This window comes from Musa acuminata, chromosome BXJ3-1 (genome assembly GCF_036884655.1).
Source record: "Musa acuminata AAA Group cultivar baxijiao chromosome BXJ3-1, Cavendish_Baxijiao_AAA, whole genome shotgun sequence".
Lineage (NCBI taxonomy): Eukaryota > Viridiplantae > Streptophyta > Magnoliopsida > Zingiberales > Musaceae > Musa > Musa acuminata.
The window spans coordinates 7231580-7356061 of record NC_088349.1 but is presented as its reverse complement, the minus strand read 5'-3'; the positions used below and the strand labels follow the sequence as shown (position 1 = coordinate 7356061).

At 40.5% G+C, this 124482-nt stretch overlaps 10 protein-coding genes and 2 long non-coding RNA genes across 27 annotated transcripts; 8 read left to right on the top strand and 4 right to left on the bottom strand.

Moving 5' to 3' along the window:
• Nucleotides 1–3486: 3486 nt before the first annotated feature.
• Nucleotides 3487–5697, bottom strand: LOC103982801 (uncharacterized). The gene is made up of 2 exons (XR_671528.3): nucleotides 5457–5697; nucleotides 3487–3910 (listed from the first exon to the last, which is right to left on the bottom strand). It is a non-coding gene; the product is annotated as an uncharacterized LOC103982801 (long non-coding RNA).
• Nucleotides 5698–5831: 134 nt separating this feature from the next.
• On the top strand, nucleotides 5832–22397 carry LOC135629407 (peroxisome biogenesis protein 22-like). Its single transcript, XM_065136718.1, has 8 exons — nucleotides 5832–6058; nucleotides 6150–6380; nucleotides 6469–6516; nucleotides 19539–19595; nucleotides 19674–19775; nucleotides 20825–20890; nucleotides 21898–21999; nucleotides 22088–22397. Exons 1-8 carry the CDS (start codon nucleotides 5954–5956, stop codon nucleotides 22184–22186), a joined length of 810 nt encoding a protein of 269 aa, XP_064992790.1. The 5' UTR covers nucleotides 5832–5953; the 3' UTR covers nucleotides 22187–22397.
• Nucleotides 22398–23268: 871 nt separating this feature from the next.
• Nucleotides 23269–26247, top strand: LOC135629406 (uncharacterized protein At2g24330-like). Of its 3 annotated transcripts, XM_065136714.1 has the most exons (6): nucleotides 23269–23423; nucleotides 23542–23819; nucleotides 24334–24478; nucleotides 25007–25116; nucleotides 25342–25756; nucleotides 25851–26247. In XM_065136714.1, the coding sequence occupies exons 2-6, from the start codon at nucleotides 23544–23546 to the stop codon at nucleotides 26114–26116; spliced, it is 1212 nt and encodes a 403-aa protein (XP_064992786.1). In that variant the 5' UTR covers nucleotides 23269–23423; nucleotides 23542–23543; the 3' UTR covers nucleotides 26117–26247. The 3 variants fall into 3 exon arrangements, with proteins under 3 accessions (XP_064992786.1, XP_064992788.1, XP_064992787.1); XM_065136716.1 differs by lacking the exon at nucleotides 24334–24478; XM_065136715.1 differs by lacking the exon at nucleotides 23269–23423 and having other exon boundaries at nucleotides 23430–23819.
• Nucleotides 26248–27678: 1431 nt separating this feature from the next.
• Nucleotides 27679–39342, bottom strand: LOC135628502 (uncharacterized). 4 transcript variants are annotated; one of them, XM_065135182.1, is made up of 10 exons: nucleotides 38940–39342; nucleotides 38492–38582; nucleotides 38024–38411; nucleotides 37352–37451; nucleotides 36447–36515; nucleotides 35947–36046; nucleotides 34218–34288; nucleotides 29863–29924; nucleotides 29658–29775; nucleotides 27679–28109 (listed from the first exon to the last, which is right to left on the bottom strand). In XM_065135182.1, the coding sequence occupies exons 2-10, from the start codon at nucleotides 38502–38504 to the stop codon at nucleotides 28095–28097; spliced, it is 936 nt and encodes a 311-aa protein (XP_064991254.1). In that variant the 5' UTR covers nucleotides 38505–38582; nucleotides 38940–39342; the 3' UTR covers nucleotides 27679–28094. The 4 variants fall into 4 exon arrangements, with proteins under 4 accessions (XP_064991254.1, XP_064991256.1, XP_064991255.1 ...); XM_065135184.1 differs by having other exon boundaries at nucleotides 27679–28100; XM_065135183.1 differs by having other exon boundaries at nucleotides 38492–38569.
• A 3761-nt stretch (nucleotides 39343–43103) lies between these two features.
• On the bottom strand, nucleotides 43104–44394 carry LOC103982866 (two-component response regulator ORR6). The gene is made up of 5 exons (XM_009399921.3): nucleotides 44083–44394; nucleotides 43962–44008; nucleotides 43805–43882; nucleotides 43639–43709; nucleotides 43104–43562 (listed from the first exon to the last, which is right to left on the bottom strand). The coding sequence occupies exons 1-5, from the start codon at nucleotides 44195–44197 to the stop codon at nucleotides 43478–43480; spliced, it is 396 nt and encodes a 131-aa protein (XP_009398196.2). The 5' UTR covers nucleotides 44198–44394; the 3' UTR covers nucleotides 43104–43477.
• Nucleotides 44395–45627: 1233 nt separating this feature from the next.
• Nucleotides 45628–56834, top strand: LOC103982872 (probable cytosolic oligopeptidase A). 3 transcript variants are annotated; one of them, XR_010493218.1, is made up of 18 exons: nucleotides 45628–46071; nucleotides 46161–46328; nucleotides 46718–46841; nucleotides 47931–48007; nucleotides 48784–48927; nucleotides 49703–49933; nucleotides 50017–50107; nucleotides 51517–51638; nucleotides 51907–52014; nucleotides 52098–52343; nucleotides 52578–52723; nucleotides 53664–53781; nucleotides 54339–54498; nucleotides 54592–54623; nucleotides 54963–55028; nucleotides 55799–55870; nucleotides 56308–56453; nucleotides 56701–56834. XR_010493218.1 is itself a non-coding variant. In XM_009399934.3 (17 exons), the coding sequence occupies exons 1-17, from the start codon at nucleotides 45670–45672 to the stop codon at nucleotides 56392–56394; spliced, it is 2394 nt and encodes a 797-aa protein (XP_009398209.2). In that variant the 5' UTR covers nucleotides 45628–45669; the 3' UTR covers nucleotides 56395–56644. The 3 variants fall into 3 exon arrangements, 1 of the variants encoding a protein (XP_009398209.2); XR_010493217.1 differs by having other exon boundaries at nucleotides 56308–56489; nucleotides 56701–56819; XM_009399934.3 differs by lacking the exon at nucleotides 56701–56834 and having other exon boundaries at nucleotides 56308–56644.
• A 2830-nt stretch (nucleotides 56835–59664) lies between these two features.
• On the top strand, nucleotides 59665–68821 carry LOC135584143 (calcium-dependent lipid-binding protein-like). 4 transcript variants are annotated; one of them, XR_010493248.1, is made up of 10 exons: nucleotides 59665–60825; nucleotides 61328–61569; nucleotides 62970–62988; nucleotides 65037–65242; nucleotides 65589–65698; nucleotides 65801–65899; nucleotides 66723–67173; nucleotides 67251–67349; nucleotides 67511–67851; nucleotides 67945–68306. XR_010493248.1 is itself a non-coding variant. In XM_065136941.1 (9 exons), exons 1-8 carry the CDS (start codon nucleotides 60014–60016, stop codon nucleotides 67337–67339), a joined length of 2028 nt encoding a protein of 675 aa, XP_064993013.1. In that variant the 5' UTR covers nucleotides 59665–60013; the 3' UTR covers nucleotides 67340–67349; nucleotides 68590–68821. The 4 variants fall into 4 exon arrangements, 3 of the variants coding, with proteins under 3 accessions (XP_064993013.1, XP_064993015.1, XP_064993014.1); XM_065136941.1 differs by lacking the exons at nucleotides 67511–67851; nucleotides 67945–68306 and adding an exon at nucleotides 68590–68821; XM_065136943.1 differs by lacking the exons at nucleotides 67511–67851; nucleotides 67945–68306 and adding an exon at nucleotides 68576–68821.
• Nucleotides 68822–72766: 3945 nt separating this feature from the next.
• LOC135628866 (uncharacterized) lies at nucleotides 72767–76518 on the top strand. 3 transcript variants are annotated; one of them, XR_010493037.1, is made up of 4 exons: nucleotides 72767–73352; nucleotides 74244–75506; nucleotides 75614–75690; nucleotides 75859–76518. It is a non-coding gene; the product is annotated as an uncharacterized LOC135628866 (long non-coding RNA). The 3 variants fall into 3 exon arrangements; XR_010493035.1 differs by having other exon boundaries at nucleotides 75614–75969; nucleotides 76256–76518; XR_010493036.1 differs by having other exon boundaries at nucleotides 75769–75876.
• A 73-nt stretch (nucleotides 76519–76591) lies between these two features.
• On the bottom strand, nucleotides 76592–83865 carry LOC103982879 (uncharacterized). 3 transcript variants are annotated; one of them, XM_065135812.1, is made up of 8 exons: nucleotides 83639–83865; nucleotides 82467–82596; nucleotides 82324–82367; nucleotides 81672–81985; nucleotides 78935–81455; nucleotides 78046–78150; nucleotides 77753–77927; nucleotides 76592–77057 (listed from the first exon to the last, which is right to left on the bottom strand). In XM_065135812.1, exons 2-8 carry the CDS (start codon nucleotides 82578–82580, stop codon nucleotides 76845–76847), a joined length of 3486 nt encoding a protein of 1161 aa, XP_064991884.1. In that variant the 5' UTR covers nucleotides 82581–82596; nucleotides 83639–83865; the 3' UTR covers nucleotides 76592–76844. The 3 variants fall into 3 exon arrangements, with proteins under 3 accessions (XP_064991884.1, XP_064991883.1, XP_009398221.2); XM_065135811.1 differs by having other exon boundaries at nucleotides 78935–81985; XM_009399946.3 differs by having other exon boundaries at nucleotides 78935–81985; nucleotides 82467–82592.
• A 3361-nt stretch (nucleotides 83866–87226) lies between these two features.
• Nucleotides 87227–117316, top strand: LOC103982909 (uncharacterized). 2 transcript variants are annotated; one of them, XR_671533.3, is made up of 14 exons: nucleotides 87227–87827; nucleotides 88616–89342; nucleotides 90094–96053; nucleotides 100893–102397; nucleotides 102557–102820; nucleotides 104365–104582; nucleotides 105608–105879; nucleotides 107298–110313; nucleotides 110405–110537; nucleotides 112887–113407; nucleotides 113499–114413; nucleotides 114491–114667; nucleotides 116494–116941; nucleotides 117009–117316. XR_671533.3 is itself a non-coding variant. In XM_009399996.3 (13 exons), exons 1-13 carry the CDS (start codon nucleotides 87481–87483, stop codon nucleotides 116689–116691), a joined length of 14253 nt encoding a protein of 4750 aa, XP_009398271.2. In that variant the 5' UTR covers nucleotides 87227–87480; the 3' UTR covers nucleotides 116692–117316. The 2 variants fall into 2 exon arrangements, 1 of the variants encoding a protein (XP_009398271.2); XM_009399996.3 differs by having other exon boundaries at nucleotides 116494–117316.
• A 744-nt stretch (nucleotides 117317–118060) lies between these two features.
• LOC103982918 (uncharacterized) lies at nucleotides 118061–121950 on the top strand. Its single transcript, XM_009400009.3, has 3 exons — nucleotides 118061–118520; nucleotides 119386–119519; nucleotides 121008–121950. Exons 1-3 carry the CDS (start codon nucleotides 118332–118334, stop codon nucleotides 121741–121743), a joined length of 1059 nt encoding a protein of 352 aa, XP_009398284.2. The 5' UTR covers nucleotides 118061–118331; the 3' UTR covers nucleotides 121744–121950.
• A 785-nt stretch (nucleotides 121951–122735) lies between these two features.
• Nucleotides 122736–123536, top strand: LOC135628377 (mannose-specific lectin 2-like). The gene has a single exon (XM_065135001.1). It carries the CDS (start codon nucleotides 122736–122738, stop codon nucleotides 123534–123536), a length of 801 nt encoding a protein of 266 aa, XP_064991073.1.
• Nucleotides 123537–124482: the final 946 nt, after the last annotated feature.

The following is a 124482-nucleotide window of genomic DNA, read 5'->3' as shown; positions in this document are numbered from 1 at the left end:
AGAGGTTGGTTTTTATACCTGTGAACAAAGGTTAGTCGTACATGGTCTATTAATAGTCACTGACTCCTCGGGTGGTCGGCTCATCTCGTACCTTCCGCGAGGGCACCGATCGACCTGCACAGATCAGCACCATTCAGAGCTTTCCAGAGTGGCTCTGTACTATGTGGCATCATCTTGTATGACCTCAAACAATGGGGGATCAGGCAATCGTCCCATCCGAGTCCGAGGTGTTATGTTGACGCAATGCACCATATGTCCTATCATCCCCCCCCCCCCCCCCCCCCCCCCCCCCGCGAGGCATGCCCCGGGTTCCTTGTGGAGGGGGGCTTGGGGCATGGCTTGGTGCCTTTTGCTGGCTGGGTCGACTGCCGTGCTAGGATTAGTGGTTCGGTTATCGGTTGACTGGGAGCTTCTATTCGGGAGCTGGACTAGGCTAGCCAAGCAATACTACTCGGGTGCAGGACTGGCCAAGCAACACTACTTAGGTGCGGGACTGGCCGAGCAACATTGCTCGGGCATTGGGCTAGCCGAGCAACACTACTCGAGCCCAGATTTGGCTAAGCAATGCTACTTGGGCATATGACTAGTCGAGCAACACTACTCGAGCACATGATTGGTAGAGCCACATTGCTCGGGCATATGACTAACTGAGCAACACTACTTGGGCATTAGATTGGTCGAGCAACACTGCTCGGGCACTGAGCATTGAACTGGCCAAGTGACATGACTTGGGCATTGGGCTGGTTGAGCAACATTACTCAGGCATAGGACTGGCCAAACAATGTTGCTCAGGCATAGGTTTGGCTGAGAAACATTGCTCGAGCATCGAATTGGCTACAAGGCATGGCTCGGGTGCTAGACTGGCCGATACATGACTCGGACATTGGACTAGCCGTGAGGCATAGCTCAAGCATTAGACTGGTCGAGATGCGACTCAGACAATGGACTGGTTGCAACGCATGGCTCGAGCATTAGACTGGTTGAGACATGACTCAGACATTGGACTGGCCATGAGGCATAGCTCAGGTATTGGACTGGCCGAGATGTGACTCGGGCATTATTTGGTCGAGGTGTACAACTCGAGCATTGTTTCACCGAGGTGCATGATTCGAATACTGTTTGGCCGAGGTGCACTACTCGTACACTGTTTGGCCAAGGTGCACGACTCCGATACTATTTGGTCGAGGTGCATGACTCGAGCATTGTTTGGTTGAGATACACAACTAGGACACTATTTGGCGGACGTGCACAACTCAAACACTGTTTGGCCGAGGTGCACCACTCGAGCACTGTTTAGTCAAGGTGCACCACTCGGGCACTATTTGACCGAGGTGCACCACTCGGACACTGTTTAGTTGAGGTATACCACTCGAGCACTATTTAGTTGAGGTATACCACTCAAGCACTCTTTAGTTGAGGTGCATGACTTTGGGTACTATTTTGTGGAGGTGCACCACTCGACCACTATTTGGTCGAGGTGCACAACTTGAACACTTTTTGGCCGAGGTGCACGACTCGAACACTATTTGGTCAAGATGTACCATTCGAGCATTGTTTGGTCAAGGTGCACCACTCGGGCACTGTTTGACCGAGGTGCACCACTTGGGCACTATTTAGCCAAGGTGCATGACATTTACACTATTTGTCTGAGATGCACAACTCAGACACTATTTAGCCGAGGTGCACCGCTCAAGCATTGTTTGGCCGAGATGCACGACTTAGACACTATTTGGTCGAGGTGCACGACTTGGGCACTGTTTGGTCGAGGTGCATGACTCAAACACTATTTGGTTGAGGTGCATGACTCAGACATTGTTTGACCGAGGTGCATGTCTCGGACACTGTTTTACCGAGGTGCACGACTCGGACACTCTTTGGCTGAGGTACATGACTCGGGTATTGTTTGGCCGAGATGCACAACTTGGGCACTATTTGACCAATGTGCACAACTCAGACACTCTTTGGCCAAGATGCACGACTCGGGCACTCTAGGCACTCTTTGGCTGAGGTGCACGACTTGGACACTCCTTGGCGGAGGTGCATGACTCGAACATTGTTTGGTTGAGGTGCACCACTCAGAGAATCATTGGCCGAGGTGAACCATTTAGGCACTGTTTGGTCGAGATGCACGACTCAGACATTGTTTGATCGAGATGCACCACTCGGGCACTATTTAGTCAAGTGTATGACTTAGACACTATTTGGCCAAGGTGCACTACTCGATCACTGTTTGGCCAAGGCACTGTTTGGTCAATGTGCACGACTCGGACACTATTTGGTTGAGGTGCACGACTCGAGCACTGTTTGGCCGAGGTGCACCAATCGACACTATTTGACCAAGGTACACGACTCGGGCATTATTTGGCCGAGGTCACCACTTGGGCACTGTTTGGCCAATGTGCACGACTCAGACATTGTTTGGCCAAGGTGCGCCACTCAGACATTGTATGGTCGAGGTGAACTACTCGAACACTATTTGACCGAGGTGCACTACTCGTATACTGTTTGACTGAGGTACATGACTCGGGCACTATTTGACTAAGATGCACAACTCATACACTATTTGGCCGAGGTGCACCACTAGAGTACTGTTTGGTCGAGGTGCACCACTCGGACACTATTTGGCCTAGGTGCACAACTCGAACATTGTTTGACCGAGGTGCACAACTCGGATACTCTTTGGCTGAGATTCATAACTCAGGCACATGACTGGCCAAAATTTATAACCCGGGCACATGCTTTGTTATAGCGGGCCCCTTTTTTTTCTTTTTTGATTTGCACACCTTGGGCTCATCTACTTTCGACCTCGCAGTGGAAAGCCTTCTTCTTTCCCAGATATGCTAACATGGGTATCTCCTAGCGAGGCCTCTTATGCGACTTCTCGCACTTTCTTACCACCGGTCCCTCAACAACAATTGTTAGAAAATATGGGACAACATCACATGCGTAGTGGAAGAACAGAAAAATAAAATTCTATAATTTTTCACAGAAAAAGTTTCTCGTTGTCATACTAATTGGTACGCAAAAACTCGTAAAATAAAAAACTGCACTTATGTAAAAGATATGTTACCTAGGGAGATCGTATATCCTTCAAAACCTACAAATCTGTGAAAGATGATGAAAATATAATAAAGTTAATGTCCTTGAAGGTCAAATGTCCTTCTCGTTAACGATGATCCAATATATATGATTGATGCTATAATTTGGCAAGATAAATAAAGTTAATTTTTAAACAGATAAATATAATATTTTAATATATGCAAGGGCATCAATATGAGTAAGACAAATATAAATATCTTGGTGCAAGTGAAGCTACAACTTATAAATGTTATTATCATAGTGTCTTCATGAATAGGAAATTATATTGGATTACCAAAATATTTAATCTAAACAGAAAAATTGTTCTTAAACAATATGAAATTCCAGTTGTAATTTAATCCCCAGTGACAAGAAAGAAAATATACATAACAGCTAAACATCATCAAGTTGTTCATCAGAAGCATCTCTTCGTATCACAGCTAATATGAGGTATAAGCAAAATTAATCCTCAAAGGATGTTGCGTGCTGGAAAGAAAAAGAGGTTTGTACATATAGCTGGGAGATGGAACAACAATGAATGAGCATCTACTTTCCATGAACGTTAACTGACAGAATCATCCTGAAGTCTGGACCATATAACAATGTAAAGTACATGCATGCCAGGCTGCAATGATCAGGGTGGATCTGAAGAGAAGAAAGCTTCAGATAAACTGGAATGATCCCTTTCTAATGCTTTCAAGCGGTTAACTTCTGTTTGTGCTCTTCCCTCTTCTGAGCTGACTCGTCTGTTCATCCAGGCAGATGGTTTATTTCAGACAGCCAGGATTTTTGTGGTATGATGTGATTCCTGCTGCAAGTATCGGCATGGTTCCTGCAGTTGCAAACGTAGTTTCAAAGCACGGGTTAGCATCTAGGTAGGTAGTAAGAGGACCAACAAATCTTGTTTCTTATGGAGCTGCATCATGAGATATAAACATTCTGCAAGCTTAATTATGTGGAAAGGAGAAAAATATAGACAAGCAAGAATATAATTTCTAGCAGAATACCCACAACACTCGAACAAATTTGGAATAGCAAAAGTTGATTATCAAGTGAGACATCCTGAATTAAAAGGTATCTGCAACTTGGTATGAATCTTAGAAGTCCTAGGAGTGAAATTAGTTGAGACATCTGAACCAATTCTGGAGTGACTGAATCAAGTACACCATATTGAAATTAAAGATCGTGATATGCTGTTTAAAAAGAAACCTGAACCAAAATAATAACTGGAATTCCTCATATTTGTAAATAAACATGAAGGTAAGCACACAGAGATCAAGAAAACCAAACAAAACTATGATGATTACAACAACGGGTATGGAGTAAAAGAAAGATCCATTTCTCATTGTATCAATTTATTTTCTGGACAATGCATGTGATTCCAAACTAAATCATTCTGCCTTTCTCTTTTCTAGGAAATTTTGACATACCATCCACAGATCATGTACCTGCATCTAGCTTCCACAAACAAAGATATGAAAGACATCAATGGCACACAGCACTCTGAAAAATACTTTGTACCCTTGGATAAACAAGACACATGGTTTACAGGGACTATTCATAGACTTCAGTAAAATCCTCAGAATTGGGGGAATAATCTAACCCTGACTCACTTGGTGGCACCAGCTTGCTGAACCTTGTGAAGAAATGGGAGTGCCATTGTGCATACAGACCAATCAGGTTACGAAGATCAATGAATTGGAGCAGAACACAACACTACTAACTCTACTAACTGAGGAATTGAACAAAAAGCCGACAACAGCTTCTCCAAACCCTTTTTTCAGAAAGATCTCTGAACAATTTTCAATCACCAACAAGAATCAGATTGCCTCACATTATCATCTATAAGCGAACCCTGTGCAGGAGTCCCTCGCTGATGCAACATTAGGGTAACCTCTATTTTTTGGACAGAATGTTTTCATGGCTCCATATGATCCCTCAGATTGTAAAAAAGCAACTTCATTATCATTTATAGCAAATAAAAACCCTATAATTCTGGTTAAACACTATAACTTCATAAAATGATAAATAAGTGGATAAAGAAAAAACTGAAAATGGTGAAAGATTGATGAGGATTAATGGTTGTCATGGTGACTGTCAAAAGAGGAGGAGGAGGTGCATTGTTCAGACTTCAACGCTTAGGCTATATAATAAAAATGAAAAATTTGAAAGAATAATCCTAAAGGAACAGCTGATAGCTATTAATTGGGATGCAAAATGGTATATAGAAAGGAAGTCCAGACAAGCACGGATCTGAAGAAGCAGATAAAAGCACGCCAAAAAGCACAGTCAGGAGCTTTATTTCATGGCCCTTTTGGTGGAGGTCGTAGCAGCGGCCGATGGCTTCTCCGTAGGAGGAGAGCTAGGGTTAGCGTTACCCGAGGAGGAAGGGCAGTCGCGAGACCATTGTCCCGGTGTCCCGCACTCGAAACACCTCGTCGGTGCCGCCGCCGCCTCCCTTCCCCTTCCTCTCCATCTCCCTCGAGGTCTTCGGAGGTCTATCCTCCTACATGGCGCGAACAAGTGACGCGAACTTGGAGTGGCGGTTTCGAACGTATTCCGGCATTTACGGAGAACAAAACCCTGGATGCAAGTCATTGGGATGCTCCGGGACACGAATTTGTCTACGACTTAAGGCGAGGTAGGTTCCATCATGTATTCTGGCGTTTATGGATAACCTCAACGCGAGTCGAGAGATGATTCAGAGACAGACTTAGGTTACGAGTTAATAGTAGGTGGAGCTTGGTTTCTGTCTTTCATTTCGACCCGTCTACCCAAAACCTCACCCGGTGTTCGCTTCCTTGTTCAGCCAAAAGAGGAATAGCCTCCCTTCCTCTCCGTCCCCCACTGCTCGCTGCTTCCTCCCGTGCTTCCGATGTCGGATCGCGTGGCGGAGAACGTCGGCGCCCTTGTGCGGCGCCTCTCTCGCCACCTCAATCGTAAGATCACCGACGTGCTCGCCCTCCTCTTCCGCCACAAGGTAATCGACACGCTTTAACACGAACCCTAAAAGCTGCGTACCCCGCGATCACCGATTGATGTCGCCCATGGGTTTGCTCCTCGGTATCCAGAGCGCGGGCTCCCTCGGAGCCGTCGCCGGCTTCGCAATCGCCGTCGTCTTCGCATGGAAGTTCCTGAGGCCGTCGCGGGGCCGACGGACGAGCGATCGGCGCAAGCCTAGGGCTTCTCCTTCGACGAGTCGAGAGGCAGCTGGAGCTGATCCTTCGCCCTCGGAAGGTTTCGTGCCCTTGAGGCCATTGAAGGTCTCCGATGCCATCGAGGCAGTTGCGTCTCCTGTTGAGGTAGATTTTTGGGTTTCGGTTCTAGGGTTCCTAAGATTGGATTATGCTCGCGGAAGTTAAAATTTTCATTTTATTTGAATGGTTAAAGCTAACTCTTGGACAAATTGTGAGGAAGAGACTTGGTGGCTGCAGAAAGGTATGCAATAGCGACAGAAGAGTGAAATCTTTCCATCCTTTGTATGGTAGAGTAATTATTGATTCTTCTATTTTACCGTTTTCATCTACAACCTTGAATGCCCGGATTTTGGGTGGTACTGTTCCTTTTTATTGTAATTTGACATTATTTACATCTTTACTCATCAAAATTATTCTCGTGGAGGATAGCTGCCAATGCTTGGTGCTGTATAAGATTGCTGGCCAGATCAACCCCATTCTTTCCAGCATTCAAGTTTTTCCTATGCCGTATCTTGATTATTACACAGTGTGAATTAGTTCCACTTTATATCTTTCTTAATTATACTTAAATATATCAATTTTTATATTTTGTTGGGCATGGTATCTTCCATCAAATCATATGAAACCAACTTTTAGTGCACTGTCTTTCATCGAAATTTTGGTATTTTTGCCTAGTTCTCAGATAAGACAGAGATAAGCCTGGTTTCTGCCTAGTTCTTTCATCAAAATTAGTGCACTGTCTTTCATCGAATTTTTTTTGTTGAGAACCCCAAAGGCTTGTTTCTAAGGAAGATCTACTGAAAACTTTTAGTGTAACATCGAGCAAATTAGTGCCAACTCTCCAACACAGTGACAAACAAGTTGATGACTTTGGATCAAACTTCATACTTAACCAAGTAATCAATTGGAAGCCAGTAGTGATTGCATTCATTTGGTCTAATTAGTAAGTGGAATTGGTACAATATATTGCCAGAGTTTTGGTCATATTTGTGTCAGCATGGGACATATGAGGCATTAGCTACTGTTAATGTAAAGTTCATTTGAGAGGCTTGTGTCGTGCATGTCACTGATGTGTTAGAGTAACTTGAGTCGTTATGGAGCCTTAGTACAGCTGTCAAATAACCTAGTCATCTGGATGATGCACCTCACTTAATCCTATGCAATAGCTTTGCTGCACCTATGCAGCTGTTAGGTGACAAACACTAGACATGACTAACATGACTTAATCACCTTTTGAGTCTGCTAATATGTTCCATTAGTCATACTTTTTTTTAGGAAAAAATGTGTTTTGACATACATACCCTGTACACTTCCAGAAGGTACATGAAAAAATGGTAATATTTGGATGATGTATAATCAAAGCAACTTTGTGAAAAACAATAAGATGGTATGTGATGCATTATTTATTGATGTCACCCATTAATGAAGCTCAATACGATGATTCATGTAGCCCATTGTGAATTGTTTGAACACGTAGATATAACATAATTCATGAATGGTGCATCTGCTTTATATTTTAGCCCAAGTGAAGGAACCAATTCATGTGATTATGTCTATGCGAATGTTGTTGCTGACAGTATAGTGGACCAGCCATCTATATGAATTTAAAATAAGTATCCTAAGGCTTGCTTACTGATTGATGCTAGACTGGGCAAACTATCAGCTTAATAACTATGAGTTCTGTTGCGGGGTGCAACTGTTTAAGCCGCGGCCTCGGGGCCGACGTGGCTCGGTTCGGGGTCCGAATGTGGGGATCTTGCGTGGGACGCCTCGGGTCCTCCTGGTGGCCGACCTCGGTGGTCCGGTCTGGATGTCCCGTCAGGAGGAGAGCTCTGCTGCAGCGTTGGGGAAGAGGCAACCTTGTTTCGTACCTGCACACTGGTCGGGTCGGAAGCTCGGCCCGACCCCTCCGATGGCCAAGTCAGCGATGTGGAGGGGATTGTGGATGAGGCAGAAGAAGAGCCTCTGAGTGTTTTGTGTCTGAGTGAGTTCCCCCCTCCCCTGTTTAGAGTGCAGGGGTATTTATAGGGAAGTTTACCGTTACCTGATGTACCCGCTTGAGTGAGGCCGGGTCGCACCTCTGATGGCGCCTGACATCGTTACTGGCGTTGTGTGGAGAACTGGATCGTCGCAGGGTATGGGCGAGGGCCGGTAGTCGTCCTGCCCTGCCATGGTCAAACGTGAGGGGTTGGAAGTCGTTGCCTGATAGCGGGTGACGTCAGCGCGAGTCGAGTCGGCGTTATTGCCTTCCGCATCGGGCAGAGTGGCGCCCAGGTGGGGCCAGCGTCATGACACATCATGCCACCATTATTTCCCCTATCATATTCCCCCCCCGGAAGGAGCCATGCGTCGGTGGTGGCAATCGGGGGAGGGAGTCTGAGGCATGGCTTCCACTCCTGGTGCCGTGGAGCCGAGCTCGTCTTATGCTGGTGGGGTCTCGGGCAGTATGCGTCCGAGGAGCGTGACGCGGGCGGGCTGACCGCGCTGGTGTATCTCGGGCATTATGCGTCCGAGGAGCATGACGCAGGCGGGCTGACCGCGCTGGTGTATCTCGGGCATTATGCGTCCGAGGAGCATGACACAGGCGGGCTGGCCGCGCTGGTGTATCTCGGGCATTATGCGTCCGAGGAGCATGATGCAGGCGGGCTGGCCGCGCTGGTGTGTCTCGGGAACATGGTGCCAAGGAACATGACGCAGGCGGGTTGTCCGTGTTGGTGTGTCTCGGGAACATGGTGCCAAGGAACACGACGCAGGCGGGTTGTCCGTGCTGGTGTGTCTCGGGAACATGGTGCCAAGGAACACGACGCAGGCGGGCTGGCCGTGCTGGTGTGTCTCGGGCATTACGCGGCCGAGGAGCACGACGCAGACGGGCGGACCGCGCAGGTGTGGTCGCGAGGGTCATGCGGCCGAGTAGCACATCGCAGGCGGGCCTCGGGCATTATGCGGCCGAGGAAGGACCTCGGGCGATATGCAGCCGAGGGACGACCTCGAGCTACAGGTAGCCGAGGAGGTACTTCATTCTGGCTGGCGATTGATCGCTCAAGCGTGCGCGGGCGGCTAGGTTCTCTTTTTCCTAGGTAAGGTCAAGGGGCCGCCCTCTCCCGGGGTTGTCGGGTTTTGAGGCCGATATGATTAGTGCTTTTTAAGGCGGACACGATAGGCACTTTTAAGGTTGATTCGATTAGCGCTTTCGTACTTTGCACCGCGCTGCAGCTGGCTACCATGTCAGGCTGCATTTATGGCGAGGTGACGCTCTTGGTCTTTGCAGCGCACTTTGGGAGAGGAGGGGTTGCCGTTTTGGCGGGTTGCGGCCTGCTTATAAGTAGCATGAGGCTAGCCGCTGGGGGGTCTCTTCATCTGTTTTCGTCGTGCTATTTCGTACTCCATCGTTTTACTCGCACCAACCGTTCCTTCTTTTCTTGCTAAAGGTCAGTAAGAATGGCATCTCCCTCTTCCCATTCGTCTTCTTCTTTGTCGAAAGCCGAGGAGACGGCGGCTTCGTTGAACCCCACCTCATCAACCGACGAGAAGGCGGCCCGGGCCCTTGAGGCCCTGATGTGGCCGCACGACCATGACTCTACCGTGGGCGAGTCGTCTCTGAGCCTCCTCCGGGATCGCTATGGCATCCCGGAGGAGTTTGTCCTTCTTGCTCCTGAGCCCGGACAACGGGCGTATGACCCGATTCCTAGGGGCTTCGCCCTCACCCTCGATGCTTTCGAGGCCGGGCTACGCCTCCCTCTACACCCTGTCATAGTCTCCTGTCTTTCCTGGTGGCGTATCTCCCCGTCCCATATGGCGCCGAACTCATGGCGCTATCTGGTGGCGTTTTTGGGGGAGTGCCATTATGCCGATATAACCCCGACCCGTGCCCTCTTCCTTTCCTGCTTCCGTCTTTGTAAGGGGTCGGGGGGCTACCATCTGTCCGCCCGAGCGGGTTTTCGAGTGGGCGGGGCCCCTTCCAGTAATAAGGGGTGGAAGGAGCGCTTCTTTTTTGTCAGCCGCTCGGGAGATTGGGGTTTCGGGGTCCGTTGGGTGGCGCGTGCGACAGACAACACCGCCCCGGTTTTGGACGACGAGGAGCGCAGAGAGCTCCGGAGGCTTAAAGAGATCCTCCCGGCCTTCAGCGCCATTCGGAATATGTCCGAGCGATGGTTGGTGGAGGCGGGTCTTAGTCCGGTGCCTCTAGGTACGCTCCAAGGGGCGGTTCTTTTATGGTTTCTTTTTTCCCTCGTGGTCTATTCGCTTAACTGACCGTCGTTTTGGGCTTTCTTCGCAGAGATGGTGCTTCTCGAAGCCCTGCGTGAAAAAACTTCTTCGGCCGCGTCGGGCCGTTCGCCTTCCGTCGCCAGGGCGGGTACCATGGAGGCCCCTGTGGACGTCGAGGCCGGTCAGCCTCGGAAGAGGGCGCGGGTGCTCCCTGGCGAGGGTCCTGAGGCAGTTGCAACTACGGCGGCGGAGGCCGCCGTCGTACCGACGGCTAACGCCGCGGGGAGCCTCGAGGAGGGCGAGGCTGGCACGAGTGGGGATGCGGCGGCGGCGGCGCCTCGTCAGCCCTCCATACGCGAGCTTCTCCGTCTTTCGCTCGGGAGGGAGGACGAGCCTTGGCGCGGGAGGTGGGCGCTCTCCCGCGCGGCGCGGGCACTGATCCGTTAGTGGGCCGGTGGGACGGTCTCACCCGGGGCAGCCGGGTGTGGGCCGACGGGGATTGCGCGGCCAGATTCATCCGCGGAGGGCTTCATCCTGACATAGCTCGGGATTTATACGCCCTGTCCTCCGAAGTCTTGCTTAGCAAATCCGCTAAGTCGTTGTTGTGGGTAAGTGTCGTTTCATCCTCCTGCTTGTACGTTTTCTTTTTTGTCAGACTTTGTTTTGACCTCGCCCTTTCCCCAGGGCAACCACTACGCTGCCGCGCTGATGGACCGTGTCCGTGACGCGGGACGAGTTATCGCCGCTCTGAGCAGCCGCAATGCCGAGCTCCGGAGGCAGGCGGACGAAGCTCAGGCTGGAGCGGGTCCCGAGGCGGTCGTGGCGGCCGAGCAGCGCGCCTCGGATTTAGAGGCGGAGGTGACGCGCCTTCAGTCTGAGCTCCAAGCGTCCGCGGGACAGCTCGTGGAGTTCCAGGCGCGGCTGGAGGCATCCGAGGAGCGTAATGCGGAGCTCCAGACGCATTTGAGGGCGGCAGTGGCCGAGGTTCGCTCGGCGAGGACGGACTCTCTCGAACTGATCCGGCGCCTCGAAGAGTCGCGAGCCGAGGCGTGGGGGGCCTCCGAGGCCCTTGATGCCGAGATCCGCCAAAGGCCGGGGAGGGACAGGAGGCTGATCGAGGACTACAAGGGTTCCTCGGGCTTCCAGCTCGGCCTTGTTCGGACCGGGCGGGTCTCGTACGAGTATGGGTATCGGGTTGCCCTTGCTCGTTTCAAGGCGCGCAATCCTGACTTGGAGGTCGTAGAGGATTCTTTTGGTTCTTTCCCTGAGGATCTGGGCGTCAACATGCCAGCTGAGGTGTTTTTTGACGACAGCTCAGAGACCCCCGAGAAATGAAGACCTTTGTACTTTTTGCTTTGTTTTGTAACTCACTTTTTGAATGGACATGGTTTCTCTCTTTCTTAGTTGACTGTCTGCGTCTTGGTATGGCTCTATCTCTGGCCAAGTCTTAGCTTTACGGAAAGATCCTTTTGAGATTTTGGGTGTTCCAAGTCCTTGGCAGGGAGTGACCCATCATTGTGGTGAGTCGAAACGTGCTGGTTCCGATGACTTCGGTCACCCGGTAAGGGCCTTCCCAGCTGGGAGCCAACTTGCCTCGTGCCTGGGTCGGGTTGCTGACCTCAGCCCTCCGTAGGACTAGGTCGCCTAGTTTGATGGGTCAGGGTCGTACCTTTCGGTTGTAAACCCTCGCGATCGCTCTTTTGTAAGAGAGGGCTCTTACGTGTGCGTCGGCGCGCCGCTTCTCCGGCAGATCGAGGGTGGCTCGAAGTCCTTCGTCTGAGGCTTCCTTGTCATAGCTTCGTGTTCGAAGGGTGGTGATGGCTACCTCGGGTGGGAGGACAGCTTCAGTTCCGAACGCGAGGCTATAAGGGGACTCCCCAGTTGCGGTTTTGGGAGTGGTGCGTAGCGCCCATAGTACGTTCGAGAGTTCGTCCGTCCAAGCTGATCGAGCCGCGGACACTCTTCTTTTGAGCCCGTCTAGGATGGACCGGTTGGTCACCTCCGCCAGCCCGTTCGTCTGAGGGTGAGCCACCGAGCTGAATCTTAGCCGGATTCCGTGGTTCGCGTAGAACTCCCGAAACTTCCGACCAGCGAACTGGGGCCCATTATCTGTGATGATGGTGTTCGGCAGGCCAAACCGAGTTACCAAGTTCTTCCACACGAACTTTTCCATTTGCCGTTCCGTGATTGTCGCTAATGGCTCGGCCTCTACCCATTTTGTGAAATAATCTACGCCTACGACGATGTACCTCCGCTGTCCCGAAGCTGGGGGGAAGGGACCGAGGAGGTCCAAACCCCATTGCGCGAACGGCCACGCACAATCAATGGGGGTTAACGGGACTGCGGGCAGCCGGGGTGTGCGGGCGTGTTCTTGGCATGAGCGACACCGTTGCACATGGGCTTTCGCGTCCTGACACATGGTCGGCCAGTAGTACCCTTGGCGGAGTATTTTATGTGCCAGGGTCCGCCCGCCGATGTGTTCTCCGCAGACCCCTTCGTGGACCTCAGCCAGGACGGTCCGGGCTTCGTCGGGCTCTAAGCACCGTAGGAGGGGGTACGAGAAGGATCGCTTGTAGAGCAATCCACCCACCTCGGTGTACCATGCATACGCGCGACGTAGGCGCCGAGCTGTCGCTTTATCGAGCGGGAGAGTCCCGTCCCGTTTGAAGCGGAGCAGTTCTTGTACCCAGGTAGTAGGCACACTACTTGAGGCCGCAGTTGCGACTTCGATGGCGCGGGCAGGTAGCTCCTCGACCTCGGGCCTGACTTCGGGGGCTGGTTTTGATGCCAGCTTAGCTAGCGCGTCGGCGCGCTCGTTTTCTCCCCTTGGGACGTTAGATAATGTAAAATGAAGGAACTTAGCGGTCAGGTTCTTTACCTGTGCTAGGTATTTCGCCATGGTCGGGTCGCGGGCCTCGTATCCCCCGTCGAGTTGCTCGGCCACCAGCTGAGAGTCGGTGAGGACGCGGATGGCGACCACCTGCATCTCGAGGGCCAACCTGAGTCCTGCTAGAAGCGCTTCGTATTCCGCCTCGTTGTTGGTGGCTCGGAACCCGAAGCGGATGGAGCGTTCGAATGACTGCCCGTCGGGAGCCTGCAACACTAGTCCCGCGCCAGCACCTTTTGAGTTGGCTGATCCGTCGACGTGCAGGACCCAGGCCTCGGGGGGCTGTTCGAGGCTCTCGTCCCCGATCAGAGTTAATTCCGCGATGAAGTCGGCCACGGACTGGGCTTTGATAGCTGTCCTGGGTACGTATTGAATGTCATGCTCGCCGAGCTCCACCGCCCATTTGAGAAGTCCTGCAACATCGAACTTAGACATGACCTGTCGAAGCAGCTGGTCCGTAACGACCTTCACCGGGTGGGCCTGGAAATAGGGGCGTAGCTTCCGGGCGGACAATATGAGCGCGAGCGCTAGCTTCTCGATCGGTGGGTATCGTTCCTCAGGACCGTTGAGGACGTGGCTGACATAGTAGACCGGGAGCTGCTCACCAGAATTTTCCTTAACCAGGACGGAGCTTACTGCGTGCGGGGAGGCCGCCAGGTAAATGCTCAGCTTCTCCCCGGAAGAGACCGAGGCAAGCCGAGGGAGGTTGGCCAAGTGCTGCTTTATTTGCTTGAGGGCTTCCTTGCATTCTGCCGTCCATCGGAAACTTTTCAGGTTTTTCAGCGCCCTGAAGAAGGGGAGGCAGCGATCACCTGATCGGGCGAGGAAGCGGGACATGACGACGAGCTTTCCGTTGAGGCGCTGCAGGTCTTTGATCGTCCGGGGTGATTGCATATCGATGATCGCCTGGACCTTCTCTGGGTCGGCGTCAATCCCTCTTTCGTGTATAATGAACCCAAGGAACTTTCCCGACGTGACGCCGAAGGCGCACTTTGCAGGGTTGAGTCGCATGCCGAACTTGCGAAGCGTGGCAAATGCCTCGGTCAGATCGGCTAGGTGAGCTTCGGCCTCTTGACTTTTCACGATCATGTCGTCGACGTATACTTCCATGTTCCACCCGATTTGGTGGGCGAACATCTTGTTCACCGTTCTCTGGTATGTTGCCCCAGCGTTTTTTAATCCAAAGGGCATGACTTTGTAAAAGTAAGCCCCTTGATCGGTGAGAAAGGCCGTGTGCTCTTGATCTTCGGGCCCCATTCTGATCTGGTTATATCCCGAGAAGGCGTCCATAAATGAGAGGCGGGCGTGACCTGCCGTGGCGTCGACCAGCTGGTCGACCTTCGGAAGGGGATAGCAGTCCTTTGGGCATGCATTGTTGAGGCTGGTGTAATCAACGCATATCCTCCAGCTTCCATTAGCTTTCTTGACGAGGACTACATTGGATAGCCATTGCGGGTATCTGGCTTCTTTTATGAAGCCTGCCTCCAAGAGTCGAGCCACTTCTTCTCGCACGGCTACCTGCCGCTCTGGGGCCTGCCGTCTCAGCTTTTGTTTTACCGGGTGGGCGTCAGGTGAGACACTGAGGTGATGTAGGGCGACTTCCAGGTCGACGCCTGTCATGTCAGAGGGCGACCAGGCGAACACATCAGCGTTCTTCTGCAGGAGGCCGACGAGCTGTCCTCGTTCTTGCTCGGGTATCTCTGACCCGATCCTAATCGTCTGCTCCGGCCGATCCTCCAGTAGCGGCACAGTGATGGTGGACCCCCTTGGCTCGAGATGGGGGGTTGGCTTCGGCGTTTCCCGGGGGTCTGTTAACGGCGCTTCGATCCTGGCCCTCTTGTGTAATGAGACGGCGGTCAGGTAGCAGCGCCGAGAGTCTCGAGGACTTCCTGTGATCTCTCCGGTCCCGGCATGGGTTGGGAACTTCACAGTTTGGTAGTAGGTCGAGACGACGGCTCTGATCTTGTTGAGGGTCGGCCGACCGAGGATGACGTTGTATGCGGCGGGGAGGTCGATCACCAAGAAGGTGGTCATCACTGTCTTCGACCTCGGTGGGGCCCCCAAGGTCAAGGGCAAGGCGATCGCCCCTAGTGGTGAGATTGAATCACCGGTGAATCTAGTGAGCGCCGAGGAGATTGGCTTCATGTTGTCTCTGGATAGGCCTAGCTTCTGGAAGGCGTTGTAGTAGAGTACGTCGGCCGAGCTCTCGGTATCGACCATGATTCTCCTTACCTGCGCATTGGCGATTCTGGCTGATATCACGAGTGCATCGTCGTGCTCGACCTGTTCAGATGTCCCGGCCGGGAAGGTGACGCTAGGCCCGAGCGCTTGTCTGGGAGCTTCTGCTGAGGTGGCTCTGGCGTATGCCTTCTTTCTGGTCATGGAATCCCCACCAGATGCGGGGCCGCCCGTTATTACGTCGATGTGTCGCTCGACGGGACCCTCCGGGTGTGGCGAAGGTTCCTTGTTTGGGCGGAGGTACTGGCCGAGGTGCCCCCTACAGATGAGCTCCTCGATCTGTCTCTTTAGCTCCCGACAATGTTCAGTATCGTGCCCATGTTGCCGGTGGAAGCGACAGTACTTCGATTGGTCCGCCAACGCCCGCGGACTTCTCATCGGGTAAGGTTCTTTGAGCAATCCCTTCTCTCTTATGTGAAGGAATATTTCCGTTCGGGACGAGTTCAGGGCTAGGAGAGGGGGCCTCGAAGTCGGCGGGTCGGATCGGTCCAACCTGCGCCGAGATGCCGCAGGTTGCTGCTGCCGGGGCGGCTCTGGCTTGGCCCCTTTGTGTCCCCCGGGTCTCCCGGCCATCTATGCTTCCGCGGCGACGAATTGGTTCGCACGTTGGAGCATCTCGGGTACCGTCGTGGGGGGTCGCTCTACCAGGGACCAGAAGAACCGGGAGGGTCGCAAGCCTATCATGAATGCCTGCATCAATAGAGACGGGTGAGCGTCCGAGAGCCCTTGGATCTGTGTCGTGAAGCGGTTCAAGAAGTGGGAGACGGACTCATCCTCCCTTTGGTTGAGCCCGAGGAGCAATGCCACGGATGGCTTCGGGCGGGCGTAGGCGAGGAAGCTGAGCTCAAAGTCCCGGGCGAGCTGGTCAAAGGAAGAGATGGTCCCGGGCTTGAGACCGCCGTACCATGCGCGGGCCGGTCCCCGCAGAGTCGTTGGGAATGCCCTGCACATCAAGGCGTCATAAGTTCCATATAGCGCCATTTGGGCGCGAAACGTGGCTACGTGATCCGCGGGGTCAGTGGCGCCGTCATAGGCGTCCAGGGATGGGAGTCGAAAGTGTGATGGGATGGCTTGATCTTGTATCTCTTGGTGCGAAGGGGGACCCTTGGTATCCGTCCACTCCGGGCTCCCCTTTCGACCTACGAATCTCTTGTTGCACTTCGTTGAGGCGTTGATTGAAGAGACGAAACTGGGCTTGCAGGGCGTTCGTCGGGTTTGCGGACGGTCGCTCGGGCTCCGGGCGACTCGACGTGCCTTCCGCCTCCCGGTCCCCGAGCCAGACCGTTTGGTCTTGAGGCGACAGAGGGGGTTCGGGGAGCGGCGTGTGCATCCGGGGGGCAGGTTCTCGCTGTTGCAGAGGTCGGGTTGCATGTGGGGGCGTTGGCTGGGACACGAGCGGGATGATAGTCTGCACCACGCCCGCTAGCGCCTGCACTTGGTGGGCGAGATCGTGGAAGGCTTCGGGCGAAACAGATGGTGGGCCGACGGGGGCGTCGGGCGGCGACAAGCCCGGGTCGTTGAACAGCCGCCAGTATCGCTCCGAAGTCGTGGCGAGGGGTTCGTCTCGGAGCTCCCCCCGCGAGGGATGATCCCTTGGGGTCCTGACCGGGTGCGACCCCGTAGCTGCGGGTTCGCCGAAGTGGGTTTGCTGATCGGTCGACATTCAGGCCCTCCTTCTAGCACCAATCTGTTGCGGGGTGCAACTGTTTAAGCCGCGGCCTCGGGGCCGACGTGGCTCGGTTCGGGGTTCGAATGTGGGGATCTTGCGTGGGACGCCTCGGGTCCTCCTGGTGGCCAACCTCGGTGGTCCGGTCTGGATGTCCCGTAAGGAGGAGAGCTCTGCTGCAGCGTTGGGGAAGAGGCAACCTTGTTTCGTACCTGCACGCTGATCGGGTCGGAAGCTCGGCCCGACCCCTCCGACGGCCAAGTCAGCGATATGGAGGGGATTGTGGATGAGGCAGAAGAAGAGCCTCTGAGTGTTTTGTGTCTGAGTGAGTTCCCCCCTCCCCTGTTTAGAGTGCAGGGGTATTTATATGGAAACTTACCGTTACCTGATGTACCCGCTTGAGTGAGGCCGGGTCGCACCTCTGATGGCGTCTGACATCGTTACTGGCGTTGCGTGGAGAACTGGATCATCGCAGGGTATGGGCGAGGGCCGGTAGTCGTCCTGCCCTGCCATGGTCAAACGTGAGGGGTTGGAAGTCGTTGCCTGATAGCGGGTGACGTCAACGCGAGTCGAGTCAGCGTTATTGCCTTCCGCATCGGGCAGAGTGGCGCCCAAGTGGGGCCAGCGTCATGACACATCATGCCACCATTATTTCCCCTATCAAGTTCTAGGGTGAAGGTGATGCGAGTCTTGATGATGCTATAGTACGCTTTTGACCAGATCTAAGAGAGATGGTGTGTTTTCATTAAGTATTTTACTGTCAAGAGAAATGGTAGATCTCTGAGTAGCTACCATTACCATACAACAGATTTTGATGTTGATTGAGTTACTAGTAATAAGCAAAGAAGTGAGAGAAATTTACTGGTAAATGGACAACTGGGAGAAAATAGATATATAGGCTCATAGCAAACACTCTGGATAGGAGATCATGTGCTTGACTAACATACTCAAGAGGACACAAGACACTGGTAATTGCCTACCCATTAAAAGGATCGGCTCTTTCCATTCTTATGTTCTCTCTTCTATTCAAGTATATCAAATAAATAAATAAAACAGTGTCCTGTCTGCATGCATAGACCAGCTTGACACCCTGATATATTATATTTTATGAAGAAGTGTATATGAACTCAAACTCTAGGTGCCCTAGCTAGTCGTGAGCAAATAAATCAATAAAATTAGTAAACTTTTGAATCAATATCTATTTGATTTGGTTCATTCTATAGCTTTTGTTGTTTTTGAATTTGCTAAAGAAGGAATTTGTCTAGTTTAGTTTCAGTTGTTTTGCAAGAAAACCAAATTCTTTTTTGGACCCTACTTTCTTTAATTAAATGTACACAATCAAACCCTTCATTTTTTTAAGATGATAAAAGGGAATATATTTTTTTTAAGTGGAGTAACATTATCACCAGGAACAACAAATTCCTAGTTTACCTTCCTGATCTTGTTTCTTCTCTTCTTCTTTTTTTTAACTTCATTCTCCTGCAAGGTGATAATGACTCCAGACAGTTAGCACCATAGTATGAGCAAAAGTTCTCTGCCCAAAAATGATAGAGAAGTTCTTAGCTTCCAATAAAGAAATTAGGTGGATTTGCCACCTACCCCTTTCCCTCATCCCTTTTTGGAGAACTGTTCTTATTCCTCCTTTCCTCTTCCTTTCCACACACTTCTTCTTTTACTTCCTGTCCTTTTAACCTTGCCCTACTCTCTCTCACTAGGGTTTTTGTCCTTTTTTGCATCATATCTCAGTGCTTCGGTCGGTAGTTCCCAATTTGTGATATAGTGGTGAGGAAAGATGCCACCATCCTTGTTGCTCATGTCATGAGGACACTTGTGACTTCATTATTGATTATGTTGCCATGACCACATCAAATTTAGGACTGTTGCATCCCAATTTTTCTTACACCAGCCGTTACAATTTGTCCTATCAAGTATATTCACGTATTAACCATTTGGGAACAAATAGGTAAAAATTAAGTATTTTGAAAAAAAATCAATTATTTCGATGGTAAATAAATACAAAATATTATTATATCATAAAATGGGAACAAAATGATGCATTTTATTAACATTTTTATGTAAAAAATAGTCAGCAAGAATATGTTATCAAACGATAATTTGGCATTGAGATGAGCAGTAGACAGCTTTGCTAGCTTGTAATTTTCGATTGGTTCCTGAACTGTCAGTAAATAATTTATTAACTCTGTTAACTTTATGAGTAGTTTGGATACTTCTAAATTGATTTTCTTTTATTTATGTGATACTGCAGATGACTTGTCAGCTGCTTGGTGTGATCCTGGAGGAGAAAACTCCTGAAGAGCTTCAGGTTAATGATTTTGAGGACTTTGGTGATTTTCTTTCTGATCAAGACTGATCAAAGAACTATATGGTTACATTCTTGCAGAAACATGCTACTCTCAGGCTCTCTGTGCTGGAAGTATTAGAGGAAATCTCTAAATATTGTGATCTTTATTTGATGGAAACTGTTCTTGATGATGAAAGTGAGGTAAAAATTATTTTTGTTTCTATTTTTCACCCATCTCTTCCTGAATATAATTACAGACTGGCTGGGATTATGCATTACAGTGTCTTGTAAAATGATATGCCCTATTGATTGGATTGCAATGCTAATTATTTATTCATTCATCAGCACAACTCTCAAAACTTTGCCACTGATTTTGGACCTGCATTTTCTTCAACTTCTTCTTCAACTTGGATTTTTTTAAAAGGCCTGTGTCACCTATTATTGCTTGTTCATCAAGTTTTGAACCAGTTGGAATATCTATCTCTTGTGGGTAATATTTTTCTGGTGTCAACGTAATGTGTTTGAGGGTAAAAAGAAAAAAAAAAAGTTCATCACTGGCTGCATATTTTTGTTGATATGGAGACTGAATGCTGAAGACCCTTACGAATTTATTATCACATGTTTGTACTGGGAGATGTAAATTTAACAGAAATTTTGTGGTGTTAATCTTTTCTCACAGTCTGTCTTTTCCTTATTGGATTATTTTTCAATTTATATATGGTTCTTATCTGTAATTTGATTGTTGATTATATTCTATATCGCAACATCTTAAAAACGAATACACACATCTGCCAAGAATCAGTAGAAAATCACATGTTTGTTGATATGGAGACTGAATGCTGAAGACCCTTACGAATTTATTATCACATGTTTGTACTGGGAGATGTAAATTTAACAGAAATTTTGTGGTGTTAATCTTTTCTCACAGTCTGTCTTTTCCTTATTGGATTATTTTTCAATTTATATATGGTTCTTATCTGTAATTTGATTGTTGATTATATTCTATATCGCAACATCTTAAAAACGAATACACACATCTGCCAAGAATCAGTAGAAAATTACCTCTGCTTTTTTATATCTGCAAATGTGCTGGTCTGTGATTTCTTAAGGCTTCAATTTTGTAATTAATTCAGTCGGATTAGACAAATTGGACGATGGCCATGCTTTGGTTTGTAAATAGGTTCTACAATTTCAACTTAATCTTTCTTTCTGCAGCTCTGCTGTATATGTGAAAAGGTCTTTTGCTGCAGGAGAGAATTCTTTCAGCTCTTGAGAGTGGTGGAGTTTTCCAAATGGGCAGCTTGATCAAGGACAAGGTATCTTGGTTTCAGTTAGGAATTTATTTCATGCTTTCTCAGATCCTTGATCTTTTCCTCTTCGTAACTGTAGTTTTTTCCAGGAGAGGTCATAGAAGAATGGCTAGGAATTGTTGGAGGTATGTGAGTTGAATGGACCAAATCACAGAGTATTCTGTGTTTTTCAGTGTGTTTTAGATGGGAGCATTTGGTTGGTTCTATGATCATGGTAAATCAATGAACTGGGCCATCGGGGGTAGTTCTTTGAGTTATTTGATGGTATTTATAATTGGGGTTTTGGGACCAGTTATGCAGGAAAGCATCGGTTTACATAAATTTGGTTAGCTCTGTCAGAATAGGTGCATGGCCATTCCATTTGTAAGCACGACCTATATAGATACACTCCAAGCCTTTTTAATCAGATTAGGTCTCTCCGAGAAGCATGGATGGTCATCCATATTGAGTAGATCTTAAACAACAACACGGCTGCTAGACGACAGAAGTTGGTTTAATAATGAGAAGCAATGCTTATGATTATATTCAGAGCCATAGCCCTAAGAAAATTTCAACTTATTGGAGTTAATTCATGCCAGGGAAAGAGAAGACATAACTGTGACAATATAATAGTGGTGGTTGAGAAATATTGAAGAATGAAGACCTCTATGGTTTGTGTTAGGACTGTGTGCATCACCTCTTCACTTAACTATGATGCAGTGGGCTGATCTGTTTCAGCATGAGGAGGATAATGAGGATGCAGAAGCCAACTCTTTTGGTGATAATGTGATATCATGCGCATTTCTGTCCTTTTTTGTTTCTATATTGTGGACATCTGCAGTACCTCCATCCTCAAAATTTTATTCTCTTTCCTGTTTGTCAATCTTCTTCTCTTTCTTTTAGTCATTAGCATACCCTTGGAGTTTGTGTCTGAACTTAGTTAAATCTCTAGGATTTTATTGGTTCACGATGTGTTTTGTTTCCCCGCTCATGCTAACTTTAATCATATTTTTTCCCTTTGGACTATTCCGCAGGTCCTATTTTGCAGCACTGACGTCGGGCGAACATCATTTGTGCGGCAGTTGGAGGCTGATTGGCATATTGATTCAAATCTGGAAATAATCTCGCAGCTTTTGGTGAGCTCCTCGCATCAGTATTTATATTCTATGTTTACTAAAGATCTTGCTCGTGTTGCTAACATATGGATGAACCAATTCCAAACAGCGATTTATCAGATTCCAACTCTATATCTCGGAAATGGAATCAGGACAAATAGCGCCAAATGTATTCACATCTACGTGTTTGGAACAGTTCTTTTCCTAGCTTGGAAAAACTGCAGGCGTCAACCGAGACTTGGCACCGTGCCTCTGGCTATGGTCTTGTGTTCCCCTCTAACCTTACGATAAGTGGGTTTCCATTACATGGCTGTAATGTACATGCTCGGCACTTTCAAGTGATGCTTACAACTGCTGCTTGTTGAAGTTTTCTTGTTTGCTTGCACCAATGACCTTGAAAATGCAGATGATTTCCCATAGACTTGGAGTCAAACAGTATTCAAAACTTTGAATTTGGGTTGTATTTTGTTGGGAAGTCTTTTAATTGAGGTGGCTGTGAAACAAAGATCAAACTCCTTAATTCCATAGAATTGGTGATAGTGATTGACTAACTAGAGGGGAAAAAAAAAAGTTTCTCCTTTCTTTTTGACATTAAGTTGTATAAAAATAATCTATATGTCTGCAATCCTATTTTCACAACAATTAAAAAGAAAACTGTTACAACTTGTTAGTGTATGTGATCCTCAAGCTCTTCCTATCATCTCAAAATAAATCAAAATCATAGCTATGTGCTTTAGATACATGAAGTGTTTATCAATCAATCAAACAAACAAACAAAAAGACTAAAGATTGTCCATAATCTGGGTATCAATATATTTAGTTCTCCCATACTGGCAATCAAATTTGATAAACTCAATCTTGGTCATCGTTGGGTAAGAAGAGGGAAATCATCATGGAAGGATGTCTTCCGAATCAGTATTTTTCTTTTGAAGTAAAAAATGGTTTGTATCTCGTTTTAATTTGTTTCCAGAAAGACATATATACCAACCTAAAAGCATACCTCGACGAAGGATGAATACGAGGGCTTAATATTAGTTTGGTAATTTTGAAATAAAAACATTCCCACCTAAAAGAATCATTTTATATGTTGTTTGTAACTCATGACGGTTGTATGAGAAAATATTCACCTCAGATGTCATGATCTCAATCGCTATATCAATATCAAACCATTTCATCATTGTACGTTTTGACAACGTATATTTTGTTTGAGAGACACGTGGAACTTAATCATACAAACTTTATGATTGATGATGTGATCGGTGACAGTTATTTTTAGATCCGTAGAGCTGTAGATGTTTCCATGGGCTGCAAGCGGTACGATCTCTCTTGACCCGCCTGCCGTGCCACGCCGATACCCCGCCACGAACTCCTCGTATCTTACGCGGCCCCATCTCCATTTCTTGCCCACTAAGAACCCGGATCGAAGAGCAAACCGGGAGACGGTGGTAAGGGTTCCTCCTCCCTTCTCCTGCAAAGATGAATCGATCTTGAGCCCCCTTTCCTTCTGATCGGTATACGTTTTTCCAATTCGATCCGATCCCCGTCCTTTTGGTTTCCCTTCAGGAATGGAGGAAGACGGCGCTCCGGCTGACGTCGATGATCCTGCAAAGTCGTCCGACAGATGCAGCGAGGCGGCGGCGGCGGCGCTGAGGAAGAAGCGGGGCCGAGGGGTCGTCGCCCGGCTGTGGAGACGGATCTTTGGGGACGACGACGACGACTTCCAGAAAAGGTTGGAGCACCTCTCCAAGGAGGAGGCGTTGGTCCTCGCGAGGTTGAAGAGAAGGGCTCACTCGTCCCGGAAGACGGCCAGGAGTATCGTACTCCTCTCCGTGATTCTCGAGGTCAGTTGTTGATTTCTATCCTCCCTCGGGCAACAACCATTGAAATTGTTTGAGCTCGACGTGCAGTGGTTGAAGGGGAAAAGAAGTCTTGTTTTGAAAGCTATGTTAAAGAATTAGGAAGATAGTTTCTTATTTTTGCTCAACTCTATTTAGGACTAGACTTTTGGTTCCCACCTCGAACTTCATCCTCAGGATGTTCCTGCCTAGAGTAACAACAGAACCAGCAGCTATTTTGAGAGTAGGCTGCTTTACAAGCAAAGTTCAATGATTTTATCACATGGTGTCTCATAAAATTTTATAGAAAGCCAGTTCTCATCATAGTCTGAGTATCTTCATGATCATCTTTCTGTTGCTTTGGGCTGTATATACATTTTATTTTGTTGATGACTTGGTTTTACTTGTGGAATTCCTGTTAGCATTTGGTAACTCTTGGCATGGATTTTTTTGAACTACTAAAATATTTGGCTACTGATTTAATTGATCTTAGTCTCTGACAGTAGTTACTCTTTACTAGGTGGTAGCCGTGAGTTATGCTGTAGTCACTACAAGATCAGAGGATTTGGATTGGAAGATGAGGGCTATTCGAGTGTTGCCCATGTTTGTATTACCTGGCTTGTCAACTGTTATTTACTCAGCACTTGTGAGCTTCACAAGAATACGTAAATATCAGAAACTCTTCGCCCAATATTAGACAGTTTTACAGTGTAATCCTTCAATTCTCTATATTTATGGCTTACATACATGTTATTCTACTCTATACATTACCTTGATTCGTGCTTTCTGAAATTGCTGGACTGATATCTATTTTCCTTTCTATTATTATTATATACATGCCATGCAAATAGTTTTGAGTGATTTGATTGGACAAAGAGCAGACTGTTTTTCATGAGTAGAATATTTATTAATATATCTCTATGGCAGTTAAGATCTATGCAGCCAACCCAAATAGTTGGATATTCGCTTTGCAGCTGTTTTGCACCCAATATTACCTTCTTTAGTATTAAACAGCTTACAATCTCAAATTATTCAACCAACCATTGACTTGCTTTTTCCGTACTTATCTGGTGCATGTTTTAGCACATTATGTTTTGTTGAACTGAGTGCAAATATGTAGTAGATTTCCTTTCTAACCATTAAAGCATCAGTACTTGATGTATTTGATCATCGTTACGCTTTCTTTTCTGCAGTTGATAATAAGGACCATAAAACCCTTGAAAGACTTCGTGCCGAGAGGCAAGCAAAAATTGATGAGCTCAAGGAGAAAACAAATTATTACACCACACAACAACTCATTCAGGTTTGTTCTTGATATCTCTGTTTCCCCTGCATATGCTTTCTTTTCTTTCACTGTCTTATATTGCGTGCTCGCCTCTGTGTTGAATCTGCTTTTTGGCTTACTTTGTGCACTTTATCAAACCTATGCTTCATATATTTCTTAATTGTGCTGTGTGCTGGCATTTGTAAATGGTTTTTCAAGTGTGATACATAATTTTGTATATTGATGACTGAACTTTTGCCCCAGAGGTATGATCTTGATCCTGCTGCAAAGGCGGCAGCTGCAAGTGTTCTGGCATCCAAGCTTGGGGCAGATTCTGGCTTGAGATTCCATGTGGGAGATGAATCCAATGTAAGTGCATCAGGCAAAAGTTATGATGCTGAGCTGGTCCAGTCTGCTGGGCTGCACAACAGGAAACCATCACAAGCACGAGGTCATAGCACCGGGAGCAGCACGACATCTGAGTTCATCGATGAAACACTTAATGAATATATTGCCGATACCCAAGAAATTGGTTCTCCTAATCAGAGAGTTGTCGAACGCCTCGAGGGATCGGCCCTTGGTGATAGGGGTTGGCTTGCTCGTGTAGCAGCGCTGCTCGTTGGGGAGGATCCAACTCAGTGCTATGCGCTGATATGTGCCCACTGCCACATGCATAATGGTAGGTGGAGTAGATGCTCATTGCTCTCTGCAATTAGTAAAAAGGTTGCTTTTGTTTATGGCTTTCACAAAACTTGCGGGTTGAATGTGTGCAGGACTAGCTAAGGAGGAGGATTTCTCATACATAACATATTACTGCCCCCACTGCCATGGATTGAATGGGTCAAGGCGTTCAGAGGAGCATGAAATGGGATTGAGTTCTGGCAAGGACACACCTACCTCTTCACTAGAAGGTGATAATAAGAGAACTGTTGCGAGCAGTTTAGCCGCTGTAGAAGAGATTCCTGGAAGAACTGATGAGAACGAGCTTGATTCTATTGCCAGTTCAGGTTTCGATACAAGAGATTCCTGCAGGGACTGATGAGAACGATGAGCATGTCGGTTGAAGTTTGTGTTTTTCTCGAGAGGATGTTTGTGCCAATTTTGGTATCGGTCAGTATGGTTTGTTTTGCAACAGCACACGTGATTTCAACTATTAGAGGATTCTTGTAATGTAATACAAATTTGTTAGTGCCCATTTGATGGGATCAAAAGTTTTGTTTGTCTTCATAAAATAATTTTCTTTCTCGTCGTATCTCATCCAAGCGTTGGTATATTTGCTGCACTTAGACCCTAAGGGAGTCATCCGTCGAATCCATCAATTGGGTCCCAAATATGGGTGGAGCAGAGCGATGGTGTGATAGCGTGTTGAATTCTATGGTTGGGGAGCGGGGCGCTCCTTCGACCGACACTTCCACAGACCTTAGGCAATCTTGAGATGCTGGCATCACGTCTATCAAAGGGATTCCGACAAGATGCTAGTGACAATTGAAGTGTCGATCGTGGTTGAGATGGTGGCGTTGCTTGTTGTGTTAATCGAGGTAGGAGCAAGGTGATAGCCTACATCATGCTTGTAAGCATCTGCACCTGATGAATAAGATTCAGAAACACCTTAGCGGGGATGAGCATATAGCTCAAGTTCATCCCAGGGAATGAGAGGCCTGGGTCATTAAACAGACACTAATGCTTTGTTGACATTTGTGCTGAAGTAGACACATTCACATACGAGACAAAAGACAATTGTTCCCCATGAGTAAAAGTGCTATAGGTTAGAGATAGGTTTTCCTTGCTTAAGTGTTCATTGAGAGGATTAGCGAATAGACGTTCCTACGACGTCAAGACTTTCTTTTAGCACTAAAATGTTAAGGGAAATCAGCATCGACGTCCGAATCAACCCGACACGGTCCAAACCCAAAGGCATAAGAGTGTCCGAAGTGGCTCCAAGGTGGTTCTTGAGTGGCTCCAAGGTAGGGTGTCGAGCTTTCGAAGCGTCGCTTGCACTAAGACCAATGTCAGAAGAAGTTTCCCAACTCGATCCCTCCGACGTTCACGTTAGTTCGAGCTCCTTTCTAGGGTATAGATTTTTCTTTGGGAAAGAATCTATCAACACAGCACCGAGGGTTAATTTTTATATCTGGTCTATGGGGGGACAAGTTGTAACTGTTCCACTGTCCCCGTTTGACGTTTTGTTCATGTGGGCGATATGAGGGAGACAAGCCCAAACCACCTCCCTTCGATTGTTGTCTGTAAGGGTGGATAGGTGAAAGGTGACTAAGACCTTATTTTTTCTTTTTCTTTTTTTTGTGATAATCGGATGGTGATTGGCCACCATATTCCTTACCACTTTCATTTCGTATTGTTCTCCAAAGTTAAGATATGACATGGGTACAGAGAGAACTGGCCAAAGCTGAGCATTATTTGCAGAGAGAGAGAGAGAGAGAGAGAGAGAGAGAGAGAGAGGCAGATTATAATACAAGGAGTCTTTGCACACGCACACAGAGAGAGAGAGAGAGAGAGAGAGAGAGAGAGAGAGATTATAAAACAAGGAGTGCAACATAGAACACATCTGTCACAGAAAGCCAAAGTATTGTGTGGACAAAGCAGTGAGCAAAATCTCCGTTGTCTTAAATCTTGATAACATAAATAATATCTGAGAATAACAGACAACCACAAAAATAATATTTCCAGTGCCAAAAGAATTAACATTCATGGAAGAACATTAAAAAAAGGTAAATAAGTTGATAATATGCAAAGACTCAAATTGATAATATGTAAGCAGCGCTTGTTTTCTTACATCCAATGATACCTTGCACTTAATGCTACAAACACATAAGAAACTCGAATCAGAAGCCGAACGGAGTCGAGCTACCATCATAGCCATGGAGAAAAAAGGGTTTTGTTGCCTGATGCCTGATTCAGTACAAATATCTCTAGCTCGAATGTCAGAACTTCCCTCTGGTCCACGAATTTAATAAGGCCAGAGCTAATAACATTCCCAAGCTCATGAAATCATCCTCTTGTTACATCTGGTGAATCTTAAAAGGTGCAGAAAAGAACAATGTTTAGTAGCTGTTTTGGACATTTTCAACAAAGAAACAAAACATACACTCGACATATTTGATAAGCCAAGCTATTTAATTATCGGAAGCAAAAAAGCATTGTTGCGATACTGCATGAACTCCAGCAAATCATAAAGCAATGTTTAATGAGCTTACAGGAATCTATTATCAACAAACTTTGTCAAACCAACAAAATAAACTAATCAAATCTAACAAGATCAGACAAGAAGCTTACTATCAGACAGCTTTTTTTATAATGTGAAAGACTATTAAGGATACCAATTTTGCGATATTTAAAGAGCATATGTGACTTTCATTAACTAGGTTTGGTTGTATTTTCCAGTGAGTGATGACAATTTCCAAATATCACAATTTGTTATGTTGCCCTTGTTCAATATTCCTGGAACGCTAATAATGCATGCAGAAGGATATGACATACCCAAATATTTCTGACAAACACACTCCCAATATTTCTTATTGAACAATTTAGATATGATAGTTTATTGCAAAGCTCTAGTAGGAAAATAATCGTGTATCTAACACCAAATAGTATGATACCAAACAGTTGGAGCAATATTTGTTTTTATTGTATGCTTGTTAGTGACACTACAATAAGAAACAACATCTTGCCTCACCAACCCTGATCCACTCTACTGCAATTACTTCCAACAGAATGATAATTATTAGGCAACTAAGCAAATAGAAGATTGACCAAGATAAGGCATAAGAGGGTCAGTGCACAAGGCTCCCATCAATATGTGATTTGGGGAGGAATAATGCATACGATCCTATCCATAGAAAGAGTTGTTTTCTTGTCTTGAACATTGGAGACCTAGATCGCAAGTGAATGATCTTACTGTAACACCAGGGCCACCATCGATCAAGATATGCCATAGTCCACTAGAAATGCTGACCTCAAGGAGCACTGATCCCCTAGACTGAGTGAATTGACAGCTCTTTCTAAGGGTGTACCGTTCCTGAAGTAACTAATGAAAAATTATCCCCAGAAACAGTTGAAACATACGGAAGACAAAACATGTTGACTCCAAAAAATGGACCGAGCTCAATTACCAAAAAATGATATTAATCAAACTTAATCCAAAGAGAGAATAAAATGTAACGGTTTCAAAATTAAAATGACATTGCAACATGGTGAATCATATCAGAGATGATGTTTGACACTAAATGACGTGATCCACCATTTCCATCTGATTAGCTATGTAATATCTAGCAGACAACCACCATTACTTTATTAATTGCTTTTAGTCATGTGCAATGTTATTGGCTTACATAACTACTAGAATTAAGAAAGTGAGTTGAATCTGAAGGCTAGATTACAGTAATAAATGCAAAATTTTAATTCAAGAATTATGCAGAAAACTCAAGTTCTGATTTCAAAAATGGATCACGTATCGAATCCTTGCGAAAGGAGGTTAAATATTAATTTGTCAGATAATCAAGATGAACCAAATAAATCCACTTCTGGCAACCTTCAAGAAAAATAGAGAGCATGTGAGACCTTACATTTCCAATTAGTGGTATAAGACCACTGAGGAGTTCATCGTTTACTGATACTGGTAAAGGAGGCAACTGTCTCATTCGTCCAGGAAGTTGCTTCATTGCTGCAGCCTTCATATTTATTCTGCATAAAGAATGATGATACTTCATGAATTATCATCAGGAAAGCATAGGTTGTGAGGTAATTGACAAAATAAGAACAGCATTCTACCTATTCTCAATCATCATGATGTTATTTTTCGTGTAATGAAATAAATTGATGTTCTCTTGTATCTGCAACATTGAGAATAAATTACATTAGTACCAAGAATGGTCCTTAAGACAAACTGAAATTGGACAGGAACCAACAAGGCAACCAATAGTGTCAACTTGCAGCACAATTAATTACAGGATCAAACTATGTTAGTGCAGTACACAAGGATTATACTGCTGGGGCACCTTGATCATTTTTATGGTCTCAGGCGAGAAGGCATGTGCATAGCTTGTCTCCTGGGAATCCACCTGGTCCTGTAGCATGTTCCCAGGCAGCCTAAGCACCTACAGATGATCTAAGGCAGCCAAATTGCTCATTAGGCTATTCAATTATGACAAGTCCTGACTCACTCTCATCATGTATAAGTAATACTTTGGAAAAGACAAATAAGTTGAGTACATCTACTTCATTTATTTGTGCGCGTCACTCAATTTAAATTGCTTTATTAGTGATTACACAAACATCCTTCTGTGTTCTTTCTTCTAAATAATAAGGTTGTCATTAGCAAACCACTCAGTAGTTTTTTAAGATGTAAAGCTCTCCACCTGTGTAAACAAGAAAGAGTAGTATGATAGCATCAGAATGCAAGAGTGAGATAAGAAAAGAAAAAAAGAAGAGGCAACTTCCAGTGAAGCTTCTAATGTTTAATATTTCTTAAAACAAAGATAAAGAAGCCCCATGTATCTCTATATCTAAATATTCATTAGAAAGAAAATCCAATGTGTTGACTTAAGGCAACATTCTCACAGCAGAGCAACTTAATAGCCGACTTTCTTGCGAAGCTCTTGAGTAGCAATTACAAATACATAAGAGGGACAAAAGTAGGCACATTAAAGGCCATGAATTTTGGGATTTCCGCTAAAAGTTCAAATAGGAATATTTTCTGTCTAGGTCTTCAACAAGGTGCCTACCTAAAACTCCCTAGAAATTTTGATAATACTAAGATCAAGAAAGAGGAACAATTCTACAAAATTGATAACCAACATCAACTTCTTGATATTGAGAGAATATGGAGTATGCTTATCATAGAATTGAAATGAATATGGTTACCAACAATTTTAGAATCATAATTCTTATTAGAAGATTAGATACCATTGTTGTTAGAAAGACTTTTTACTCATCAGGAAAGTAGATAGAATTATATGCAAGGATTGCAAAGTTATACCTAGGGAAAGCTTACTAATTACTAACTGACATGAATTTATGGCAATGGATTTATGTTTTAGGAAGTGGAAGAGAATAAGTTCCTAACTAGATTGTGTGGCAATAAAATCTTCTTGAAAATTTAGACAAAAGAGGTGCCCAAAGCTTCAAAGAAAATGATACTAATATATTTCAATGCCTAGTCAAGTGAAGAGAGTAGCACCGAAGAAGAAATAAAGATTTCAAAGGTAGAGGTGTTGTACCAAGGAAAAATTAGAGACTGTCTGATCAAAACCACATGCAAATCTTTCTTTTTCTCACTATATTTTATATTAATTATCTTAATAAATTAATAAGTTCTATATTTGATTTTTCAAACATAAAACTAAATTGTGTTTTTTTTTTTCAAATACTCATTATGAATCTTGTTCTACCATAAATCACCATTTCCTTCAGTTTTATTTCATGACTCATTAGTTTAATTCCTCTAAAATTCAATCAGCTTTGAATGTTTAATAACTCATGACATCTAGTTTGGATCATTTCTAAACTTGAGTTGTGAAAATAAATACTAAAAATAAGTATTTTGGACTAAGTAGAATTAAGATTAAAAAAATACAAAACTTTCAAAATACCAAGAGCAGAATTCATAAGTATATGAAAAAGAAACACCCAAAAATTACAAGGTTTTGTATGTTGGCTGTATCATTTTGTAAGAAAAAAACCTTGATGAAGATATTGATCATAAAATTAAGGCCTCGGTTGAAAATTAGAGAGGCATGATAATTGTGATGTAATATATGTATAACTTTTTGATTAAATTGTTGGCTAGTTAAGAAAATACATATAGAAAAACCTGGTCTCTTGAAGACATTAAGATGGATTTGTGTGGCTACCGAGAAAGATAAAACAAGAAACATTGATGTCTATGAACGAATCGTATCAATTCTGATAGAAAATAAAACAAGGAATATAAGAATGTTCAAACGACAACCACAATTACATTGGTTAATGGAGGTGTGCTATTTTAGTTGCAAGAGTAAGATGTCAACTATTACTTGGATTGGTACATACCAACTGATTTTTATTGGTCCAACAAGAACTAAGACTGGATCATATAACTCAAATAATACCGGCCCCACCAGACTCCTATAGCTCAATACCCATTGGTATTGAAGTGATACCGGATGGTATAGGCCGGTATCCCACTTTGATACCAGTATTGTACCAATTTGACAATATATTGAATCTAGTATTGAACCAAAATTTTAAACCCTGATAGAGAAATAGAGAGATCTGAAAACAAAAAAATATATTATTCAACTTTTTTGGAATAAATATTTAATAGACATTATCTCATCCAGTGGTATTCCCCTAAACAAAACTCAATGACAGGAAAAGATCCATATAGATCATTTCAGATAGAAGGGATATCATGACTTCCTATGACTTGTGTATAAATCTTTTGAAACCCTACTCCACCAAAGGAAACACAGATACATACACAAACACAAGAAGATAATATTTTTGTGATCTAAGCAGAAGCCAAGTTAAAATTTCAGAAATCATCAACACTTTGACCATTTGCAATAAGCAATTTGCTGATAATTATTTAGGATGTCCTATATATAACGTTAAAGAAAAAAGCCAATGCTACATTACCATCATCAACAACAACAATGAGAAGCTGTAGCGTCCCAACTATTTGGGATTGGCAAGCAAAGACACATCAGTTGATGTAAAAGGAAATGACTTCATAAATATGAACAGATATATATCACAAAACTTTATCATATGAATAGAAATTGACATATCTTGAATCATGATCATTCTTTTGGTTTCTTTTTTCTTTTTTTTTTTTTGCGTGTAACAAAGGTATCAATCTCAACCTAAACCCATTGGATCAACCTTGACACTGACTAGGACCCATTTAAGATGATTCAATGATGTACAGGTTGGCTCTATTCCAATAACTCTTGAGGCATTAGTGAGGTGGGTCAAACTCAGAACAACCATAGTGCCCAACTGAACCTAACCTAAGAACTTGTTTCCTAAGAAAATATAGTAAACTCTCAACCTCGTAAGCCAATCAAAACCAACCAGTTAGGTATATCAATTGCGTCCAAGGGCAAGAAAGACTGGCCCTGCTGATCAGATGGGATTTGGGGTAGCCTTTCTAGCCTTCCCCATCTCAATTCAACCTGACCCAGCCATTGACAAGTCAACTCATTTTCTGTTTCCCACCTAAAAACACTTGCAATATTTTTTTATTTCCAATTATTATAAGAAACACAGGAGTCATACAGCTTATATATTCATATTAATCGCAATTATCTTTTGAAATTCATCAAGATTATATAACTGTTATTGTCTTTGCATGAGATTAATCTAAAAAAAGGCACCACCATGTTCTCTCTAGGAGCATGTCACATGTTTACGAGTACAAAAATCACTCAACAGAAAGGTACCCATGTGCAAAAAATTAAGGCAAATAAAGGTATCTTCTGCAGAGTGCAGACCTCATAATGTTGAATTACACTGAGTATAGAAGAAGCAATTTTCTTATGCTCATTCTCATTAAGATTTCTCACGCTTAACTGGTTTCATCATAGAAAATGTGCACCTGTACTGGAACTAACCAAGTATATGTCACAAACTTCTGAATGTCCTTTGTGAGACCTCCATATTTTAGTGCAACATTCTAAGCTAGAAACGAAGATGCCTTGGCCATGGGGTTCTGACAAAAAATTCTCATATTTTACCTAGATAACCCAATATATAATATTGTTGTTCTTGCAAAGAATCCAGTTTTGTAGCCCCCAATCAATCCAAGAGCAACTTCTCCACTGTCATGCATCTGATACACTACCTAAATTAATTATTAGTACTAGAAATATTTAGGTTAAATGTACACAAAAAAATATTCTGTTTCACATTTTATGTCAGAAAAAAAAGTGATGAGACGTATTTCAAATCAGACCTACTGCAAACCTGTCAGATATCTATTTTGAATCATATAGCACAAATCAGCAAACTGTCCAAGAGAAAAGAACTCATATCTTGTTTTTAAAAGCATTTTATGATAGTTCAATGCATTCTATGTATTGTTTAAAAGTGAAGTGTGAATTAAATTAACATAAAGAAACGCAAAAAAAAAAAAAAACACAGACCATGCCTCCATTAAGATTCCTTGCAATCTCTCTTAGGCATCCATCATTTTCATCCAAAAGACGTAATATTTCTGCATCCAGAGCACGAACTATAAGGTAAACAAATGTTAAACATTTATAATGACACTAATGAATAAAAACCAGAAGAAACACCATGATACCACTACTTACAAACACGAGACAAGAAGGAAGCAGGGAAAATTTAATGAATAAGTAAATATATCCATAGGCATAATAAAGGCAATGGATATAAAGAGACAAATAATCAGACAAAAAAGCTCATTTAATTCAAAAATTGCTTGCCATGGTTAATGCTTAAGGTTGGTTGTATTGTGAAACAGCACAGTATTGAATGGCACCTATATGGTTAAATCCCCTAAATGACAATGTTTTGGAACAAACCATTGGTATGTCCCACGGTAATTGCACCATGCTTACATAATCATGGAGTGCTTTCTTGCAGCTCTAGTCCATAAATTCAGTAGAATTTCTCAATCTCTAAATGCCAGTGTAACTTTTTAGACTGAAAGAAATATTCATAACATTTAGTAGTGAAATCACACAAATATCCTCCTTTTAGCAATATTCTCTTCCCACGATACCACTCCAAAATAGAGTAAGACACTTCTTTTGGCAGTATCAATACCTTCAAAGTTACTCATATTTCCTAAATCAATCTCAACTCAATCACACTACAACACCCTTCACCTGTAAGATCCCAGATAAGCAAACAACACCCTTCACTCGGCCAAACATTTTTTAAATTTCAGAAAGAACTCATGCATCTAAAAGAAGATTCACTTTCATTTGAACTAAATGTCCTCATATCTAATCAACCTTAAAAATCACATCACAAGGAAGCACATTCTCTTTCCCTAAAAATTGGCCAGGAACAATCAGAAATATATTCTATTTTAAAGATTGTGTACGTAAATTAACACAATTTTCACTTATCTAAATTATTTTTAGGAAGAAATTCGGAAGTCAATTTGGAAGTTAAATAAATGTCAATACAAATCTGATGCCACTATGATAGAATGTTAATATGCTTTGATATTATATCATCATCATGCAACCAATATTATTTTGTAAAATGAGAAATCTCAATCAACAATTAAATATTTCAGTTATCAGTGGAACAAGCATAGAACTTGACCTACTTCCTCTCTATAAAGTATTTTGCAATGTACAGAGAATTGATTTAATTATCAGTTATCAGAGCATTGATTTACTTCACCCAGTATAATGGTGCCTAATTCCATACACTTCTTTTTACAGCAATTGACGGTGTACTAGCCTGCATAAAACTCATTATCAGACAGATAATAAGTTCAAGGGTAATCTAGTCCGGCTATGAATGATATGGACAGACATTTGCTGTTCCATTTTGTCATCATGATGAAGTAGGTTGGATTAGTCTTTTAAATGATTAGGCTAGAGATAAACATTACATAGTACAAGAGTTTCAAATGAATTTCTATAACTGATCTCCCATCATCACACCCTGCAAAATCTGGATGAATTCAGTGAAAAAGGGAGTTTTAGTCAGTAAACCCGAAGGACCTCCAGGGATATTATCTATAGCAGCATAGAGAAGAAAGATGTGAATGCCAATATATTCTAGCCATTGAGAAAAGTGAGAAGTATCCAAATGGAGGATTCTCACACATTTCTATGTCAAAATGTGTACAAGCAAAAACTACAAAATAATACAGTATTCTACACCAACCTTCAGATGGAAGCTGATCATGGATGTTCATATGATTCATCGTAAGTGAAATAGGAGACCTATGAATAGTTGCTGCTGATGGAGCACCCATCATCTTCTCCTAAAGCATGATAAGTAAAAGAGAATCAAGACTGCATCTTGCTAAAGGAATTACGAGCTATCCCTCCAGAAATGGAAGCATAAGTTTCATTCACTTAATCTTGAAAGCACTATGTTATGATATCATACAAGATCAATAAAGTAAAGAAAATTTAGGGGATAATAATGAGAAATGAAGTGCCTATAAATCAATATTCTGCTTCATAGATATCTTATCATATGTCATAGAAAAAATGTAGAAAGATATTCCAGAAAGTTCGACGAACTACGAAACAAAATTGAACGAGGTAAAACAAGAATTCCTAAACTAAGTTACCAGATAAATAATCAAAAGATGAAGGAAGATCAAGCACATGATAAGAACATAAAAACCACTTCAATAAATAAAAAAAAAAAATTACCTTCATATCTTTCACCTTTTTTGCTGCATAATTTTCTTCCAGCTTCCGCCGTTTGCCATTTTCCTTGTTCTGCGATTTGCGATAGTGGACAATGTATTGATATAGGCGTAAAATAAATCAGAAAATTGCTTCATGTTACTTAAGCACTTAGAATATTTTACACTTTGATCATCAGGTGTACTGAGAATTATACGCTATTTTTTATAAAGATTTAGCTGGTGGGAGAAATGATTGCTGGCCATTTCATCATTTTGGCATAGTAACAGGGCACTTCATGAGTTAGAATTCTGGCTTTGCCCCCTTTTAGCTAATATTTCACCTAGTGCTTGGTTCATTCACATATTTGGTTTTCACTATTAACTTGCACTTGGGTTTAATTATTCACATCTAAGTAGCTTTTCATAGTCACAAATCAGAAAGAATAACAATCCTCATAGAAAAATTTATCACTGAGATATATTTGTATTTATTAAATGTTTTAATATGTACCTCCTCAGTTGAATGCATGAATGTTTTAATAAATCATGAACATAGAAAAAACCTATAATTGGCAGTGCACATTATTTTATATAAAATTTTCTTAAAAAGTCATATAATGGATATTAGACAAAGAGAAACATTGATTAGGAAAACTCCACATGGTGACTCAAACAGAATAATCATATCTACCAATGCAAGTGCTTCTGATGCATCTCTAACAAAATTTTAAAAAAAATCAACCTAAATAGTGATCCTTCAACATATTAAAGAAGATGATGTCTACATAGAATTAGTGGCTTCCAATAATTTTTTGTTACTCCTTAAGAAAAAAAAAAAGGAAAATGAAAATGCCTCACAGTAAGCATCATATCAGAAATTTAATCAATTTAACAAATAAGCATCGATTATAATATACGACGACTTACAATCATCCACTGACACCTCAATGCAACATCTCTTATAGTCTTCCGAGGCAGCAAAGCAGCTATTTTAGTGAACTTTTGTATACTTGGTTCATTCGCATATCTGTCCTTCACAAACAAATTTAATAATGGAATGAAAAGACAACGAAGCATAGCAGTAAATACAATGGTCATATGTTTGGAATACAAGCATAAAAGGTAAATCAGCATGCAAGCGTAATTAATTTGTTCAGAGATTATGCTAATAGTCACTGCTCAATGATGGCAAAGAAATGTGAATACAAAAAAAAAAAAGAGGCACATATAACAAGAAATCTGAGTTTGAACTTTTCCATTCATCATGCATGAAACACAAAAGCAAATTCTGTCCAGAAACTTTTAGAGAAAAAAGATCCATATAACCCAATTGACTTGAAAAAATATATATAGAAAAAACGGCAGCCCAGTGTGCAAGGACCCACCTGGTCCCATAAAAGCAACAAAATTTTGAAAGACTTTTTCTTCCAAGAAAAAAAATTCTTTCAACATGTTCCTAGTAGTCTCCAACCATCCTATGAATTTTTTATTGTGTATCTAGAATTCCAGCTACCATCCTCCACAGTAAAGACCACAATAAACTAGATTAAAACAAACTTTTGATTAAGGATCCAACAGAAAATAGATATCAGCACATACTTGATGAGGCCTATGTTTAATAATTCCACTTCTTCTGGAGACCAATATGCAGGTGACCCTGACACATGCACGAACCTCGGCATTGGTTCACCAACAACAGATCCTGCAGGGTACCGAGCTAGAGTTGTTGCATCCATATGATTGATCATGCTGGAGTCAGCAGACATAAACATGCTGGCTATGCTGCCATTTTCATTCAAGCTGCACAGGTCACTAGAAATCATCCCCGTTGAGCTATTCATCGCACCTAACTGAAAAGAGACCATGCGAGGATGATGAAACAAAGGGTTCATGCTGTCTTGGTGAAGACCATTGTTAGAATCAGACGCCATCCACTGAAGTCGCCAATTTGTCACGCACTCTCCAAAACTACTCCAGGTCACACAACCTGCCCAACCCTCAAGATATCACTGTCAAGATTGTTTTTTGAAGAATCAGTGTGCTACCGATGAAACCAATTTCTAATACCGGGTAGATTCATGTCTTGATTGCCAACAATTTAAACCGATTTCTAATACCGGATAGACGCATCAGTAGCAGCCTCTCCTGCAAAAGAACTCTGCGGAATGGCGTCAGTAAACTTAATCTCGATTCTCAACTTCCAAAACACGATCAGGAATCACGGATAAATCGAAACAACGACAAACAATCCCAAAAGATAAAAAATCTTGATTTTAAAACCACCAAGAACTTCTTGAGATTTGCATTCCCGAATAATATCAAACCAGTCAAGAAACCCGTAAAGAATCTCTTATCCTATTGACATTGATCAAACCCTAACCTCAACACACCAGGGTATAAGAAACACATCTAAGAAACCCAAATCCCCCCAAGAATCCCAAACCAACGCAAAGAGATCTCCAAAGAAGAAGGATAGATCAAGAACAGAACAGAATGACAACCTTCGGACGCTTACCTTCCTCCGTCACATTCCAGCGGCTCCTCCTACTCCTCGAGGGGCACAGACAACGGAAATCTACCATTCGAACCTTTTACTCCTTTTGCCGCACCGATACTCTTTTCCGCCCTCTCCAATGGCAAGGGGCAGAAAAGACCGCCCTTTTCACCAAGCGCGGAGATCGGCAGCAACGGATCTTTGGAGTTCCAAAGCAGGGGAGGAATCCCGACAACAGAATTAGATGCCAAGCCTTCTCTTCCCTCCCGCACCGCCCTTTTTCTTTGTCACCTCTTTCTTCTCAGTTCTTCTCTCTTTTCCTTCCCTATTCCTCGAATCTCGCTTGTTCTTTGGATTCCTCCCGTTCGATCGATCGCGTACCTCCTCTTCCTCCTCCCCTCCGCGAGATCAGGCTTCTGGCGACTGGCAAAAGTGCCCATCCCGTTCCGCTTCCACCCTCGACTACTTTGGCTGGGAACAGGGACGCCAATCGCCCGTCAATTTTCGGTTAATTACGTCCCTGCCATTTCGCGGCAAAGTGTCAAGTTCTAAACGAGACAGATGGCGTGATCAGCACCGCCGGATCATCCCCATTGTAAGACGCCCCCTTGCAATATGATGGCCCGCCGATCCAGCGGTTGAGATCGCCCAACACCGGATCGACCCTGTTCCTCGCACCGCGAGGGAATCTCGAATCCGGTTGTGGTCACCGCACCGCTAAAAAGGGGCAATTTTGTTAAGATTCGCCAGAAAGAATTTATCGTTACTCGCCCCAACCTACCAGCACTGTGATTAGAAACAGCAGTGGGTCCCAACGTGGGGCTGTGGACCCCGTTGAGGCGGCTAAGCCTCGATGACGGTGCTTAAAAGGCTGGGTAATGTAACGGTTTCAGCGATCGGAACGAATCTGGGTGTGATCACCGCACCGTCCAAAAGAAATCAAAAAGTTGGGGTCCCGAACTGTTAAGATTCTTCGGAAGGAACTCAACCCACACTTTCGACGACTCTACCGTCTACCGGCCTTGCAATACGACTAAGCCGAGGGTCCCAACACGGGAGGAACGCTGCGATGGGTGCCCCGAAGGGTGAGACGACGGTTCTAGTCCGTGGAATCTTTGACGCCAGAATCCAGCGGCGCGAGCGGCGGCAAAGGAAAGGACGGAACTGCTCGAAATAGCGGAGCACGTGGTCGATGGCCTTGGACGTGATCCCGCGGAGGCACACCCGATCGGAGAGACGGAGATGAGCGGGCAGCGGTTCAAGCGATGGAGGGAGGAAACAGCGTCTGGGGCCAGTGGAGGAGTGACACGTGGGTATATCGCAGTGGCTGGGGATGGCGGCAGAAAGGGTAGGGACGGGCCGAGAGTCAAAGGGGACCTGACATGGTATTCCATTGCAGCGCAAGTGGGGGTTCCATAAAAGAAAAGAGGAAGCAGAGGAGAGGAGAGAGACCGAGAAGACAACGACCCACCAGGTTGTACTTGCACCTTAAAATGTTCCTTTTTCTCTCTCTTCCAAACCACACAGGACTCTGGGTGTATCTGATACTGCTGTGATTTAAGTTTCGGTGACCAGATAAAAGTTTTTAGAATTGCTAAAGGAAAATTATGATATTAATTTTTTGATGATTTCTTAGCCTTCATTTCTATAACATATATATATGAATTTTTTATATATAATTTTTTATAATAAAAATTATTTAATTTTAATTATTTTATTTCGAACCAAAAATAACACGGTTTATGTTTTTCAAATATTTACTACCAACAGGAGATAGATTCTAAAAAATATTGGAATGCCACATAGATTATTGGTCAGTCATAGTCCAAAAAAAAAGAAAAAAAGCTAACATATTTTTTAATTTGATCAGACCTAATTCTAGTTATTTTTGTTCGAACACAAATTTATTCATAAAATATTTGTTCATCTTAATTTAATATTTAATATCTAAAGACATTGGACTCTTTTAGATAGATTCTAAAATTCAAGAAACATGTTCATAAACACAAATATTCACTATAAATAATCATCCATAAGTAAAATAAAAACATCTATAAATTCTCTAATTCAACTGACGATATCAATTTAGAAACAACCCTGAGTCTAGATCGTGGGCTACACATATGATAAGGGACCATTTGGTCGATCGGTCATTGGTGCGACCCTTAGACTCATAAGGAATTATCCGCTTTTGGTGATGGGTGTCCCCGTACGGTTTTGTCGCTTGCGTGCAAGCCTTCGACCCTCTTTTTAGCGTCTAGCGCCAATCTAATAAAGGACCATTTGATCGATCAGTCATTGGTGCGGCATGTAGGCTCGCGAGAAATTATCTGCTTTGGACAATATGTGTACTTGTACGATTTTGTCCTTTCGAAACATATGAACCCTGAAAGGCACATTTGAAGATAAGAGAGATTTGATGAACTTATGAGCCATTGATTCCCATATACTAAAAGGGTTTACCAACATAAAAGCTTAAATCAATAAATTTAGACGTAATGTTAATTTATATTCTTGAGGATGAGTTTGCAAACCACCTTTATACATTCAAACATAACTCAGAATTTATTCCTTGGAGATAAACATCCATTGATTCTCTTCGCAGGATCAAAATCATCATCAGGAATCCAATAAAAAGAAAAAATGTGATGCCACAACCCCCAACAGAGAAATTCTAGTCAGCAAAACGAGACAGGATTAAGACGTGATTCGATGGAGAAAAGCACAAGCAGTAGGCACCACAAAACCAAAAAACTCTAACAGTGTCAGCAAGTTGGAAGCAGAGATGACACCACCACCAAATCGTAGCGTTACATAAACACAATAAAGTGATAGAAAAGGTGTCAAACAACTCTTCTTTTAGAAGGGATGCCATCAATATCTAAACCACTGCCACTTTAAACGAAGGAACATAAACCAAACGGAAACGAAATGCTATGGATATGTAAACAAAAACCAGTCGCTGTTGGTCTCATCTCAAGTTGTTTCGGTGTTCCAAAGAACCCGATGTTGGCGATGGGGATCTCAACTGCCACCAATAAAACTGCCTTTATAGCTAACACAAAAAGCTTCCATGTTTTTATATTAGGACGAATTCCCTACAAATAAAAAAAAATTCTCTTTTTCGATTTTGATTTTTTTCAATCGATGACCCCTACTTTTGGTTATCATGTAGATTCTTTTATCCTTTTTTGTCATCGCTTCTTTCTTCGTCGTCAATCCTTCCTCGTCATCTTTATCCGTCGTCGTCTTCTCCATCTCCCTCCATGTGCTCTTTTTTCTCTTCTTCCTCATGGTGATGGGACTTGTAGGTGAGAGCATGGATTGAGGCGACGATAGACACGGGAGTAGATTTAGATGAATGTTTGAATACTCGTTTTTCACATGCTAAATATCGTGAGTCGAATAAATGGAAGTGTCTACCGGTAATCCTATAAAACGAGCGAACCGAAGTTGGAGCTTACAAATAATAAAAGGAATGATAGGTTCTCATCAGACGATCAAGTCAGAACGTGTTTCCACTGACGAAAAAACAAGACGAAGCAACACTACGGCAATAATGAACATCTCTCTTTTATAATGTTAGGAAAGATACTCAGAATCTACGATCCATTTTGTTATCTTTGTGACCCTCAAGTTTTGATTTCCTTGTGCAGTGCTTGTCATTAGCAGTCTTGAGTGTTGGATCAAAAGGGGACTATGCTGCAAAGATCTCAATCGCATTACCTGAGACTTTAACGAAGAAAAGATAATAATTTGTCAGAATCAGACAGATAATTAATCGAACCATTCATTACTTTGTAAATTCTTGAAGTATATTTTCCTTTTTGAAGTAATGAGGGTTTGCAGTTCTTCCAGCTTCAAAGTTGGAGTCCGGCTCTGATGCCGAACCCAACCCACGGCGGGCCATGAAGAAGAAGAATAAGACATCAAGTGCAGGAGAAGAAGCTATCCCCTGAAGTCGCAGAACGCAGTCGGAGCAAAGCTACCATGTACGTTTCCCCCCACTGATCTCAACTGCGACCACTTTTCCCCGGTCGTTTACCAGTATCCTCGCCGGAAGCAGAATGGGGCTCTTGTGGGCCCCATGACAGCCAGGTGATGCCGCCAAAAATAGGTACAGAAACGTATATATATGTATATATATGTCTCGTATCTATCATATATTCCATATACACCACGGCATGCTATACTTACGATTCCCCTTATTAAATTGGTTTCGAATATACATATGCGTCTGTTATCAGAGTGAGTTTGGCAGGTAAAGGTCAAGCCAATGCCGTACCGAGGGAACTCTTGTGATGGTCCAATCTGGAGAGCTGCTCCTCTACGGAAGATCTACTTTGATGTGATCATCAAATCCTGCCGCACCACTTGCTCCCTGTCCATCCTCGCATCTTTCTCGCTCCTCCATGGACCACCGTTTGACCATGGCAGGCAACACAGCTTATCCCTTCTAGCTATTCCCAAGACATTTCTTCCTCATCTTACGCGAACAAGAAGAAAACGTGAAACCAGGCATCCATCCTACATGGGTTCCGTCAGTGAACAGGCGGCTGCTATCGCATCCGGCTGCATAACCGGGACACATCGGACGGCCGAACGGGCTTGAGCAGGAAATCTACAGCTCCTTCCTCCAAACACCTGAAACCAAACCACCAGAACACCGCGTCAAACGCTTAGCTTCCGTAACAGCACCTTAGAAATGGTCAGTCATCACCTGTTGATCCTGTTGGGGACGTTCTCCGACGACATCACAACCACGGGGATCTCCCTCAGTTTGGAGGACTCCTGTTGCAGATCGAGTTCCATTACCAGCCATGTAAAGATGTTAGTACCGAGTAGGGTAACGAGGAACCTTTTCGTAAGGAAGTGCGTTGACTGACCTTGACACTCTTGAGAAGCTCATATCCTGTCATCTCAGGCATCCAATAGTCCGTAATTATCATGCTAATGTTCGGCTCCTACATAAAGTTAATTCAAATTTCTATCAATACAATGGAAATTTCGTATCTTTTTGGTGGCAAAAGAGCATAACCATACCAGTGTTAACAGCTCCAATGCTCTCTTCCCACTGTCTACCGTGGTCACTGCAAAAAGAACAGAACTTCCTCCGTTACCATCTTCTTCGTTCTGAAACAGAGAAGCAGAGCATATGCCATACCTCTGTACTTGGAGCTGCGAAGGATCGTAGCGATCAACGCTCGGTCGACGGAGCTGTCGTCCACCGCCAATACGTGTATCTCCTGCTCTCCCTTGCCCGCAGCGTACGACGACATAGCGAAGAAGAAGAATAAGAAGAGTGAAGGCTGGGGAAGAAGAAGAGGGAGGAGGTCGCCGCTGGGTCACTGTATGTAGTATCTCCACTCACACGAGAAAAAGGAAGCGAAGAGAATAAAGAGCAGCAAATCCCCACCAAATCAATCCAGAATCCCACGCCACTCCTTCCACCCAAAACCAGCGGCGACGTACCACAACATCCCTCTCCCTCTCTTCGCACCATATCTTCCGGTTCTTGCCACGAAGCAAAACCTGCCACCCAAACAGGGGGGCCCACACGCTACAACGAATCCCTGGGATTGGAGGAGGTTGTCGGATGTGCCACGCCACAAGAGTTTGAAACTTCGACCGTGATGCGGTCCAGAGCGTTGACTGACTCGTCGAGTCATCCATCGAGATTATGCTGTGCCCGCCATATCCAGCCGGACTTGGGGATCCCCCAAAGATTCGGTCGGAGCTTTGTGGAGCGGGGATAACACGGGGATGGGAGGGGTGTTAGGATAAACGGACGGTTGAGACCCTTAGCGGTCCTCCACGTGTTGTCCTGAGCGAGGGTGGAAGATCTCGTGGCCCACCGAGCCAGCCAACGAGGAAAGATTCGGCCGACAAGGAGATCCAATGTTTTAAATTGGGTGGGGAGGGAGGGAGGGATTGGTTCGGTGCGACGCGGGACTCGCGGTTGTCGCGTATGCGGGGCCCAGACGTGCTGCCTATCGTCGATTCAGGAAGGTGGGAACAAACGGACTGTTTCCAGATGATCGACCCCCCGTTGATCCGAGGGCACGTTGACCACTGCAGTTCACGTGTCAATGTAGCAGGTCGACAACTGGCAGTGGGTCCCGGTGTTTTTTCTTTGTGGTTCATGTGAGGGCTTGATTTCTGTCTTCATGATCCGGAGGCTCGTCCGTCATCATGTCGTACAGCGAGGCCAGCATTTATAGCCCAATAAACCTAAATTTTAGTTTAATTATCCTTGATTGTGGCTGATCAAATACCCCACGTAATCTTATTTAATAAATGCTATTATTATGCTCTCGATATGATGCTTTGAATGTGTATTATATTACATTATTTGATTTTTTAATCATATACAATTTCCTAATATTCTTACTATCGACGATTAAGATCGGATTGTTGTCAGATCCCTTATCATTTATAATTCTCTTCATGCACGTAAGCAAAATACATTGCCAAGTTACTATGGGGTCCGGTTCAACTCTGACATTACCCGATCGCCTGGATCAAACCCTTATCGCCGGATCGAACCGAGCTGGAAACCCGGATCAAAAATTGGAGGGTTGAGTCAACCCGAACCGGGTCCAGACTCGGCCGAACATTACCCGACCGGTATCACCCCCAACCCTAATCGCGCGCGTTACATCGAACGGCCATTATAAAGGGAAAATAGACTCGAATGGCGAAGCTGGCACGCTTTGAGGCGACCACTCGAGTCACCGTCTTACCCACGTCCATGGCTCGGGCATTCCCAAACCGGAACGCCGAGGGATCGAGTCGGCTCCTCCTCCTCATAGCCGCCAACATGCTCATCGCGTCGTGCGTCTCCGTCACTCGCTCCCTCCCCACCCGGCTCTCTTACGCCCCTCGCCATCTCTGCCTCCTCGCCGCCGCCTCCCCCAAACCCGTCCAGAACAAATCCTTTCCTTGCCCTCTTTGGTCCGCCTCCTTCTCCTTCTGCCTCGACCGCCGCCCGAAATCCACCACCTCCTCTGCCGCCCCCCCGCCCTCTTCCATGGCCTTCGCTGCCGACAGCCTTGATTCGAACCCCCTCCTCCACGACTTCGCCTTCCCCCCCTTCGATGTGGTCGAGCCGAAACACGTCCGCCCCGGGATCCGCGAGCTCTTGAGGAAACTCGTACGGTCCTCTTCTCCCTCCCCCCTTGCATTGGTCGATAGATATTTAGGGTTTCAAGTGATGAACTTGTTGGGTCTGGAGCGTTGCAGGAGAGCGATCTGGAGAAGCTGGAGAGGACGGTGGAGCCGACATGGCCGAGGCTGGTGGTGCCGCTGGAGAAGATCTTGGATCGACTTCAGGTGGTCTGGGGAATCGTGAACCATCTGAAGTCCGTCAAGGATTCGCCGGAGCTCCGATCTGCTATCGAGGAAGTCCAGGTTCGATTCGTTTATTTCTTTGACGGGATCTCGTCTTTACTTATGTGGCTTGTATCCTCTTTGGTTGATCGATCCCACTTATAGTGTATTTCGATGCAAATGTTGAATCTTGGGCCATCGATCAATGGCATTTTATGTTAGGCATATTTCCCTGTGCCGTGTATTTCGTCTTTGTTTACATGTCCAGGAAAGTTGCTACATTTTTTATCACTCTCTGTTTTGTGTTGGTACTAGGCATTTAACCAATTGAAACTATGAATATAATGCTCCATTCTATCTCGAGAATTTCTTTTGCGAGATTCTCTTATAGATTTTGCTTTCTAGTTTATTGTGTTTGCTACTTATCTCGTTTATCTCTGAGATTGATATTGCAAATCATGTTTGAACAGCCAGAGAAAGTGAAGTTTCAGCTGAGACTGGGACAAAGTAAGCCTATATATGATGCATTTAAGGCGATTCAAAATTCTTCATCATGGTCAACCCTAAGCGATGCCCGTAAACGTATAGTGGAAGGTAATATGCCATATTTCATAATGGACTTTTTATTAGGTTGAACGGTTTTGCGTTCTAGAGTAATTTCTTCTTCATCTTTCATGCATGACTTATCTGGACTCATAAAGCAATTTTGTCGTTATCTTTTCTTCTGAGACTAACATTGATCCTCTTAATTGGGAAAAAGAATGTTCTCATCTGATCTGAACTTTTATACCTTTTGATATAAAGATAGATGATTTTGGACAGCATTTCTAGGGTATTGAAGAACTTAAAATCTAAAAATTGAAGGTTGTTCCAACCAATTCCGACAGTCAAAAAGTTGAGGAAGGTATCTGGCCCTTGAAAGAGGAATAAAGTCCATATCCTTTGCAATGTTTCTATGGCAAGTAGAACTTTTGTTTAATAGCACATTGCAAAAAACCTAGCTAGAATTATGAGTAACAAAATCCATGTCTTTCACATTGTTTCTATAGAAAGTAGGAGAACATTCTTAGACAATAGCAAACTGGAGGTTTTTAACAGCATATTACCAAAAACATAGCTAGATTGTGAGCATTGAGCATGAGAGCAGATTGAACAAATATAAACACTATCTAAAGGAATGATTATTATCACAGTTTCTCTTTTATTATTCAATCAATACAGGCAAGTCTTTTTTTCTTCTCATATTTCAAATCATTGAAATACACATAAAAAATCGATATATTTTATGTATGCACATAAAAAATTGGAATAATTATTTTTATTGGTTATTTAGTGAAATAAGTTGGGAGCATTATTCCTTGTTATGGGGGTTAACATTTAGGAAAAAAAAAACTCAGATGTTACATCCTCGGTTGGGAAACAAAAATTAGGAAACTGTCTTTAGTTCTCGTATATTTGGTCTGACTTAAATGTGAGGCAAGACCTTGGTCTATCACATTTCAATGAGTTGAGTGTTTTGTTGTTTGTTATATAGGTGCACATATACATTAATTACCTATTCTTTCCAGTTAAGTCTTATCATCATTCATTTATTTGTATCAGTACAAGAATTTACAAATTAGACTAATGTAGTTTCCAACAGATTGCTTTTCTTATTTTCTTAAATTCCCTTTCCTTTTGCAGCTCAGATCAAGGAAGCTGTTCTTAGTGGTGTTGCCCTTGAAGATGAACAGAGAAAGAAGTTTAATGAAATTGAACAAGTAAACTGAGTACCTTGACACCTATTTCTCTAATATCTTGACTTATGTGGAGGATGATTACTTTGATGATTTCATTCAAATTTTGGCAGTTTTGCTCAAATGTCAACAAGTAGTTTGCAGGCTGACCTGTCAAATATTTGGGCCTTGTTTATATATCATGTATTGGAAGTCCAGAACCCTTGTGAGTTAACTAGGCAGATAATCTGAATCATTTTGGTTTGTTAGACTTTCTTTCAAGTAATGCTAATAAGTTACTAAAAAAGTACATGCCCTGATTTAACACAAATAAACCTTGATGTGTTTGGTAAAGTTCTTGACATGCTGATGTTAATAATTGGACTAAGGCCTCTTTTCTTGTGCTAATGTGATGTGACATGACTGAGTCGGTGAACTTACTCTTGGACATGATTGCTTGAGGAGTTCCTGTTGGAATGTTCATATATTCGAGTATAGGGCATTGAATATGCATTTGTAAAGTTAGCAAAATATGATCTTTGATTGTCACTAGTAAATGCAATGTCGAAATGAGTATCATAATGACAACAATATTGTATGTCTGATTTGAAGAAAAACCATGTGTGCTGTGTTTGTGGATGATTATTTCAAATAAGTTAGTTCCTTGTAACTGATATTTTTCTTTCCTTTTGTTGCTTCCTAAAATGATAAGGAATATATGTTGCTGTTAAAGCAACAAGATTTTGATGATTGGTAAGTCCAACCTCTAAGGATCCATGAAATGAATCCCTTATTCATATGTCAAATGAACTTTTTTGCAGGAGCTTGAAAAACTATCTCAAAAGTTTAGTGAAAATGTTTTGGATGCTACAAAAAAATTCGAGAAATTAATTACTGATAAGAAGGAAATCGAAGGATTGCCAGCTACTGCACTTGGTCTGGCAGCACAGACCGCTGCGCTAAAGGTAGTTCACAATTTTTAAAATAGGTGGCAAGTGCATGTATGCCTCTACTGCTAAGTTTCAGATTTTTTTTGTCTTTATTTCTATATTGATTCCTTTTGGTTCTAAATTTTCTTTGTGTTTTGTGTGTTTGATCAGATTATATGTTGGCCATATCTTTAATTGTAAAGAATTTCAGTGAGATATGATTTCTTATTTGAGGGCTATGAAATGTAGGGATTACTTTACTGGTTACTAGTTATGATTGATAATGTGGTTATGTCATTAAGCCAAGTAATCAAATAGGACAATGCTGTAACTGTTTAATTTGCTACTTTTGGGTCTTGTGTAATAGGAAGTTTAGTTGTCATTTCTATAAAACAAAGTTCTCTGGCTAATTTTTCAGAGTTATGATAATAGCTTTGAGGCTGGGTTGATTCCATATTTTATTTCTCTCCTTTTTGTTTTCCGCCAATGTTACCTTGTATTCATTCCTGCTACTCTTCCAACTATTTGTCATTCTATCTCAATCCATCTATTTCTTTATATTTAATTTTCTTAACTTTACACTCTATCTTGCCATCTACCATACTGTGGTTGCTGCACCAATGACCTCAACTGGATTTTGACACCAATCGCTAGCCCAATGGCTTTACTCAGACGGTCCAGCATTAAATTTACACAATTTGTTCATGATTGACTTTGGATCCATCTTTATAACCAGAAATATTTTCTATTTGAAAGAGCAACAAGTTGTGCTTATAATACATTAATTCATTAAATACTCTTTTATGGTCAGGGTCATGAAAATGCTTCTGCTGAAAATGGGCCATGGATGATTACTTTAGATGCTCCAAGTTATATTCCTGTCATGCAACATGCAAAGAACCGCTCTTTGCGGGAAGAAGTTTATCGTGCTTACGTCATGCGGGCATCTAGCGGAGATCTTGATAACACTCCTATTATTGGTCAAATTCTCAAATTGAGGCTGGAAAAGGCTAAAATTCTTGGATACAAGAACTATGCTGAGGTATGATGACAGATTATTTCAAGTGATGTCTTTTATTTATGCAGCATTTGATTTTCCTGTTTTTCTTTTTCTTTTTGATGTAGGTCAGCATGGCAATGAAAATGGCCACGGTTGATCGTGCAGCAGAGCTTCTCGAGAAATTGCGTAGTGCTTCTTGGGATCCTGCTGTTCAAGGTATTAAGTGCTATTGATTCATGTTAAGCTAGTATTATTGAGAAAAGTATAATTAGTGTAGAAGATAGAAATCAATAGAATAGTGCATTTATGTTATTAAAAAAATCTTGTGTATATGTGCAATACACATCTGCTTACAGATCTTTTCTCAAGGAAATTTTCCTTGAAGCGTTTAAGTAAAAGATTTATTTTTCATCCTGAACATTCAATGCCACAGTTGCAAGTGCCTGTGCTGAAGCAGGATGACAGATAGTGTGGTTTCAACCATTGGTGGGAAGTTATTAAAAGAAAAGCTTTACCCTTTTCTTGGCAATATTGCCAAAAAAGGAAAAGAATTAAAAGATGATACGGATTTCAATCTGAAATTGAAAAGGAGAAATAGTTCTGACTCCTATCATGTGATAAATACCCTTGTCTTTGGCTTCGTGTTGGCACAAGGTTTCTACATGGATTGACGCGACCAGCATGGCAGTACTCGGTCTTTTGTAATTGTGTGTCACAATCCTATCTCTGAATCTTGAAACTTTCTCAGGAGTAACTCATCTGTTCGTTGAAACTCACATTTTTAGTGTGCATATTGAAATTTTATTGGGCTTTAGATCAGCTCATCGAATGTCATAAGGAGACTGTCTTGTCAAATCCACTGATTGCTGCTTTTTTGTCCCTCCTTGGCTTCCATGGAACGTCTTATGGTTCTTTTGATATTGCCTGAGAAATTTCTTTTGTATCTCCTAATTAAACTAACTCTTAGACAAATTAGTTACTTGGTGACTTCTATTTGCAGTGCCTTGCTTGTGAGCATATCAAGAAGGTAGCTTTCTGGAGAGGCTAGAAATATTAGCTCTGGTTTGTGCTTGGGAAATTGAAAAATATGGTAGATCTTCTTGATTCATGATCGTGTTCTAAATTCAGAGAGGGGTTCTACCATTATTATTAGTTTTAACAAACAACAAACATAAAAGATAAGTAATGCTTGTTCAAGAACTCCTTGCTGAGTGCTTTGAAAGAGCATTTACAAAAGTTATAAATTCAGAGAGGGGTTCTACCATATTATTATTAGTTTTAACAAACAACAAGCATAAAGATATGCAATGATTGTTCAAGAACTCCTTGCTGAGTGCTTTGAAAGAGCATTTACAAAAGTAGAAGCAATGCAAATGTGTCCGTAAGTTTGCTTCCCCTACACTCCAGTTTGACATTTGCAAAACTGACTATATGTGTTAAAGTTAATAGAGAAAGGCCAACTTTTAATCTTTTATTAGTAGAATGAAACTTGTGGTATTGCACCAGTTAGCTGGAGGACTGTAATTCTGGGTGTTCATTTTCCTCAGATTCTTTTCCAATATATTGTCAGTGGCAAAGTTTATGGAAACAGTATGATGGCTAGGTTGTTCTTTTGATGCATGCAGATATGGAAGACCTTAAGACTTTTGCTGGAAATGCTGGTGCTGCCGAAGCTAATCAATTGACCCATTGGGATATTACGTTCTGGAGTGAAAGGTTACGGGAGTCAAAGTATGACATAAATGAGGTCTGCCTATGGTGCCCCTTGTTCATTGCTTGTCTACCTCTCTTCCCTCTATTTGTACAAGTTACAACAATATCTTGCTGCGATCTTATTAATCTGTAGCATTTTCTTCTCGAGGTCATGACATAATGAGAATAAATTACCATATTATTTGATGTACTGGAGACTCTTCTTTAACATTAGCATATGATTTTCAATAGGTTGAAATTGATTTTTGTACTAAAGGGATTGAAATTACTTGCTGAGATCGGATTATTTTTCTCTCTTACAGGAGGAACTGCGGCCATATTTCTCACTGCCAAAGGTTATGGATGGTCTTTTTGGCCTTGCTAAGAAGCTTTTTGATATTAATATTGAAACAGCAGATGGGCTAGCACCGGTAAGACCATTCCTGTATTAGGTTTTGGTGATGCATAAGATTACTTGGCATATCTTGTCATCATCTCTTTTATGTTTGGCCAGGTTTGGAATAATGATGTTAAATTTTACTCTGTCAAAGATTCTTCAAACAATCCAATTGCCTACTTCTACTTTGATCCTTATTCACGGCCTTCTGAAAAGCGTGGTGGAGCTTGGATGGATGAGGTGTTTGCTCGTAGTTATGTACTTGCACGTGATGGTGCTCCTGTTAGGTTGCCTATTGCACATATGGTGTGCAATCAAACACCACCTGTTGGTGACAAACCTAGTCTAATGACATTCCGTGAGGTAATTTTCATCTTCATCCACTTTTAAATGGACCAAGGAAATAACTATAAGTTACGCTTATAATGGCATATGCAATATTGCAAGAACACTTCTATATTGTGCTGGGTTTATTTTTTTCTCGAGAAACTGAATTGAATATCTGATTATGAGTTGAACTTCATGGTAGTTATCTCTTTTGTTAGATCCTAGTTGTTGAGATATTAATTATTCCATAGTTCTTTCTTTCTGTTGTAGGTTGAGACTGTGTTCCATGAATTTGGTCATGCACTTCAGCATATGCTTACTAAACAAGATGAAGGGCTAGTTGCGGGTATTCGGGGCATAGAATGGGATGCAGTTGAGCTTCCATCACAGTTCATGGAAAACTGGTGCTATCATAGGTACTTCATTATTATGAAATTACAAATCTTTTGCATTGTATTTGGGAATAATCTGGCCGTAACACTTAATGTTAAAAGATAACTTATTGTTGAATATATAAATTTGTATAAATCTTTTGTGAATTTTAAATTTGATATTGATTTATAAGATGCTGTTAACATTTAGTGCTGCTTGTATCTGCCATGCTTTTCTGCTGTCGACTTTTGGAAGTTGTGGCATTTTAATAGATAATTTGTCAGGATTATATTTCTTTCACATCTTTGAAGATGTAGTCTATATGTGAAACTAATTACCAAGGAAAAAAGGGGTCATTTTCCACCATTCCTGTCATTTGTTTTTTCTTTTGAAATTAAACCATGGACTTACTGTTAATTTCATGCCTGCTGTTGCACTGGTTGGTTTTTGATAAAAATTCTTAGCCTTCTTGAAAGATTAATTTCTCTTGATGGTGCCTGTTTCAATTCCTTGGACATCTGTCATTCTTTTGGATTTGGTTGATTTTTGAGCAGGAAAACGCTGTCGTTCATCATTGTATTTTGATAATGATGAGGCATGTAAACTAGTATCTTGCTATTTTTCCTTCTTTTAAGTTCTTATTGCATTCATCAATCCATTTTTTTTTTCACTCACCAAGTTGTTTGATTTGGATATGGAAGAAAAGTACTTTTTTGTTTGTTTTATGACAAGTTTGGCATGAAACCATACCTTGAAATTGTAAGGAGGAAACTATCTGGGTTGATCTAAACAGGATCTTCTTTCAATGATGCAGCTGATCTTTTGCCCTTGTACATATCACCTTAGCATATGCATGCATATTGGATGGAAATCGTTCTTTTTCTAAAGTTAGGTGTTCCTGGGTTGGTTGGTTTGAGATTAGGAAAATATTCTGAATGAATTTTTTTTTATAATTCTAACATTAAGTAAATTTATGTTTGGCAGGAATACTCTTATGAGCATTGCAAAGCATTATGAAACTGGTGAACCTCTTCCAGAAGAAGTGTATCAGAGGCTTGTTGCTGCTAAAACATTTCGTGCTGGCTCTCTGAGTCTTCGCCAGGTTGGTATTCTGTTATTATACTTTATTTTCATGATTTTGTTATCATACATACAAGATGTGTGCTTGTCATTTTCTGATTTATTCCAACCAAAATAGAAAGTCTTGTTTGCTTTTACTTGTTTTTAATGGAACTCACTTTTTTTGCGTTTCTTCTAGATAAGTGGAAGCCAGCAGCTTCCCTACTTTTGATTGTTTATGCATATTTAACCACTTCAAATTACATGGCATTTTGAATAGTTTTGAACTTCTCCTTGGTCTTGAAGTTCAAAACCAACATGGATTGTGCCTTAAGCAGGTCAAAATGCCTGAGGTTAAGATTTTATTTATTTTGAAGTGTCAACTTGGTTCATCTGGATGAACCAACCTGGAGTAATTTCTGCAGTTTAACATTTTAGGGGTTTTTAGCTGCCACATCCCTTTCGATGGTCCTATTCCTTCTGTTAAATGCCTCTTTCTGAGCATTCAAGAAATGGATAATAATTGGTTTTTTCTTCTTCACAAATAATTATTAAAATAACTGCTCAAAAATTAGTGTTGTCTTCATCTTTGATTTGCAGATAAGATTTTCCAGTGTAGATCTGGAACTACATACCAAATATATTCCCAATGGACCTGAATCTATCTTTGATATCGATCAAAGAGTTGGAAGAATGACACAAGTTATCCCTGTCCTTCCAGAGGATAGGTTTCTTTGCAGTTTTAGTCATATATTTGCAGGTTTGTATCACACCCATTCATGTTATCAACTGTGTCTTCTGGTCCTAGATATTGTAGTCCTGTTACCCACTAATTGATGTTGTGTTCTAATAGGTGGATATGCAGCTGGATACTACAGTTACAAGGTATATAACATTTTGTAATCTCTTAACACTACACTACTGTCATAGAGAGTTGTATCTTTCTATGGCTGTAGTTTTTGGTTCTTTCCTTCTGACTGTATACTTGCTAAGTTGATAATGTGTTACATAAGCTAAAATACTACTTGATTTCTTTGCTTGTTATGCTGCTTTTCTTGTATACCTGCTGTAGTGTGTTAATGACATTACAATAAAGGCTTCCTCACTAGAAAAATTGACCATTTAAAACTATATGACACTGATTATTTTTTGTCATGTAATACAAACAATAGATTTCTTTGTATTTTTCTCAAGGATTTATCTCCAAACGTATCTACTGTACAGTGGGCTGAGGTGTTGTCAGCAGATGCTTTTTCAGCTTTTGAGGATGCTGGATTAGACAGTGATAAGGTATGTTAGCAGTTTTATTTCTACAAAGGTATACTTTTGTGGGCCACCCGCATGACTCTCTGCTCTACTTATTTTCAACTGATTAACTTATTTGTAAAAATTCTTGTGTATGCATGCATCAATTTTACTAGTCATAACCAATATATCCCTAGTACAACCTTTTCTTTTATAATTCAAGATGCAGTCGAAATGAACATCTTTATAACTCAAATGTAATTGGTCCATCAGACCATTGTTTCTAGTGTTTTAAATCAAATCATGTGGATCTTAGGATCTAAATCTGCCGAAGTCTAACCCGTTTGTGCACCCTGCAGATGGATCAATTTAATTTGTTGGATCTCATATTTTAGCATCACTTGTTTGCTGCGAATTAGCATATATGCATGACAATAATTTCTGTTTTTCTGGGGATTTATAGGGGTAAAAATAATATTGGCTTCTGAAGATTGAGTTCATTGACACTTTGATTAGTTGATTCATGTACCACTGGAGTAACAGCTGCATGTGATTTTTGAGATTTAATGAGTGTCTTGGGCATAAGACATCTCATAGCACAGTTCATGAAAAATCTAACTGTATACTTATTCATTTGTTATTTATATCCATGTTAGCATTCTTCTTGTGTCTCTTCTTTATTTGATATTTATCTCTAAGATAAGGATATGTGATTATCCCTTGGATGTGATAACCTCTTCCGGTTGATAAAATTTCTTGTGGAACTTTTGTACAATGCAAGTTGATTATTTGATACATCACTTTCTTCCTTTCAGACCATCAGGGAAACTGGTCACAAGTTTCGGGAAACCATTCTTGCACTTGGAGGTGGAAGATCTCCACTTGAGGTTTGTCAAATTGATATTACTGGTCATATAACTGAACTGATAAATGAGCAGGAAACTTGTCTAATGTTCTTTCTTTGTGGTCAAATATTTACTAATTGTGGTTTATTTTTCTCTCTCTACTTCATAAGGCCCTAAAAACCATTCAACTGGTTACTTGAGATTGATCGGGCATCCACCGATCCTTCCTGCCTCCTGTTTTGTGCTCTTGATTTCTATAAACAGTTCTGTCGAGCAGCTACACAACTCCTAACCTTTCCTTTTTTTAGTTGAAATTGAGACCTCTTAGGAGTAGAAATCCTCTTGGATTATATTTTATTGACAGTTTGGGTCGCCCCTTTTTTTTTTATTCTTTGATTATCTTGCAGTAGAAAGAATATGTTGGAGAGTCTATCATAATATGGACATATACCCTAAATTCTTGGTGATATCAATGCTAGGTCTTTGTTGAGTTCCGAGGCCGTGAACCTTCACCAGAACCGCTGCTTAGACACAATGGCCTGCTACCAGTACCTGCCTCTGCTTGATCCATGACTGTTGGACGAACATGTTCCAAGAATTCTCGACAATTGATTCAGTGCACCAGGTGCATCTCCCGAAAAACTTTCACAAAAACAATAAGGTATATTTTTTATTTTGTTGCCAAAGAAACAAAAGGAGATTGAGCGATTGGAATTACTGACACATGGAAGCATAGTGCTAGAGAATCTTGTGTCGGGATAAGTTAATCAAACATTTACCTTCTCTCTTCTGAATAATATCTGTTGTGTTTCGGCCTATTACATGTCATCGATTGCATACTACCACAGTTACATTGGTTTTGATTTGGACAGGCAAAAGGGTTTATCCACATGGTTGCCGTGGTTCGATGGCAGAATCAAAACCGTGATTAAATGTGTAAGGCTTTCTACTTCCGCGTTCTGATCCCTTCTATTCCCTCTCGTTATCTTGTATATATATATATATATATATATATATATATATATATATATATATATATATATATATATATATATATATATATATATATATATATATATATATATATATATATATATATATATATATATATATCGAACATCAATTCACCATCATAAGCAACAGAATTTGTGAACCCAAATTTTTGAGCCTTAATCTTGGGAGAATATATAGCCCAAGGATTGTGATGACCATGGTATTGACGTGTGACATGATTTGATTGATATTTGTTATATGATTCACTCAATTTTGAAATTTCTTATATAATTAAGAGGATATGTAGGTGGTTCTTGCTGAAGGAGTCCTGGACGTGGTCCCAAAATTATGATCCTAAGATGTTGATTCTATCACCCAAAAAAATTGACATGTCAAAAAGCTCAAAGATAACAGCTGCATAAATGAAATAGGTAGATACTTACCATGGTAAAATATTTGTGGGCATCAGACAAGAGATCCTCGGTGGGTCTCAAGTATTATTGGCCCTCTGCCAAAGAAGCACTGATTCCAAGTGACGGCCTCACTTGAAACTCCTCCCATGGTTGGTTGGAACTATTCGGGTTCTAGCTTGGGAAGCAGATCTCCCCATCACCTGTCAACCATCCTGTTGTTGATTCATAGTGATAGGATCTTGACCGGAAGAATCTCTACCGTCGCTAAAGGTAGCGAGCCATGTGGGGTAGCTGACGTTCTTGCCCCTAAAGCATCGGAGTGACGGGCGATGAGGGGTTGTGGTTGTTGTTGTTGCGATGCCCTCAAAGCTAGGCGTCTCGGCCCACTAAAGCATCAGAGTCCGAGTTGAAAGACTTTGCACTAGGTGGAGGAGCTACACCACACAATGGATTCGCTTGTGCTGGGAGGGCAACCTCTATTGGAGTAACTGACTTGGCTCCTTTCAAGGTTGACGAGGATGATGTCTTGTCTAAGTTTAAAGTGTTGGAGGAGGAAGCTGAGGAAGATATCGCAAACTTTAAGTTGGGCTGTCGGGAGGTCATGAGAGTTCGTTTGCAAAGTTTTTTATTACGAGGGTAGGTAACAAATCCCTGAAGCAACTTATGGGTATTTATAGGAGGGGAAGATGATATTTCGCTTGCTCGGTCATCTCTTCAACTCCCGAATGCTTCGAGTAAAGTAGGACATATGACACCATCAGCACGGCCCAAGGCACACGATAATATCTTGAGGCCCCATTGATCAAATGGAACATCCTCATGATTATAACAGAATCTACCACAATCTACGCAATGGCCATGCATCAAAAGTCATTTTGCCATGACCTCTCTTTATCGGTGGGTATAACATATGCAGCTATATCTGGATTCGCTCAGATTCTCCCACTCACTGATGGGGTGGCGTACCCTGCAAGTGCATCGACTGAACCCTCCCACCGTCATACGATAGTGGCATTGCTAACATGCGCCATTGCACATGGCCTTGTGGCCCTTCATGCGCCATCGCACTTGGCCTTGTGGCCCTTAATGCGCCACCACTTATGATTGTTTGATCCTATTGTGTCTCACACCCAGTCCTATGGCCCTTCATGTACCACCGTTCTAGGTCGCTTGACCCTATCATGTCACCACACCCAACCTTGTGGCCCTTTGTGTGTGCCATCGCGCCTTGTCACCTTACCCTATCTGTTTGGAAACCTGGATAGAGCATCATATACACAATGGAAGAACAAAAAAAATAAAATTTCAGACTTAAAAAAAAAAGGTTTAATCGTTATACGAACATTAGTGCATGAAACAAAACGTAAAACCGAAAACTGTGTGCGTCAGGACATATTTTTTACCTAGGGAGATTGTATATCATTGTAAAACCTTAGATCTACAAGAGTGGATGAAGGTAAATTGTCCTCTTCTTGTTGTCCATACACCTCAAATATGGGCTGTTGGCCGAGGAGGAGAGGGAGGAGGAAAATATAAGGTAGCAACTAAAAAGAATATATCTTATACCCTTTTTGTTCTCTCTTATTTATAGAGGACCATGTCAACTTAACCATAATGAATCATACCTTGTGGGGAATTAGATCTCCATCCAAATACTAAAGCCTCTTGGATTACTCGTGTCTAAAATAACTCATACATTTTAAAAAACGTAGTATATAAGCCCCTCCTATCAAGTCCGAATTAACAAACGTTAGAGTTTATTTATGTGGTATGCTAACTCATAATAAATTATTAATATAATGACATGTGTAATTTAAGTTTGAAAAATAGTTAAGATTTATCTTGTCGAGGAAGAAGAAGAGATGGAGGTCATAGTGACGAATGAAGGTGGAGAGGTAGAGATAGGAGAGGCCGAAGGTAGAAGTGAGGGAGAGCTAGACCACCACGTTATAGGCACTACAGGTGAGGGCACAAGAGAGAATGAAGTAGGAAGCAAAGGGGACAAAAATGACTAAAAGAAAGAAGAGGGACTAGGAGACCACTACATCCATAGTATCGGATTGATCGGCGCATAGCCACCTGAGGTAGGATCGGAAGCTCCTGATCTGTTATCGATACATTGCGTGCACGAGACACCAACTCATATCGACAATAAATAGGAGCATTAATTTGAATCAGATTCCTCTTTTTTACTTCTCGTACGTAATCAACTCAGGCTAATCAACTCAACAAGCAAAATTTCAAGTTGGGTTCGGTTGTCATGCCATGGCAGCGATCCGAAACTCAAATCGGCTTGGGCTAATCCACTCGACAAGCAAAATCCCAGATTGGGTTCGGTTGTCATGCCACGTCAGCGACTTGGAACTCGAACTGACTCCGGCTAATCAACTCAACAAGCAAAATCCCAAATCAGGCCCCGAACCGAATCCACGAACAAGTCCCAGCCGCCCGTTCCGCTCGCTCTCGCCTTCGCCACATCCGTTCTTCTCCTGTTCTACCGTTCGCTGCCTCTCGTCGCCTCCCGGTCTCTTCCAAACCCTACCATCTCTGCAGCGGTCCCTTCTCCGCTTCTCGAGTTGGTCGCGGTGGAGTCGTCCGCGTCCCTCGATTGGGACTGCGGATCCAGCTAGCGACCTCCGTAACCGAGATCCTCTGTGTCCTCGCGTCTTGGATGGTTCATGCTGGGGGTTCGGTTGGCGTCCCGTGGCGGGATCCATGTCTAGCTCCGCCTATGATGTGAATCGCGCTGCGCCTTATCGGATTGGGTCCGGCGCGTGTGATGTCGGCGCCGCAGGATTCTCTCGGGTTGGTTCTTCCGCAGGTTTGTTTCGGAGGTCGGTTCGTCTGCCCTTGGAGGATAGGGTATGCTGGCCGAGGCCGATGTCGGCCTAGGTGGAGTAATTGGCGGACCAAAAGATTGTATGTTGGGGTCGTTTCGGATCGAACAAGGAGGTGGAGATGCGGCGCGTCCATACCCTCGGCCGGAAACAACAACCCTAGCTTGAGCTCCGCTAAGAGAACCGCCGAAGCTCAGAAAATATTGGTTTCAGGGCGTCTGGCAGAGGAGCTGCCAAATGAGGATTCGGAATCCCAGACGATGCGGTTGTCGTCCAGCTTCACAAACTACCAAGAAGACCCTTTGGTGGACAAGTTAAGGACGCAACTGGGGGTGATTCACCCCATCCCTTCTCCGCCGATCAATAGGAACATCGTTGGCTTCTTCGTGTTCTTTTTCTTTGTCGGAGTTGCTTTCGACAAGGTTTGGACCACGAGGAAGAGGAACAAGTCAGAACGGAATGTTAAGAATGACACATGGCCTCAGGTGCCGAGTAGCTTCTCTATATTCTTTGAGAAGGATCTTCAGAGGAAAGAGTCGGTGGAATGGGTGAACATGGTTTTGGGTAAGTTATGGAAAGTGTATAGGTCTGGGATTGAGAACTGGATTATTGGATTGCTACAGCCAGTAATAGATAACCTTAAGAAACCTAGTTATGTGCAAAGAGTTGAAATTAAGCAGTTCTCACTAGGTGATGAACCACTATCAGTCAGGAACGTCGAGAGGAGAACCTCCCGCTGTGTTAACGACTTGCAGTAAGTTTTTACTTCTTATTTTTGAAAAAAATTATGCTAGTAATTTTACAAAGTGGATTGTTTTAAGTAACACACACACACACATAGTTTTAGAAAGTTATTGAAATTTGAAAGTTCCAATTTGATATATTCACTGATATCTTGCACGTTAATTATTAATTGATTACACGAAGTTAATTTTCTTCCAATTGTTTAATCGTCGAATATAGAGTTGCAGTTGTTTTATCTTGCATTTACCATTCGAGGTAATGATTACTGTGGTTTGACCAACTCTTGCTGTTATTCATGTTTGCATGCTGCCCCATGGCACTGCATGCTGTGGTTTATGTCATCTTACTAGATTACGAATAGTGGACTTTATAAAGTTTTCATTATGTTCCAGGTCAATCACAACGTTTGTATCTGTTATTTGAACATGATATCCTTACTTCATATTGCATGGACCAATATCTCAAAAATAAATTTTGTTTTCTCTAAGAATGTATATGTTTTCCAATTTCAGGTATCAGATTGGACTTCGTTATACAGGTGGCGCAAGGATGTTGTTATCGTTGTCTTTGAAGTTTGGGATTGTCCCAATTGTTGTACCTGTTGGCATTCGTGATTTTGATATTGATGGAGAGCTTTGGGTTAAGTTACGGTTAATACCAACTGAACCTTGGATAGGAGCCGTATCATGGGCTTTTGTTTCCCTACCAAAGATTAAGTTTGAGCTCGCCCCATTTCGTTTATTTAATCTTATGGGTTTGTTTTCTTTTTCTTGTCCTAATTTGCTTTCACTTTTATCTGGCCAGCTGCTGTTCTTTTCGTTTTCACTTTCCATTCTTCACATGCATAAAACAAGGAATTTTACTGCAAGGTCTCTTCATCTTTTTGTCTTCATGCATAGAGTATCTAATCAGAGATAAATACATTATGTTTGTATAGTTGACCTGTTCAACAAGGATCCATGTAAACAACACCCAGAGACCCGACGATAAAGATAGGTTTGGTTGTTTGAATGATTTTTGATCAATTAACTTGATTTGATAATAGAGTTCCCTGAATACAAAGAATCTGCTGATGTCAGAAAAGTGAGAGAATGAAAATTATGCACTTAGTTGAAGGAAAAATATATATGGATAAAAGCTGCATTGCCATGAAAAGCATGTTTATAATACATAGAAATTCCAAATAATTTAAAGAAGTGGAATTCTTGTTTGATCTTATAATATTGCTGCTTGTCTAGAATATATTGTTTGAAGGGCTTTCTAGTATGTCCCTTTTGTTCTTCAAATTTGTAGTCATGGATTTTGCAAGATTGTGTTGCTCTGAAGCATGGTTTCAGATACCAGTTAGTGAGACATGTGTCAATGGCTTGATCCTGGTCGGTGTTTTCTTTTTATTTTTTGGATGATACAGTTTGTGTATACCGTTAAGCATATACCAGTACCATACTGGTCCAGTAAACTACCGAAACCAATGTTGGATCAAGATTTAAATCCTTACACTGAAGTACCATTGTTCTTGAAATACTTGTTAAAGTTTGTCAATACCAGTCATTTTTAGATACCTCCTATTGTTTCCAAATAAGCATTGAATTCAATTTACATACATCTGAAAGGTCCAGTAAACTACCGAAACCAATGTTGGATCAAGATTTAAATCCTTACACTGAAGTACCATTGTTCTTGAAATACTTGTTAAAGTTTGTCAATGCCAGTCATTTTTAGATACCTCCTATTGTTTCCAAATAAGCATTGAATTCAATTTACATGCATCTGAAAGGTGATATTTCTTTTATAATATCACCAATCTTTTAATTGGGACAAAAATAATCCCCAATCAGTAAATTTGAGATCCATATCACATGGTATATTCAATCCTTCAAATACATTCATGCAATGATGGTATGATTAGTTATTCTTGTCCTGTAGTTAGATTGATATGCCAAACTATTTTTCATGTGCTGCCTTCGGAAAAAGCGTTTAATCTTAGAACTTCATCTGAATTTATTGCACATTTTCATTGTGTTTTTCATGTTTATCTAAATTTAGTTGAGTTGTCTATGAATTATAAAAATAATTAGTAGCTGAATTTTGCTTTACTAAATACTAATATAGTTGAATGTCTTTTTTTGCATGTTTCCATCAATTCCCCATCAGCAATTCCTGTTCTTTCGTTGTGAGTATCTTCATCCTTTAATTGATATTCATGTCATTTTGAATGCTAATATTTATGTATTTGAACTTCCTTTTATTTTTATTCCACAACTTATTATTATTACTGTATGGAAGTATAGCTATTTTGTGAACATTTTTCACGAGTAAACATCTTGGGATCCTGTTCCAAATACAGCCGTTCCATGTCAAAATTATATGCATTTGGTTTTAACAGTCTTATCCTCATTACCTTGTCGAATCAGTTTGAGTTACATATGCCACATTTTAATGCTCTTTTTGTTCTAATCTGGGAATTTAGTAAAACGTAATCTCAATATTGATAACAAACCTATCCTAATACCAACAAAGATACATTTGTTCCATGTGAAAAGGGTGCCAAAGGATGTTGTTAAACACACGACACAAATTGACATATGTCTCAGCTAAACTTGGGGTTGGCCACAAGGATCCTTATTATCATTAGGTTTGTTGAGGGTGTTACTGTCGCCATTTGTAGGGTACTGCAATTTTACTCTGCTGCTAGATTAAAAAATTGCAGAATAAGTCGATTCAATTTTGTAAGTTAGGAAAAGCTTTTTCAGAATGGGATGATATTATCCAAGATGTACAAGTACCACTTGACCTTACTCGAAGAGTATTTGCCCAATTTATCCTGTTTGTGTAGATAATGCAACTGTAGAAATGCAGGATTTCTTTTTCTGTGCATATAGAGATGGAATTCATGGCATGCATGTAGAGTATTGCTTTCATGTTAAATCATTATATATTATCTATATACCAGTGGCTGCAGGATTGGGTATGGGATTGGCACATAAAACTAATAAACTATAAAAATAATTGTTCATTTAATTAAAAGAAAGAAAAATAACTTAAATTCATTGCTTGAAAATCATATATATAATCCAAATATAAATTAGTTACTAAAAATACTTGAGAATGCTACTTTCTCTGAGTAGATCAGGTAGGGGAGAGGAACCCCTCCGCCTTCTTTTCTCCCTTCTGCATGTGCCACTACTATGGAACGTGGGTCATAGCTAGCACAATGGAAGGTGGCAGAACAGCATATATCTAGCACAGAGATTAGTGTGGCTTAAGAGGTTAATTCTTTTTCATTCTTCTCAACTTTCTTCTCTGCCACCCTTCATCTTCCCTCTCTTATTAAAGTTATCGGAAACTCTTGTTTCTAGCTTATTTGCTAATAGCATTAAGAAAGAAAAATATCCTTGAGAAGTTGATCCATCAAAATAAGCTATCTGGATTAAGATGATAAATGGTATATGCAGTGAACTAATTGGCTGGGCCATATGAGTTGGATTTGGGGGCTCTGGTTAGTCTCAGGCATACTGGTTTATAACTTATGTTTGTGTTGTTAGCTGATAATGAGCTCTCCGAACAGAGAAAAAACAGTATCTAGGGATGTTCACGTGTGTATGCTTGCAAATTAAGGGCAATTACTTCTATAAAAAAGCTAGATCTTGGCTGCTTGCACCTGCTGCAAGAACCTCCAGTGGTGTTCTCTAGCTGAAACACTTCTTCAGATATATTAAAACTTTGGTACTCCTTTTTCAAATTGTGCTGATGAGGTACTAGTTTTTGGATTGTGCTTATCATGTTTGATTGGTCGGATATAATTCCTTTGAGTTAAATTTGTCAAAAAACAAGATTGTCTCTGAAGTAAAATTTTTCTACAAAATGAAATAATATTATGATAATTTAGTTAATAGATCTCTTTCTCTCAAGTTATATGTCTTCCATGTTGTGCTTTTGGTATCTTTTCCCATTTTGTACACTTCATGCTGTTTAATGTGCATTTTTCAAATTTCACTGTATGTATTATTGTTTCCCTTATGTTGTTCATATCCTTTCTTTTCCCGTCTACATTAGTGTTGTTTTATGTGCATTCAGTGTCACACCATTAAAAATAAGTACCTTAGTTTAAACTCTTCTTTCATGATGGCTTACAAGTTTTATATTTGTTTACTTTCTGCTTGTGCTCATTGCATATATTATGCCTCTACAAGCTTTAGAATGGTTTCCTTTTCTGATTAGGTTCCTTACAAAACTTCTAACTGAAGATCTGCCTCGTCTCTTTGTGCGTCCAAAAAAGATTGTTCTTGATTTCCAGAAGGGGAAAGCACTTGGTCCTGTTCCAGATTATTTTAAAACTGAAGACATTCAGGAAGGAAATAAAGATTTTGTTGGGGAGTTATCAGTGACCTTAGTCGATGCCCGTAAACTTACTTATGTTATATTTGGTATTGAACTTTTAATGTCTTAGATTCTTTTAATTTATCTTATAGTCTTATACTATATTAAGTAAATTGAAAGTTCAATGTGGTTGTAAATAAACCTTTCATTTTAATTGGCTGTTTAAGATAAAATTTATATCCAACATCTTTTAGCTAGTTATATTAATTTGAGTTGGTTTTCTGTTCATGATTTTGATTCAAAACATTTCATTGTCATTTGATTTTCACATTTTTCTTACAAGTCTTGCCTGCAGTTACATATTGATATGCTATGATTATGGTTTTGTAGAAGCATTTCTTACAACAAGTGCTTTTGATCTTACACATTGTAAAACCTGTTTTGCATGGACAGGAAAGACAGATCCATATGTTGTTTTAAGCCTTGGTGATCAAGCAATTCGAAGTAAGAAAAATAGCCAGACAACAGTTATTGGTCCTCCTGGAGAGCCAATCTGGAATCAGGTAAATGATGGTTATTTTTCTACTGATTCTTTTTATTAATAAAATGTAACATGCCGCAATTATTAACTTATTCATGTGATGAATATATTGGTATGTCAACAGGATTTTCATCTTCTTGTTGCAAATCCTAGAAAGCAGAAATTGTATATCCAAGTAAAGGACTCTTTTGGTTTCGCAGATATTACCATTGGCACAGGAGAGGTGAAGTTCTTATTAGCATATCTACATGATGCATAGCAAATTTCTCATTGTTAATATGAGGATAAGTTTATTTTCTGTTTATCTTTCATGCTTCTTATAAGGAGTATTTATTCTGATTATGGCACGCTGTTCATCAACTTCTTAATGTTATTTTCTGTTAACGAAATAGATAAATCATGACTCCTGCTTTAGATGTTCTTTGATACAGTTCTTATATTCATCATGTTGCAAAACATGCAGCTTAAGTATCAGCTTGATTATATAATTGATCTTGTGATGCCAAAAATATTATATGATTTATATCATGTTTTGTTGTAATTCACCAAACCTCAATCTTCCTTATTTATTTTTCTACTGTCTTATTTATTTTTTCTACTGCACTTTGCAATCCAGGAGTCCCTGATATAATCTTTACCCTTTAGCATGTATGTGTAATCGTTAAGTCAATTGATTTACATGCTTTGAAAATATGGTGATTCTCTTTTGATTGGTTGATCCCATTCCAATCTGGATCACTGGTCCCTATTCTGTTGAAAAATTGGGAACTAATGGCAGTTTCCTGGAGATTGGCAGTGAACAGCCAATCCGTGCCAGCAGTTGATCAGTATCAACCAATAAAATGCAGAGTTAGCTGCAAAAGGAAGGGAATCTCGTATTCTATACTGTACAATATCGTCACTTTATCTTACTGAAGCGAATCTGCATTGGATGTTAAGTGAAGTTAGCTGATTTTTTAAATTCTTTTAAAGTTTTATGTAGCTAGTTATTCTGTTGGTTAACTTATCTATGTTATCTAAGAAATATGATGTTCATTGATAACTAGGTTGAGCTCGGTTTGCTTCAAGATACAGTACCGACGGACAAAATTGTAGCTTTGCAAGGTGGGTGGAGTTTGTTTGGGAAGCAATTGTCTGGAGAATTGTTGCTCCGCCTCACGTATAAAGCTTATGTTGAAGATGAAGAAGATGGGACAGAAAAGGAGCTTGTAGATAGTGATGCATCTGATGATGAAAGCACAGAATATGAACAGGCAGATGAATCGTATGAACAGAGTTTTCGTGATTACCCCATTGGAGGAGAAAGGGAGTCCTTTATGGACGTCCTAGCAGCTTTGCTTGTCAGTGAGGAATTTCTGGGTATAGTGTCATCTGAGACAGGAAGTTCCAAAGTTTCTGAGCAATCTGCTTATCCAGAATCTTCAGTATCAAAAACATTTGGTCGTGATGCAGAAATATCCGTTTTTGATGCTGATAGTGCTTCAGGTGGTTCCAGAGGTACTCCTGCTTCCTTTCCTGATTTTAGTTGGTTTCATAATTTTCATTAATCCAACTAGAAGTTCTGCTTTTTGCAGATTCGCCTCTAGTTTGGCTTGCTATCATAACGAGTATAGCTGTGCTGATTGCCATTAACGTGGGCAGTTCAGGCTTCTTCAACCCTTGATATAAATGAGGTACTTGTGACATCCTAAGCATGTTTCTCAATAACTCCACACAATAGTTTTTCACTGTGATGTCTATATGGTATCACTGCATTCCTTGAGTTCCATGTTTCAATAACTTATCTCAGTGTTTCAATTACCTAACTTTTTTGTTTCTTTTTTTCCCTCTATAGTACATGTCAAAGATTTAGTTCTCATGTCCCGTCAGTGCTGGCTGACAGACACACCAGCAAGGTTTATCAGTACAGTGTGACATGATAGGGTGGTGGCACACGTGCCACTGGGAGGAAAAGATGAACAAATATACTTCTTTGTGTATATAGATATCACAAATGCATACCTTGGTCAATCTTCAGATTGTCCATGTCTGGCATCATTGTTGGTCTCTTGAAAAGATGAACAAATATACATTTTTATGTGCATGAACATCGCAAATGCAGACCTTGTTCAATCTTCAGACTCTCCATATGGGGCATCATTGTTGGTCTCTTGGTGCTCACCATAGTTTCTCACTGTTAAGTCAATGATTTATTCTGTCATAGCCACTATTTTAGTAGAGATCCTAGTCCATTTTAAGTGAAATGATTGGACCTGCATGTCATTACAGGGCTTTTGACAGTGTGGTTCACTGACTTCTGGTGTGAACCTTCAGGATCATCAAACGAATAGATGGTCTGATCTGCTTACTGGCAATTTCTTCTTATTGAATTTTGGTCATTTTGATAAGCATTTGGCTCTAACTTTCTTTTCATTATTCAGCTGCTTTTAGTCACGGGTGCAGTATGATCACATTTGGGAAGGACTAGTGTTGTTTTAATTTTTGTAAATTTTACTGCTTAAGATAAGACTATCTTATCCAAATTGTTTACTGTAATCTCTTAAAGCATTACATGTATGACGTTATTTACAACTGAGTTAGTGTAGAGAAATCTTCATGCCAGTGATTTGTAAAATTATGATTTGTTAGCAGCTCGAGGTTATTAGCTCGTGTAGATATAGAAGCCATTCGATGTATTCTACTTCTTCTTGCATGCTTTTGCATCTTATTTTAAAACTCTTGAATTTATGTCTTTTCCTTTACAATAATCATACTCCCAATTGACGGTTGATTGACAGATGATTATTATCTGATTCTTCTGCCATAATGTATTTGCTCGAGTATGATTTGCAAATCCACTTCAGTTAATTTTTATGAAAGCTTTTACAGTCCTTGCTTCATAAGTAGAATGACTCAATAGTGTTCTATTTGCAGGCTCCAACATACGTCTACGCTCCAAGATAAGAGTAGAAAGTGAACTCTAAACATTTTGATCAATTTCTTCTTCTTTATGTAAATTCTTGCTAGAGGAGGAATGCATCCACGGCCATTTCCTTTCCGTGAATTTTTTCTCCTTTGTATACAACTGATCCTTTTACACCATTTTACTTGTAATTTTGGACCCTTAAGCATCCTTCAAGCTATAATAAAATATGTTCGCCATGAATTGATGCATCATTCTGTATCGATTTTCTTATCAGCAAATTCAAGAGCTTGACTAGAATTCTGCCTAAATCTCTGCGGATCAAGAATTGCATTTCACAAAGTTTCTGATGCTTCTTCCAAAGAGCCAGAAATATGATTAATTCAGGTGACGGAAATCCCTCATCCTTCGCTTGTTTGATCAAGATGATCAGGACGTGGTCAGAAACAATCGAGGGGAACTCCAATATGTTACAGAGTGCAAACTGAGCCGCTGATCCAATATATGTAGCAGGGCAAGTGGGTGAGAATGCCGAAGAGGCTCCATAGCCGTTTGTTTGAGTATCTTCTTGTTGCAAGTGAGTTATATACCAGTTGGGAACCATAGTGAGATGTTTCCCTATTACAACCGTGTTCAGCAAATTTGATGTAAAATAATCCTTTGATCTCAAGGACTTATTTTAACTAATTTAATTTGGTCATAACCTGTTTTAATTTGTTCCACATTGGTCGTTATCTTAGTCTAAAGTAGAAAAAAAAAAAAAAACATACCGATTTGTGCAACTGATGGTAACTAAATTGCAAGTAACATCTACTCTTTTTCCCTGTTTTTTTTTTGTTTTCCTTGCCAGGGCTCGAACGGAAGATCGATCGGTGCCATTAAGTCGAGCTTGCACACGCGGAGGCAGTTGGAAGCGCGACCGGCACACAAGCCGGGGGGGTCGAGGACAACCCGGAAACGGCGTGTCGGCCGTCCAATGCCTGATGGACGGGTGCCAGCGATGACCGACGGTTCGGTTGGACCGCCCCCTTGACCCGGTGCGGACGGTTCCAAGCGCCTCGCATCGGGGCGCGAGCCGGAGGACACGCGTCGATCAAGCCGCTCGGAGCTCGCACGTGCGTCATAATCCGGCCCTCCCATCGGCGTTCTTTAGGGTCCGCCCCACGGGGGCACGCTTCCATGTTCCTTCCGAAACCCTCACAACCCCTCTCTCTCTCTCTCTCACATCAGGTCTCTCTTCTTTCATCCCTGCGTCTTCTTCTGTTTCCCATCTCAGTGCTGCATTCTTTCTTCCTTTCTTCTCCAAAGCGTGATGTTGTCTCAGTTGCAACCTACTCTATTATGCTATCTTGTGGCCACCTAGTTTCCTGGTACAAAAACCAACCTTTGCTTTAAGAATGACATGGTCTCAGCTGTGCCCACAGAGAGAGAGAGAGAGAGAGAGAGAGAGATGTGTTTGGTGTTTTCTTTGCTCGATCCACTTTGTTTAGGTTATCTTTCTGGCGGTCACTTGGTTTCTTGGTACAATAAACCAAACCTAGCTTTTTCCCTTTGACCTTTGCAACGATCCCGTATTCCCATGATCCCATCTCCTTGACTGTGTCTGCCTTCCTATGATACGATCTCTTCTTTTTCCACTGTAGTTACATCAGATCTCATTAGACCTTCCTGATGGAAATTTCCACTTCATTTGCTTCAATCTTTCTGCGAAATCTGTGTCCTCCTTTTCTAATGTTTTTAGCTCCAGGATGCCTTCAAGAGCTGCTTGCAGGAGATGCCAACAAGTTCATGATCATGTTCTTCCACGGCTTTCTTGAACTGTGAGCTGGTGTTGCTTCCACCCTTTCCTCGTTGCTCCTCGAGAGATCACTGTGCGACGAGGAAGACACATCCAGCGCAAAGTTCAAGAAAGATGTGGGAAAACATGACAGATCTTTTAGACAGTTCCATTCTTCACAACATCAGGCAGCAGACCGGTAAGTCGTAACGTGTGCATTGTCTCCTCCTCAGACTCTGTTGTTCTTTGAACTCACTGTTCCTTTTCACTCGAGGTGCTTATTATTGCATGATCCAGTGCAGGATTCTCACATCTTTTTTTTGGAAGGAACTCATCCTTCCTACTATTTCAGCTTCGCTGTAGATTCTGAAAATTAGAACAACAATAATCTTTTTCTCATTTTAATTGTTGAAAAATGCAGCTTATTCTGTTGGAAATACTTTTATGTTTGCCTCTTTTTCCCTGTTCCTTTTTTCCTTCTTCCATAGCCTTCTAATTCTACAATTTATTCATGGCACTCACTGTTTTCGATGTTCCGAAATTTGAAGTGGTAAGATTACTTCCACTTCATGATGTCAGTGTGATTTCACTACCTTGATCCATCTTTTCCTTTGTTCTTTTTTATTCGGTGCAGAAACAATCAAAGAGAAGACTCTGGTGATTGCTGTCTCTTTGCATTATTCTTCTGCAATGTTGGAACTGGTTGGCTTTGGGCCACTCTGATAGCTGCAATCACTGAATCAAAGGAGATGTCAGAAAGTGCCAAGTACATGTAGTTTCAATGTGGGGAAAAGAAGAAAGTGATCTGGACTTTACAACGCATGATTACACTGTGTGTCATATGACTCCAAAGAAGATGGCTCAAGTGACTAGAAATCGGTGGGTATTCATTCACTTTGTCGCATAAACCGACCCAGAACTGGCCATTAAGCAACGATATGTTCGTACACAAGGCCGGCAGATGGTATTTGATTCCAGCCATTCGCGAACGAGTCGTGAAAGCTTTTCTCTGTGGAAGATGTGAGGAAAAAAGATATGTTTGATGGATCCTTTTGCAGTGTTTTCAGTGCTTCTTTACCGCCAGTGGGCTGCTGCAGCACGCTGCAATGCAAGCACATGCAAACTGTGGCCTTAGAGGTTTAAAGCTTTATGTTACGCAACATGAATTGAGATCACTGGCATCCTTTACACAGTGATAACAACTCAACTCAGTAGCTGTCTCAATGAGAGCTGGTAATCAATCAGCCAATTGGACCTGCCAAGGGATGCTGGAGTTCAGGCGTTCGGTCATTTCTTTGGAATGACTGTTTACACCAATGCATCAGAGAAGCCAGAAGGTGAATTCCATGGCCTTGTGATGGTGTTGATGATCTAATCTTCGGACAGCCCAAACTGTTTCATTGAACTATTCTGATTACGGTTTCCGAATGATTCAGTGCTGTCTTATCAAATCTTTCCATCTTTGTACTCATAATATGGCCTCATCAACATCTTTTAACTTGTGATGACAACACAAGCAAGCCCACATACACCTTACTGTTCCTAATAGCAGGGTTTAAGCATCCATCCTATGTATGAATTGATACGATATCACATTCAATAGATACCATAATTTTTCACTGAATTTATTCATGATTTTTTGCATGCTCATTCAGACTTGTTTCTCCTTAGAACATGGAAAATATCCAAACAATCAAGACTCGAATTATTATTATTATTATTAAATTAGACTTACTCAGAATTACTACTCATTGAAAATTTTGACGAAAGAAGGAGATAAAAGACCTAAGAAACCTATTACCATAGGTCATAAACACAAATTTAAAGACTGCTAAATTGCTGCTATTAGCAGGCTTTGAGGTTCCATGATCTTGATTGATGCCTTTAAGATTCACGCGCACAAGTTTGACTGATGGGCTCATCGTGTGGCTTGTGACTCGACGAGGATCGCCTTCGATCGCACATCACATCTTACCGCAATTAATTAGTCAGCGAGTGCTCACGAAATTTGCATGTCTGCTGTCTTTTCTCAAAGCAAGCGGAGCTCGCGGTTTCTCTTTATGATTAGGGAAGGGTAAAAGATGGGGTCCGAGACGTGCCTCCCATAAACTGGTGGTGGGGCCCATGCGCTTCACGTCAAATTATTGGGCACCGGCCGCCCGGGCCCCACGCGGCAGCGAGCCGGCAATCCCCCCCCGCCCGGCTAACGACCCACCGCCTCGGTAACCGCGATCGGACGCGCGTCGCGCGGCGATTCGTCCGGCGCTCGTGCGGAAGGAATTAGAAGCTGCGCCCCGCACGTGCGGGATCTGGATCGGTTACGTAACCGGCCCGGCCGTGGTTCTCGGCCGGTTAGTTACCTTCTTTCCCTCTATTTAAGCCGGCCGTGAGCCGGCTTCTCCTCTCACCTCTCCGCCTCCTCATCTTCCTCCTCCATCTTTCTCCGCAGCCGAACTCTCTTGTGGTGATTCCTTAGATTTCATGATGGCATAGACGATAGCAAGATCGTGGACATGCTTTCCACAGGCTTTCTTGAACTGTGAACTCTCCGTGGTCCTTTTTCGCTTCCTTGATCCTTTCTTCCCGAGGAAGAACTCCAAGGAAGAAGAAGAGGAGGAGTAGGAGGAGGAGGAGGGGATGGTGACCGCCGTTGATAGTTCAAGAAAGCCCGTGGAAACCGTGACAGATCTTTCCGAGTCTTGGTTGTAGGTTTTGTATGATTTCTTCCGCTCGCTGAATTAGTGTGTTCTGTGTTGATTGGGTGGGAATCGTACTGGAACAACTGATTACATGTTTCACATATCCCAATTGTGCGATTGCCTGTTATGAATCGATTGAATTCTGATTTAAGTAGTTCTTTTCCTCATCTGGAAGATGCTTTCTTTTGAGATCTTGCCTTCTTTGATAAGCAACTGGTCTTGTTTTTGTTGCAGAATTGGAGAATACGGAGCTAAAAGCCCCAGAAGCATTGTAGGATTCAGCAAGGCTGAGATGATGGTAATTGTTCATCAAAAACCTAGCAATTTATCCTTTAATTTTACGAATTACTTTTTTATTATTAAAGGCATGTGAATTTGAGGGTCAGTTGTCGTCGGATCATGAAGTAGGTAATGAATTAAGCATTTCAAGGCAACAAATTGGCTTCGTAGAAATTTGCTTGGTATCCTGTATTTCTAACTGGTTAGGAGTAAAATATCGTTGTCCCTTGGCCCTGCTATTTGAAAGGTCTGTGCAATAACATAGTATCGAGTGAAACTGTGAGGATACATGCTTGAGAAGGAAGCATTAAAGTCGATGAGTAGCAGTGGTTATATGAAAAGGAAGTTGAGAGACATATTACTAAATGTTGATTGGGACCTGTGGTTAGCTCATCCAATATTAAAGTCAACATTATAGCTTTGGAGTGGAACTGAAAGATGAAGAAAAGGAAGAATATGGGGAAAGGGGATGACAATCATGTGAGTCCTTTGTGAAGAGGACAACTACAGTTCACTGGCACAGATAAAAGCTTAGAGGGTTCGTTGAACCTGCTTTGTGGAGCCCCTAGTGCTAAATTTGGTCATGCTTGGCCTTAGATCTTACTTTTAGTCTCATCTTTTTCCTCCTTCCTTATGTTTAACACCAAACCTTTTCAGTTTATCAAAAGGAATTTGTTCAGTATTTGACACTGCAGTAACATATCACATTGTTTGCGGTGCCCTTTTGTCCTTTGTTTTGCTGCATGAGGCCTTTCGGATCTCTCCCTCTCTCTCTCTCTTTCTCCAGTTTGATCCTTCAGAAAATGTTGTGGGGGTATGGTAATTGAATATTCAGATTATACTTGTTTTTACTGATTCATGTTCTTTTTTTAGCCTTTATCTGATGTACAATGCTGCTTGCCTTGATCAGTGTGCACTAAAAGGTTGCCAGAAGTCAAACCAAGCCTCATGCTGCTCCACTCCAACTATTGACATGTTCCATGAAACAAGAAATTAAATCCAGGCAATGGCAGTGTCTTTGATGGCTTTGAAGAAGAATAGCCGGAACACAAGGCAGATGGATCAATTTATTGTGGACTCAATGCTTATGGTGCAAAATGCTAGTTTTTATTTTGAGACAAAGGACCAGCGACCATTCCAGCTCAGAGATGAAAAGGCAGGACAGTAAGGAGTGCCATCTCAGTTGTGGGAGGACTTGGTGGGGATACTGTGGCACCAAGAGACAAGATACAGCAAGACGGCACAATTTCATAGCTGAAAACCTCAACATACATATACCATTATCTGTTCGTCTTTCGTGACAAAAACTTGGCTTCTAACTCGAACAAAGATCCATTGCTCACTAACAGCAGGTTTACATTTTTGGCTCCAGGAGGAGGAAGAAGAGAGATTAATTATTTTGGATCAATGACATATGATAAAATTAATGGATTGTGGATTCGATTCGAGAACGCCATGTATAGCGGAATCTCGTGAACGGGGATTGTAATTAAATCCACGGGATGGCAGTGTCTTTGATGGCTTTGAAGAAGAATAGACAGAACACAAGGCAGATGGATCAATTTATTGTGGACTCAATGCTTATGGTGCAAAGTGCAAGTTTTTTGTTTTTGTGAGACAGAGGACCAGCGACCATTCCAGCTCAGAGATGAAAATGCAGGACAGTAAGGAGTGCCATCTCAATCGTGGGAGGACATGGTGGGGATACTGTGGCACCAAGAGACAAGATACAGCAAGATGGCACATTTCCATAGCTGAAAACCTGAACATACATATACATGCATTATCTGTTCGTCTTTCCTGACTCATACTTAGCTTCTAACTCGAACAAAGATCCATTGCTCACTAACAGCAGGTTTACATTTTGGCTCCAGGAGGAGGACGAAGAGAGATTAATTGTTTTGGATCAATGACATATGATCAAATTAATGGATTCGATTCGAGAATCCCATATATATAGCGGAATCTCGTGAACGGGGATTGTAATGGTGATCCGATGGTCCAAAGCCGGGACGAATCGGTAAAAAGATCCACCCTACTTGCGCCGGGTCGATGGGCGAATCGCTCGAATAACGGCATCCGCGTCTTGATTTCCTTTCTCTTCCCTCGTTTGGTCATCCCACTTGACATCGGCCTCAACCTCACCTGAGAAGATCGTGGCCGAGGATATATGGTATGCGAAGCTATCTACACCTCCATTCGCTGTTCTCTTTCAACTTTCATGTGGTCATCGTGGTTCCTGGATGATTGATACGTACCTCCTTCCTTGTGTGCTTCTAGGATTGGAGGATCGGGCATGGAATAAGGTGCAAAGTTAGGGTTTGTACTCGTGTCTCACTGATGACGCAAATATATCGGTATGTAGGAGCCCTGGTAATAATTTTTCACCTAGTATTCATTCTAAAAGAGATGCAAATTGTTCGCTTTCTGTTTAGCTGTCAAATTAGAAAAGAAAGAATGATGCTACTCGTTGCCAAAGAGATGGATCATATTTCTGACGAGACATGGTGTGGATCATATTTCAGATAATTCTGGCTGGTTTATTGCCCTTCCTAAATCTTATCCAAGGAACGTAGTAGATCTTAATATTTCACTTTCTTTTAGTTGGCGAAATCAGTTTTCCGGCTTCAATGATGGTATTTCTTATGCTCTTTCCTCCTTCCAAGTCTTCTTTTCATTCAAATATTACATGGCAAGCATGTTTGATGTTTATACAACAACACTTTGCCTAAACTAAAATACCTCTTTTAAGAGATTTTCCGAATCTTAATGCGTTGACAAGAATAATTCAGGATGCACATGTTGTGACCTCATTGATAGCTGTGACCACCATACCTGCAAGTGTTGATACCCAGGGACACATTATTATTATTATTATTTCAAATCAGGTCGACTGACTCTTGAAGTGTGCCCTGTCTACAGGTGATTATTCTGTAAAAGCTCGATAACTATTCTTGCAGTATGAAGTGTAGAATTTAAGTAGTCGGGATCGAGTTGCTCTCTCGCATAGCTGGTGGCGTGGGGCTTCATCGGGCTTTTGAGAGGTGACATCGACCTTGACAGTCGATACTACCTTCCGTGCATGACTCCTTGCTGCATGTACATTCACTTTGCAAGATCACCCTTAATTTCATGTTGTAGAATCTAAAAGAAACATATAAACAGATTGAAATTCTGAGATCTCATTTCCTCTGAATAATTCACCTTGTAACTGCCGACATACATTAGGACAGAATCCTGAGACAGTTTCACAAACCATTCAAACAAAGAACCAAACAGAATCGATGCCATAAGTAAATTACAGAGGGGTGACATTTAGATCCTGGAAGATAACACACACACAAACCAAAGAAGCAAGTCAAGAACTTGCTTTTTGCCTGGTTTACTTGGTATCCTGACTAGGTTGGAAATACTAGAAAAAGGAAATTTATGTGTTAGCTATAACAATTAGCATCAGCATTGTCACAAAATTACTGGAAGCGGTGATGATGATCTTCTAATCAAGGACCCTCTACCCACTCCGTGATACAAAGAAGTTGTAGTCTGGATGCCGGTTCACGTATCTCTGATTGCCCTTGGAAACAACTGCCCTGGCCATCACAGATGCAGTTTGCCTGAGCGTCCTCAACCTCTCCTTTATTAATTCCGAGGTATCTGAATTACTGACATCTTCAGACTGGGCGACCTTTGAATTCATGTGTCTTGGTTGAAACCAAGACTCTCCCTGCACTCAGACCATGTATCTCCAGCTGAGAACAATTTTTTTTAGCAGCAACATAAGCAAAACTATAGACGCCTTTACAGTGACCATGCCAATGATTACAACCATGCAACACTACCGTAGAGTTTTGATGCCTCAAGTTATGTTCATTATAGTGTCGAAGTCACCAGTCTATCTTACCATTGTCAAATGCAAGGTATATGGGGCAAGTGGCAGTCACAGAAGCATATGATAAGTTAGTAGAACTTAAGATACCTACCGACAAGAGATCTATGCCAACAGAGGATACTGAAGAGAAGAATCTTGACATGACCAGGACACAATTACTAGCTAGGACAGGGAATATCTGATATTTCATAAATCCTCCAAAAGAAGTAGAGGAGATTGAGGAAAGTCATTCACAACATAAAATCTAGCCTTCGCCAACTGCATTGTCTATATCTAGCTGTCAAGCTCCCAGCTTTTTGGAAGCATCTACCACTTTTTTTACTTATCTTCAAGATCAGATGGAGATATAAGTATCTTTCTGATGCTATGCTTATGCTATTATCAGTATCTTTCTGATCCAAGGATTTCAAACCTGGTAACTTATGGTTTATCAGCTTCCTGTTATTAATGCACCCCACTGCTACAATGCAGATACTGGAAATGTCAGAGGAACAATGTGACAATTATGAAAAAACTTGGAACAGATGTACCTTATGATTGTATGTCTGCAGACCTACAACTGGAGAAACTACATCTTCTGAAAGACCATGGCCACTTTCTGGGGAACTTCGATGAACAAAATGACCGAGAGAGTGATATGTTAAAAAAGCAGCATGAAAACTACCATCAGGTATACGATATATAGGGTACCACGCGATGCAGTACCTGAAAACAAAAAAAAGAGAATCACAACTGTATATGCAATAAGCATATAACATGAGAAGCAAACTCCCATAAATCTATTCAATAAAGTTCACATAAGAGTATTAATTACGGAACATACCAAGATGCAGGATGAAGGTCATGCAGTTTAACAGATTCCAGCTTCGATGGATCACCAAACATGCGGCTATCAGATGATGAACCACTGGCTACCAGCTCCTTGATCCTGCATTAGATTAAAGAAAGACAATGACACAAAAAAGGTTAAGCACCTCACTTGTATGAGCTGTAGCCTACCTACGACTTGGCTGTCTGATCTTAAGAACGACTTTAGAGATCACAAAAATTATAGCTAAGAAAACAAGAAGCAATAGTCTGCTTCTATCTTTGTTCACATCACATATGACCAGGCACAACCACATTGTGATACTATCTAAAAGGTTTCAGGTAAAAGAAGTCATATGATTGTTTAGACATTTCTTGCAGTAGTAATTTTATCAATGAACTAACCATTTGACTTTTCTCAGTCAGCCTTTAAGGATAACAAAATCCACATCCATAGTGAATCAGGTATCCTGGAACAGATATTAATGAGCCATATCCACATAAGAGTCCAGCAAAAATAAACTGGCAATGCCCCATTGATATTCAACATTTTTTAGAAAACAACCAAACTAAAGTCATTAAAGCACTCAACATCATTTCACGATAATAATACTATTGAGTTGATTAGTTGATGCACTACATTGCTCAGAATGCCACACGATACGACCAATCTCACCTAGTTAAAAAAGGCTTCGCTGGAAAATTTTCCAGCAGGAAGCGATAATAATATTATTGAGTTCATAAGTTGATGCTGAGGAAGTCAGAGGAAGCATAGTGTTAAGCATTCTGATGATAGAAGAAAGAGTTCTAAGGAAGCTTAGCAAAAATCACATATTATATAACAACTAACAAGATATATCAATTAGCAGATAAAAAGACACAAAAATAATGAAACAACTACTAACTTCTCATATAATGGATGCCGCCAAGGAGGTTGTTCAGATTCAAAATATTCAAATATAATCTCCTCATGATCCATGTCGATGCCTTTATCAAAGAACCCAACTTTAGCAGAAGACGATGAATCTGAGAAGCATGCACCTTTGTCCTTAGTAGGTTGGGGCAGTAACATTGAGAAGATTGGGAGAGAACCCAAAGATTTTGCTGTCTTGTTCCCCTCAGAAGCTCTGGCTGACTGTCCATTCAGATTGCAATACTTGGTACTCCTGGATATTCCAAATAATTGCACAGCAGAAAGATACGGCACAAAGTATGCAGTGAATTCATGACAACCACTCCGCAGCCTTCTAGAATTATAAAAATCATGTGCCTTCACTTCCAACCCAAAGCAACCAAGCTCTTCATACCATTGCCAAATGCTTTTCAAGGAGATGTTGGGAATCTCGTGCCAGCACAGAGAGCTATCTTTGAGTCGTTCATGAGAACAACTGTTGCAGCTTCTGCTATACTGTGTTTGTCCAATAACTGGAGCAGCAGAAAAAAGAAAATTTTCAAAGTCAGCAACTGGACTGCCAGTTACCAGTTGAACACTTTCTACCGCAGTTTGCAATTCATAGGCATTCTTAACAGCTCCTATTATCTTGTCTAAATCAGTCTCAAAACCAATAAATTCCTTGTCTTCTATCTTGTGTGTTTGGCAGTTGATCACAGCATGTATATCGAGAACTTCAGTTGAATTAGGGTAGGTGCTCAACTTGTTAGTCAACTTATTAGCTTCAGAATTTGAGATATCTCCATCTTTATTCACATCCTCTACTTCAGCAGTCTTTGGATATGAATGATCAAGAACTGCTTCATCCATGACAGAAACCTTTAAGCAGTCTAAATAGCCCATATCAGAAGCTATCGAATCTTTCCTCCCTACTGGGACCCACTTCTGTATTGGAGATCCATTACTGCTCGAGCTGTTAGCTTCTCTGTGACTTTCAATATTCGGTTTTGTGCATTCATAGTCTTCAATACCTACACTGGAAAGATCTTCCTGAATATCCTTGGAGTGCTTAGTGGTGCCATTCTCACAATTAGCATCAATCTGCCTCTGACCAAACTGATTTGATGTAGTTGCCATGTGGTCAATTTCACTAAATGCAGCTGCCACATCTAAATGACGGATCCCATCACAAACAATTCCTTGTGGTGCTGCCCCCATAAGAACACTTATTTCCTTCTCTGAGTGTCCCAGACAACAGTCAATACTGTCAGTCAGCTTAGACAAACATCTTTGGGAAGAGCTGTTGCCATGTGATCCGAATCCTGTACTGCTATGTTTGTTAAGACCCTCAAATGGTGAATTATGCCGGCATTCTTTCTGCTGAAAATGATGCTTTGGAGAATTGGGCATGTCACCCTTACCAATGTAAGATCCACTCAAATGATTTTGATTTGCATGTTTGATGACTGAACTAGATTTGTTTTTTGCACTTCCAAATGTGGCTTTAGATAGAGTAGGACTTGTCTTAGCCCCTCTGGAGGACACTTGGCTTGGCTCTGCTTTAGGGTATTTGCAGGTTATTCCACTCTGCTTTTGCTTTTGCCCAATAAATTTGTCAGGCTTCATTTTCATCTTGGTATCCTTTGATGAAACATCATGCTGAGCATACAAAACGCTGACATTGTTAGCTTTAGAAACACACTCATTTTTTTCATTTTTTTTAACCTTCTGCCATTTGGAGTAATTAATGTCTTCCCCGGTGTGACTATGTATCTTTGCAGTAATAGATCCGTTTGCTCCATTTAAATTCCCATGACCAATCATTCTTCTAGACCTTCTACCTCGCCTTTCATATATAACAGGATGGAAGTCATTGCTGCTGCCAGCCTGACTACTGCAATCAACTCTTTCAGTACTGCTGCAAGCATCGAGGACATCATTTGACAGATAAGCATCACTGCTGGAATTATCCTTTGATACGTGAGTCCCCAAATTGCATAAATCTGCAGTTGCATGAGATGAGGTGTCGCATTGCATAAGCTCTTCAGAAGGTGAAATAATTTCACCTTCCGAAGAACTAGGTCCACTTTCATCCTTAATTACTAACCGCATTGCAGTGTCATCACTAGAGTTCTCACCAATGTCACTGTTACAACCATCCAATGATGAATCTACTGCTGGATTATTATTATTACACATGGAAATGCATGAGAAATTATCATGACAAATGTTGTTCTCTCTAAAATGGTCCTTTTTGGATCTCCGATCTAATTTGAATGGAACCATTTCTGCATCTTTAATTGCACATGATCCGGTAGTGTTACTGCCTAATTCATCACCAGCTAATCTCTGAGGTGAAGTTACTGTTTCAAAACCATCCATCTCATCGCTGTAAGATGTACACGACAACAACGATGTTGAACAGTCTACAAAATTAGTATTATGTGTGCTATCATCCTTTTCTACACTAGTATCAGTAATGAAAGAGCCAGAGGTTGCTGCCTCATCTGACAAGTTATTATCTAGATGCCTACCTGAAGAAGAAAGAGAATTGCAACTGATCTCATCATGTTGAACATTTGATTCAGTCAAAACCTTTCTAGGTGCATTTCGTTTATATTGCTTTCCCTTCTTTTTCCCCTTTTTTCTGGGATTTCTTTCAACTCTTCTGTCCACCTTTGGGTAGTTATTAACCAAGAAATCTGAACCAACTACACTTGGGTTATCACAAACTGAACCAGAAGAATTACCTGATGTTAAGCAGTCAGGAAGTGTACTTGATAAACTGACTGGAGGATCGGACAATTTGTTACTGCTTTCAGACTGGTCTGAACTACCTGTCTCACTAGAAATGCAAGATGAATTTAACCTTGCAGAATCTGCATTTGCAGCATGTAAACCAACCATGAACAGTAGTGAAGATGTTGGCTCGCTACCATTCATGTTAGAGGGAGACAAAGATTCAAGATTATTTCTCTGAACAACTTCTGGCAAGGGTGAACATAAAGGTGACAACTTCCAGGATGCATGAGTATCAACAAAAATTATTGCGAATAAAGGAAACCTGACAAAAAATTAGGACAGTGTCAATGTGAAATAGGAGAAAAATGCAAATTTAGTAGAGAGGGATAGATAACCAAGTTCAGTCAAAAATAACAAAGGCCAATCTGTTAGCAACAGTATTAGCACAGGTACAAAGGAAGGCATCAACTGCAACCAACAAACCAAATCCCTAGATAATGTTTGAACTTTGAACATCTTAAAGCGGGCTCGGAAGAGAACAATGAGAACAAATATGGCACCGTTTTCAGCCTTTCACACAGACTAATGTTTTAGGTGTTTGAGCAACCTCGGTGCCTAGTGTCTATACACCTCCAATACAAGACAGTGAAGAAAAGATACCTCTGTTCAGAATCCCTTGAGGCAAGTTCAAGTAATTTAGGTTCCTGGATAAAATTATGTGTATACATCATCAGAAACTTATCACATTAAGAAAGGCTTTCAAATGCAGGAGAATTGGGAAGCCATGCAACAAAATTACTAACCCTAAGAAAAAACTTCTGATTGCTCTTATCTCCTGATCTCCTACAGATACTGTGGTTTCTTCCATTTGCTAACTTCTCAAAGTTACTCTTTGCCCACCGATGTCCATACGGCATTGTCAGTCGTACCTGTCTATGAATAAAACAAATAACTAAATAAACAAAGAAAACAAATGTTTTAGAAGCACATACATATTAAATGAAAATAATTTCGTACTGTTAATTATGCTTCCTCATGCAGCTGTACTTGTATGCTTAGCACTTTTTGTGGATGCACATATATTCACTCGTTTTTAGATTTGGTTGAGACAGATTGATGAGCTTCATAAAAAAAAATTGGCAGGACAGCACTAAAGGTTCTAAAGCACAGAAAAGGGCTTTTTTATTCATCAGTAGTGTTATATAAAATTTATGTTCCTTCTGCACTTTGTTTATAATTTAACAAGTTGTAAGTATGTAAAAAAAATCCTATAGTTCCCATATACAAGCATTCCACCACCAAGAAAAAATCAATCAAATCCCTAACTGGAAGTTTCCAAGATGTGCTATAGCCAGATATTACTGAAGAGTAGCCATCAACTGAGATGCTCTAAGTATACAAGGAATGTAGAATACATTAGACTTAAGTGATATAGAGGCAAGAATATAGAATGTAATAAAAAAAGAACAAATAAATATTTCCCACGTGCACGGCAGACTAATCTTGCATTAGGACAAGACCGGAAGGTGAAGCAAAATCTCATCTTTTGAGAAACCCTCAATTCGATTAGTAGATGCGTACAGATCGAATGAAACATCAGAGTAGAACTTCCGGTTTCAATCACAACGCTGCCCAAAAAAATACGATCAGAACCCAATATTCATATATCGATCAATTAATAGAGCGAGAAACAGATTAAAAGGTTGAGACGATCATGTACGAAACGCCGGCAAGCGTACTCGCGCCAAGCAAAGCAGAGCGGCAAGCACAAACAGTTTCCGATCGAAGAAGAACTGTAAGGCAACAGGGGAAGAGGAGGACACAGCCCGATCGGGCCTGTGCGAGAACAGTAACAATCGGAGTCATCGCACCGTACATAGGAAAAGCATTTGCTAAAATTAACGCTGGGGGACGCCGGAATCTTCGGCCCGGGAACCAAAATAACCGGAGACAGAGGAGGAAGAGAGGGGAAGACCTGCGATCGAACCCAACAACCGCGACTCTCCCACCGAGAGCCGCGCCTCGCACGGTTTCCTTCTTCCTCCTCCTCCTCCTTCGATGCGCTTCCGATGTTTGGTTCCACGATCGAGAGACGGATCGAGGCGGCAAACGGCAAGCTCTTTTCTCGCTCGCTTGTTATCTGGTGAACGCGAACTCCGACGCCAAGGAGTCGATGAAGAGACAGGGGTTAGGTGGAGAAGATATCACGAATAGCTGCAGCGACAGGGAAAAGCGAGTTCAACGTACCCCTTTAAACCACCTGCATCCTAATTCGACAAGCCATTGGGGTCCCACTGGGAGCCGCAGGGGTACAGTTGGGGAGAAAGAAGATTCTTCTATGATGCCATTGACGTAAAACAAGTCGCCGTCGTCCTCGGTGAAATCGCCCCGACTCCCGCGATCCTGTGCGGCCCATGAGGCCTTCTGATCGGACGATCCGCTAGCGGATGCGGATCATGTTCGCCAGGGCGGAGTTCCGAGGCTCCATCGAGGTAAAACGAAGCGCGGTCAATGAATGAGGTCTTTCTGTGCGGACGATCTCGCTAGCGGATGCGGGTCGAATACGCCAGAGCGGAGCTCCGAGGAGCCTTGGACGGTACATGAGCAGGCAAAACTCTCTTATAGGTGTCTGGTTGTAAGTCGTCGTTGAATCGGAAACGAAACGGCTTTCGCCTGCCCGTCAGACGTCGCACGTGCGGATCGGTATGGGAAAAATAAGGGTTTGAAAATTTACTAATTCAATAAATCGGCCATTAACGACAAGCAAAAAATAATTGTATTACATAACATGTACATCAGAATATTTTTTTTTTGCAAATATTAAGTAAGGAGAATTTGAATTTATGATCTTTTAATTACGTCGCTTCGTTTTAATCATCCAAATATCATGTAATTGTTTATCTACATAATTTTGATTTTTTTATTGGTTGATTAAAAAAATTACTTTTATTTTAATAATTATTTCACGAAAATTATTTTTATTTTTATTTTCAATAATTATTTAAAAAAATATTATTTATCTTCTCAAGATATCAGATTTGTCTGTTAACCAAAATCATATTAAAAACAAAACGTCCACTCGACACCCAATTGGCAAAGTAGACAAACGAATCTTAATTTGCTGTTGACTAGCAAACGAGAACATGTGCTCTCTTCATCGTGTCGCTGTTACACACAATTATTCGTGGCTTAAGTCGGGGTGGAGCCCACGCGCTGTTGTCATTGTTGCTGTATACAAAGATTTAAATATTATTATAAATCAAATATATTGAATAACGATAAAAATGTTTAAAGTGATCCATCCATACGATAAATATTTCACTTCCATACATACATTCAATCGATTAAAGGGTTTCGAGTCCATATTTATTATTAGGACGCATTGGATAGCGACGATCACTCACCTTTTTCATTGTCACGATAAGAACAGCAGCACTCTGCACTACGGAATCATCCCAAGAAAAGTGGTCTTCGTTGACTTCCAACTCCAAATACAATTCAGAACAAGTCTTGTTTGACAAACTATTTCTTCCCCGACTTTTAGAAAAGAATAACTATTTCTAACGTGTCATCCTTTTCTTTTTCCATATTCAATTATATAGAATGCAAGAAAAACTCTTGCTATCATTTAGGTTGGATTATAATTTTTATATTTAATTAAACCCCTCGATATATTCAATACGTTGAATTATTTTTTTTTGTGACTAAATCTCTTGCTAGTTTTGTTGGGATAAAAAAAATCAATGATAAAAATTAGTTCTGATCCAAAATAAATAAAAAAATAGAATTTATATCCGAGGAATGATTTCATCAACTTTTTCCAACGATAACATCATACATGCGAGCATAACGACGATACCAACATCATATAAGAATCGAAAAAAGAATCTCAGAGGACATAAAGATTTTTTTTAACTAAACAATATATCTTTATTTATATAAAATTATTGATACGATAATTACTAGTAGCGATAATAATCCAAACGACTATGCATTGTAATACCTAATAAATCTAATTAAAGTATAAATAAATAAAAGAAAAATAACAAAGACAAAGGAAGAAAACAAGTAAATAAATAAAATAAATCTTGAGGTTTTCATTTTAAAATGAAATCTCTAACAAGTTTTGCACCAAAGGTTTCTTAGCGATGGGTGAAGATGTACTACACTAAACTCATTCTTCTTCGTGTTTTATTGTATTTGATTGATTGGATAGACTCGTCTTTATAGAAAAAAAAAAACTTAACATTTATCCACCAACAAAGATAATTTACAATTTCAATATATTAATCATGGAGTTATCTTCAATTGATGTGTAAATGTCATGTTAAGCTAATTGCTTTCAGTGTCATAATCCGCGTAAACACATCATGCGATTTAAAGCCCTACACATTGTGATTCGACTACAGTCATCCACAGTAATGGAGGAATGAGAAAAAGTATGGATGTTTGTAAAGTAAGAAAGAAGTAATAGAAGATAAGATTTTTCCAACTATACAACGAAATCTCTCTATTTTGTTGAGAAAAATCTTTCTTCTTGTATAAATAGGAGAGGGATATATTAATGTATCTAAACTTCTTTATTTCTTCAATAAAGTTTCTTCAATAATTATTTTTATTTATTATTATTATTATTATTATTATCGTGGTATCAGAGTAGTAAGAAAAGCGAAGCTTACGTTCGATCAAATTTCTAAGAAGCTTCACGGTCAATGAAGCTTCTTTACTTTTTCAATGAAGCTTGTTATCTTCTATTCTTTCTATCAAGAAGAGAAAGGAACGAGTGAAGAGACACAAATGAAATATCATGATAAGTGTTGAAGTGTCAATTAAAGTATCAATTATGTGGTGGTGTGTAACATCAATCATGATAAACAGAGGTCGTGGTGGTAGGAAATCATAGGCTTGTAACATTGATCGAGTGAGAAATAAGATATAGGGTTTTCTATTGTTCTTTTATACGATGAACCATACTAAGTAGAGTGGGTATGTGTATCGATAATTGATATCCAAATGAACTCATATAGAAAATTAAAATAGGTATCTTTATTGATTAAAAAATAAAAAATAGACAAGTAGGTATAAAAAATAATATAAAATATATTAAAATAATAATAATAAAGAAAAACCAGTTCAACCTATCGACATGTCGGGAATCGGGTCGATCCACCATAAAGGAAAACTGTTATGTCATACGAGTTTTGCCATAGATAATATATGCTATGTTATGTATACAACCTTCTTCTAACCATCAGCATATATATCTCTCTCCATAGATATCAGTATAAACTAAATTATCCTACCAAAATTTGAAGGTATGAATTAATATCAGTGTGCTCTAATGAAATAAAATAATTGTTATTTATTCCAAATCAATTAATGGACCGTCCAGATCGTATCTGAGTTATTTTATGGGTTTTTTTGGATGCCAAAAGCAAAATATTTCTCCCTTATTATTTCGCTCGTCGCCGACGCAGACGTCGCATGCACACGTACCCGCATCTCCACCCCCGTCGGCCCCACCGCCAACGACATCGTAAATAGCTCAGGCCGCTCTCTTTGCATTGGTCCCGCCTCCTCCTTCGTCTTCTTCTTCTTCTTCTACTTCTTCTTCTACCCCAAGGAAAGGCCGAAAGAAATCGCTCGCCCACCTCGACGACGTCCCTTCGATCCGTCGTCGTCGTCGTCCTCCTCCTCCTCCTCCCTGTTGTAGGGTTTCTTCTTCCCGCGATGCCGGCTCGCTCCTCCTCCTCCTTCTGTCGATCCTAAACGAAACCCTAACGTCTTCTCCCTTCTCGATCGGGGGAGAGGGGACGGATGGAGCCCTCCGTCCATCCCGACCTCCACCTGCTCGAGGATTTCGGGCAGCGGGTCGACCTCACCAGGCGCATCCGCGAGATCTTGATCAACTACCCCGAGGGTACTACCGTGCTGAAGGAGCTCATCCAGAACGCGGACGACGCTGGGGCCACCAGGATCTGCTTCTGCCTCGACCGCCGATCCCACGGCGCCGAGTCCCTCCTCTCCCCCAATCTTGCGCAGTGGCAGGGGCCCGCGCTCCTTGCCTACAACGACGCCGTCTTCACGGAGGATGACTTCATCTCCATCTCCAGGATCGGCGACAGCAAGAAGCAATCTCAGACCTGGAAGACCGGCCGCTTTGGGCGAGTCATCCACTTCTTTGTTTTCTTTTTATAGTCCAGTTATTATATTGTAGGGATTGTGAGTTCCTTGGAAGTTTCTTTTGGACCTCACTGATGAATCACATCTTTTACAGGATGTTATCATCTTTCTTGAATTTTGATTATACACGTCTTTAAAATCATAATTTGATGAGGATTTGCAACCAAATGATAAAAAAAAAAAAAAATGCAGCTTGACGTTCAATAGATATCTGGTAGAGGCATACGAAACCAGAAGTGCACTGCAGTGGTAGTTAATAGTTTTATAAGTTTTAACTATGGAAAGTTGTGGGTAATGTGTTTGGATATTGCCTGGACTACGATTATTGGAGACAAGCACCACTTGAATAAACTAGAATGGAGGAGATCTTCTAACCTTCTAAAATGATTATGAAGGTGCATCTAATCCATCAATTTCATTGCTGAAGTGGTAGCCTGATAATATGCAAAACATTGGCAATTAGAGGTTGCTGCGAATTCTCTCTTATAGGTGGAGCAAACATTAGCAATTTCCTACATCTGTAGCTTTTTCGGTTCCTTTCCTCTTGATTTTATTAGCAAAATCCATATTTCTTATGCTTTTAATATCATCTGATCAGGCAATGCTACCTAATTTCCTTGTAGTCATTGCTAATTTTAAATGGAGTCTTTATTACATTACATATGAAGGAAAGTACTTATAGTTGATGCATTTATAAGTAAATCCCTGTCCTCGCTGATTTGGGGCTCTAGCTACCATGTTCTGAATCTTTTTGTGTTGTTTAATTTAGGGTGGGTTTTAACTCGGTGTACCATCTGACTGACTTGCCATCTTTCGTGAGTGACAAATATGTTGTCTTATTTGATCCACAAGGTGAATATCTTCCGAATGTTTCAGCAGCAAATCCTGGAAAGCGTCTTGATTATGTTAGTACTTCAGCCATATCACTGTATAAAGATCAGTTTTTGCCCTATTGTGCATTTGGATGTGACATGAAAAAGCCTTTTCCTGGAACTCTATTTCGCTTCCCTTTGAGGAATGCAGACCAGGTAGCTTCTAGTAGGCTCTCTCGGCAAACATACTTGGAAGATGATATTTCTGTCATGTTCTTGCAACTTTACAAGGAAGCTGTTTTCTCTCTTCTTTTTCTCAAAAACATCATTGCAATTGAAATGTACGAATGGGAAGCCGGTCTAGATGAACCACGAAAATTGCACTCTTGCTCTCTCAGTTCACCAGATGAAACTATATCTTGGCATCGCAAGGCGCTTGTTAGATTTTCCAGATGTGCTGATTCTTCTAATATGCAGATAGATTCATTTTCATTGGATTTTCTTAGTGAGTCATTTTCTGGTACATATTCAGAAAAGAAGAGTGCTACCTTTTTCATCGTACAGGCAATGGCATCACCATCAAGCAGAATCGGAACTTTTGCAACTGCTGCTGCGAAAGAATATGATCTGCACCTGTTGCCTTGGGCGTCTGTTGCAGCTTGTATATCTGATGACTCGCCTGAGGTAGGTTGTATGCTCTTCTAAATATCTTCTCTGTCACAAAAGTACTATAGGAATTTTTTTCTGATGCTATGTGGTCTTATTAGTTGGGGATCTTATGTTCACAAGATTTGTACCATCATAAATGTGTACTTGAGTAAATAAGATATCATTAGTTCTGAGAGGGTTTTCGGTTTCATATTCTCAGTGGTAGTAAGCAGCTTTTCTTGGTTTAAGTGGTTTCAAACTTATGGTTTTCTCTGCATAAAAGCTGTCCCTAACATCATTAGTCTACATCATAAGACTGTACCTACCTGCTTACTGCAAGAAATTTTCTGCCGTGGAATCTGTCTGTGAAACTATATTTTTGGTCAGGATCTCGTGTTGTTGAGTTGAATGACCATAACTATAAGTTACTGCATAATCTGCATTGTTAGCTGGTACTTACATTGCTTGAGTATACAAGCATGTTCATTGGAATTTATGGTAATGTTTACTTTATACCATGGTTCAGAATACCTCTCTGACCTGGTGTTTAATAATTGGTGTGTGGTATACCACCTTTTAAACTATTTTTAGAGTGATACTGTGTGGTACAGGTCAGTGTACCGCTGAGTTTCTCAGTGTCATGTCAATCCGGCGGGTTGTCAAGACTGATATCAGGCCGGTATTTAAAACTTTGTTTTATATTTAAAACCTTGCTTTATATGTTAAGAATTCCCAATATGAGTTAATAGATCACATATCTTACTTTGTTCTGAATCGTAATTTACAGAATAGTCTTCTTAGACAAGGACAAGCATTTTGTTCTCTTCCACTGCCAGTGTCTACGGGATTGTCTGTGCAAGTGAATGGTTTCTTTGAAGTTTCTTCAAATCGACGCAGCATATGGTATGGATCAGACATGGATAAGGGTGGAAAACTTCGCTCTGATTGGAACAGATTTTTATTAGAAGATGTGGTGGCCCCTGTTTTTAATGAGTTACTGCTTTGTTTGCGGAAGCTTGTTGGTCCAACTAAAGTATATTTTTCTTTGTGGCCATCTGGTTCATATGAGGAGCCTTGGAATATTTTAGTTGAACATATCTACAAAATTCTTTGTTCGTCTCCAGTGTTTTATTCAGAATTTGAAGGAGGAAGGTGGATATCATTGGGTGAAGCATTTGCTCATGATGAAAAGTTCTTTAAGAGTAAAGAGCTTGGCGAGGCTCTTGTCTTGTTGGGTATGCCTGTTGTCCATCTTCCTGATGTACTAGTGCATAAATTGTTTCAGTTTTACCACAGTTTTCAGGACAGAATTGTGAGTCCTGTGACAGTAAGGCATTTTCTTAAGAAATGTGTAACATTGGCTATGTTAAGCAGAACTTATAGGTTAATTTTATTAGAGTACTGTATTAGTGATTTAGATGATGCTGATGTTGGTAAATATGCAAATGGTCTTGCATTGCTGCCCTTGGCAAATGGAGAATTTGGAGTTATCCATGAGGCCTCCAAAGGGGCTTCATATTTTGTTTGCAACGATTTGGAGTACAAGGTGTTGACCTTAGCTCCAGATAAAATAATTGATAAAAGCATTGCTCCTGACTTATATAGAAGACTTTCCAAAATTGCTAATAGTTCTAAGACAAATATTAGGTTTCTTGATGACCAGAGTCTCTTGGAGTTCTTTCCAAGGTTATTCCCTGCAGGTTGGAAATACAAAAACAGAGTTTCGTGGAATCCAGAGTTGGGTACTACATTTCCTACAGAAGATTGGTTTGTACTTTTCTGGCAGTACCTGCGAGATCAACCTTATAGCTTGTCTTTATTAAGTGAGTGGCCCATATTGCCATCTACTTCAGGATACCTCTATCGTGCTTTGAAATTCTCTAAGCTGGTGAATGCAGAGTTGTTATCTGATAGAATGAAAGAGCTCCTTGCCAAGATTGGTTGTAAGTTATTGGATACCAAGTATGGCATTGAGCATCAAGAATTATCTCTTTACGTTAATGATGGTAGTGCTGCTGGTATTCTGAATTCAATTTTTGAAGTACTTTCTTCGAACAATTACCAATTGCAGATGCTTTTTGAAGGCTTTTCTTTTCATGAGAAAAATGAACTCTGCCAGTTTCTTCTTGACCCTAAATGGTACTATGCAGGTTCTCTGTCTGACCTACACATAAAGAATTGCAAAAAGTTGCCTATTTTTCAAGTTTATTCCAGAGATCAGACCACCATACAATTTTCTGATTTAGAGAGTTCGAAAAAGTACTTACCACCCAAGGGCATTCCTAAGTGCTTATTGGATGGCGAGTTCATTTTCTGTATCTCTGAATATGATGAAGATATTTTATTGAGATTTTATGGTATTGAGCAGATGAAGAAGACAGTATACTACAAGCAGAATGTTTTTAACAGAATCGACGAATTACAACCAGATGTTCGTGATATGGTCATGCTATCAGTTCTGCAGGATCTGCCTCAGTTATGCTTAGAAGATTCATTGTTTAGGGAGTCATTGAAGAAGCTTAAATTTGTAGTTACCATCAATGGGAGCTTAAAGAGTCCACAATCCCTTTATGATCCTCGAGTGGGGGAACTGTTTGCACTTCTGGAAGAATCTGATTGCTTTCCTTGTGGCCCATATAGTGAATCAAGTGTTCTGGACATGTTGCTTCTTTTGGGGCTTAGAACATCTGTATCTACTGATGCAATTTTACAGAGTGCTCATCAAATTGAATCCCTGATGCACAAGGATCAACCAAGGGCTCACATGCGGGGTAAAGTGCTGCTTTCGTACCTCGAGGTCCATGCAGCAAAATGGTTGTATAATGTACCAAATCACAATTTTAGAAAGGTAAATATGGTGTTCTCGAAAGTTTCTTTGGCTCTCAGGCATCATGATGTGACTTTGGAAGATGATCTTGAAAAATTTTGGAATGACATGAGAATGATATGTTGGTGTCCTGTCCTTATCACGGCACCCCATCCATCTCTACCATGGCCTTCTGTCACATCTATGGTTGCCCCCCCAAAGGTAGTCAGATTGCAGGGAGATATGTGGCTGGCATCTGCTAGCACACGCATATTAGATGGTGAATGTTCGTCTTCTGCCTTGTCATCTAACTTAGGTTGGTCTTCGCCACCTAGTGGTAGCGTAATTGCTGCTCAATTGCTCGAGCTTGGAAAAAATAATGAAATTGTGACAGATCAACTGCTTCGACAAGAATTGGCACTAACAATGCCAAAGATATATTCTTTGTTGACAAATTTAATTGGTTCAGATGAGATTGATATTGTTAAAGCTATTTTGGAGGGTTGTCAGTGGATCTGGGTAGGGGATGGTTTTGCAACTGCAGATGAAGTAGTTCTTGATGGCCACCTTCATTTAGCTCCTTATATACGTGTTATTCCTGTTGATCTAGCAGTTTTTAGAGAATTGTTTTTGGATCTTGGTGTCAAGGAGCTTTTGAAGCCGGTAGATTATGCTAATATTCTCTTCCGAATGGCTGCAAGGAAGAAGTGCTCTCCACTGGATGGACAAGAACTCAGAACAGCGGTGTTGCTTGTCCAACATTTGGTTGAAGTTCAATCTCAGGATTTGAAGGTTCAAGTTTATTTGCCAGATGCTTCATGTAGGCTACTTCCTTCAACTGATCTAGTTTTTAATGATGCTCCATGGTTGCTTGTTTCCAGTGAGAGTTCATTTGGAGATACATCTACTTTAGCTTTTGATGCAAAAAGAGAAGTATATAACTTTGTCCATGGTAACATCTCGAATGACCTCGCAGAAAAGCTTGGTGTTCGTTCTCTTCGTAGATTGTTGCTTGCTGAGAGTTCTGATTCCATGAATTTAAGTTTATCTGGGGTTGCTGAGGCCTTTGGACAGCATGAAGCCTTAACAACAAGGCTTAAACACATTGTTGAAATGTATGCAGATGGACCAGGGATTCTTTTTGAACTTGTGCAAAATGCTGAAGACGCACATGCTTCTGAGGTATTTTTTCTTTTGGATAAGACTCAGTATGGGACTTCATCCATTCTTTCTCCTGAAATGGCTGAATGGCAGGGTCCTGCACTTTACTGTTTTAACAACTCTGTTTTCAGCTCAAAAGACCTTTATGCAATCTCACGCATTGGTCAAGATAGCAAACTCGAAAAGCCATTTGCTATTGGAAGATTTGGCCTTGGCTTTAATTGTGTGTATCACTTTACCGATATCCCTAGTTTTGTTTCTGGGGAGAATATTGTAATTTTTGATCCTCATGCCAGTTATCTGCCTGGAATTTCTCCTTCTCACCCAGGTCTCCGGATAAGATATATGGGAAGGAGGATATTAGAACAGTTTCCTGATCAATTCAGTCCATTTTTGCACTTCGGTTGTAATTTGCAGGAACCATTTCCAGGTACACTTTTTCGGTTTCCTCTAAGAAGTGAAAGTGCTGCTTCTAGAAGCCAAATAAAGAAAGAAAAATATGCACCTGAGGATGTTGAGAAACTGTTCCTGTCCTTTTCTGAAACTGTATCTCAAGCATTGGTTTTTCTTCGCAACATTGAAAAGATCACCATATTCGTGAAGGATGGAACTGATCAACAGATGCAATTAATCTACAGTGTTACTAGACACAAAGTTAGTGGGCTTGTAAAACAACCACATCAACTTCATTCCATGCTAAATTTCATTCATGGAGATCTCAGAAGTGGAATGGATATGGATCAATTCTTGAAAAAACTAAGCAAGACAGAAGATAAAGATTTGCCATGGTACTGTCAAAAAATTGCAGTTGTGGAACAAAATTCTGTGGGTCATGTATTGCATTTTTGGTTCATCAGTGAGACTATAGGTGGTGGACGTGCTAGGAAGAAATGTTTATCTCTGGATAGTAGATCTCATAAGTTGATCCCCTGGGCTTCTGTTGCTGCCTATATGTGCTCCATTGACTTAAAGGATGTAAAGGAACTAAATAAGGTTCTAAATCAGCCTGTTTCTGGAGTAATACAAGATAGGAAAAAGTTTGAGGGCCGAGCATTCTGCTTTCTGCCTCTACCTGTTACTACTGGTCTCCCAGTGCATGTGAATGCATATTTTGAACTATCTTCAAACCGAAGGGATATATGGTTTGGCAATGACATGGCTGGAGGTGGAAAAGCACGATCTGAGTGGAATATATGTCTCCTCGAAGATGTTATTGCTCCTTCTCTCGGTCGCTTGCTTGATGTCCTTGCACAAGAGATTGGTCCGTGTGATCTCTTCTTTACACATTGGCCCACTGCTGTAGGGGTTGAACCATGGTCTTCAGTGGTGCGAAAAGTATATGCATCTATTGCTGATCTTGGACTAACTGTCCTCTACACAAAGGCTAGAGGAGGACAATGGATCTCAGCAAAACAAGCTATTTTTCCTGATTTTGATTTTCCAAAGGCAGTCGAACTTGCAGAAGCATTATCTGAAGCCGGTTTGCCTATTATATCGTTCTCCAAGTCAATTGTGGAGAACTTTGTGGAGGTATGCCCCTCATTGCATTTTTTGAATCCTCACTTACTGAGAACCTTACTGATTCGACGGAAGCGTGGCTTTAAAAACAAAGAGACAGTGATCATGACTCTAGAATATTGCTTAAGCGACATGACAGGATCTACATTCTATAATAAGTTGCTGGGATTGCCCTTGGTTCCTTTAGCAAATGGATCATTCACAACAATTAACAGGCGTGGGGAGGGTGAAAGGATATTTATCACTTACCAACATGAATATGATCTTCTTAAAGATTCAATTCCACATCTTCTTGTGGACTGCACAATTCCGGATGAAGCTTTTAAAACGTTATACAGTATGGCAAATTCTGGGCAATCAAACATCCATATCTTGACATGCTTTTCCCTCGTTGAACTATTTCCTAGGATCCTGCCCACTGAATGGCAACTTTCCAAGCAGGTTTCTTGGACTCCAGGCTTTCAAGGTCAGCCAAGTCTACAGTGGATGGGGTTGCTATGGAGTTATTTGAGGGAATCCTGCTCAGATCTTTCGATATTTGCCAAGTGGCCTATATTACCAGTTGGAAATGGATGTCTCTTGCAACTTATTGAGAATTCAAATGTTATTAAAGATAAAGGGTGGAGTGAGAACATGTATTCCTTGTTGCAGAAACTAGGATGTTCCTTTTTGAGATCTGATCTGCCAATAGATCATCCACAGTTAAAGAACTATGTTCAGGATGCAACAGCAAATGGTATTCTCAATGCTTTGCAGGCAATTTCTTGCCAGCGGCAGAATTTGAGTGATTTGTTTGACAGTGCTTCAGTGGGAGAGAAGCATGAATTTCGAAGTTTTATCTTCCAATCTAAGTGGTTTTCTGGCAACCACCTATGTACTAGGAACATTGACACCATAAAGCTTCTCCCTGTATTTGAGTGCTACAGGAGTAGAGAACTTACCAGTTTGGTTAGTCCTGTCAAATGGTTGAAACCCGAAGGTGTACATGAGGACCTTTTGGATGCAAATTTCATCAGAACTGAATCTGAGAAAGAGAGGAGCATTTTAAGAAGCTATCTACGCATTAGGGAACCTACCAAGTTTGAATTTTACAAGGATCATGTGCTCAACCGTATACCTGACTTCCTTTCTCAGCCAAGTATTCTTTCTTCAATTCTTCTTGATGTGAAACTTTTGGTAGAAGAAGACATTACCATAAAAGCTGCACTATCTGACATTCCATTTGTTTTAGCTGCCGATGGGTCCTGGCAACATCCTTCCAGGTACCTTATGTTTTCTGATAATGATGCTCACACTGGATGATTATTGATCTCTGATTTAACATTTAATTATTTTTTCCATTTGCAACATCTTCTAAGTAGGTGCTTACTTGTAAATATATATCATATTCTCTGATACCATGTATTGCTCCATTCTTAATAAAAATGTAGTGTTATGGTTTTACAATAAACTCCCATATAATGTACAAGTTTTACATGTGTAGGACAGTAATGTGGCTAACAAAACACATAGGGAGTAGTAACTCTATCCATATTTTCCTTTATGCCATGCTTGTCTGTGCATGTTTTGGAGTAAGAAGATATTTTCACTTATTCCAAACCAATCTTGTGTGGGTAGATGAAATAAATTGCACTTATTAAAGCTTGTGATTATCACTGATTGACAGACGTATGTTCAAATAAAAGTTCATGTGGTTTCACAATATACAAGAACAATTCGTACCCTTATTGGCAATCAAATCCTTTCTAATCCTACTAACTACTGGTCATTTTTTTCCACACTGTTACCCTTTTCATTCTTTTACAACTGCTTGATTTCATGACTCATCTTCACTACTACTAACTGTAAGTCATCATGACCAATTATAGGCTCATTTGTTTTATCAGCAATTTCTTGTATAATTTTCTATTTTATTTTTACTACAGTTTACAGTTAAATTAATTTAAGAAGTCTTTGTAGAAATTCAAGTTTGTTTTTAGTTTATATTTATCTGTTCTTTTATTTTCTCTCTCCTAAATGAGAGAGTATTTAAAGAAACCTAAAACTGTCCCTTGGTTTAAAAACTTTAAATTATTATAACACCAAACATATCATTTATTTACCGTCAGTCTCTACAATATGGCTTTCCTACCATAATTACCTTGTCCGTTAGACTGTCGTTTTTAATCTTTCCTTGTTTATTATTTCATTTTGCTATTATATCTGATTCAGAGGCTTCCACACTTTATATGCTATAAAAGTGTGGTCTCCTTTTTTTCTCCTACTCTTAGGAAAAACAATTACTAATGTGGAATAATCACAATGAGACCCTTTTTAGTTTATTAAACTAGGACAACTTAGTCTTGCTTTTTAGTTTGGTATTTTGTGTCAGTCTGAGAATCATGGTTCCCTTTAATTTTTCAATTTACAGTGAAATTTGTTAATCAAATTACAAATATGGGAAACCTGTAGGTTGGCCTATGGTTTGTGGTCAAAATATATTCTGAGACCTAAACTTCTGGGTTCCATCTAAAAATAAGACAAATAGATTGGCCAAGAGCTAGTCCATCTCTGCTCCAGCTAGGAGCCTGGAGCTTTGGTTTGACAAGAGAAGACTTCACAATTATATGTGGAAAGGTAATGTATTAACAGGATTATAATGATTCAACTTGGAGGTAAAGGAAGCCATATTTGAGATCAAGGAGGAGAATGTCAATGTACCTGAAGCTGGTCATGTTTAGCTTTATGATGTTATTCACATGCATCTGAGTCCAAGTTAAAAGCATAGTTACCAGAACCAAACCAAAAAGGATATGGTCAAGCCTTGGGTCACTGAATCCCTGTTGATTGGTTAATTGGTTTGATTCAATGTTTAATTAAAAATATTTTAAAGTATATAAATAAATTAAGATTATATATTAAAAATTTATAAAATATAAAAATAAAATAATAAAATCTTAAACAAATGAAAACAAAATTTTAGTCATATAGAATACGATAAAAATGATAAGATCAACCAACATTATAAACATAAACTCATACCCAGATTAATAACACGTGACAATTTCTAGAAAGTAATTACATTAATCAAATTCAAGACTATACTGGTCCCTGGTCGGACCAGTATGTACTAGATCTGTATTGGTCCCTACCAGATTCGTATGTACCAGTGTTTAAAAGAGGAAGAAAAAGGAGAAGAGGAACAAATGGGGAGGAAGGAGGAGAAGGAAGAAGAGGCAATGGAGGAAGAGAAGGAAGAAGGAAGAAGAGGAAGCGATGAAGTATACCTGCAGTCAGTAGCACACTTTGGTGGGCGAGATAGGCGATGTTGAATGGTAATGGTGGGGAGATATGTGGTGTTAGACGATAGCAGCGATTCTGCTCTCCATCTGCACTAAGAAGAGGGCTTGCATTCTCCATCCCTAATTGATGAAGAATTTTTTAAACTTTTTTTAACAGTTGTATACCGTTTGTTTCGTACAGGTAGCATCGAACATAGTTGTCATGACTTAAATAGCAGATGCATATGAATTTATTAAATATTAAATATCTTTTAATTATTATAATGTCATTCATTAGTTCTACACCAAGGAGCCTATTTAGTATCATGTCATGAATTTTCAAATTCATTTTTTATTTGTTACAATGTTTGGTTCATTTTCCTCATGTTCAGTTTGGTGACTAGAGGGAGAATAGGTGGTCAGAGGAAGAGAGGGCGATCAAAAGAGCGAAGTGATTGCATGAGAGAGGCCACTTTCTTTTTCACATTAACCCAAATTTCAAAATTGATGCAACTATCCTCTTAAACAAATAATAAAAAATATCTATGTTAAGGGTATTTATGTAATTATGGCCATATCTACAAAAACGGATTGAGTTTATTCAACCCAGTTGGTTCAGATGGGTCATCCAAAAACTGATTAAGTCAATCTGTTCATTCCGATTTCTTAACATAACTGATTTAATAAGTGAATCAGAGCGGTCAATCATCTGTTCTCGGCTTGGTCAATGGTCCATTCTCAGTTTTCCAGTCCAACGACCCCCTTCGGTCCAGATAAAACAATGGTCAAATATCAATTCTTTCCTTTAGGAATTTTGGTGCTATCTTCTTCCTTTTTTTAGAATGAAATGAGAAGCTGGATTTGTTAAATTTAGGACAGTTACTATCCTAGGTTTGAATCTATCTCAGGTTCAGAATAGATCAAATTTTGTTTGATACTTTTTTCCCATTGAAGTGTTAAGAGCTTAAGATAGCCCAAGGTCCAAGAATTTTGACGTGATAGATAGAATTCTGACATACCTTGTAAGCAGTTTTCTTAGAAATTGAATTGAAAGATCAAGCACTTGTTGTCCTCACCTGCTGGCCTGCTCTTTCTGTTGGGCTTTTGTTTCCTTTTATTTTCTCTTTCTTCACATCTTACTGACTTTTTAATCATCTATCAGTCTACCTTTCTTCATCTCCTCTTCATTTAAATATTTTTGCTGGAATTATCTCTGCAATTAAAACCAGCCATCTGATGAAATCATATAAAATTTGTTGACTTGGTATAATGCCTCTGCAACAGTAATCAGGCTGCAGTGTAATACAAGGTTTCTACATGAATTCAGGCATTACTTTGCTGTCTATTCTAGTGAGATCTACTTTATTTTCTAGTGGACATTACAAAAGCCCTACTTTCTATTCTAGTGAGATCTTCTTTGACTACAGGGTCTGCTTTGATTTTTATGATCACCTGATGGGTTTCAGCAGCAGAATCATTTTCTTGCTAATTGAATCAGTATGGAAGGTACCCTAGGTATGCTGTTTTTACTGACCGAAAAAGGGGAAAACAGAAACCAAGCTGAAAAAATAGGAATATTGCCTTCCTCAAGTATTCATTCTTCCTTCCCAGGCTCTAAGTTCTTCCTTTTATTCTCCCTTTTCTCCTTTTCCTTCTCTTTTTTAGTTGCAGCTGCCAAGGAGGGTAATCTTTTGAAAGTTGTTAATTGAGTTTGATTGATTATAACTTATATGGTTCTGAAATGGCAGTTATTGCTTTATTATTGAACCTGTTTTGAGGTTGTAAAATTTGAACATTCTTTTATGGTGACTACAACCAATTAATTATATAGGACTTCTGACTGGAATTTGTAAAAAAAATGGTCAAAATCATTCAAAATTTGACCGGTTAAGCAGTACCATTGCAAACTGTCCCAGTTTGATTAAACTCAAGTTGCTTTTACCAGCATATCTGAGTCAAGCTTTGAGAAATCTAGGTCCAAACCCAATCTTACATTACATGGTGGTGTTTAGTTCATTGTTGATACTGGAATTGATATTAAAATTGAAAATCTAGTGGATTGGAATCAAGTTGAATCGGATTTGGGATGACCAAGTCCTTTTACATGTTTGGTTTATGGATCTCAGAATAAAAATCAACATTAATATAAATTATAATAACTAATTTAATTTCACATATATATTGTATAATTTTTAAATTTTAATTATGATTTTTTATATTATATATAGTATATATATTTTAATATTACTTTTAATCTATATTTTCATATATGTTTATAGTTTTATGTTTTATTGTTTAGTTTTTGTACTATGTTACATTTGTATTTAATTTTTTTTTTAATTTTTGGGTTTTTTAAATTTATTTTTTATTAATTATAAGTATTTATATCATGTTACATAATTTTTTTACTTCTATATTTTGGTCATATCATTTTAACTTTACATTAATTAAAATATATATTATTTTTATTTTGGAAAGAAGCAAGTGATAGAAAGGTTATTAATGTGAAACTGTGACTTGGAATTTATTCCTAAGGGGAGGTGGAAATCAAATTAACATTGAAAATGTCAGTTTTAGTTTCAAAGGTAATTTGGATCTTCTTTGGAATGAGAATGATATTGCTGTAAGTAAAACATTTACATTGAATATAAATGATTCTCATCCTCATCCCCTTTCCAGTTTCTTCATTACCAAATGGATCCTGAAGTCTTATTCTTAAAAAAATTCTTCATCTAAGTTGCATGCATGATACCTTCTGTTACATGTTTTCAACAAGCATGCATTCTTATCAAGGATTAATATTATTTCTTTTAACTATCTGAACTAACTTTTTTTCTCCAGGCTTTATGATCCTCGTGTTCCTGGCTTGCAGAATATGCTTCATAAAGAAGTGTTCTTTCCTTGTGACAAGCTTATCAAAGCTGAAATGCTTGATTCTCTTGTAAGCCTTGGCCTAAAAAGATCTATGAGTTTTACAAGTTTAATTGATGGTGCTAGGACAGTTTCAATTTTGCATGACTCGGGCAATGGCGATGCACTTGCTTACGGTAGAAGGCTTCTTGAATTCTTAAACTTTCTTGGGTTTCAGCTCTCACAGTCTAGCGTCAATGAAAAAGGTGATAGATGTGATTCCTTGATACTGTCCAAGAGTGATAGTTTTGCTTTTGGAGATTCACAAGTGGAAGCCCCTTTAGATGGACTCTGCAGATCTAATCAGGGTGAATTTGACATTTTTTCCAACTTTGTTCATGATCAATCAGAAGATGAATTCTGGACAGAGTTGGCAACCATTGCTTGGTGTCCTGTTTATGTTGCGCCACCAGTTAATGGACTTCCATGGTTCATTTCAGAAAATTGTGTGGCATCTCCAAATGCTACAAGGCCAAAATCTCAGATGTGGATTGTGTCATCCAAAATGCGAATTCTTGATGGTGATTGCTGCTCATTGTGCCTTCAGCAGAAACTTGGTTGGAAGGATAAACCAAATATAGAAGTCTTGTGTTCTCAACTAATTGAGCTCTCAAGGTCCTATGATAAACTAAAAACACAGTCAGAGGAGGAACCATCTGTCGATACAGTCTTGACAAGAGAAATCCCCTCAATCTATTTGTACTTACAGGAATTTGTTGGCACTGATAGATTCAAAGTTCTTAAAGAATATCTTGATGGTGTTCCTTGGGTGTTCATAGGTGACAATTTTGTGTTTCCCAGGTTGCTCGCATTTGACTCACCCGTGAAGTACCATCCATATCTTTATGTTGTTCCCTCTGAGTTATCAGAATTTAGAGTTTTGCTTTCTGAATTAGGTGTCAAATTAACCTTTGAAGCTATTGATTATGTGCATGTATTGCAATGCTTAAATCGTGATGTTAGTGAAGAACCATTATCAGCTGAGCAGTTGAGTTTTGTTCGTCGTGTCTTGGAAGCTTTTGCTGACTGTTATATTGAGAAGCGAATACCTGATGCATTACTAAATTCACTTCTGATTCCTGATTCTTCAGGCATTCTGATGCCTACCTTGAGTCTTGTCTACAATGATGCGCCATGGATGAAGAACAATTCTCCTGGTGAGAAGCATCTTGTTCACCCAAGCATTAACGACGAACTGGCTAGAACTCTAGGGGTACAATCACTTCGTAGCTTGTCATTAGTTGATGAGGAGATGATGAGGGACTTGCCTTGTATGGATTATGCTACAATATGTGAGCTGCTTGCCTTGTATGGAGACAGTGAGTTTCTGCTGTTTGACCTTGTAGAGTTGGCTGACAAGTGCAAGGCAAAGAAAGTGCACCTGATATATGATAAACGAGAACATCCTCGACAATCATTGCTCCAACAGAATCTAGGTTAGTATGGTCTCTTTATGGCTGTTTGAGGTCATCTGGACTTGGGGTTTCATATTGCAATGATCATAAAACAGCTTTTTTAGATGGCAGCCTTTAAACTAGGTACATCATGATTTCTACTTATAATTGATTTTGATCTTTATTTTTGTTGTTTTACAGGTGACTTTCAGTCTGCTTCTTTAACAATTGTGTTGGAAGGAGCAACTTTGAGCATGGACGAAATATGTAATCTTCACCTGTCTCCTCCATGGAAGGTTCAAGGCAGTGCTCTTCACTATGGGTTAGGCTTGATAAGTGGTTACTTCATCTGTGACCTCATGACCATTGTTTCCTCTGGTTACTTTTACATTTTCGATCCTCTTGGCTTGGCTCTTGCTGCACATTCAAATGGTGGCCCCTCTGCAAGATTGTTCTCCCTGATAGGTCTGGTGTTGCTTATTCTATTTACTATACAAATTCGTTGTCTCACATGTTTGACATGTTCATTAGTGCAATTCTTCAGATGATGTTTTATTACAGTTGTCATGGGCCTCATGGCTAGAAAAGATGATGCATACCTACTGGTTAACTTATTTTAGATCAATCCCACGGTTAATTTAGAAATTTATGGACTTTTTCATGTTTAGGTTGCTGACTTCAAATTATCACAAATTTAGAAAATTGATGATCTAAATCATTAGCTGTGTTGATTCTGGTGGTACATCGAACTGTAAACCTAAAATTTTTATATCTTCATGTCTTTTACTATCTAAATATGTTGACTGGTACCTGTGTCATGTTCATGGAACACTATTTCTCTAGATTTGAAATCACAGGATGATTATATTACTTGGCTGGTATACATTTTCTGTAAATCTTTGATAAATCTGTAATCAAGTTTGTCCGGAGTAATAGATGAAGTCATTATTACTACATTACGATAGTCCATGATGCTGTCTTTCTTTGATTTGAGCCTGATTACTGCAAAATCAGATCTAAATTTTTATGTTTTTCAGTAGGTCCAATTGTATTTGCGTCATGGGCTTATAAAGTTTAGTTGAGTGTGAATATTGATCGAATTCCATCATGCAAGCAGTTGTTCTGTCATCCATGCAAGGTTCGTCATACCATAGTGTACCACCCGGTATGGGGGGTATGTACTGGTCCACTAGGGGACCGATATGAGTGGTATATACTGTTCTATTAGTACACCCTGTCGTACCATATGTCGATATGTCAGTATAGATCGATACATTCCATACCGATGGTTAGTCGGTACACCGGTATGGACCGATAAGGCAAACCATGGTTCCATAGATTAATTATCACGTTTGATCATGTTACCTCTGCATTATTTACGTACATGTCCTTTTACTACTATTGAGTGTAATGCTTCTGTCCCGTCAAAAAGTCAACTTAGCAAGCACACATTTTGTGAGAAGCATATTATTGTTTTCTATAAATTTTGTTGGATCAAGTAAAATTATTTTATTTGTTAGACAAGATCTTGGAAGGTTTGACACTCTGGTACATCTTAATTGCTGCTGCTATCCTTTTGCTAGATGTTTCTTGTTCTTGTGAAAATTCAATCTTTTATTGATGCCAAAGTTTCCTCTATAAGGTTGGTAGTAGAGTTCCCTAAAATAACTTCGGGAGTAGTATCATGTTCACATTCTTAATTGGTGTTGTTGTGATGTTGGCTCTATTTTATTTTCTGTCAGTGTATTCAGTTTAACCAACATATAGGTTCTTTATCTGTCCATATTGTTCGTGTTCTTTTAGAGGTTATGCCATCTAAATATATCCAAAACAAAAAGGTTAGCATGCATTAAGATAATAAAGAACAAGAAACATTTGTGACCATTTAGTGCCTATTTTAGTGTTTCCAAAGTTAAATGAAGCTTGCTCAGGATATCAGATCCTTCTGTTTCATATGCTCTTTACTAACTCATCGTCTATATTTCTTGTGTGGCTTATTTATTTTACAGATACTGACTTGGCTAAGAGATTCAACGATCAATTCAGTCCAATGCTAATTAATAAGGAGACTTCAGTGTCCTCATCTAATTCCATGGTTATACGCATGCCTTTATCTTCAAAATGCAGGAAAGAAGAAGAATCTGATTGTTTAAGAGTGAAGCATATTTTTGACCGATTTATGCATCATGCTTCATCATCACTTCTATTCTTAAAGTCAGTTCTGCAGGTAATAAATATCCAAGATAAACATTTTTTTTGATTCTGTATATTGATTCCTTCATTTTGACCTCCTTGACTGTCTTATTGTTGTCATTTGATTCTACAGTTTATACTCAAAAGTCAAAAGGTTGTACATAGTTTTGCAGCTTTTGCTTGCTAGCATGTTAGCACATATGTCCAGTTACTTATTTCTTAACCTGGATTTTCTTTTTATAATCTTTGTAATCGCTCTAAAAAAATTCTATGGCGTTCTTTTTAAAAACATTGTGCTGATGATTGATCTGCATCTATAAAAATAGCCACAAATGTAGAGTTAGAATTATTTGACTACTTTGCTTAATCTCCAATTAGTTGTTGCAGGTGGGACTTGAGAACTGAAGCAGTTCTCTTCTTTTTGTCATTATTTGTGATCGTCACCATCAATTGTTTTGTTACAACATAATATTATGTCAATGTGCCAAATAAAATGAAATGAATTTTGAAAAAATATCTAATATTACCTTTTTCTTTTACTTGTTTGTGTTTTAACAAATTGGCATAGTAAGCTGCAGTTGCATAATCAGAAATTGAGGTTGGGTTTATCTTTTCTAAATGTAGTTTTCTGAATTTTGCAATCCAGACTTTGACAAGTTAGTTTACTAGCATGACAAGATACAGCTGAGGATTGAAATTTAGCTTTTGACATAAGTCAGCTGATGCATTTTCTTATATGTTGTTAATTGATATACTACTTGACAAAATGTATCTCCTTTGTTAGTTTTTCACTTCCATATAGTTGATAATGTCTTTTTTTGGGGTCAAAGCATTCTTAGTTTCATTTCTGGAAGGAACTCCAAAATCCTTAGTTCTCTTTATTTGATATGTCGTGCTAGTAAAATCTGACATGTGGAGACTACTTGTTTTCTTTCTTTCCCCGAATAATACATTTATTTAAATAAGAAGGCACTATTTGGGTTTTTTTCGTTCATTTACTACAAATTGCAGCTTTCTTTCATATTTGGCATATACCACTAAATTCTTCTTCGATTTCAGGTGTCTTTATCAACGTGGGATGAGGGAAGTTTGCACCCATCATTAAATTACTCCATATCAGTGGACCCATCATTTGCAATTTCAAGGAACCCATTTTCAGAAAAAAAATGGAGAAAGTTTCATATATCAAGATTGTTTAGTGGTTCCGGTGCAGCCACAAAGATAAATGTGATAGATGTTCAGGTGATTAATGGTGGGAGTATATCTGTTGATAAATGGCTTGTAGTACTTTCTTTGGGATCTGGACAAACTCGAAACATGGCCCTTGATAGGTATGCTTTTCAAAATGAATTTTTAAGATGTGATTTAATTAAAAATATCATGGATCTGAGGACTTTATTTAGGTTACACAAGGATATTGGTTAATAAGCAAATAATCAAATGATATAGGAGATAAACTTGTATCATTTGGTTCTTATCCTAAATAGTTGAGGGGTTGATATCATGGTTCGTCATACCGTACCGTACCGGCGTTTCGATTCGGACTCAGTACCGGTATGGTACGGTATACCGCTCGGTACACTCAGGTGTACCGAGCACTGTACACTGCTACAGTGATACTGTACACTGCCACAGTACTCGGTACGGTACGGGGCGGTCCGCGTAACGCTGGCCTGTCGGACCGGTATGTACCGCCCGTACTGGGTGGTACAGTCCGGTACGACAAACCTTGGTTGATATTATGCCTTTGCTACATGGATCACCGTTTCAAGTACCAATCCCATTTCAGTGATTGGGTTGGACTGTCCTGGTGTTTTGGAGAGGAAGACAAAAGAAGAAGAGGAAGGGGCGGTGGAGGAAGAGGGGGAAGAAGGGGAGGCGATGGAGGTAGAGGAGGAAGAAGAAGAAGAGGAAGCGGTGGAGGTGGAGGATGAAGAAGAAAGAAGAGGAAGAGGAGTTTTTTTTTTCAATTACTGAATTGGCCTGGGCCCAATGCTGTTTTAGGTTTCTTTCATTTTTTTCCCTCAGTTGGATTGAACAGCCGAAAATGGAGGTGGGCTGTATATCGGTCCACACTCGGAATAGTGTGTACCACTTATTTCGTATCGTTTTGGGTGGTACGACAATTATTGCTCTGAAAGACGTAAATTTTTTGTTCATAACTTCATCAGTTGGATATTTCAGGCCAATGCATAAGAAATGCACTTGTGATGACTGTAGATTAACCTATCTGCATTATGAAGTCTTTGTGCTTCACCTGGTTTTTTTTTCCATTTTGAATTGTGATAACTATCTGGTAGTATTGGACTGGTGAATTTTAGTTATTTTATAAATAATAATTGATATGGCTCTTATCTTTGACATGATATCCTAGTCAATATTTGTTGCATCTTTCACTGTTCAAAGGAAAAAAATACTTAAATGGTTCATCATATCATGAGAAAATAATAAAGAACTGACCTCTTTTTGAAGGCCTGCTTTTGTTTCATCATATGTTAAAAAGTTGTATTCAAAATCCAATAAAGATGTGTGAAGCATGTGACACATCTTAATGTTGATAAGAGACATAACATGTAGCCAAAATAATCGACAAACATATATCTGTCAGTTGTTGAAGTTGTGATATCCTTTATATATACATAAACCTATGGCAAGACCAAGTGAAATGTGTCTTGGAGAATGATTACTTGTAACTTTAGGATTGCTACTTTCTCATTGCATTCAATTGAATAATTAAGCTTCTTTTCAGGAGGTATCTTGCTTATGATTTAACACCCATTGCTGGAGTTGCAGCTCAGATATCTAAGAATAGTCATCCTATAAATGCTCATACATCCAGCTGTGTATTGTCTCCTCTTCCCCTGTCTGGAGCCTTAAGTATGCCTGTCACTGCTCTTGGATGTTTTCTTGTATGCCATGATGGTGGGCGGTATCTTTTTAGCCGTCCTCATGAAACAACTTTTCCAGAGCTACAACTTGAAACTAGAAATCATATAATTGAAGCTTGGAACAGAGAATTGATGTTGTGTGTTCGTGATGCATATGTTGAATTGATTTTGGAATTTCAAAGGCTTAGGAAGGAACCCATCAGTTCTACGATTGAGCCAAATTTGGCACGTTCCGTGTGCTCTATTTTGCAGGCTTATGGTGATAAAATTTACTCTTTCTGGCCAAGGTCTAAACAACAATTTGTCATCTCTAGTGAGCTTGATGTTGCTGCCAGTGGTTCAAGTTCATCTAAAAAAATTGAAGCAGATTGGCAGTCATTAATTGAGCAAGTGATAAGACCTTTCTATACGCGCCTTGTTGACCTTCCTGTCTGGCAACTTTATGGTGGAAATGCTGTCAAAGCTGATGAAGGCATGTTTTTATCTCAATCAGGAAATGGAGATGACAGCAACTTGCCACCAACCAATGTTTGCAGTTTCATAAAAGAACATTATCCTGTGTTTTCTGTACCATGGGAATTGGTCAGGGAAATTCAGGCTGTTGGAATTAAGACGAAAGAAATTAAGCCTAAGATGGTTCGCGACCTCCTCAAATCCTCCTCATCTGTTTTAGTTAGATCTATTGAGACCTATATAGATGTCTTGGAATATTGCTTCTCTGACATTCAGCTGCAGCAGTCATTCGGTCTGTTAAGAACTGATGGATCTGGGGAAGGGAGTAGTTTGCAGATTGAAAGCATCATACCTTCAAACACAAATGTACTCAGATCTCATCAAAATGCTGCCCAGAACTCCAGTAATTCAGGTGGTGATGCACTTGAAATTGTTACATATTTTGGCAAGGCTTTATATGATTTTGGTCGTGGTGTTGTTGAGGATATTGGCAGGACAGGTAATACTCTGTCCTACATACCTGCTACTGCAGGTACTGGTCCATATGGTGATCGGTTAGTGCCATCTGTAGTTGCTGAACTCAAAGGCATACCGTTTCCAACTGCAACAAAGCACCTTGTGAGGCTCGGAGTGACTGAGCTTTGGATTGGGAGCAAGGAGCAGCAATCTTTTATGCATCCTTTGACAGATGGCTTTGTCCATCCACTATGTCTAGAAAAGCATATTTTGACTGCCCTCCTTTCTGACAAAAACATCCAAAGGTATTTAAAATTGAGAGGTTTCTCTGCTCACTTATTGTCAAGCAATTTGAAGTTTCTTTTTAATGAGCAATGGGTGAGTCAGGTAATGAGCAGTAATAGGGCTCCATGGGTTTCATGGAACACCAATACTGACCCACCAGGTGATGGACCCACTCGTGAATGGATCCAACTTTTCTGGAAAACCTTTACAGCCTTAAAGGGTGAGCTATCACTTGTAGCTGATTGGCCTTTAATTGCTGCCTTTCTGAATGGGCCAGTTTTGTGTCGTGTTAAAGAGCTTCACCTAGTATTTGTACCACCAATTTCAGACTTAAATCTTGTGAATGGAACTTCAGGAACCAATAGTGAAGAGGTTGGATTACTGGATTCTTCTGTGGATAATATTCCAAACCTTGAACTAAACAAGTTGTATTATTCTGCTTTTGAATTAACAAAGTCAAAATATCCATGGTTGTTTTGTCTTCTTAATCAATTTAATGTACCTGTATATGATGTCTCCTTCCTGGAGTATGGGGTACCCAATAATATTCTCCCAGCACATTCCGAAACTCTTTGTCAGGTAGTTGTATCAAAATTACTTGCTGCCAAAGTTGCTGGCTATTTTTCTGTGCCAGTTGATTTATCAAATGAAGACTGTGACAAACTATTTGCCCTATTTGCTTTGGATGTTAAGTCATTCAATGGGTGTCCATATAAAAGAGAAGAGCTAGATTTGTTGAGAGAACTTCCCATATTTAGAACTGTTCTTGGTACGTATACAAGGTTATTCAGCCCTGATCAATGTATTCTTTCTCCGTCTACATTCTTTCGTCCTAGAGATGAGCGGTGTCTTTCTAATACCATGGATGCAAATGCTTTATTCCATGCTCTTGGAATAAATGAGCTAAGAGATCAGGATGTTTTAGTGAGATTTGCCTTGCCTGATTTTGAGAGGAAAACTTCAGGAGAACAGGAAGATATTTTGTTGTACATCTACTTGAACTGGAAAGACCTACAATTAGATTCTACTGTAGTGAACTCCTTGAAAGAGACTAGCTTTGTACGTAATGCAAATGAACTTTGTTCAGAGCTATTCAAACCACGGGACCTGCTTGATCCTCATGATTGTTTGCTGACATCAATCTTCTCTGGGGAACACAACAAGTTTCCTGGGGAGAGGTTCATTACAGATGGTTGGCTACAGATTTTAAAGAAAACAGGGCTTCGAACATTTTTGCAAGCTGACACCATAATTGAATGTGCAAGGAAAATAGAGAAGCTAGGAAATGAACGTATTGGTGACAGGCAGGATGCAGATGATTTTGAGGCAGATTTCTCAGGTAACCAAAATGATGTTTCTTTTGAAGTATGGAATTTAGCTGTCTCTTTGGTAGAAACAATACTTGCAAACTTTGCCTCTCTGTATGACAACTCTTTCTGTGAGAATCTTGGGAAGATTTCATTTATACCTGCTGAGAAAGGTTTCCCTAGTATTAGTGGTAAGAAGGGTGGGAAGAGGGTACTTACTTCATATAGTGATGCTGTCTTGTTAAAAGATTGGCCATTGGCTTGGACCATTGCTCCAATTCTTGTCAAGCAAAATGTTGTTCCTCCTGAATATTCCTGTGGAGCATTTCGCTTGAGAAGTCCTCCGCTTTTTTCTACAGTCTTGAAGCATTTGCAGGTGAATGAACACATCGTTAGGTGACAAAATGAAATTTTATGTTTACATTTACATGTTTACAGTTTTTGACTTCTGAGAAAAATGGTCTTAGGTTGTTGGAAGAGCTAATGGTGAAGATACCCTTGCACACTGGCCTACATCAACAGGCATGATGACGGTAGAAGATGCCTTTCTAGATATTTTGAAGTACCTAGATAAGATATGGGGAACACTCTCTTCATCAGGTTTGCATATTTACATACATGCATATCTATATACATTTTAGGCCATACAATTATTGTTGCTCTCCACTAATCCCTAGGCTTTGTGATATTGTACCAGATAGATTAAATTTATAGCACTTGGGTTTTTGTTTTGGATGGTGCTAATAAATAAGGTTTCAAATACCTGTTGGACTTGTTCATACCAACCGATATTTACTGGTTTGATCAATTTAGGCCATATTTACTGGCCTGATCAATGACTAATATCACATCATATAGCTCACTACTGGTTGGTTTTTTTAATTGTTTTTAGTGATACTGGGTGGTTGCTAATAACAATATGAGATGTGCAAGAAAATTTTCTGCATATATCTTAAATTTCATTGTCACGTCTGAAGATGGTTAAATTGGATTATCTGAAACCAAGCTAATGCATATGCAATGTTGATAATGTTAGATTTGCATCTCGAATAATCTGTAAATAGCCAGATGTGGTTGTCAAATCCAGGATTATAAAATCTATAGGTTCTATAGCAGCATGTTTGAATAAACTATTGCTTAGGATACAGAATGCTCTATTATGGTTAATGCATCTGCAATGATGATATGGTAGATTTGCATCATTACTAAACTGTAATTAGCCAGATGTGGTTGTCAAATTCAAGATTATATAATCTCTAGGTTTTATAGCAGCATGTTTTAATGGACTATTCTTAGTGTGGAAACTGAATATTTAAGACAACAAGCTCGGAACTCTGGAGGTGGTTGCAGAGTAGGAAAATCTACATTTGCCTTTGGGTCAATGAGAACATACGGTAGACTATTGCTAGCACTTGTAATTTTTATGCTGCTCAGAGCAATTCCTATGGAAATAAAGAGAAAATGCATCAAATATATTTAAAAATGTCCCTAAGACACTGCTAAATCTGAAAGTATTTATGCTTTATCAGGATTAAATGTGAATCGACACCAAAACAGTAGAAGTACACAATCTCTGAATACCTTATTCTCAAAGCTGAATCTCAGTCAAGTAGATATTGTGGAAACAGATGGATGTTTAATGGAATAATGGATTTTATTCTTCTCATTGAAAATTTTCCTAAATTCAGTTAAGGTATCTTATCATCATATTTGTCTATATCATGTGTTATGCAAATAGACCATTTGTGGCTTCTGCAACTATGGTTAGTCTTATTATTTATGGAATAGGTTTCACTTACCCGGCTTATTGTGTATAAGCATAGCTTTGGATCACATGAGAACAATTGTCTGATGGTCACAGCATGAATCAGATTTAAAAGTTCCAAAAGGAGAACCAAAGTCATAATATTTAAGTTAGTCTTCAAGGTTAAGACTTCAGGTCCCAAAGCTTGAGGTGATCACACATGATGGCTATGTTTGTTTTAATATTTATGAATTTAGTTCCTTAAATACTATAGATGATAGTACAAAATACCCTATCAGTATTCTTTGGTAGTAGTACAACTAACCCATCAGCAATTCTCGGTTACGTATAAATTGTTGCACATATGAAACAACATTTAAATTGAAATGCCTTTGTCATGACTTGGATTTTTAAAATAATGTGCATGCTTGATTAGTCTTGATCCTGAAGATTATGCTTTGGATGATTAATCTGGAATGAGGAAACATTTCTAAGAAAGGTGGATTTTGGTAAGCATCCAAAGCTACCAGTAAGGTCTCCAATGTAAAAGACATCTTCTTCCTGCACCTGTAGATGATCAAAATAGATCTATATCACAGATACGACAAGGAACATGCTGTCCTATTTTTGTGCTGGTATATGCTTAGGTGATGTGCCTAAGAAGGCAAATCTTTTTACAATTCCCGCTTCCTAAGGCCTTCATAATGCAGACTTGTTGCATGATAAATGCTCTGAGACCAATGAGTGTAATGACACCAGAAGATACCAAGCTGATAGGACATGACATGTTGTTTATTGGTAATGCTAGCACTCTTAGGTTTGATCTTTCTTTTACCATATGAAAGTGGTTACTTCCAGAAAAAAACAAATATAGTAAAAAATGTTTGAGATTGGCAGTATATTGTTATGCTGATATTTGGTTATTTATCCTTGAATCATTGTGAAATTTGGTTAGGACAAGGCATTATGGTCATTGACAGGACCAAGAAATGCAAAAAACACTTCATTTATTGATGTCAAATTATTTGTGGATATTCAAAACTCAAATTATTTTACCTTTCTAATTTAAATCAAATGTTACTTGTGGATATAGTCATCCTTCAATTCTTTAAATTCAAATGGCTTTATTAATTATTTACAAGTTATGAAGTTACAATTCATTTATGAGGTCATTTATTCTTCTATATATAACCTTCTTCTGGCAGATATTCTAGAATTGCAGAAAGTGGCCTTTGTGCCGGTAGCAAATGGAACTCGCTTGGTTACCGTGAATTCTCTTTTTGTTCGTCTGATGGTTAACCTTTCACCATTTGCTTTTGAACTCCCTAGTTTATATCTCCCATTCGTGAAAATCCTCAAGGAAATAGGGATGCAGGAGGTTCTTACTGTTTCCTATGCTAGAGAACTTCTTTTAAACATACAAAAATCATGTGGGTATCAACGCCTTAATCCTAATGAACTTCGTGCGGTAATCATGATTCTGAATTTTATGTGTTCTGAGGTTGTTCTTTCAACATCATCTGAACTAGATTGGTTATCTGATGCAATAATCCCAGATGATGGCTGCAGGCTTGTTCTGGCAAGATCATGTGTATATGTTGATTACTATGGGTCACAATTTCTTAGTAATATAGACACCTCCAGGTTAAGATTTGCTCATCCAGAACTTTCGGAAAGTATATTTATGGCCTTTGGTGTCAAGAAACTTTCTGACATTGTCATTGAGGTGCGGGTACAACCTTTTCGCACGGTGTAGGTTTCTCTGAAATGAACATAATGTTGACCGTAAATTGTTTCTTTTTCCTTATTTTGTGCAGGAATTGGATGGACCAAAATTACAGGTTGTTAGCCAGATTGGGTCTGTGTCTCTTAGTAGAGTAAAAGAAAAGCTTTTTAGCAAATCATTGCAAGAGGCAGTGTTAATGTTATTGGGTAACATTTCTAATCACTATCCATCACTTGAAGACCTTGGTTTATCGCAGATAAGGCATCTACTGGAACATATTGCAGAAAATTTGCAATTTGTTCAATGGCTCCACACTCGATTTCTTTTACTTCCAAAGCTCCTGGATATTACACGGATAACCAAGCATTCCACCATTGTTGAATGGGACGACAGTGTTAAACATCGAACTGTTTACTTCATAGACAAATCGAAGGATCACATTTTGATTGCAGAGCCTCCAAGTTTTATGACAGTGTATGATGTAGTTGCCACTGTCACAAGCCAGGTTTTGGGGGCACCAGTGACTTTACCATTTGGGCCACTTTTTGCCTGCCAAGATGGTTCAGAAAAAGCAGTTCTCAGAGCACTAAAATTAGGGTCTGAACATGGAACCATAAAACGTGAAAGTAAAAACAATTCTTTAGTGGGAAAAGAATTATTATCTCAAGATGCTCTTCAGGTGCAGTTCCTTCCAGTACGACCATTTTACTCAGGAGAAATAGTTGCATGGAAGACAGGAAGAGAAGGGGAGAAACTTAGGTATGGTAGAGTTCCAGAAGATGTAAAGCCATCAGCTGGTCAAGCACTGTACAGATTTCCTGTGGAGATTGCTCCTGGAGAAACCCAAGTACTACTTTCTTCACAGGTTTTCTCTTTCAAAAGTGTTTCTATGTCCAATGTGGCTTGCATGCCATCCTTAAGAGAGGACAATGAAGGCATAAACAGAAATCGAATGCTTCATGGCCAGACATCCAAGGATTCTGGAAATGAGAAGATGAAAAGCCAGGTTAGACTGCTAAGGGCTCATAATTATTTTTTAGTTGGGCTTAGCTCATTAAATGCTAAAGGTTTTCTTTATGGCAGACTTCAAAAGAACTCCAATATGGAAAAGTATCTGCGCAAGAATTGGTGCAAGCAGTCCATGACATGCTTTGGGCTGCTGGAATTAATATGGATGCTGAGAAGCAAACACTTCTCCAAACAACGTTAACTCTGCAAGAACAGCTGAAAGAATCTCAGGTTGCTCTTTTGGTCGAGCAGGTTTGTTTCTTCCTAGGTTCCTGCATTTCTTGTTTCACAAACCAAAATTTCTGATATAGTTAAATGTTGCTGAACATGTCAGATTGAATATAAAAAATTACCAATAACATAGTGGTCAAATATAGATGCAATTAATATCTGTTGTCTTCATGAAAGTTTCTTTTGTTTCTTGTGGTAGTCTATAGGGATGTCAATGATGTACAAAATAAGATCTTTCATACACATATCATACAAGAAAGTCATTTTTATCCTTTTGTGTAATTTGATAAAATGGAGTGAAGATGTTTCAAAATGATTAAACAAACTTTTTAATGAATAGCATGGAAGTATGAACCACAAAGGTAACAATTCTTTTGTGTAGTGAGGTTATTTGCTAGTAATTAATTTTATCTCAAGTTGGAATTGAAAATGAGAACCTTTCTCACACACACATAGAATTTAAGTCTCCCAACTAGTCGACACTGAGAATGGCCAAATTATGATCTATTGAAGGGCGGACATCCAAAAATTGGATTCCTAAACCTCTATTCTAAAGGACAAATTAAATATGAGCTATGATGTCAGTTGCATAACCAGAGAAGTCATATCTCTACGACAAGAAACTAGTCACATCAATTTTATGACCTTGAAACCCATATTAGCACCAGTATATTTTTTGGACACTTTGGGTAAATAGGTTGGGAACCCCTCTTATTTGGTCTTTGTGGCCAGACCTCTCCCAGACTCTCTACAGACACCTAGACAAAGTGGAGGAAAGTAAAAAAAGGAAAAAACATATTGTTTTGTACATTAAGACAACGAGTCTATCCAAAAATTTCTAGAAAAAATATTGGAGTTTGAAACAATTTTAATGAACTAAGTAAACCTAAAAAAAAAAGGATTTTTCTTGATCGCCATAGTGAGCTATTTTAGTTCAAACCTCAATTAAGTTTTTTAATATTTTGTAGAAGCAACTAAATCATTCCCAAGTAACCAATGGAAGTGAAAAAAAAATCATTGCTGATTGGTTTCTTCAACAGAGAGGGTTTCTTTTCCCTAATGTCTATCCATGGTGGCTCACATGAAAGTGTGGTGCTCCAGGTAAAAATAACTGGTAACCGGAAATTGTGATATGAAAACATAGGGATTCAGCCTTCCGATGATCTCAAAAAGAAAGGGTCCTTTTTTTTCATTTTTGGAACTGAAGTATCTGTTACTTCGGTTGCTAAATGGTTATCCATGAAAACATGGATACTCAAGATTTTTCTTAGTAACTGGTTAGGAAACAGTCCTCGAAGCTAAATTAGCATAGATTTAGGATAAACTTCCACTTATTTTGTTGGTGATGGAGAAGGCTGACTCTGAGAGCATAGTAGATCTGGTTTATTTGATAATGAAGGAGAATTTGCTTTAGAAGTGCTGCCCAAATGGACATGAGATCTGATGACAAATTATATATCCTGACACTCCACATAATAATTAGGCAGCTCAGAAGAGAAAATGTGTTATTGCAGAGATCTGTTTCATTCATACTCGGACAACCAGATTTATTTAAGTGATTAACTGACTGCCAAAAATGGATTGAGATTTCATGTCACCTTTAATAGTATCTTAATAAAAACAAACCTAATATCATATTGTTGTACTTTGGAGCTATGATATTGGTTGTAAAGCTTGATCTCTTATGCCAACACCAAAAATAGCTATCTTGTAGACTCTCACTAGTACTCATTTATTTGTGACCTTTTTTTGTCTTTTGCCTTTGATCTGTATGTTGTCGTGGTAGTCAGTAAGAGTATACAAATCAGCAGGAAGTTTGCATTTAATGTCCATCAAAATATTTGCAGGAAAAGGTCGATGCAGCAGTGAGAGAAGCTGATGCAGCTAAGACAGCATGGTCATGTCGAGTGTGTCTTAGTGCTGAGGTGAACATCACGATTGTTCCCTGTGGACATGTTTTATGTCTAAGATGCTCTGCTGCTGTTTCTCGCTGCCCATTCTGTCGTACCCAGGTTTCCAGAACTATGAAGATTTTTAGACCATGAAATGTGATTGAGGTCCATCTTAGGATGATTTTAAGGTGCTTGAGGCATACAATGTTTGAAGCATGGAAACCGAGGACCAAATGCTTTATTCCCATCAACAAAGCGACATGCCTGAGCGATAGTTTTTATTTAGAGGAAGGATTGACCATGTTCACAAGAGCATGATTTGTGGCTTGCATTGCAGGGAGAAAGCATGTCCTGAATGGAAATACAACTTCTGGGAGATTAGAGAAGAACATCTGTTCTCATGGTACAAAAACCTTTTCTTGTCCTGTAATTTCTTCTCTTTAGCCGTAACATATCTCTGTATATGACAGGCTAATATCTGAAGCAGCCTTCTGCATGCCCAAGAAAGTGGCAGAAGATGATCGATACAAGAGAATCAATAGGTTACTGATTCAGTGTGATCCTTCTGCAGCTTTATCGTGTATTGCCTAAATTTGTAAATGCCTCTTAGCAGCCAAATTTACTTGGTGAAAGTATATTTCCTCTCCTTCCACGATATTTTTTGGGGTTGTACATACTGTTTCATTTCTCTGTCAATAACTTGTCCAGTTCAATTTTATTTTCTTACTGAGTTCAACTTTACTCTCAAATGAGCATTGAAGTACAAAAGATTTGGCCATGGGATACCATCATCTACTTTTACTCAGAGAAATCATTATGTGGAATTCAAACGATGGTTTTCTATACAAATCTAGTGGACCTGCTATATCGGATTGATGGCTGGTGTCTAATTAAGGTTTCAAATACCAATCGGTATGGACAGTCGATACCAACTTTATTTTTTTTTTCTCTATGTTTTTGATTGATATCATGATATACAGGTTGGTATATCGGTACATATTTGTCCCATGAATTGTTGAAAAATAGTATGTTTTCATTTACACGATTGATACTATGCTACTGCTTAATATTGTTTATTTTGTTCATTCGATCAATAGGAATTCATTCTGATCAAGTGTAATAAATTTTTATGCATTATCCAAATGATTAATTCCATCTGCTAATGGTTCAAGAATTTATCATTGAGTCGAGATCTTATGAAATTTTGAAAGCCTAAAATAATGAGTCAATCACACTATTACCGTTCCTCTACCAATTAATTAATTGTGATATGGAATTCCTTATCCAATCAGATTCCGCCGTTCTCTAATTAGAAGCGTCGGTGGAAAGAATCCTAATAATGCGAAACTAGCGGCGAGGAGGGAAAGAGCCTAATAATACACCCACCCACACCTCTCCTCTGTCAGACAGCGACAACCCAACTTGAACTTGCACAAAAGAATTCTTAGACGTCCCCCGGCGTCTTGACACGTACCACCGGACCCCTCGTACCGCGTCGAGCCGCAGTAATAAGCCTCGTGTGAGCTTCAAAATAAAAAGGAAGTCTTCTCCCACTCTCTTCCTCGCCAGATGCCCACTCCATTCTTGGGGCAGCGGAGCGCTTGGATTCGCTACATTCCACCGGTTCCGAGCCGAATCCCGTCGTGAAATCGGATGAGATCTTGATCCCTAGCTCGAGATCTATCGATTTAGGGTTCTTTTCAGTGTTTCTGGCATTGCCGATCGAACACGGAATTTTAGGTGTTCTTTTCCAATTGAATTCTGTTTGGCCTTTCTTCATTCAAGGGGCTTAGATGGGATCTCTTTCCCATGAGAGGAAGAGCGATACCGGTGCTTCCTTCCCGTCGTCGATTTCTTCCTCTCCCTCTCCCTCTCCCTCTCCCTCCCTTTGTTCGTCCAATTCTTCGGGTGCGAAGTACATCGAGCATAATGTGTCCAAGTTGGACACGCTTGCTGGCATCGCCATAAAATACGGCGTCGAGGTAATTGGGATTCTTCTTTTGCTAAATATGTTGTAGATTTTTGTGGCTTTTGCATGAGCTGGATGGATTACCTGATGAGATTGGTTTGTTACTTGAGAACAAGGAAAACTGTTCTTGTTTGATCAATATTGCGTAAGAAATAATGGCCCCTTTTACTTTCTTCTTTTCATGCTTAATCGTTGGGTGTGTAATAAACGTAGCTTGAGGAGTGTAATAAACGATAAAGCTAGCTATGCACGTCACGTAGCTTAGTTGGTTAAAAATCTTGACTGATGATAGCAAGATTCTTGGATTGAACCGCAATTTTGCCATAACAATTCTTTAATTTAGAATTGAATTGAATTGAATTTCATAGCTAACCAGTGTCCTTATCCAGAGAAAGCTTAGCGAGGATCCAATTTCATTAGTTCGACCTTCTTGGAAAAGAGAAAAAAAAAAAGAAAGGAAAATGTCAAAGCTGATGTGATAACAGCCAGCTATGCCTTCCTATGGCAACTAGATATACATAAGTCATGCATGGCCTTCAAGCATCTGTACTTTTGTATTGCATCACTGTTGAGATATTCGAGTGGTTAGTACACTATTGGTTGTTGGTAAGTTGCAGTCGCAAGTTTGAATCTGTGTATGTAATGTAAGGAATTTATTGGTTGTTGGTAAGTATACTCTCGGCATAATGCACTTTATCCTTCATCGGAGAACTCTTTCGCGTAGATTAATGAACTGTTTTCACTGTGAACAATTGCATTTTATTGTATATGGTCTAACTAATGCTTGAAAAACTATCAGCAACGTTCTCATGTAGCAAGGATGAATGGTTTAATGGTTTGATTAAGTGACGAGATTGTTCTTTGTTGATTACCAAAAGGTTGCAGATATCAAACGGATTAATGGTCTAGTGATGGATCTTCAGATGTTTGCTCACAAATCATTGCTTATTCCTCTTCCTGGAAGGCATCCCTCATCTCCTCCTATTCGATCTAATGGTTTTGTTGATAACAGGTATTTCTCACATACTGCCTGCAACTTATATGAGTGCTACTATCTTCATAGGACAAATAACTGTGTTGATCTTAAGACACTACAAAATCTAAATAAACCTTTAGATCCTCACTGAGATCCAAGCATTTATCCTATGCTATTAGATGGTCAATCATCTTCTAATAGTATGGTGATAAGTTGATATGCATTGAATATATTTGTTTGAGAAATAGGGAAGGGATAACTCTCTCAGTTTTGTAGTTCCTAACTCTCCATGGTTGACTTCAAGGAAGTATTTACTTGATTGGAAATCTTTCTAAGCAAAACACATGCTCTATTGCCCCCTCTGTTTCTATTTTCTTTCATGTGAAGGGATATGTTTTTCGTAATAATCACTATTATTATAATTGGGAGAAATAATATGATATTTTTCTAATTTTTTAGATGTTTTTCTATTGCTGAAACATATTCTATTTTCTTTGTTAAGTTGTTATTGATCCAACTAAACACTATCAAAACTTGAAATATATTTATTTTAGAGGAAATTACATTGCAAGCTGATCATGATGCTATTTATGTTGCTGCTGCAGCTGTGCATTATCTCTTTATCTTTCTTCTACTAAATATATTAGGTCTCTGAAGGAATATGACAACTGCTGATACTTGCATTATCTTTCACATGTCATATTCCTTACCGTGTTGCTTCTGACCTCTGTCAGCAATCGAAGACCTGGTCATGTTGTTGTAACCATTCCTTGATGACTTGTCATTTAAGTCCAAACATTAATCTGCCTATTTATTTGACTTGTTAAAGGATCTGCTTAAGTTCATATCTTGCAATTGTTGCATTCAGGAGCCTAAGAGAGCTACAATGAGTTGCTGAGTTAATTCTTGGTAAAGTTTCCTCCTCAAGAATTTGATATGCATGGAAGGTCCCTTGCATGCGCCTTAATCCTTTAAGATGCTACATCTTAAATTTGTTTGCATTTTTCAACCAGTGGAACATAGGCAAATTTAAATTCTAAACATGCATGATCAAGACATGAACGAGGAAGACTTGCAGCTTATATGAATATGCAAATTCTTACTTAGTGGTATATTAGTTGCATTTTCTGCATAATATCTTCCGGAAGGGGCAAAACACAGTCAAATCGAAAGAATGCAAATGTCAAAACAAACATCAGGAGCTGAGCATACGGTGGAGTGAATTGTTCTGGTGGCTTTTTGTAATCACGATAAAATAATCGGGTAACATCTAAGTACATTTAATGATACAAATAGCTGGTTTGGATTTTTGTAGATGGGATTAATCGATATCAAGCTGTTTTATGTAGTGGTCGACATGCCGGTTTCATATAGAGCTTTTTCCTTGATAAGAGGCCTGTGTTTTTATGCACATGATAAGCCTTATTTTTTCTCTTTTAAGAAATTTATATGGTAAAAGCTTCTGTTTTTGCTTAGCCGTTGTAATGTAAAATATTATGGAGTTTTAAGTATCTGTACTCACAGGGATCGGACTCCTATCTGTCATCCTCAGAGAGATGTCTTAGATTCTCCCCAGCCATTGAAGTCGAAATCCCAACAACATCGTGAAATCTCGTCTGCCATGTGTAGCTTGCGAAGATACTATGATCTTCCACAACATGAAAGGAGTCCTACAGCTGAAGGCACTGAAATGACCTTATACAAAACAGGTGGTGCACTGAACTCCAAAGATGAACCACTTCCTAAAGTGTCACCGGCTTCTAACTCACAGCCTCGGAGGTCAAGAGGTTTCATCAACAGCTTCCTTTCGGAAGAAGGTGACCTTATGCAAGAATTACTAGTCAGTAGATCGGGGGATTCCAGTGATGGTGAGAATTCCAAGACCGATAAGCCTGTCAGGCGGCGTCAGAGAGCCGATGTTGATCCTTTCGGCATCTCCGAGGCAGTTGTCAAGGATGAGAGCCAAAGCCTCCTAGGAAGGATGGTGAGAGGGTTAACCCCAAAGCAGTTGCTAGTGAGTTACAACGATACTGAGTCGGCACGCCAAAGCACAAGTTCATTGGAGGAGTCTCTTGTAGCCAATGGGTTCCTCGCAGTAAGGAAGTCATCAAGCACCCCGAGTTTGCAGGAATCAGAAAATGACTCTGTATGGACCTCTTCTTCTAAATGGACTTCGAAGCCTGATATTGTTACAAGGCCAATTTTCTATGGTCTATCGAAACAGATCAGTGTTTGGAGAAGCAAAGCTGCTCTAGATTGATCATCCCACCATAGAACCTGGCCACAGAAGGCTTAATTTATCCTCTGCTACGGCTGTGAGCAATGTAATAGAAAAGTCCATGTGCTCGCTGTGTGCCACTTTAATCTATAAACTGCTTAAGGCTTCCTACAGTAAGTGGAAACTCCAAAAGTCCGGACATATATGTATTGGACACAGATCTTTCGATTCCATATTGCATGTTTTACATGGACTGGATTTGCTTCGTTGACTCTCTTAAGTAAAAGATGTGGGGGTTCTCCTTCTTCAATTTCTTTGTCGGGGCGCGCACGTTGCATCCATCAATGCGGTTCTTAGGCTTCTGATCGGGTGAGACGGTGACGTCAGCGTCGGCGTGACAGACAAGACCAGATGACTGAGGACCCCACTGGCCCAAGTCTATTGGGCGGGGACCGCGTGGTGGGGGGTGCCTGAACCTTATCCATTTGCTTGTATCTTAATAATGCTTATTTACTTTCCTTTTGGATCGCCACCAAACACTTCCGTGATCCAATGCAGCAAGCGTACCGCTCCAGCAATTTGCACATTTAAAATACAAACCAAAGTGTTAGCTCTTGTTGTCAGCAAGATCTTATAATCGACTTTCCACCTCGATCACTTACCATCACCCAACGTTCATGTAAGTGTTAGGTACCGTTCTGCCTCAGACAAAGGAAATGCTCTCATTGGTTCTTCATAGTATATATCTTCTCCCTCCACGTGTCCGAATCTCTGATCTCTCTGTTCAAGTTGTTCCTTGTCGCGAGAGCATCCCGACGTATCTAAGAGTCCAATTGGAGCCACGTAAACACCAATAATAAACAAGGGTGCACGTGGATCTCTTGAACCAAGGGTGCATGTGGATCTCGTGTTCGCGAGATCCTCGAGGAAACGCACCGACAGTGCCGTCACGAGCACGCCTCCTTTGTCTTTTATATCGTTGTTCATGACAAGCCAATCTCAACTCCGTGATGAGCGCCATTCACCCGACTCCGATGGCTCTTCTCATCGTGCGTTTCGCCACCTTCGTCGGCCTCCTCGCTCCGCTTGGTATGGCCAGCACCGACTTCGTCATCTACTCCGACCCACCCACCGCCCTCCTCCCGGGCCAAAGCTTCCAGTACGACCTCACTCCCCAGGGCATCCCCTACGGCCCCGCCTCCCTCTCCATGAACCACGACTGCGACCTCGTCCTCCGCTTCCACAACCAGAAGACCTGGGCCACCAACACCACCGGCCTCGGCACCGACTGCTACCTCACCGTTGACTCCAACGGCGAAGCCGCCGTTAAGCATGACATGAACTACCCGCTGTGGAGCAGCGGCAAGAAGTCCGTCCAGGGGAGCTACGCCTTCCTTCTGCAGTGGAACGGCGGGCTCGGCATTTACGGGCCCGCCATCTGGTCCAGCTCCAACCCGCCATCACTGCACAACGCCGGCAACGAGCACCCCAACGTCACCACCGACTACGTCTTCTACTCCTACTCGATCTTGCCCATCGGCAAGATCCTCGAGTACAAGAACTACAAGATGGTCCTGCGAGACGACTGCAACCTGGTGCTAGAGGACACGGCCACCGGCGAGATCAGGTGGCAGACCGGCACCAGCAGCACGCTGCACGACTGCTTCGTCACGCTCGACGCCGACGGCGAATTCTTCGTCAAGCACAACCGCCGCGAGGTCCTGTGGCAGTCCGGCGCGAGATCCACTTCCTATCTCTACATCCTTGCACTTCGTTATGATGGAACGCTTGGTATATACGGTCCTCAGATTTGGACGACCAAGCCGTTCTGGTAGATCTTAGTGATCAGAGCGGCGGACATGAATACTGCAGCGACTATTGCATATGATCCTTGCCGCCGGCTTCAATAAAATCCTAAGCACTGTCCACTGTGTGTTTGACAGATTACCATCAACCACCCAAGGACATGAATGCCAGCGGTGGACTCCTTTAACCACGGGAGCGCCAGCTCATATATATATATATATATATATATATATATATATATATATATATATATATATATATATATATATATGATGTTACGGGCTACTCTACTCGAACTAACTCGAAATAGTTACCGAACAACTCTTTCCCCTCAATGCTCTTATCATTGCCCTGCGTCTCCTCTTCCCTCTTGTATCTGGGCATGTCACTGCAATCATTTATAACAGTGGGGAACGTGAAGAAGGTGGACGGGACGAAGGCGACCACGAGGGTTGTAGTTGACAGACGAGCAGCTCTTTCCCCCTTGATACCCTCGTAGTCGCCCTTTGCCTCCTCTCCCTCCGTCGTCACTCAACACATCGCTCAACCCTTTCCGGTAGTACTTTCACCTTACTCTTTTTTCTCACTGTCACGGACAAAATTATAAATGAGATGTTCAACGTAATGCTTATGTATGTTCGTGTCTTTTGGTTTGTTCATACTTTGCACAACATGTAAAGGTTGGTAGTAGGCTTAACAGTCCTATTTTCTTCCGGTTTGTAGTGGATTATTTTGGATCCTTTGTTGTGCGATCGTTCAGAATTTGTAAAATCTGTTTGTAATTTTCATTGGTTATGAAGTGTTTCTTAATATGATTACTTATGGATCCCGAGTGAGGAATTTTCTCTAACTTATTTTCTCTTTTGTAAGTCCTAAAGGACCCTAGGAGGTTTTAGGGAGATCGACCTTTGCGGACGGACACGCAAGGATGCCGCACGACTTAGGCAAAACCAGCTAAGTCTGTGACAGATGATA

Excerpts from the sequence above, each read along its gene's own strand:
- LOC135629407 (XM_065136718.1), top strand. The coding sequence starts at position 5,954 with ATGTCGGATCGCGTGGCGGAGAACGTCGGCGCCCTTGTGCGGCGCCTC. Across the intron at positions 19,776-20,824 it reads TTCTTGATGATGAAAGTGAG|GAGAGAATTCTTTCAGCTCT; the intron begins GTAAAAATTATT and ends CTTTTGCTGCAG. Across the intron at positions 20,891-21,897 it reads GCAGCTTGATCAAGGACAAG|GTCCTATTTTGCAGCACTGA; the intron begins GTATCTTGGTTT and ends ACTATTCCGCAG.
- LOC135629406 (XM_065136714.1), top strand. The coding sequence starts at position 23,544 with ATGGAGGAAGACGGCGCTCCGGCTGACGTCGATGATCCTGCAAAGTCG. Across the intron at positions 25,117-25,341 it reads CCACACAACAACTCATTCAG|AGGTATGATCTTGATCCTGC; the intron begins GTTTGTTCTTGA and ends CTTTTGCCCCAG. Across the intron at positions 25,757-25,850 it reads CCACTGCCACATGCATAATG|GACTAGCTAAGGAGGAGGAT; the intron begins GTAGGTGGAGTA and ends GAATGTGTGCAG.
- LOC135628502 (XM_065135182.1), bottom strand. Across the intron at positions 37,452-38,023 it reads TTAAACATAGGCCTCATCAA|ATATGCGAATGAACCAAGTA; the intron begins GTATGTGCTGAT and ends TGTGAAGGACAG. Across the intron at positions 36,047-36,446 it reads AAAAGGTGAAAGATATGAAG|GAGAAGATGATGGGTGCTCC; the intron begins GTAATTTTTTTT and ends ATCATGCTTTAG.
- LOC103982866 (XM_009399921.3), bottom strand. The coding sequence starts at position 44,197 with ATGTCGTCGTACGCTGCGGGCAAGGGAGAGCAGGAGATACACGTATTG. Across the intron at positions 43,883-43,961 it reads CATTGGAGCTGTTAACACTG|GAGCCGAACATTAGCATGAT; the intron begins GTATGGTTATGC and ends AACTTTATGTAG. Across the intron at positions 43,710-43,804 it reads AGCTTCTCAAGAGTGTCAAG|GAGTCCTCCAAACTGAGGGA; the intron begins GTCAGTCAACGC and ends GATCTGCAACAG.
- LOC103982872 (XM_009399934.3), top strand. The coding sequence starts at position 45,670 with ATGGCTCGGGCATTCCCAAACCGGAACGCCGAGGGATCGAGTCGGCTC. Across the intron at positions 49,934-50,016 it reads GATACAAGAACTATGCTGAG|GTCAGCATGGCAATGAAAAT; the intron begins GTATGATGACAG and ends TTTTTGATGTAG. Across the intron at positions 54,624-54,962 it reads CTGGATACTACAGTTACAAG|TGGGCTGAGGTGTTGTCAGC; the intron begins GTATATAACATT and ends TCTACTGTACAG.
- LOC135584143 (XM_065136941.1), top strand. The coding sequence starts at position 60,014 with ATGTCGGCGCCGCAGGATTCTCTCGGGTTGGTTCTTCCGCAGGTTTGT. Across the intron at positions 65,243-65,588 it reads ACTTACTTATGTTATATTTG|GAAAGACAGATCCATATGTT; the intron begins GTATTGAACTTT and ends TTGCATGGACAG. Across the intron at positions 67,174-67,250 it reads TGCTTCAGGTGGTTCCAGAG|ATTCGCCTCTAGTTTGGCTT; the intron begins GTACTCCTGCTT and ends TGCTTTTTGCAG.
- LOC103982879 (XM_065135811.1), bottom strand. The coding sequence starts at position 82,580 with ATGCCGTATGGACATCGGTGGGCAAAGAGTAACTTTGAGAAGTTAGCA. Across the intron at positions 82,368-82,466 it reads ATCAGAAGTTTTTTCTTAGG|GAACCTAAATTACTTGAACT; the intron begins GTTAGTAATTTT and ends AATTTTATCCAG. Across the intron at positions 77,928-78,045 it reads GACCTTCATCCTGCATCTTG|GTACTGCATCGCGTGGTACC; the intron begins GTATGTTCCGTA and ends TTTTGTTTTCAG.
- LOC103982909 (XM_009399996.3), top strand. The coding sequence starts at position 87,481 with ATGGAGCCCTCCGTCCATCCCGACCTCCACCTGCTCGAGGATTTCGGG. Across the intron at positions 89,343-90,093 it reads TATCTGATGACTCGCCTGAG|AATAGTCTTCTTAGACAAGG; the intron begins GTAGGTTGTATG and ends CGTAATTTACAG. Across the intron at positions 102,821-104,364 it reads AAGATTGTTCTCCCTGATAG|ATACTGACTTGGCTAAGAGA; the intron begins GTCTGGTGTTGC and ends TTTATTTTACAG.
- LOC103982918 (XM_009400009.3), top strand. The coding sequence starts at position 118,332 with ATGGGATCTCTTTCCCATGAGAGGAAGAGCGATACCGGTGCTTCCTTC. Across the intron at positions 118,521-119,385 it reads CCATAAAATACGGCGTCGAG|GTTGCAGATATCAAACGGAT; the intron begins GTAATTGGGATT and ends GATTACCAAAAG. Across the intron at positions 119,520-121,007 it reads AATGGTTTTGTTGATAACAG|GGATCGGACTCCTATCTGTC; the intron begins GTATTTCTCACA and ends CTGTACTCACAG.
- LOC135628377 (XM_065135001.1), top strand. The coding sequence starts at position 122,736 with ATGGCTCTTCTCATCGTGCGTTTCGCCACCTTCGTCGGCCTCCTCGCT.